This window comes from Sinohyriopsis cumingii, chromosome 17, assembly GCF_028554795.1.
Source record: "Sinohyriopsis cumingii isolate HCF-2022 chromosome 17, ASM2855479v2, whole genome shotgun sequence".
In the NCBI taxonomy this organism is placed as follows: Eukaryota; Metazoa; Mollusca; class Bivalvia; order Unionida; family Unionidae; genus Sinohyriopsis; species Sinohyriopsis cumingii.
The window spans coordinates 6,864,678-6,985,761 of record NC_142977.1 but is presented as its reverse complement, the minus strand read 5'-3'; the positions used below and the strand labels follow the sequence as shown (position 1 = coordinate 6,985,761).

At 36.3% G+C, this 121,084-nt stretch overlaps 1 protein-coding gene across 1 annotated transcript; it reads left to right on the top strand.

The window, feature by feature from the left end:
* Positions 1-32,042: 32,042 nt before the first annotated feature.
* LOC149777690 (kinesin-like protein KIF14) lies at positions 32,043-111,088 on the top strand. Its single transcript, XM_089938742.1, has 31 exons — positions 32,043-33,165; positions 40,198-40,452; positions 47,807-47,897; positions 59,329-59,427; positions 60,901-60,984; positions 62,941-63,048; positions 66,572-66,688; positions 68,957-69,084; positions 70,668-70,766; positions 75,173-75,246; positions 75,650-75,791; positions 76,070-76,133; positions 77,931-78,115; positions 79,840-79,942; positions 80,392-80,429; positions 81,991-82,104; positions 83,808-83,955; positions 85,307-85,393; positions 86,186-86,251; positions 89,604-89,837; positions 90,225-90,365; positions 92,151-92,248; positions 93,808-93,902; positions 95,958-96,053; positions 96,596-96,724; positions 99,196-99,386; positions 101,648-101,824; positions 102,398-102,535; positions 105,244-105,324; positions 106,533-106,689; positions 106,963-111,088. The coding sequence occupies exons 1-31, from the start codon at positions 32,507-32,509 to the stop codon at positions 107,466-107,468; spliced, it is 4,704 nt and encodes a 1,567-aa protein (XP_089794868.1). The 5' UTR covers positions 32,043-32,506; the 3' UTR covers positions 107,469-111,088.
* The last annotated feature ends 9,996 nt before the right edge of the window (positions 111,089-121,084 follow it).

Genomic DNA, 121,084 nt, shown 5'->3' with positions numbered 1-121,084 from the left:
ACCGACCTTGTCAACACATCCAGGAAGAACGCACCTTGACGGGAACATGGGTCAGCGTAGAATTGTTCAAAGCTCTGGACATGGGATACCAACTTTTAGAAGTGTACGAACTTTACCACTTTCCCAAAACATAACAGTACCACAAGGGCGACGAGACTCAGAAAGGTATTTTCGCAGACTACGTGGATGCCTTTTTGATACTTAACCAAGAAGCCAGCGGCTATCCTTCCTGGTACCAGACACCCGAAGACCAAAAGAAATTCAAAGAGAAATACTGGTACCAGGAGTGCGTCACTTTAGACCACATAGAGAAAAAGGAAGGAAGGCGATCATTTGCCAAAGTGATGTTGAATTGCTTGGGGGGCAAAATGGCACAACGACCGTGTTTACCCAAGAAGGAGTATTTGACAGAACCTTCCCGTTACTTCCAGATGATTCACGACAAAACCAAATACATGAAACATGGGGACGTCGTTCGTGAGGATTTGATCTTAGCCACTTACGAAGATAAACTGGACTTTGTACAGGCCTACGAATTTACGTGACAGCCCATGCTCGCTTAAAATTGTACGAAGCTTTAGAACTGTTAGGTTATCGTGTCCTGTACTGTGACACGGACAGTTGCATCTATATCGATCATCCAGGTCAAAGTCACCCTGGCATCGAAGTATGTCGTTTAAGAGCCTGGATAGACGAACCCCCGGACGAGAAGCTTTGCTAGCGGTGGTCCTAAACATTACGGCTACTAATACCGTGACCGACAAGGAGAAGTGCACACGGAGTGTAAAGTGAAAGGATTGACTTTCAATTATCGCAATAGTCAAGTGGTGAACTTAGGCGTATTGAAAGAAGCCTTGCAGTCTGGAGAGGATGGAAACTTTAAAGTGACTACGTACGAATTGCACAAGATTGTGCGTTTACCCACTCACCAAATCGTCAGTCGACCTTTGGAAAAAGTGTAACAAATCGTATTGCACAAGCGAGTGCCGCTTCCCAATCACTTCATTTTACCGTATGAACATGTCGGTATAAAAGAATGGTTCCAAAAGGATAGCCACCAACAAGAAGGATGACTTCGCCATAGCAAGAATCGAGTAAGAGACCCAATGAGAACTCCAAGTTCAAACCATACCATTTTCCTGTCTTCTTGCCTGACTATTGTGATTGTGACCGTCGATTGGAAATGTTTCAAAAATGGCCGACGGATAAGGAAGGATTACCTACTTCAAATGTTTTAGCTAGAACAGGAGTTGTCTGCTTGGGATCTGAGACTCGATTGGGATACGAAGTACGGTGTTTCAGTTGTGGTCTGAAGCTGCAAATGGATCGATGTATCTATCAAGATAAAGCTATTCTGGAACTCGATGGTATCCGCACTGTCCTTTCCTTTATATGGCCTTTCCACCCATCACACTGCTGTACATTTATGACGGTACCTTAGAGAAAGTAGTACATTTATCCAGGAAGAAGAAAAGGAAGACTTCCAAAACTAGGCATAAAAAGGAACGATGTACAAGCTCGAAACTTCATTACGGCTAGTATAAAAAGGGACAGCGTCCAAGAACTACCAAGACCAAGCGAGAAAGATGAATCCTTTTAAACAGGCATCATTCAAGTTTTGAGACTCAAGTGGAGTGTGATGCTGTGCCTTGCGATGAGAGCGATGCCGTAGCTGTGACCTCAGCGATGCAGTAAAACATCCTTGGAACTTTGTAATAACTACTACTACCACTATACATACCATGGAAAGGGATGCTGAGCGTGTCAATCCTGACGGATGCGAAAGCCATGCCACTCGTTATCGTGGATTCTTTACTGGTTTTCATTGTAAATGTCAACCTTCACGTGAGACCATGCATCTACCACCCTACAGATGTCATACAAAACTGAGCAAACTCCTGTCAACATCACAATGCCGTAATCGAAACGAACCTGTGAAAGTCGAATATTCGTATCCAGTGCGTTGCCTGAATACTGCGACATTGAAATTCGTTTTCAAACCTTCCAAGGAAAATAGCCTAAATATCTGGGAGGACCTATTCCCAAAGAATTAGCAAGAGCCGGATTTTTTAATTTGGGCGAAGAGGATAATGTCAAGTACTTCAGTTGCGGTGTGTCACTTCACCAGTGGGAGCAGAAAGATTATGCATACCTGAAACATGCTCGATGGTCTCCAAATTGTCACTACCTAACTTTAGTGGGACTGAGTTATTGAAGTAGCATACCATGTCATTTAAGAAGACATCTTGGCTAGAAGTCAGACGTTGGACACCACCGAGGCGAGTATTTAACCCCATTTAAAAAATAATATTCAAAGATTACCAAATGAACTGCAAAAAAAGATCTACAAGGACGTTTGGCAGGGACTTGCCAGAGCAAAATCTCAATGGGTGACTGTAGAACGTTTGTGTCAAGAAATTCACAACAGGAAAGTGAAAGAAGTCAACAAACGGGTCCGATTTTTCTGGATCAAGTGTGCGTTCACCCTATTATTCTGCTTTAGGCCGTTTACATTAGAAGATTTTATTGACATTCTTGGCCATTACCCCGAATGGCAGTGGTCAGAAATTACACACTATGTTCATTACTTTCGCTCTAGGAGAAGATTTTAGATAAAATAATACTGACTGACATGATCATGGATACCATACAAGAGAACATTCGTGGCTTGCCTGTGGAGTTGAGAGAACGCATTTACCGAGAGCTGGTCAAAATACAAGTGAAACGCAAAGAACAATTGCATCCGCGTTACGTCACCGTTGATTAAACCACTGGTACCTGAATGCTATAAAAGGACTGATTCAGATGAAAGTTTTCAAGTGGTCAGACGCTGATGAACTACCCAGTAGCACAAAGGAATGGATTGTTGTGTCTCGTTCCTTTTACTACAAGGTAGACTTACTGCAACGAATTCCAGAGGAACAGTTAGAGAGTTACCAAAATCTTTTACACAACGTAAACTTAGTTGAAGAGGAAACTTCTGAACGATGTCTTATCATCTGCAAGTTAGTGACTAAACCATTTAGATTCGCCACTGGAGTAAAATTATCTCTGTGCAGAAAGTACACTTATTATCTCCGACAAAAAGAGTTATAAAAACAGGCTACCATGCCACAACCTTTATCACTCGTGATTCAACAGATTCCGCGAAAGGAAATCAACGACACTATTCAAACAGTGGAGGATTATCAACACTAATTACGAAAACTGTCTCTGAATTGGCGTCGACGTGTGGTGTCTGTCTTAGTGGATTCCTTTCTGGGATTTCGTTTACCAGTCGATTCCTTGTGGACTCTTTACGAACATTATTTGCCACCAAATAAAGCATCAAAGTGGTAAGTTTAACTGTCAACGAGAGATTCATTGTATTAAAAGCTTTGCGTTTTCATCTCGATACTTCTCGACCTCTACGGGAAAAAAAAAGATTCGTCAACAATCGGGTACCGAAGATGTGTACAACGATGTGTGTGTGTAGCTTGTGACTTACACCCTCAATGGACAGATGTACGTGAATGGAAAATTGGGGTTTTAAGGCTTAGGCCCAATAAGTGGCCTATTATGCTCAAGAGTTGTGATTCTCCATTCAAACATCCAAGGAAAAAAGTCACTTTTAAACCTGTGTTAGTGACAGTGCCAGAAGAACCCGTCATCGAGGACAACCACTCCCTTCAGGACAGGACTGTCATGGACGTTCTTGAAAGACCATTCCGGGAGGACACTTGTTTAACATTACCCCATGTAGAGACTGTAAGACTGTAAGACTGTAAGAACATCACACACTGTCCTCTATGACATCTTGGTTACCAAAAACATGTTTTACAGTGACTTATTTATATTCCATTTTGATTGTTTTGATGTGTATTTTATCGTTGTACTTAACCATTTGGCTTTTATGCATTTTTGTATTTCGTGTTTTTTTCCATTTTAACTTGCAATAAACCTGTCCTGAAAAACTATAAAAACTCTTGTCGTGTCTGTCTTCGTGTCAAACGTGACATTCCTTGCACTATGGCTGCCTCTGCTGTCTCTGCTTCCTCTTCCACCACTTTCAAAGTCATCGATCGTGCCAGATGGGAGGCCTTGTATCTTCCCCATCCCTTTAACATGCTAATTGCCGGACCTAGCGGTTCAGGCAAAACCGAATTTGTCAAACGTTTGATCGAACATCATTTGAAGAGACACTTCGGCCAGGACGCAACCTTTCATTCGCAAACCACGACCAGCAGCGAATGTAAGGTTCTCAGGTTCTTCCACTTCTCCATTGGTGGTGATGCCTGCCAAAGCCAATTTGACACTCGTTCTTCCTCATTTGATGAAACAATGGAAAAACAGGTCTCCAAAAACGTCTCTTCCAGCGGTGACACCCTCCTCCTCTTTAGCTGCAGTGTCAGCTGCTCACAACTTACCTGCTCTTAAAATCAAAGTCCAGGAGAGATCGGGTATGTTACAGAGTTTACGGGATTTGTCCAAGCATGAACTGCCCCGATTTAGTCCGTTGAGAACCCCTGCACGACGCGTGATGCCTGTCATCAAGTTGATACGACTTAAAGACAATCAGTGGCGACGCGTTCCAGTATAACAAAAGGCCTTAGACAAAGAATGGGCATCAGTGTTTTTGTGATCCTGAACCCCCAAAGATGTCACCCCCCAGAAACCATCCCTCTGCTTCACCCAAAGGAAAGAAAAGGAAAAGACTGGCCCCTCGTTTCGTCAAACTCGAAAAAACTCATTCAAACTGCCTCCAAAGATGTCATCGATACTGTGTGCGAATGTTGTTTGAACGTCTTGAAAGGCATGACACCTTTGTCTAAACGCCAGAAACAATTCTTTGCCAAACATCGTCACGTTCTTCGCCAAATGGTGCAAAATAAAATACCCATTCGTCAAGAGAAGATGTTGGTACAACACAGAGGAATTTTGCCTCTGTTGTTAGGACCCTTGCTAAAAAGAGTATTGGGAACGATGCTGGAAGGACTTGTAGGAGCACGATAAAAAGGACCAAGAAAATAAAAGGGACCTCTGTGGTCCAAAAATCTCAGAGGTGACCTTGAAATCAAATGGAAGGACGAAAACTAGCTTTAGTGCCTTACAAACGATGGATGGAATACCATCGTTGGCAAGAACAACGGACCCCGCATTTGCCTTCCAATCCGAATTTGACCGAGATGTCCCACTTACAACACGAATTGCAGTCGTTGATGCATCGCAACAATTTGTCCGAAACAGAAAAATCGCAAAAGTACGGCCAACTCTTGCAACGACTGCAACTCTTTTACTGGAAAGCTTTCGACGAAACAGCTCTGCCCACTCTGAAAGATTTCAAAACCTGATGAAAATTTCACCACCACCACTACCACTACAACCACCCACAGTGGTCAAGACAGAAGCTACCCCACGAAATCCTGAGGAAGAAGAGGTACGAGAAGTCCTTCAAACATCGTCAGCAGCTCCCATTCCTAGTAAGATTGTAGCGTCCTTGTTGTCCCCTTCGTCTTCTACTTCCCGTGGCACATCGGACACGTAAATCCCGTTTCCAAACCACCCTTTCGTCTTTTCCAAATTAGCATCAGCGAAGAGTGGGTGACTTATTTAAAAAAATGGAGAAGGTGTTAGCCAGCATTTACTACGATCCCTCCCATCCTGCAGGTTACGGAGGAGTTCAGAAATTGTATCGTGCTGCCAAAACCCTTCTGAAATGTCTCCGTTTACCACAAACATTTGTTTTGTGTCATCAACGTCTTTTACAAATTTGCCTGGGTCGTGCCGTTGACTTCCAAATCGAGCATTGAATTCGTGAGAGCCCTCCAACTAGTGTTGAAACAAAGTGGTCGGCACACTCTTCGATGGCAAACCGACAAAAACAAAGAATTTCAGAACCAAGCTTTCCAGAAAAGAATTAAAGTAATGTGACATTTATTTTTTTACCACCTAGAATCCCGAAACTAAAGTCAGCATTATGGAACGTTTTAAACGCATCTTCAAAGAACGCATGTGGAAATATTTTACGCATCACCACGCCCTCAAGTACATCGACATCTTACCGCACCTGGTTCAAGCGTACAACCAATCTTACCATCGAAGCATCGGATGTGCCCTCCTCCCCAGTAAGTGACTCCCGAAAACGAGGTGACCGTTTTCGAGCGCCTGTTTGGTAAGTCCCCGACATTGGCTGTCCCCAAGAAAAGTGTAGTGCTGACTGTAAGAGATTGTGTGCGCATTGACAAAACCAAACGCACATTCGAAAAAGGTTACTTACCCAAGTGGACCATCGAATTGTTTCGTGTCACTGAAAGAGTACGTGTCCGTCTTCCTACCGTCTGTAAATTGGAAGACATGAACGGGGAAGTGTTAAAAGGAATGTTTTACTTGCCTCAGTTACAACTTTGTTACCAAAACAGAAGACATGTACGACGTAGAAAGCAGTCTCGAACAAAGAACCCGTAAAGTGGGAAAACGACGTGTAAAAGAAGTCAAAGTGCGTTAGAAAGGATATCCTCCCAGTTTTGATTCTTGGGTCGACGCTTCGCAAGTCATCCACTATAAAAAGAAGTGACAATCACGCCCTTCCACACAGCCTCAACTACCGCTACCACTGCAGTGACCGCTCCTTCACCCTGTTCTTCTCTGCAAGATTTACAAAAACAACCCTTGTGGGTGTGGTGTGGAGAACGTGTGCCTAAAACGCAAATCGTCTTTTTCTACCAAATCTTTGTGGTGTATTGTGTCATCGGTGCGGCCATTGCCAATTTGTGTTTACAACAAGGTGACAAACAACTGTGGAATATTTTACTGAGCAGTTGCATCGGTTACCTTCTTCCAGCAGCAGGGAAGTCGTACAGACCAGGTGGCTCAGATAAATTTAACCCTCCCACCAAACATTTCTCCGTAGAAGCCTCAGAAAGCAGAAATAACGCCTCCTGCGTAAATTAATCCGCAAAATTTCAACCCAAAGTGCATTTTTAGGCATAAAAAAAAACAGCATTTTTTGGGGGGGGTATTGTAAAATTTGTTTGCCATAATTGAATTATGGTGCAAATTCCGACTGCGGATGCTAATTTTATTTCACAATAAAACAATATAGTTGAAAATAAGATGAGTCGAAAAGTTAGCACAGTTGGAGAACCTCAATCTGCCAGATTAGCGCGAGAGCAATTAGCGGCATTAAAGAAGCTAATTCCGACAAAACGATTATTTAAGAAAAATGTTCGTGGTTACGAAGATATGCAACATGGAATTTCAGAAACTTCGGCAAAATGGTTGAAGCCAGTAACCGGAACAATTGAACAGGTTGTATATGGCGACGAAAAAGATCCAGATATCAAGAAACGTGGAATCTTTCCTATGTTGAAAGGTATTGAGGATCAATCACGAACATTACCCGAGCGATTAGCAATAGCAGCAGCGGCGCAACAACTTGCAATTACTGATGGAGGACAACCTGGAGGAAAAAAACCTGGAGGAAAACCTTTAATGATAAAAGGAAAGTTTAATATTGAGAATTTAAGAGAAAATTTTACCGAGGAGGGATGGGATATGATATCACGACCTCTTTCGGCATTGTATACTATAGAACAAATTGGTGATTTTGCGGAAAATTATTTTAGCGATCGAAATGAATATTTAACTCCAATAGGAAAAAAAAGATATGGAACTCGTGATAATTGGTACAGCATGGTATATAAAGTTTATACGGGAAAAACACATGTGAGTGTATTAACGGATCCACGTTACAGAAGATTTTTAGAAGCGGCAAGAGATACACAAAGATTTAATAAGCAAGTGGCGGACGAAAGAAAACAAGAGGAGAAGGAAGAAAAAAATCTAGAGAAAGAAAGAAAACAACAGGAGAAGAAAGAAAAAACTAAAAAACGAGGAAGAAAAGAAACACCACAGGAAGATATTCAACCACAGGAGTCAATATTTCAACCAGAGGAATTAGGAGCTAGACCAAAGGAAGATATTCCACCACAGAAAAAAGAAAGAAAATCAAGAAAGAAAAAAGATCAGAGTGATGAACCAATAATTGTACCTAAATACATATACGATGTATCTGGTTCGTTTATTCCTGATTCTAGTTTACCTGCTGATAATTATTTGGATGAAGATAACATACATGCAATTCGTGAAGATGATGTTGCGAGAGTTGTAATTGCTTCAAAAACTGATTTGAAAACTAAAAAAATTTATTTGAAAAAAGATATTAATGTTGATAAAATCAACGATCTTGTTTGGTATGCGATAGTTTATTTTGGTAGTTTAGGAAAACCAGTAAATTATAAAGATGATGATTTTTCAAAATTTTTGTCGGATATTGTTAGATATCAGGTAAGGAGAGATGTAGAAATTTCAACACCCAAATTTGAGGGTTCGCTACCCAAATTTGAGGATTCGCCACCCAAAAGTAAAAGTTCATCACCTAAAAGTAAAAGTTCGTCACCTAAAGATAAAGGTTCACCACCTAAAAGTGATAGTCCTGAATCATTTTCCTTTGATCTTCATCACCCTCTTCTCTCTCCTACATTATATCCAAGGGAACCTTCTGCATTCCCCTCTTGGCGACCTCCACCTGTGGAACCAACAGCGTCAAACTACAGGGGTCCCACTGAAAAACCAACAAGATGGGGAATCGACCCCGGGGAGGGTGCAACACTTAGGGGCGGTTCTCCTTCACCTCCACCAGAAATATATTTACCACTGACGTCGTCGTCTAGTTCGTCAGGAGAAGTATTTAAGGATCCAGAAAGAAAAGGATATGGATATTCAGTTTGCCCTGACAGTGTTGTCAACGACGTATCTCGCCTCGAAGTATTAATCGGAGGAAAGCGAGCCGGAAATAACTCCCGTGAGATAGTCAACGAAGCATCAGATATTTGTCAGCGATTATTCCGTGGTGGTATCATCGATTCTCACATTTATAAGGAGTTTGTCGATGAGCTTATCGATTAAAACAACATAATTGAAATAATATGATTATTCACAAAAATCAACGCAGACCAACATTGGTTCGCGTAGTAAACTCTCGATTGCCAGTATACAAATATATTCACGGTAATGGATTCGGCGATATCGTTGGAAGTCTTGTCACGCGAGTAATACCTAAAATTGGACCCGTGATTAAGCAATTTGGGTTGAAAGCGATAGGAAAGATCGGCGAGACTGCCATTTCTGGTATCGGTAATTTGGCCAGTAAAGGCTTCAACGCTATCAAAGATAAAATATTAAGTTTAGTACGTAAAAAGCAACCCGTCAAATTACCCATTACCAGCGAAATGCCACCTGAAGTCAGTAAGGCCATAAATGATGCGGCAAATAAAAAAATAAATGATCTAGCACAGGAAGCTGCTATAACAAATCTAGCGCAGGAAGTTGCTAATACAAATCTAGCGCAGAATGTTGCTAGGACAAATCTAGCAAATACAAGTTTTGTTTCAGGCGATGGTCTTCGTTTTAGACGATATTATTAATAATAAATGTTCTCACAAGTGTCAAATGAATTATTTAACATGGATGAACCAGTAGGTAAGGACACATCATTGCGAGATTTTCAGTATTTCTCGTACGATGTAGTTGAGCCAGATTCAAGAAATCGAAAGGAAATTCAAGTCCACGATACAACAAGATATTTTCTTCCATCTGAGGCGTATATCGAATTTGTTGGAAGGCTTGTTAGGACAAACGATACCAATTTTGGAGCAGATTTTGAAGTTGGGTTTGTTAATAATGGAATTATGGCACTATTCAAGAGCTTCACTTACATGATCGACGGAAAGGAGATCGAATCAATCACAAATAACGTTGATATAGCAACGACGATTATAGGATTAGCAAGATACTCTGATGATTTTACCAGATCGGCCGGTCCTAGCATGATGTTTGCGAAGGATAACTATGATCATCCTGGTAATAAACAATTTATCAAGAGACAACCAACTGATCGCGCTAATCCAGCTGTTCTCAATGCTAATGTTGAAGATATGATAATTGACATTCATCCCAATTACAACCTTGGATTTGCCACTCGAACGAAAATGTTAAAAGACGCCGAACGAAGATTTTCCTGTGCAATTCCGTTATCTCATATTTTTGGATTTTGCAGACATTTCAGAAAAGTTATTTACGGAGCGAAGCATACGATAGTTTTTGTTCGAGATTCCAATGATGATAGAGCCATCTGGCGAGATGCAAGTGCAGATCCCCTTGATATCGGCAAAGTTGTCCTTGAAAGAATTACCTTATGGATGCCAGCAATAACACCGTCGATGATCATAGAAGAAAAATTATTGTCATTTATGAATCAAGGTGGAAAATCCGTCATGGCTTGGCTCACAACTATGACTGACTCTTGTGATGTTAATATTAACGGAATATTTACCTGGCGAATTGCCTCACAACAAGGATCCTCCGCGCCAAGACATATCTTTGTTGCTCTCCAAAATATGAATAAATACGATCAAGAACATAGTCACATGATATTTGATCAATTCGGGGCAACAAACGTATCATTAAGAATAAATGGCCAACAGGAGCCAACCGAGGAAATAGCCATCGATTATGCCACCAATTCCACGGCACGCGCGTATCATCGATTATTAACTTATATGGGTCGCGATCAAAATATTGATACCGGATTGCAAATATCACAGTTAGATTTTAATACTCTTTATCCCATCTATTATTTTTCCCTGGAACATCTTGATTTGGTAAAGCAGTCGGTTGTCGATATTCATTTCAAAGCCAGAATTAACACAGGAGGAAACGCAAGAGCAATTGCAGTTATTCTCAGCGATAGAACAATGATCCTGGAGGGTATCAGTGGTAGAATGAGAGTCATCGATGCACCCGTAGAGAACATGTAACAAATTCTAAATTTAGATAAAGTGATTATTAATATGCCATACGATCACGTCAGCGTAACTCTGACCCCCGGTCAGGTGAAAAAACTTCAATCAGCAACAACAGCACGACGAGGTTTAAGTTTAACCTTAAAAAGTAATCAACTTCACGGTGGACCTAACAAACTATCGTTAACTAAAAATCAACACGGACATTTCACCAAAGCCAGATCAGCAAATACTGGTATTCGTCTGAATATCTCGATAGGCGCAATCAGAGATATGATCAAAGTAGGTGGTTTTTTTCCATTGGCCGCGCTTATACCAGCGTTAATAGCAGGTGCGAAGGCAGTAGGATTAGGTGCACTTGGTGGGGCGGGTTCTGCAATAGCAGGAAAAGTTGTTGGAAAAATTATAGGAAAGGGATATCGTAAAAAAAAGGGCGGACTTCTCTTACCCCTTCTTCTCGCAAAAATGATGACGCAGCAACAACGACAAGGATCCGGCCTTTACCTAAGACGACCCCCGTACGGATCCGGGTTAAATCGAGCCTACCAACCTCAAATTTAGATTTAATCAGTGAAGTAAAAAAAAAGAAAATAAAATTTTTTAGAGGCGTATTTATGCGAGATCAACTACCGGACAAACCAAATCCCACCGAGACAGGAATAATAAACCTCGATAAAAATTCTGGTCCTGGCACTCACTGGGTTGCGTATGCGATTAATCCTCGCGAAATCATCTATTTCGATTCATACGGATTAGCACCGCCGAATGAATTTATCAAATATGTGTCAAAATTAAAACTTCCAGTTTGGTATTCAACACTTCCAACACAAACACTAGTAGATCCACCAATATGCGGCCGGGAGACAATTAATGTCCTTGATGAAATTTCAAAATCATCCAAACCTTATCGCAAAATTTTATTTGAATATACCGTAGATAAATATCATGGTTGACATTTACGGTAGATCTCTCTTTAGGAAAGAAAAAAAAGATGCAGTCGACATCGATACATCAAAATTCGCAACCAAGAGTGATATTAATAATCTTTTATCGCTGTCAGAAGTTGATCCTGGTGAAGTTGCTGTATTTCAAAATACAGAAGGGCGATTACAAACTAGCAACGTTAAAATAACTGACATAATCAAGCGAGACGAATACCGCGATCACATTAGTCAATTTACTCGCCAATCGGAGATGGTATTAAAATCTGTTGTTGATATCGCCGATATTATAGCAAAGTTACCCCTGAAGGCTGATAAAACATTACACGACGAACTTCAAGATAGAATGACAAAAAGACTTAACAAACTAAATAACGATCTTAAAAAACTTGACGATATTTTAGCTAAATTTAGCAAAAAATTTGACGAGAATATAAAAACATCCAGTGATACTTCCTCCGCCGCAAACGAACTAGCAAATAAGAAAGCCGATCAAGCATCACATGACGATCTTAGCGAGAAAATAAAAAAAATCAACGAGGAAATTACTAATATTCTTGCCGAAATTAACGAAGTAAATATCTCGATGAGTCAGAAAATCGATAAAACATCAATCGACGATCTCAACAAAAAAATAAAAAAAATCAACGAGGAAATTACTAATATTCTTGCCAAAATTAACGAAGTAAATATCTCGATGGGTCAGAAATCATCCATCGACGATCTCAACAAAAAAATCAACGAGGAAATTATTAAACTCGGTAATGTTGTTGTTCCTGAATTTACCAGAGGGATTAACGCGATGCAAGTACAAATAAAATCCATCAACGATGAAATTAACGTGGTACGTGAATTAGCGAGTCAAAAAGTCGATAAAATATCACATGATGCAATAACGAAAAAACTCGACAATGTCATTGATGAAGTTAGCCAAAATATCAATAAAATATTTGAATTTATACGTAAAAAACTCGATAAATCAGTACACGACACAGAAATAAAAACTATCAATGATAAATTTCTTGGTGTAACAACAAACGCCAACGAAATCAACACAAAAATATCGTCAATGAACCTTGGAAGATTATCGCGAATTTCGATACCAGAGGAAGTAGAAACAAAAAATCTTACCTGCAGTGTGCCACTTGTGGTAGAGGTACGAAAAGAGGCATGGTGGACACCCAGGGATAATATATTTACATTTAACCCGCCAATTAGTGGATATTATCGAATATTTATTCAATCTATGGCAAATTTTAAGGTAAAATCTAGTCGTAGCACCCACGGAGAAAATTTTAATTATATTATGCACAAAGGTCATGATCATATATTTGTGTTGGAACCACCAGATAGAACCAATATGGGACCATTGGAGTATAGTATAGTTTTCGAATTTTTAGCCGAAGATAGGGAGTAATTATGCAATTGATATCGTAGATTAATAAATGACCGCATCTGATTACCGTTACAATCAGGCGAGATCATGGCAGGATTCGTTGCGAAAACAACTTGACGATTATCAAACAAAAATAAATAAATACCAGCGCAAATTAGTTATCATTGATGTTGCAGTGTACGCGGTATCTGCTGTGGTCGCTGGTGCAGGAATAATTCTATCCGCGGTAACAATGATAGCGCCAATCGTAGCAACAATAATAATCTCGTCAACAACAGCAATCGCGGGTGTTCTTAATATCATCGCGAAAAAGATATCCTCGTGCGCAAATGAAAAGTTATCTTTGTACAAAAGTAAACTTGCTAAAGTTAGTGACGCGTACTCGAAGTTATCATTGTTACTTTCTGAAAGTCTCAACGATGGTATTATATCCGATCTAGAATTTTCTTCAATGATTAGTATTTACTCGGAGATTGAACAAATGAATATTAATAATGTCCGAGTTAGCCCAGATCGTGACAAACACGACACCGCCGACAACAACGTTAATATCGCTAAGTTCAACGAAACCAGAGTTTAGTATTAATTTTTCAACACCAATTAGCGTCAACGAAATTGCGTTAACACAATTGCGCGTCTACAATAGCTGGCCTAATGTTAGATCGAAATCATTTGGTAATTTGATGCCAAATAATTCACTTGTTTTTGCAAATAAGAATAAACCCGATGGAACACCCGATTGGATCGTCGTTGGTATACCAACCGGTAGTTACGAAATTGATCAGCTGAATAATGAGTTTACCACTAGAATATCAAATTTAACCGGCGATGCTACTCCGGGAATAAAGATATCTTCACATGATCCAACACTATCGTCAATGATAGAAGTGAAATCACCGTACGTGGTAGATATTTACCAATCATCGATCAGGAATATATTAGGTTGGCCCGAGGTCGCACCTCTGATAAAACCAAAGAAATCGGATGTTATTATTCCAGGTTGGTATGATGAAACTCTTCCAGAACTACCGGAACCAAAAAAGGAAGATTTTACAACCGACGAAGGATGGTATGGAGATATCAAACACAAACCTCTGATCCACAGCGCCATCAATCTCATGAATAACCACAAATTTAACCTGGTAATGTTCGCTTTCACTTTTATTAACGAAAGAATTCTCTCATGGTTGCCTCTTCCTAAAATCCCCCCAGATGTGAAAATCTTCGACGCTACCCACATTAACAGGATAATAGCCCCCATAGACGGTATCTTGGTAAGAAGAACTCTAGACGAGTTTATTCAAGAACACGAATTACAATTAAATTTATTGCGCGGATCATTTCATGAATGCATCCTAAATAAATCTAGTTCATGTAGCGAAATTATAAAACACGTGAAAATTTTAAATCAACTTGCAAATGATATTGAATATTATCATGATATGTTTATTCGGGCGATAGTCGACGATATATCAATTGCCGACTATGTTCTTCCTATTAGCAAATTCGAGTTGATCAAGAACTCGGGTGAGAAACAAAAATTCATGAGAGTATTTGAATTAACCGAGGAAACACTGCCAAATTTCAAATTTCCCAATTCTGATTTTGATGCGATGAGAAAATCCGTCACTGATACCATCGATGATTTATTTCCGAAATTACATGCCGCATGGACCAAAAAAATACATTCAGAATTGATTCTTAAACACAATAACGATCCTGACAAAGGTGGACGACATATATCGCCGGGTATCGTTAATATAACGGAAGTTATCGCGATTTATCTTCACGCGGATGTTGTCGAGGGTAGTTACAATGTTGATGCGTCAGTGTCGAATCAAGCGAATCAGGGTTTTATATTGTATTCATTTTCACCTAGCGCATCTCCCGGTTATTTGATAATCAAGGAACCAATGAATCCGTTTTACCTGCGATGTCATAATCGATTTTTGTCAAGAATAAATTTCAAACTAACGGATCAGAAAGGAAATTTACTTGATATACGAGGAGAAACTGTAAGTATCAATCTTTTGGTGAAATCGTGAGAATCTCTGATTCCTGATTTTTAAATCGCAAGTGAGATTTTCCAAATCTGTATCCCAGAAATATTTCTGGGGGAAAAAAATAAATAAAATCCAGGGAAATTTTCAAAATTAATCTTTTTTTTTTGTTTTGCGGAGATATTCAATTATTCTTCGTCACTCTCCGAATCAAATATTATTGGTACATAGGAGAATTTGATCCACGAATCAGCATCATAAGAAAATGTTGCGTTGTATTTTCCTTCTGCCACTCGTTTTACTGAATGCGAGTCAATAACGAAATATTTTGCTGCTGCAGACATCGATGTAAACGCGATTTCCTCACCTGTTGCTTGATTCACTGATTTAACAGTCCTCGAATAATTAGGAAATCCACGGTTATTACCAAATCTTGAATTTTCACTCTGGGTTACCGCGCGCAGATTGGAAAGTTTATTGTTAAGTTTATTACCGTCAATGTGGTCGATAACAAGTCCGATCTCTATTGGTCCTTTGTAGCATTCGAACACAAATCTATGATTCGAATAACATTCTGTTCTTTCATTTCTTTTATGGACTGTAAATTTGAGATATCCCGAATTACAAATACTACCAACACGTTTCTTTGTTTTGATGTTTCTGACATTACCATCCTCAGATGCTTCGTAACCTTCGATGATGGGATGCGATTTATACTCGCATGTGATTTTCATTGTGGGAATCGCTGATTTCATTTCCATATATGATATTCTCTTTGTTTAAATCGAAATTTGCTTTGAAACGATTAATATAATCTTCTTCGCATTTTATTACCGAGGAGGATCTTTTCTCATAATATCTCCGTAACTCACGATATTTTTTCCCTCCACAGGAGAAACATAATCTTGTCTTTCCTCGAATACCAACTTGGCAAACTAAACATCGCTGTGGTCCTTTGTTACCTCGTCGAATTTCGTATATGTGAGCGCCACAATATTCACCTCTGCAGGATTTGTCACATGACTTTGTTGATCCGACTGTTATCCACGCGCATTGCTTCATTATATTTAGATATTTGTCTAAAATATAATAATGGATTTATTTGATCTCGATGAGGCAGAATATATCATTCCTGAAGTTGATAGTGCGAAGAAGGAATTTTTTGATGATGGAGCGATTCATGTTTGGTCGACATGGAAAACTAACTTTGTTGATGCTACGATGAATTTGGAGCGAGCGAAGAAGATAATCGAACATATAAAAAACTCACACAAAGAAGAGAGATTTATTTTCGGAATAAAATTTATTGCACAAATACCCGATGATATTTGGATTATTCGTGATAAACGAGATCCGGTACGCGGCGGTAAGAAAAATGTTGTTCTTGATAAAAATTCAAAACCGGGATTGCTGCTGGGGATTGATGGTCCTTATTATGCTAGGGCGTATCCTTCTAGTGCTGTTGTCTATGGAATTTATCGGCTGAATAATAATCCTGATGTGAAAAATCTACCTACGATGAGGGAATCGCCGAAAATAAACTGCGTAGCTGAGCGAGTTATCGAACATATGAGGAATGCCCGTCGCGGATCTGGTCTGACTCAATTAAGACTGGATAAAATTAATTCATGGGCAAAGACAGTTACTGATGGCGCATCAATCGATGATGTTGCTGCGTTAAGTAAGAAACTTAAATTTCCTATTACGGTTAAAACACTATCGGGAGAAATATTATATTCATCGCCGTATAATTCTCGAGGAACACCAATCGAAATTGTTGATCATAATTCACATGCGTGGAGTCAGTCGGTAATGATATTCCCGCGAGATCGTGTTGTTAAGTTTTATCCCGTGGAATCCAAAGATAGTTCCGATGCAATGTTTAGATATATCAAACTATTAGCCAAGTCCGATCCAATATCGATTTGGTTATTTTCTAGCGAAGAAAGATACGATCAATTTATCTTACCACGCGGAGATATTTACCGAGATGAAATATTACATGAATCGATGAGAAATATCGCGGAGAAGTATTCATCAAATCCAGATCGATTACTGACAAATTGCTTTACTGTTCCGTCTGTTGCTGCTCATGCTGCCAGAGAAAGAAATTCGTGGAAACCTACAAGAAATGAATTTCTCAATGATATTCAACTTAGTTGTATCGAATACGGCCATGGAGGATTATGGAATACCAAATACTATTTCGAAGATATGATTTCCGTTGATATGAGCGCATGCTATCCTGGAAGTTTCCTTGGGTATGGTGATTGTGCGGATTACTTTGCTAAATTCGGCCACCCTACCAGCGAGATGACAAGAGTGGCAATTAACGGACCGTTGCCTGATTTTGTTATGACAGGATTCGCTAATGTTACTTCATTCGAACTTGCTGAAAATTTGCATAAAATTTGTTATATTTGGTTTGGTCGGCATTTATCTCAGCGAAGATGGGTCCCTACGGTATTGTTGAGATATATGCTGGATTCGTCGATGTTAATATCACTGACGGTAAGTGAAGCAATTATATCGTATAGAAAGCAGACCGAGGTGTGGTTGCCAACGGACTGCGAAAATGCGAAAGATATCGGAAGAAAAATAATTGGTAAATTTACTCAAGGAGGATCAGTTGATCATAAACATCGCCACGCTAGGTTATTTATCAATGATGCTGAGATGGATTTTATTATTGCCGATACGGTATCGCGTGGAATATTTTGCAATAGAGAAAATATTATTATTGATGGAACGAAATTAGGAACAGTAATTACTTATCTTGATGGAGAATCAGCACAGTATACTCATTTAAGATCATCAATGCTCGCTTATGTGAGTATTAATTTGCTGTCGATGATAAATAAATTTTCTGATATCGCGGTAAGGGTTGCAACGGATTCATTTTATATCGATAAGAAATATCAGTGCAGATTAGAAAATTTAATCACCGATGGTTCTTGGGGAACCTGGAGAATAAAAAACGAGGATATTCTAGATTATTGTGAGGACGCGGATGTGGAAGATTGTGATAAATTTCACAAAGACCAGCGCGATGAGATATCAACGGCTGCATCTGCGTTTGATCCGATTTCACGAAACAAATTTGTTTATCTTAATGGTCCTGGCGGTAGTGGTAAAACAACACGAGCAATAAACTTATTTTCAAACTCTGATATGATCGTGTTGACTCCAACTCATAGATTAGCGCGAGAAATAAAACAACGTGGCGTTAATTCTTGTACGTATCATAGTTATTTCAAGTATAGCGGTGGATTGTGGGATTCAGCTCGAATGGGAAACAAATATATCAACAAGATTATAATATTTGATGAAATTTGCACGGTAAATTTAGTTGTGTTAAAATTATTCCTGGGTTGGCTAGAAGAAAAAAATACCGCTGTAATAATGTGCGGCGATCACGGCCAACCTGATCCTATTGATGGTGAATCTCCTCACAGGTGGCTTAGAAATTTTGTAGATTATTATGAAGAGATTGATGCTGATTATAGATCTAATGATATTTTACTGACCGAGTTTAAAAAAATGATTCGGTTGCAACCTAATAAGTTTCAATGTGATGTGATGAGAAAAATAATCAACGAGACTTCGATGGATAATTTTCTAACCTTGTGGCGTCCGGATCATTTGATCGTTGCTAGCAGAAAAATTATTCGCGATGTTATTCAGGAAATATTATTCAAACTTCATTGTGATAAATTTCCAACATTGCAGGTGCCGTTGTGTTATAGGCCAACTGATACTAGGAAACAAAATATCAATGTTATTTTGCCATGTGGAGAAGAAAAAATATTAGTTTTGAATGATATTATTTTCGTTGATATTAATCTTGTCAATGATGCAATAAACGCAGAAAGATCGCCGTGGAAACTCGGATACGCAGCAACGATACATTCATCACAAGGATTAACAGTAGATGGTCAAGTCTGGATTGTCGATGATAGAATTTCCTGGTCAAATTTAGTTTATCTGGCCGTGTCTCGAGTAAGAAAATTATCTCAGTTAGGTAGAATTAAATTTCACATTAACGACGATGGTGGTAATTGAGTATCATTTGGAATTATTTGTAATTCTTCTTTGGTAAATCCGCGTTGTGGTGCTAGTGAATCTAGAAAATAAACTGCTGGCCTTCCTGATGATCTTGTTACAGCTGATATTTTATGTGTCGTAACACTCCAGTTTGGATCAGTTGCTCTTTTTCTGCCACCCTCGGCTTCTCCCTCCTTATATAAATACCTTACAATAACGCTACCTAGCACAGGCGGAATTGTGGAACTTCGCTTTAGTGGTATATTTGGTTTTGTAATTGCAGTTGCGGGTTTCATTGATATTGTTCGTGTTACTTCGTTATTTAGCGCATTAATCACGTGAGGTAATCTTGTTACCCAATCGTGAGATCGTTTATCTTGGATAAATTCTCTCGCGTACTGATATCCGAATAATCGTTCTGCAAGAGTTTTATTGAATCTCTCAACGATAGCTTGATTGTGATGAACACCTACAATACCGCGACGGATTTTAACATTATTCTTTTTCATCAGTGAAGTAACCGCGCCAAGAAATTCTCGACCTGGATCAACCTGGAGAAGCTTCGGCCATGTTAATGGAGATCGTGAATAAATTTCGCTAAACGCCTTAGCAATTTCCGTTGCTGTTTTATTCGATAACGGTTCCGCTTCCTTGTACCTACTTGCAATATCAACAACCGTCAGAACATATTTGTATATAACTCCGTCGACGGTATCGTAAGGAAGAAACATAAGATCAGCCTGATGGACTTCATTAGGGACGCTGACAGAGAAACTCGCATATGATATTTTCTTAGGCGGAGGAAGATAAATTTGCCAGACTGCTTGCCTCGATAGCCACGATTCAGCGACAGATTGCTTTACTTTTGCTGCCTTAGCAAGTTTGGCAATTGCTGATTTTCCTCGCCAAAATCCTCGCGGAGAATAATATATTTGCTCCATTATAAATTACCAGCACCTAGTACTAATTTACCTTTCATTGCTCCTTTTATCAACCAAGTTGCCAATTTCTCTTTGAAATTTTTATCAGGAATAGCATCTATTGCGTGAATTAATTTAATATCAGCGAGATGTCTTTGTTGTAAATCTCCGCTGCGATATGCAAGATCGTGATAGTAGCATGCGTTATCAATGGCATTTACTGGTTCTTCTCCAGGGTTTGGTTGATTATTATCGTTAAGTCTTATATCTAGCCTTGTACCAGGTCCGCAGTAATTATATCCTGGTAAATGTTTCTCTCCGGGATATTTCGCCCAGGGAGTTCCAGGTAGATTTGTTAAGGAGGTTGCGATGTCTCCTCCGGTTCTACTTTTTTTTTTACAAATCTAAACTTAATTGTCTTACAAACCGCACATTCTCCCTTGATTGCATTTCTGTTGTTGCGTGTGACAACTTCGATTGGATTTAGCGTAGCAGTTCGAGTGCGACACTTAACACAATATGAATCCATAATATTCTAATAACATGAATGTAATTGATTTTTCAGCCACGAAAAAACGCGAGCAAGTAAAGCACACCGAGGCATTACCAAATTCGATTAGAATGATAATCATTGGACCATCTGGTTCTGGAAAAACGCAATTGTTGTTGAATTTGATTATGCGATGGCTAAAATGGGATAAATTGTATTTGATTGCACCATCTGTTGATGATCAGCGATGTTATCAAGTACTAAAGGAATTTAGCGATAATACTGAAGATGGCACGATAGAATTTATAACGGATATCAATGAGGCTCCATCAGTAGAAAGTTTAGACGGCGATACTAATAATCTTGTTGTTTTCGATGATGTGATGCTGGATAAACAAACTAACCCAGCTAGGATATTCTCGCGTGGCCGACACAAGAACACCGATGTGATTTACGTGACGCAGCGATATACGCAAATTCCAAAGGTGATTAGAGATAATTGTAATATTTTATCAGTTTTCAATGGCGTTGATACTCACACGCTAAGGAATATTCATCAAACTTGGTGCAATGGCGACATGGATATAAATAAATTTAAAAATTTCTTCAGTCACGCTCAGGTAACACCGCACGGATTTGTCACGATTAATCTTCATGATCCTCGTAGTAGATATCGTGTTGGTCTTGATCAAATTTACTCATAAAATTGCAGCCCACCATAATTCAATTATGGCACAAACAAATTTTACAATACCCCCCCCCAAAAAATGCTGTTTTTTTTTATGCCTAAAAATGCACTTTGGGTTGAAATTTTGCGGATTAATTTACGCAGGAGGCGTTATTTCTGCTTTCTGAGGCTTCTACGGAGAAATGTTTGGTGGGAGGGTTAAATTTATCTGAGCCACCTGGTCTGTACGACTTCCCTGCTGCTTCTTCCCAATCCTTCCTTGAAATACTCCTCAAACGGGAACAACGGAGCCATGTGCCCAACGTCAGCTACCATCCCACCAACAACAACATTTTGGACAGAGACACTCCTGTGACTTCGAGTGAACCCTCGGACGGCAGAACTCTGGAATTATGAACAACCAATTGTACTTAACCTTACCTAGTTACAGTTCCATGGAGGTGTTTCCCAATAACACTTTGTGTTGTTACACAGTCAAATTACCTCAGGCCATCCAATTAGATCACGAGGTCCATTGGGAAGTGGCTTTGGTGGAAATCATTCACCCGACACAAATCCAAAACATCACTGAAAAGCAATGCACTTTCCACGTGGAAATCAAGAACGAACAGTTGCAACAATAGATGAAAAAAATCGGATTTTCAGGTATCATAAATCCAGTATTAAAAAAAACAATCGATCATTCAGCATCTATACTGTGAAAATTTCGCCAGACTATTATTTGGTGGACACCCTTGCGAACAGGTTCGAGGCAGCGTTTCGCAACGCCCTGAACATAGTAAACAAATGAGTTAAAACTGAGTACCATAAAGTGGCTCATCGCCTGCTGATGAAATTTCAGGATACCTAGACGTTGTCCATCAGTTTTAATCGTGATTTGTTTGACATTTTAGGTGCAGAAACAAAAACGTCTCTAAATTTTGAGCCGAAGATCAACAGCAATATGGAATTTTACAAGCATTTTCGTTTCCCGGTAGAACTGAACCAATGACTCAATTTAATCTTTGTATAATCCCATGTGGTGCAGCACAATGTGGTGGGACACCCCCACCCTGTACCGTTACTGCGTGTCATTCCTTTCAAAGTGGATTCTGCCACAAACGCTGACGAGGAAGGTGGAAACACTTATCACGTTCACCGCGAATTTGTACATCCTCACTATTTACCCGTCAGTAAGTCGTATTTTGACACTGTCAACATTGCTATAAAAGGAGATCTGGAACAAAATATTCCATTCTCCTAAGGAAACGTCACGACGAAACTCCATTTTCGAAAACGATTCTCCAATGAGATGTAAATCATGTATCCAGAGTATCGAGGCGTAGCTCGGCAGCGAGGACATAGTTTAGGAGATATGCTGAAATCGGCCTTTCGTTCGAGGGCTCCGGTGTTGAAACAGATGGTAACACGGGGACTGCCAGCCTTAAAAATGTCATCATCAACAAACAAAACCCTAAAGAAGCTTTTATGAGAGCAGGCAAAAATGTCTTGCTGAAAACATGAAAATAAACATTTCGGCCGACGAGAAACTTCTATAAATGCCATGGACGCTGCCGAGTCAGGCATTCCTGCTTCCCTGACGCCACAGCAAGGACACGGCAGAAAGAGACGGTCAAGAAGAACCGTCCAAGACATAGACGTTTTTGATTATTGAAAAATCACAGTGACAGAGAAAATTATGCACCGAGAGTCTTGCGCCTGTTCCAAGTCGGATGTGGATCTGTTTGCCATGCCACCCACCATGATGACGATGCAAGAATCCCAATGGGTCGAATATCATCCCGTTTTCTCTATCAAGGACTCAGGATCAGCCCCATCGAATTTGAAATCAATGATCAGCCCGAAGATTACATCGATCTGAATAGCAGTTACTTGTACTTTGAAAGTTAAAGTTGTAGATCCGGTTGATAACGAACTAAAAGACGATGGCAAAGTAACTCCCGTCAACAATTTCATGCATTCCTTATTCAGCTTAGTGGATTTGTATTCGAAAAACAAACTAGTCAGCAGCAGCACGGTCACTTACTCTTACCGAGCGTACCTGGAAAGTCTCTTGACGTACTAAAAGGAAGCCAAAAACACTCATCTGGATGCCTGCGTGGTATGGAAACCTGACACACCGGGCAAGTTTAAAGCCCTAGATCACAACAATGAGGGGTTTACAGACCGTAAAGAAAAAATTGCTAGAAGCCGTAGTTTAGAACTGATGGATCGTTTGCATTTGGACATGTGGTCGCAAGAAAATTATTTGCTGAACGGGGTGAATGTTCGTTTGAGACTGAAGAAGCAGTACCGCATTCCACTTGATGTCTGAAGCTGCTGTTACCAATTACAAAACCATCATCCAAGAAGCCAGAAGTGTGGAAGTGTTACCTAAAGTGGGAAACGACATCAGTCACACTTTGAGCAGAACGAACGCCAAGTATCCGATCCGACGTGTGGAAGTGAAAACTTTCACCATTCCATCTAATCATCAATCCATGATCGAAGATCATCTGTTCCAATGACAGTTACCGAAATGATTAATCCTTAATATGTGGAGCAATACAGCCTTCAATGGAGTCTACGATGAAAATCCTTTTCACTTTGATAACTTTAACGTGTCCAAAATCAAAGTCAGTCGAGATGGCAAGACGTTGTGTACCACACCCTTCGAACCCGACTTTGACAAGAACAATTACTTGAGATCGTACTTGTCCCTGTACGAAGCTAACGGACAGTTATGGACCAACACCAGTCACGGCATTTCGTACAAGGATTATGCAGTAGGTTACGCATTGTGGGCTTTTGATTTCACTCCAGACGAAGGCAGCGACGAAGGACATTTGCACCCTATAAAATCTGGCCAGATTCGTGTGGAACAACTGAAGGAGACAGTGAACGTCATCCTTTATGCCGAATCCGACAATACCATAGAAATCAACACTTTGAGATAAGTCATTCTAAACTATTAGAAAGTATGGAAATAGAACCCAAGACAGAGACGAGAAGGGCATAGCCATGAAGTCCAGATGGCCAGAACAAAAACTACATTTAATCTCCTGTTTTGCCAAATATCTTGCAGAAACAATTACGGAATTGATCAAGAAAGATTGATATTGATGTCAAAACGATCATCCCAGTCAAATTCAACAGGTTAAATGTCTGATGCTGAGTCAAGAAGAAAAATTGGACGAATATCTGGACGAAGCTTGCAGTCTCATCTCGGAGGAAGCCGTGCTGCATTAGTGGTATAAATACTTGCGTGATCATTCCTCTCCTCCACTGATGACTCTAGAGATCCATCGCATCGAAGCTCTCTTCGCTCAGAGGGCAGAGGCGAAACGAAGAAACGGTTACTTGTCAGACATTTTCAAGCAAAACGTTCGAAATGAACTGATCACTTATCATTACCTGTGAAGAAAAAAAAACAACAAAACAACACAAAATATGCCCGGAACTTTATTACCTTTTGAACCACAGTTCGTACACTGCTTCTTTTAATCCTGATGTGTGAACTTCCTCATCTCAAACCTCAAGACCATCAAGCTTATTGATCAACATGGACGACAGGCATCTCACAGGGACCCACTGTAGCCGTCTACATTCCTAGAGAAGGTTGTGTGGAGTCTTTTGATTCGTATGGATGAACCCCTTTGGAAGACGATATCATCGACTTTATGAGAAGAAATGTCCAGACAACACGATTCACAAATGTGAAGATACAAGACGCAGAATCCATGGTGTGTGGAAAAATCTGTGTGTATTTTCTTCATCAACGCAGTTTTGAATATATTTTAGAACATTTAGTGACTTATTTTGATCGTCACTCATCTAGAAACGATGACAAAGTAGATCGATGGTTTGGTGACCATTATGGTTATCTTTTGTCTTTAGCTAGGAAACGTAGTATAAATCAATGGCCCAATGACTTCCAACAGTGGAAGTCTATCTTCACTTCACAACGTTGTCAACCTTGTCCAGAATAGTTTGTTATTAGAAAAAATGTTTATTAATTTATTTGATTGTTTATTTAAAAATGTGTTGATTGATGGTTGTTAGTTATTTGAATAAAATGTTGTGTTTTGATAGAAAAGAAATGCACCTGTCGTTTGTTTGCCACTTCTATGATGAGCCGTGCTTTTTGACTTCTCTCTATCCCTCACCCTTGAATCAAACTATCCTAGCGTTCCGACTCTAAACAGTGTAGGGATGTTTTCTATCTCATCCGCGCTTGAACCATGTAAAGCGGGTAGTCTCCAGTCTGACCATCCATTGTTGACTCATCCTCCTATGAAGATGTGGTCAGTACTAGCCAAGTTGAACGATGCTTACGCAAAGCCTGATACCGAATCCTGCAAAGATAGAGAATGTCAGAATGTTGAAAGTTACTGAAGAGCTAATAGAAGAGCTCTTCAGAGAGGAAATCAAGAAAGAAACGGAAGAATGGACGAAGAAGTACAGACTTCAGAAACAGCAGAGAGAGAGCAGCAACAGCAACAGCAACAGCAGGAACCAGACAGAGGTTTTGTCGACTGCCATGTAGACACCAAATAGTTTTCGTTCTCTTTCCGAAGAAGCAGACCCAATCCTGTGGGAAAGCCTGTCACCAGACGAGGACGCAATCATAGACAATAAAAGATTGCCATACCTGCTTGTTCACAAAAAACAGCCCTTTTCAGAGCTACCCAATACGCTAGAAAAGAGATACTAATTCAATTGCAAATAGTATGTTAATAGGTTAAAAATTAGAAGTGTGTCTGTAAGCACTTCGTTTTCTGTTACTTGTTAAATAGTCAATGAGTTTTTGATAGTAGTTAGGGTTTGTAAGTAAATCGTGAGTGAGTGTTTTTTTTTTAAGTCCGCGAGATGCATGTTTATTGGGGTAATGATATGAGCGATGCAAGTTTTGGTGACAGAGGATGTTTTCCTTCACGTTCGTGCTTGACAAATATAAAGAGAACGCTCGTCAGTCGGGCTACCCATTGTTGATTCATCAACTGTGAAGAATGAGTAGCAGAACAGTAAACAGATGTACCTGGAATATGCCAGGCGACTCCTTGATGAGCTGGCTATGGAGGTCATAGCCGAAGAGGCCAGGGTAGAAAAAGAGGAGGAGGAAAGAAAAAAGAAGAGGAGGAAAAGAAAACGACTAACCTACCTCACGTAATGATGAGTCCTGTGTGTGAGGACAAACCTGAGGTGAGGATACCTCAACAGACAGCACCTCCACCACAACCACATCAGCTACAGCCACTGCCACAACCATTACCACCTGTAGCAAAAGTCGTAATCTCACAGATGGAAAACTGGGAGGAGGATTTACGAGAGTAACCACGTCAACATCATCCTCGGGTCTGGCGTAGGAGAAGACAGAGGGAAGTTTTTACTATCCAGAGACTGAAGATTGGGGTGATGAGGCCACTCAAGATGCCTCCGCACTCCCAGAAGCTACAGTCGATTGGAAGTGATTTTATAAATTCCCTTACGCATTGTTTTATGTGTTGTAGTTGTTAATCAGTTCTGTCTCTAGTTTACAGTCTCCATACACACATACACACGCGCGCGCGCTCGTTGTCCGTCAATAGTAGAATATTACTTAGACTGGAAAATACTACATAACATTACAGAACTCACTAGTAGAGTGTTTACCTGATGTATACTTCCTGTTATTGAAATTCTAAATAAGGGTCCACTGTTTCTAAAACTTGTTCGTTTTATTCTATAATTTAGCTAAATATTTTCCTCGTTTTATTTTACATCATTAAAAATTACTTTTAAACCTTTTAAATGTTGGTTTTTAAACACATTGAAGCTTAGAAATTAGATATTTTACGATCAAAGTAAAAGAATTACATTAACAAATTTGTAACTCCCAAAGAAAACATCTCTTTTTGAAACCATAATATCTGGTATAAATTTCATAATCCATACAGATAAGGATTTAGAAAATCATTCAATAACTGAACAATCTCAGAACAGGTGTTCGATAGTTTCAGCTTCTTGTTTACAAAATGTGCATGTATTGTCATCAACGAAATTTATTTATTTTTTCTTCAAAACTTGGTTTGTTACAAAAATTCTGTGCGGGAATTTAAACTGAAATTCAGTTAAGTTCTCTTTTGGTGCACGTCGTTGCTAATTAGAGATATTTTCCCAGGTTTGATCACTTATCTTGACCATACTTGATTTTAAAAAAAAATATTCAATGAAAGTATTAATGCGAGCCTTTTGACGTAATGCTTCAAAATTAAATAATAATCCTTGATTATGAAAACGAATTTTGATAGGTGTTATTCTGTTCGATCGCCGATTTATATATATATATAGCTCATACATTAAAAATAACATGGCATTTAAAGTGTTGGTATAAAGCAATTTGATATACCAATACTATTGGTTTATCAAATTGGTCCGCCCATGCCGCAATAATACGCATATATAAGCATTCTCGAGAACGTCTGCAGCTGATTCTATATCAATTACCACACATTAATCATTAGTGACGCATGAAAATAACAATGAAAAGTATTAATAATCCCCGTTTTCTAAATGAATTTAATATGGTACACATTTTCATCACAATCCTTTATGCTTTCTGTTCCCCTTCCCATCTCATGCATAACAGACAAACAACGCAGAAATGTGGAGTGAGAGAGAAAATGAATTTGGGCTGGATTAAAACCTTGAAATAGAAATTACACAAAGTAACCTACAATGATATGGTTCGTCCTGACGATATATGCGCACTTTCCTTGGGATTTATCTACAGTATCAATGATACAAAGTTGCAAATCAGACCCATTTTATACGGTAAATTTCTCGGTTACGTGGTACACATAATGTGATGTATTAAATGTTTTGTTGTTGTTGTATAATGCTCTAAAAATCGACTATTATTAATTAAATATGAAAATATCCAAATCTCTCTTCTCTCTCTCTGTCTCTCTGTCTCTGTCTCTGTCTCTCTCTCTCTCTCTCTTACGGGCTACTTTTTGTAGCGGACACACTCGATGCTGTGAGGATCTCATTCACTCGGTCAATACACAGTTGCCTGTAATAAATTTTAACCCCGTACAAAGGGCAAAATATATGTATTTGTATGTGATATAAATAAAATATATGTACAGTATGTACGCTGTATCAATGACATACCACGAGATGTATACATTTTTCATTAAATGGAAACGAGGCTTGCTGTGTATTTTTAATTTCATTGTTTGTCTGTTAGTTTCAAATTTCTTTTTAACTCTATTGCATGATATTGTAATGTAATATTGTTTACTGGTCTTGACCTTTTCCAGAATTAAGTTCTGTTCTGTTTGACCTGATCGACATTTTTATTTATTTATTTTTTATTTCATTGTAACTAGTTGCTGACCTTGTTCCAAAATCAGTGACAGTTTTGGTAAACAACTTTTTATTTTATTTTTTATTTTTCTCAGAGTAAGAATCATTAAGTTGAGTTAAGGTCATACATGGACTACGTGATTTTAAGCATATGTCAGTTGGTGAGAAACTTGTAAAAAGATTTCTCAAGAAAAATGAACTTTTGACCCTCATCCGGGTATCTTTTTTGCTTCTTAATTAGTCATATAACTTATGCTTTGATAAAGGTTTAGTTAGTTGTGCTTTAACACCTATCACTCTAAGTTGTGTAATGTTGCGTCCAGTTTGGGCTGAATTTTTATTTTCTTCAAATTATTGAATTCAATGATTATTTTCCCTGAAAATACTAAAGTGGTTTGACATAATTCTTGGACAAAGACATTCACTGGAATTTATACGGAATTGAAAACTGGAATAATATTTTCTGTGATTCAACAAGAGACTGTTGACACATCTGTACTTCATAGGTCATTACAGACGTCATTGCCTTCCATCTTGAATTTCATCGGCATTTACTAATACATGTACTAATCTATGTTAACTTTGTCTCCCCATAATTTTATATTTGAATGCTTCCACATTTTCCTAGAACTTGTTTTGTAGTCATATTCTTTCAAAGTCCCTCTTCATTTGCATCAAGGCATTTAATCCAAGCGAACTTTATGTATTGAGTAAAAGAGTGAATATGTACTGCATATACATAGGTCACATTTATAAGTATATATATTGTATCCCTTTGAGTTTTTATCATTCCAAAGATGTTCAAAATTATCTAGTTCAGTTCATTTTCTCTATGTAATGGACAAGGCCGGATGTAGACACGATGAGGCGCTAAGGAGTTTGCATCGCCGAAAATAAATAAATTAATTTTGGCATAGAGCGATATACATATTCAAATTGACTTCTAAAAAAAACGTTTTTCACAAGAAAATTTTATGTGTAATTCCAAAATAGTATTGTTCATAAAAAGCATTTCTAAGAGGAATCAACACAACACACTGTGCGTTCACCAAAACTGTTGAGCGATTTGTGTCACATTTTGCCCATGGTGGCCATTTTGATCCTTCTCCAATGATAACACATTTTGTTAGGCATGTAAAAGAAAAATATCTGATTGTAGGTCAGTATTGTTATCGACCTAATATTATATATGTTTACGTCAAAATGTTTGCTGAAGTAAATTTGAAAAATAAAAATAGACGTTAAAATTTAGCCCTCACAAATTTTCAATGCAAGGGACGCTACTCTGGCTAATATAGAAAGGCTTAGTACGAATTGTAAGAGTTATTGAACGTTTGGAACGTGCACATTATCGTGCAAAATATTCCTTATTTTAATGGTTTTGATACTCCGTAGTCTCTTGCAAAATTGACGATCGACTTCATCAATTAGGAAACGTTATAATGTCAGTACCATCAAAATTTGAAGTGTTTCTCAACATCAGTACAGGATCCAAGCGTATTCGTACAATAGCAGACTCAAGCACAGGATCCAAGTGTATTCGTTCAATTGGCATCCTGGTGCATTAGTCAAACGCGACACCGACCATGCACTGTATCAGTATATGGCGAATGAGCTGCAAACAGCTGCAGGCACATTACTATTTTTGACTGTTTCACGAATAGTTTCTTCCATTTATTTACATTACACTCTATAATTAATTTACATTGAAAAACTGACTGACGGCAAATCCTTACATGCTTGATAGATCCGTCTATTTTTTGGAATTTGACCTAATCGGAGGTAATGACGTCAGATTACTCTATGTATCATTTGAAATTAGATATTAGAAATAAGACGCAAGTTATTGCTAAACTTATATAATCTGTTAGACGGATTAAATTTAAAGTTAAAATTATGATGTTAGGATTAATATGTGATTGGTTCATGAAACGATTACAACCACTGCATAATGCGATACAGACACACCGTCAATCTGATCATAATGTAATACAGACAAACCGTCGATCTGATCACAATGTAATACAGACAAAACGTCAATCTGATCATAATGTAATAAAGACAAACCGTCAATCTGATCATAATGTAACACATACAAACCGTTACTCTGATCATAATGTAATACAGACAAACCGTCACACTGATCATAATGTAATACAGACAAACCGTCAATCTGATCAGATCTGCATATACCACGTCTGGCTGTATACATCTGATTTAAATCAGATTGTACAAACCATAAACATTATTAGGTTGCAAATGATTTAACTGTGTCTATATCATTTAATGTTTGTATGTTTGTTTATTGCTTAAACATGTTCACATCCTGCAGCATGTGCACTATGTTAACACACACACACACACACACACACACACAAACACACACACAGAGCAGAACAATTCAGCGTACGATGTCTCAATTAGTGGATTCATAAACGCGAATGTTGATGCACTTGATCAAGGATGGACATAAGAGATTTTTAATTCGCTTATTTATTTTTTTTGTTGATAAAATTTAAAATGAATATACATAAAGCAACCTTGTTTGGAAGCGGATTGCAGTTAGTAGTTTACCTACCAAAGTGTTTCATGGGGAATGACAGCTTTATTATAATTTTAGGCAATTCATCACATGATGTACATATTTTTCTTTGTCTCCTTACTTCCATCGACAGTTTAAAAGTTATGTCAGTAAAATTTCAGTGCGTATATGAACTTAACAATGTTGTGTCATTTGTGTAATAAATATCGCAAATAAGAGTTTCAATGAGTCATACATTATTTGGGGTATTTTTTTTAATGGGATATAAATCTGTAACATCCATGGGCTTAATACTAAGTGTTGTACAAATATCTCTCTCTCTCTCTCTCATATATATATATATATATATATATATATATATATATATATATATATATATATATATATATATAGACCAATCAATGCTATGGTGCAGAAATTTTTAAGTCTGAGGACGACACAAGCCCACTCCCCCCCCCCCAAAAAAAAACAAAACAACTAAACGCACAATCGACGTCCATTTGTATGCTATAGTCACAAACTAGCTGTCACGGTTTACACCAATAGTACTGTTATTAGCCCAAGTTTTAAGTATCCAGCTCTCACAGTTTATCTGGAGTGCAAGTAATGCGTACACACACACACACAAATATACACAAAGCACGCACACACACACAAACGAAGTTTATAACAGTGTCCCGTGCTTCTTTGGAAACAAAGGAATCTAAGTTGTTAAGACACTCTTGTGTAGCCGATACTATATTAATTAGGTCTACGATTTTGGCCATTTGGATTTTGTGTTTGTTTTAAATACCGTGGACTCCCCCTCCGGCACGCATACATGTAATGTATTAAGATACGTTCGCTTTTAGTACCGTGTAAACGTTGCTAAATTATTCGTCATATATGTGCGTGAAACTAACCAATCAAGCTTTACGCTGCATTTGATGTAATACGAGATGGAGGTTGTTTCAAATAGTTAGAAAGTGTATCGGTGGTGTGTATTCACCCAGTGTATTGTGAAAAGTGTGTTTTGGCAACTTTGAATTCTCAGCGCATTGTTTAATGTTTTTATATCAGATTGTATTCGTTTGTTAGTGAGAACGTGCTTGTTTAGGTCGGTGTATTGTTTTTACAAACAATTGTTCAGTTCTGGGTGAATGCGTGGTGTCCATTCAATAATTCAAACTTTGAACAAGACATTGACGTTCCTATGTAGGTATGTATACTCGCGCCAATCTATTAATGAACTCAAAACGTAACGCTCGTTACTTTTATTGTTTTCTTGTGAAAACTTCATTTGTCTGACAAACCGTGTGATTAATTACTACTTGCAATGGCCAGTTTGAGTCCCTTTGTAAAGGTTAAAAGCAAATCCAAGCGCGTGCTACCCTCAGTACCTGCTGAGAAAATCGAATCAAAGGGGTCTCAAACAAAATCAGTAACATTTAATGCCGAGACAATCGAGACATCGATTGGTGGAAGCCAGAGCTTAGGGAAGCTAAAGACAGGAGTCCCACTGAGTCCTATGAATCAGTTAAGTACTGATGACATCAATTTCCGGGGGGAGGAATTAGAAAGGGGCGGCCAGCTCACTAAGGAGGGTGTCATGAATGGTCACGTGACCCTGCTAGATGATAGTGCTAATAATTCCGTTGATTTTATTATAAAATGCAAAGATCAGTGTTCAGAGGACAAAGAAAATATCCCCACTGTGTCTAATGTACAAGGGATACCTCAGATATCTTCCTCCTCAAATAAGCATCAGGATCTAGCATTTTTTAATTTTGACCCTGCTTTTGATATGAAAATGCGGACTCCACTAAGGAGACACACTATTGACAGTGAAAAAGGGACACCAGAATGTTATAATATCGTGCACATGGATAAACCTCGGTATGAGATGACCTATTTGGATATGGGATCACAGGACGACGAAGAAGGAAGTAATAGCAGTGTTACAGTGGCCGTCAGGGTCAGGCCATTTAGCCAGAGGTATGATCAATTAAATATATGCATCATTGTAATTTCAGATGAAGTCATATCTTCAAAGCCATCCGTCTTGTAAGCTAATGTTTCTTGTACTATAATATTTAGTTTCCATTCACATTAAATGGCAATATGTGGTATTAGTTTTACTGTGGTATTTTTGTACGAGTATCATAGCCTGAAATGTGTGTGTGTCACTGTGCATATATATATTGATGTTGTTTTTGTGCTTTAGAAGAAAATTTGATTTGGAAAAAATTAGCCATCAAAAAATAAACTAGTTGCTGTGTGTGGGTAAAATTTAAAATCTAATGTTCAAATTGTTTACTAGTGGTGATGAATATCTTTATAGTGTGTGTCACAAAATAACCAGAAACAAATTCTGTACCAATTGCTAAATTAATCCATCATTGTTTGTAATAAAGACTAAGGTTTCTGTGTGTGCAGTCCTACAGTAAGATGAGTTTCAAAATTCTTTTATTGGGCAGTCAGGATCTTAGAGAACTCAGATTACTCTGTTAATTGTTCTTATCTGATCTGGTAGATTTCACAATGATAATGGCTGTCTGATAGATCAATAAATCAGCTGTTGCTGTTCTAATTTGTTGTACTCCACAATTGCATTGCCCTCGGGTAACACTTAACTATACAGGGTTATGTTCACATTTTATTCCCATGGTCTTAGATCACTTGCTTTACATACATACATACATATATACATACATACTGTATTTCATGGATTTGTTAAAATCTTGATTTCTGACAACATTGTATGCTTTTTTTACTATAAATGTTCACACCTTGAATTATTCCACAATTTATGTCTTTGTACAAGTTGCTTTACATTGCCTGCTAATTATATAACCTTTAGAGTGTTGCTTTCATATGTTTATCCCCAATCTGCCCAATCCACATACAGTTTTAAGTGGTCAGTAGTAAGTAATGCAGTCTATGTCCCATTTAAAGCTTGGCACCATGATGACATGTTTTGTAGTAAGTAATGCATTAGCTATCCTATGTCCCATTAAAAGCCACAATAATGATTTATTTTGTAGTTTGTAATGCAGTCTCTATGTCCAGTTAAAAGGTTGGTCCCATGATGACTTATTTCGATATAAATATTTAAGATTGACTCCAACAGTATCAGACAGGTTATGAAGATACTTCCTTTTTATTTAGTCATAAAGTCAAAATTCAAGCTTAAGCTGAAAAGCTGCATGTACAATCATTTTTACATAAATATGCAGACTCCATAATTGATTTGTTTTTCGTCCGACAATCCAACTTCTAGACCCCACTTGCCACACACCTTAAAAAATAAATGGCTGAAAAATAGATCCTCATATTGACATACAAATGTTCAAGATCCACAGTTTTTCCCCCGAGAAGTGTAAGATGGATGGTGTTGGAATGGTAGGGGGGAACATCATTTTTTTAAATAAACATCTTGGACACAAAATGTGTCAAAATAACCCTCTTTTGACAAGTTTTTAATAAATGTAATTAGAAATGTAAAATCTAATTTCTTGTAAATTTTGCAAATTCACCAAAATGTGTTAAAAGAAGAAAATTCAAATAATCTTAATATATTATTGCATATTTGCACAAATCATACAGCTAGCATACAGATATTCAGTACAACTGGAGATGGAGGAGAGAAATTGTGAGCTTATTTCTCAGTATATCCCCCATTTGTCAAGAAATTTTCCCCAAAATCGGTCAATAGAAGAAAGTTAAAACCTATTGTGCATCAACACCAATCACAAAAATTTAACAGTAGGGGTAACTACAGCTTTGAACAGTAATTCATTTAAACTGATGAATCAAGAATGAATATTTGTCTTAGAAATTTTTGTTAATTGTGCTGTCACCATCAAATACTAATGACTGCATTTAACAGTTTTTATGACAGGCAGACAGCTTGTGTATTTGGGTTTTTAAGTGTCCACACATGAAAATGTGCAAAATATTTTACTCCAGCTTCAGTTTTTGGGGAAAAACCGAACAGTTAAGATTTGTAGCAGGGTCTATAGTCCATGGAATTGGAAATTTTTACACATAGAAGGGTCGAATTTGAATAATTTTTTTTACAGATTTAGCTTTAAGTCCCACAGATGTATTATTTGACCCCTTGTTTTGATACCAAAGTTTGTTGTTTTTTTTTAATACTAGTTTTGACTGAGTTCTAAGGGGATTTTTAACTCTTCTTGCACCCTAGGGGATACACCAGAGAAGATTATCGAACATTATTCAGTTTCTTAGGCTACTGTGACTCTTTAGATCTTGCTACGGACCGCTCTGGTGGCCTAGTGGTTAGAGCGTCCACCTCAAATGCAGGAGGTCATGGGTTCGAACCCCGACCAAGTCATACCAAATACTTATAAAATTGGTACTAACACCTGCCTCACTAGGCACTAAGCATTAAGAGGTAAGTGTTTTGACTGGTCAGTCCGGTATCAGGGTAATGTGACTGGGTGGGACATCTTGCTACATGTCTGCAGCATGATGCCCCAGTGCTAACATCACTATAAACTGCCACAATGTAGACATTGTAGCGATATGACTGCTAAATTGTTAAAGCTATGTTACAAATCCAAAACACACACACAGATCTTGCTATGTACAGTACATGTATTATAATTTTCAAAGGGCAAATTGTGTTACAGTTTTTGTCAAGTTCTGATCTGGAATTTTTTTTCTAATCAATTTAACAAAAATGAACAGTTTTTTGGAATGGTGCCATATTTAGAATCAGGTCCATGAAAATTACCAGTCTAATACCACAAGTATATTTTATTTTGTAATAATCACCCAGTGATTGTCCATGGGTAAAATGCATTTTGTAACCTGTTGAAGTGATTTATTGTTCAGGTAAATACATTTGACATTATTGAAGTAATTTGTGTGTGTTTCTCTGCTAATTGAATAAACAGTACAAATATGTTGAAGATTACTAAATCAGGAAACTGAGTTTATGCTTGCAAAATGGCCATTAAATTGGAAAGTGGTTGCAAATGGCCATTAAATTGGAAAGTGGAAATGAATTAAGGCATATTTGCATACTTGTTATTCCCACCAAATGTTCCATTGTGTGCAAGGATCTTCAGGTCAGTCACTTTTTAATCTGACCACAGATTTCTTTGACCATTAATCCTTTCTAAATAGTATGGTCAAACACATACCTACAACACATGTGAAACAGGAAACTGTCATGATCCTAGTGTAATTGGAGTATTGTCTGAAAAGCCAATTTGTCCCACTTTCACTTAACAATGAAATGTTCCTGGTCCTGTTTACATTGTAGTATATACATGGGTTGTTAGTGGTTTACCATAGACAGTTTTATGATATCATCTGCAGTGTCCCTCCAGCATTAGTTTGTAGTTCTTAGTCTTATATAGATATTAGGTGTATATAGACAGCTTATATGGCTGTGACTTTGTCAATTTGACATATAATACATCTAAAGGAAATCAAAGGATGTCTAGGTGTTATAATTTTGTACAAAGTACAATCAAGCCTGCTGTAGCAACAACCTTCATCCAAGGCACCCTTTTGAAACCAGTCAAATAAAATGCTTATTGACAGTTAAAAGTATGACCACCTGTTCATAAAGACCACTTTCAGATGGTTTCCTGGTTGGTTTTTGATGTCTTTGTGACTAAGGTTTTAATTATTAGGCAGATGTGACCTATCTTACTCGATTAAGTTTGCAGTTGGATCAGATTTAAACAGTAAAAACGTTGAAAAATATTGATGCTCTTAAATACTCAAGTCAGTTTAAATAGCTATGGATCATATTAGTCTTAAATAGTTATGGATCATATTAGTCTTATTTGTATTCAGTTTTTGAGTAACTGATAAGCATTGTTTATGCATTGATGAAATAAAGTAGATAATCTTTTAAAAAGCCTAAAAAGTCAGACTGTCTAATCTACCTTTATAACAGTTAATTCTTTAAAAATTATTTTTGAAAGCTTTGACTATGAATCATGTGTATGCAGGTAAAATTGTCAATAAGGAAAACGATTAGGTGAGGCCAAAAATATGTTTCCCGTTGGCTGACCGTCCCCATTTTAAATTGCCGACCCAAGCATTTTTTTTCCCGAAGGGTAAAAATTAATTTGTTTACAAAAAGGACTTAAAATGATTTGTGCATCTAATTAGATGGTTTAGCCCAGTCCTTGAAGAATTTAGTACATTATATATACAGACCGTTATAATATATATAATGTTTAGCTATAAACAATATATAAAGAGATCATTTAAAAAAATGTTAAAAATATTCCGAAATTGATTTGTACATCTAATTGAGCCATTAATTAATTGAAGTGTTTAGTAGATTATATATACTAATCATTATAATATCTATAGTGTTTAAAAAAATACCTACCTACCCTAATTTCAAAACCAGTACAGTAGGAAACATAAATTTTGTTGTGCCTGATAATGCATTTTGGTTTTGTTGCTTTGGGTTTTACCTTCATGCTGAGGGGCCTCCTTTGTCTGCGTGGTCTAATGCTCTTGCCTTTACAGATCACTCCCACATTTTATATGATAATGGTGAAATTGTTATTTAATAATATGTAAAACATATTACAATAAATATGCAGACCTAGAATCATTAATTTCTAAACATCAGTGGGACATTTGGTGCAAACCAAGCAGAAATTTGTATCAGCTACAGTATTTTAAATTAATATAGATTATACAAATACAAATTATGTATGTTTTCTTTTGCCTCACTTGTCTGTAGTATCTCACTTCTCCATTGCTCATGTGGTTTGCCAGATTATGTTTAGTTCACATTCAAAATAAATATATCCCTGTAATTCATACAAATAGACCCATTGGATATACTGTATCAAAATAAATGCATCCCTGTAATTCATACATATAGACCCATTGGATAGACTGTATCAAAATAAATGCATCCCTGTAATTCATAAATATAGACCCATTGGATAGACTGTATCAAAATAAATGCATCCTTGTAATTCATACAAATAGACCCATTGGATATACTGTATCAAAATAAATGCATCCCTGTAATTCATACAATTAGACCTATTGGATAGACTGTATCAAAATTAATGCATCCCTGTAATTCATACAAATAGACCCATTGGATATACTGTATCAAAATAAATGCATCCTTGTAATTCATACAAATAGACCCATTGGATAGACTGTATCAAAATAAATGCATCCCTGTAATTCATTCAAATAGACCCATTGGATATACTGTATCAAAATAAATGCGTCCCTGTAATTTATTCAAATAGACCCATTGGATATACTGTATCAGAATAAATGCATCCTTGTAATTCATACAAATAGACCCATTGGATAGACTGTATCAAAATAAATGCATCCTTGTAATTCATACATATAGACCCATTGGATAGACTGTATCAAAATAAATGCATCCCTGTAATTCATACAAATAGACCCATTGGATATACTGTATCAAAATAAATGCATTGTTGTAATTCATACAAATAGACCCATTGGATAGACTGTATCAAAATAAATGCATCCTTGTAATTCATACAAATAGACCCATTGGATATACTGTATCAAAATAAATAGATCACTGTAATTCATACAATTAGACCTATTGGATAGACTGTATCAAAATAAATGCATCCCTGTAATTCACATAAATAGACCCATTGGATAGACTGTATCAAAATAAATGCATCCCTGTAATTCATACAAACAGACCCATTGGATAGACTGTATCAAAATAAATGCATCCCTGTAATTCATACAATTAGACCTATTGGATAGACTGTATCAAAATAAATGCATCCCTGTAATTCATACAATTAGACCTATTGGATAGACTGTATCAAAATAAATGCATCCCTGTAATTCATACAAATAGACCCATTGGATAGACTGTATCAAAATAAATGCATCCCTGTAATTCATACAAATAGACCCATTGGATAGACTGTATCAAAATAAATGCATCCCTGTAATTCATACAAATAGACCCATTGGATAGACTGTATCAAAATTAATGCATTGCTGTAATTCATACAAATAGACCCATTGGATGTACTGTATCAAAATAAATGCATCCCTGTAATTCATACAAATAGACCCATTGGATAGACTGTATCAAAATAAATGCATCCCTGTAATTCATACAAATAGACCCATTGGATAGACTGTATCAAAATAAATGCATCCCTGTAATTCATACAAATAGACCCATTGGATAGACTGTATCAAAATAAATGCATCCCTGTAATTCATACAAATAGACCCATTGGATAGACTGTATCAAAATAAATGCATCCCTGTAATTCATACAAATAGACTCATTGGATAGACTGTATCAAAATAAATGCATCCTTGTAATTCATACAAATAGACCCATTGGATAGACTGTATCAAAATAAATGCATCCCTGTAATTCATACAAATAGACCCATTGGATAGACTGTATCAAAATAAATGCATCGCTGTAATTCATACAAATAGACCCATTGGATAGACTGTATCAAAATAAATGCATTGTTGTAATTCATTCAAATAGACCCATTGGATAGACTGTATCAAAATAAATGCATCGCTGTAATTCATGCAAATAGACCCATTGGATAGACTGTATCAAAATAAATGCATTGCTGTAATTCATACAAATAGACCCATTGGATATTCTGTATGCCATGTCATGAACCTTATCTCCATGTGTATTAGCATCAAAGCAAAGCTATGTATAAATTATGGAGAACGAAAAAAACTAGAAATGGAAACCATAGCAAACTTCCATATTTATTTTAGCTTTTGTACCTCAACCCTGTATACATATCCTTATATCATCCTTGTTAAGAAGCATTTTAATCAAAATGATCACCTTTTGTCAGTAAGTGTTGATGGAGTTTAGTTGACAAGAATATTAGCTGATGTACATAAATGATATTGCAATATATGTGAAAAGTGTGGATATAGTCATGTTGCATATGCTTTTAAGGAAACATTTTGCATGTACTGGAGCTTTTTTTTTCTTTTTTTTGTTTACAGAGAATTGGCAGATAAAACTGTACGTAGAGTGGTATCTATGTGTGGGAATGAGACCACAGTGACCTCTGATAATGGGACCGTTCATCGATTTGCTTATGATTTTTCATTCTGGTCTTTTGATTCGGAAAATGGAGACTTTGCTGGTCAGGAGCTGGTGCATAGTAGATTGGCCCAGCCTCTCCTTAGCCGAGCGTTTGAAGGATATAACACCTGTCTCTTTGCATACGGACAGACAGGCAGTGGAAAAAGTTACAGGTGAGATACTTGATCATTTTCTACTGCTAATGTTTTGACAATGGAGGGGTAGAGAGAGGTTCAAAAAGCATGGTTGCCCTCATAACAAACATACTGAAAAATCTGGTTTCCGTCAGCTGGTCAAACTAACAATCATGAGGGAAATACCAACTTAAATACTTAATTATTCAAAATTTACTGTTGAACTTTGTGGATTGCTGCAGTTAGCTGCTTGTCAGACATTATTTTTATTCATCTTACACTGTACATGATATCTACTGTACATGATATCTGTTTCAAATGTCTATCATCCATTTTGGACGAGTATTTTGAAGAAATAACTTGTCCTTTCTCAACCATTATTCATAAATAATAATGAACAAGTGGAATTTTCGAGCAATTAAGTTTTTGCAATTGATCTGAGTTCCCATACATGTATATATATATTTAGATGCCATTTTAGGTAGAGAGCTCACTTTATTGATTTTGTATCATGGCAAACATGTTTATATTTTACCATTGCCATACAAATCTGGTTGCCCTGTTCTTATTTTAAGTTGCTCAGGGCAATCTGGCAGTGACTGTCCTACCCATGCAATTAAAACAACCTGCCTTACTATACGATGGATAAAATACATGTAAAATTAAATTGAATGTGAAACAACTATGAAAATGCATTTATTGATTTCATTTTTGTAAGTTTGAGCAAATGTGTAAAAATTGAAGTTAAATATTTTTAAAACAAAATGAACTTAAAATAGATATATGTGCATAACATGCTGCCATGTAGGCCACCCGTTAGAGTATGTTTTACCAATAGAAGGATTCAGTGAAAATATTTCTGTTGATAACAATACCCCATGACAGAAATCAATAACAATAAAATTTTAATTTAAAAAGCAAGCCATATTCTTTGGAGTTTACAAGTATATCATTAGTGGTAGATTAATGGCCTTTGAGTACCACTTATTCTTTCCACTGTTGTAAGTGGGGTAAATTAAACGGCCGAGGTGTGAAAATTAAGGACTCTTCAGTCTGTGTATAGGTGAATAAAGAATGCAAAAATTTCTTGTTTATAACAGTTCAGTGACCTAGATAGAAGAAAATCAGATTTATTGTGAACTTTGCTGATTGTAATTGTCATTCATTTTCATTGAGCAAAATTAGTAACACAGTATAGTGTGCACTGGCATGTAGTATTATTGGGTGACATGTTCAACATTGAACTATTACCCAGACATGGATGGTGCTTGAAAAACTAACTCAGGATTTAAATTTTTGGTTCTTTGATATATAAAAAATATCTGGGCTTTATCCATTGAAGTTTTGTCTATGTTTCGGAGAAGGAATAAATCTATTTCCTCCATTTAGATGAACTGGGTATCGAGTCACAATTTCAAGGCTCCTATTGACTTCTGAAAGTCAGTAAGACCAATGCTAAATTTTAAATAATCTGGTCTGTTTACCTGAAAGTCAATAAGACCAGTGTTAAATTTTAAATAATTGGGACTGCTTGCATTAAAGTCAAGAAGACCGTTGCTCATTTTCAATTGACCTTAAGCGAGATGATAGATTGCCTACCAAATCACGTGACATGACACCCTGCTAACTTCCGACAAACATGCAGTATTTGGAAAAGAAATAGGTTTCAGCTTAAGTGATATGTTTATTACAAATGATTTGTATTATTCTTAAAAAATGTAAAATTTGAAAGTTGCATAAATTATACTGTGGTAGACAATATTTATATTTGTAGTGCAAGTTCGTATAGTAATGTTTTATTTCAGTAAATAATAAAAAGAAATTTTAAAGCTGCTCAAGAACTTATTCATGTAAACGAAAATTTGCTCCTACAGATGCTAATGTATTTAGTACATAATGTAATCATTATTGATTTTATCTGGCTTAAGTTTATGCTGCCTTGGAAGCAAATGAATTAAAAATTAATAACAAAATCGTCAATATTTACTGTTTAGAAGTATATTGTTGCACATAATAATTTTAAAGTTCTACTATGTTTGTCACCGATGTCTGTTGATGCAAAGATGTAAATGCATACTTGATATATCAGACAATAATTATCTGAAACCTTTGTTTTTGTATTTTTTTATTATACATTTTATATCTCCACCCCTCCTTCAACCCAAAGAGAAGGTAAAGAGTCACTCAAGTGTCTAAAAAATCAAGACAATAGAACCTTGTTTTGGGGACAAGCCAACATTAAAGTATAAATTTTCAAACTATAAAATAATACAGTCTAGTGTTCAGTGCTTCCTATACAAGGAAAATAATATACATCAAAGCCCGAAAGTTGGGGGGGTCTCCACCCATATTCTAGAAACATATATTTTTATGTATATTTTTCAGTTTCAATTATTTTCTTTCCTTCAAGTCATCATCGAGACATGCTTTTCTACATACTTTTGTAATTGCCATCAATTGTTTTCATATTCATCTAATCGTACACATGACCACAAAAATAGTCTTTATCCATTGAAGTTTTGTCAGTGTTTCGGAAAAGGAATAAATCTGTTTCCTCCATTTAGACAAACTGGATATCGAGTCAAAATTTCAAGGCTCCCATTGACTTCTGTTTGCCCTTATCAATGGAGAAATCAACAAATCATTTCAAAATTGTAAATACTTATCATAATCAATTCATAATTGCTACAAGCAATTGATCACCATGATTGACAAGTGGCAATACGTTAATTGTCAGGGCTGTTTACCTGAAATCCAGCAAGACCATTGCTAATTTTCAATTGTATGGGCTGTTTACATGAAATCCAGCAAGACCAATGCTAATTTTTAATTGTATCGGCTGTTTACATGAAAGCCACCAAGACCAATGCTAATTTTTAATTGTATCGGCTGTTTACATGAAAGCCACCAAGACCAATGCTAATTTTCAATTGTATGGGCTGTTTACATGAAAGCCACCAAGACCAATGCTAATTTTTAATTGTATGGGCTGTTTACATGAAAACCACCAAGACCAATGCTAATTTTTAATTGTATCAGCTGTTTACTTGAAAGCCAGCAAGACCAATGCTAATTTTTAATTGTATCGACTGTTTACATGAAAGCCACCAAGACCAATGCTAATTTTTAATTGTATCGGCTATTTACATGAAAGCCAGCAAGTCCAATGCTAATTTTTTATTGTATGGGCTGTTTACATGAAAGCCACCAAGACCAATGCTAATTTTTAATTGTATCGGCTGTTTACATGAAAGCCAGCAAGACCAATGCCAATTTTTAATTGTATCGGCTGTTTACATGAAAGCCAGCAAGACCAATGCTAATTTTTAATTGTATCGGCTGTTTACATGAAAGCCAGCAAGACCAATGCTAATTTTTAATTGTATTGGCTGTTTACATGAAAGCCAACAAGTCCAATGCTAATTTTCAATTGTATGGGCTGCTTACATCAAAGTTAACAAGACCAGTGCTAATTTGTAATTTTCTGGGTTTAGGAAGAATTGTCCCCTGAATATGAAGCACTACAATACATCATATACTTTTCTCTATTTTATTGACTTTATTTGGCAAAATGAAAAATTTGAAAAAAACAACTTTTTTTTTCGAATGAAAAAATTGTTCAGTCCTGATCCTTTTGTTTGGACTGGATAAATTTTGCCAGAATAAACTTGTCCTGTGACAAATAGCTGGAACCATTCCTGTAATGCCAACTGTTGAAAACTAAATTTTAAACATCTATGCAAAATATCTATTGAACATAAACCTGTATTAAGCAACTACCTATCTTAGGAGATCTCTTTTGTCCACTTTCCAGAGGTGACTGCTTTGAACATGGCATCAGTGCACATCTTTTGGCCCCTAAGAACCTCTTATAAATATTCCAGCTGCCATATTCAAAATTTCAAAATAAAGTAGAATTACCTTTTTAGCAATTTACTCTTGAAAATGTTATTGCCAGTTGAGATTCATTAACAAAACACTAAGAAAAACTATTATTTCCTGTTCCTTGATCATTGGACTTCAGTAGCTCTATCTAGATTTGAAGCATGTCCCCATTTCAACACAATTTCTCACCATGGAATGTTTTTTAAAGTAACATAAAACTTGTGCCCCTACTAGACCTAAAATGCATTTTAAATAACTGAAAAGTTTTTTTCTTTCTTCAAGTTGCAGTTGAAGAGGTAACAAAGCATATACTAGAAAGTTAAGGAATTGACAGACAAAAACTTAATGGATAATTTAGTGAACATGGGACTTGCTAGTCTGTACTCTGGCTTACAAATTATCAAGGTTTCTTAGATGCCTGTGATTAAGGCAAATCATGTTGTGGGTTATGTCTTTTATCTCTTGATTTACAGTGGATTCAATAATAGATATTACAGCTAGTTTGGTATTGCTTTCCAAACTAATTTGTGTGATTTATTTAGGAGAGGTGATAGTAACAGCCAGAAGTGGGATGCATTTCAGTGACTTTGCCTGAATTAAATGGGTTTTATGGGTGGATTCTATATGAACCTGGCCAGAAGTAATAATTGTGTTCCAATCCCATTGTTAAATATATGAAATCATGATGCAAGTCCAATCTTCTGTGTGATATGATAAGGGAATGAACTTGCATATAATCGGCGTACAAACAGGTGCTTGTTGTCCCAGTTAAAAATTCAGTGTCAATGTGATGTCTGATGTAGGAAGCTAATTCTGATTCACAAGGTCAACATGTGGAGGTATCCGGATGCAAGAAGAGCCTCCAGAGGCAGAAAAAAACAGTCTCATCATTTTAATAGGAATATAATTCTGACAAATGAAAACAATGTTTTAAAATGGTTGGTATTACAGAATTTCCATAGATTATCAATGCGCTATAAAATATACTACGAAGCATGTAGATCAATATGTTGGCCTTTAGGTAAAACCCCATCTCAGAAACATTGCAAGCAATATACAGCAATATACTGCCAGAACTCATGTTTGTGCAGCTTTCATTTCATGGTCCACTGTACTGGATACCATTGCCTCATCCAGGGCTTGATGTCATGGAGGTCGTGGGTTTGATCCCCGGCCGAGTCATACCAAAGACTTACAAAAATGGTGCTAACAGCTTCCTCACTTGACACTCAGAATTAAGAGGTTAGTGTTAGGACTGGTTGGCTTGGTGTCAGGATAATGTGACTGGGTGGAACATCATGCTACATGTCTGCGTCATGATGCCCCAGTGCTAGACATCAGTATAAACTGCCACACTGCATACATCGTAGTGATATGACTGAAAAATTGTTAAAGTTGCGTTAAAAATCCATCACACACATGCACACATCCAGGGCTTGAAATTAATACTACCATATTTACTGTATATGTTGAGACATCGTAAATTAATTTTTAAAGTAATAGTGCACTGTATATTCTGGGACACATCATTCTTTTTAGTCCTAAGTTGTGGGACACTTTATAAATAAATCATTCAAAAATTAGATGTTGGAAAATGCATTCCCACTGAAAGTTTATTTAAAAGAATATAAAACTTTACTTGAGATAAAACTCTTTGATCAGTGGTGTCATCATCTCAACACAACCCTTCAATCCATTCTTTCGGTGCATGAATATTTGTTCATGCTATGAAAAATTATCATTGGAGGCAACACATCTCCTGAAGCGGAAACTGCATGGACTAAAGTCAAATTTTGTCAAATCTGCACCAGTCATGCTAATTCTCACACTTTTAACCCCATCTTATCATCAGTCCACCCAGCAGTGAGAACAAAGTACACTAGAATTCCATCCATGTTAACAATCATGTTGTCAGCGAAATCATCTTCTCTTTTGGCCTTAACAAATTCATCAAATGATTTTATTTTCTCCAAAATCTTCTGGGTGATGTTGGTTCATCGAAGTCCATGCACATCCACTGTTTCATTTTATTTTCAAAATTCATGTGAATGCCGGTGAAAAGGAACCAAAGTTAGCTTCCATATCTTAGCTGATTTTTTTATTCAAAAGAAAAATCGACCTGCTTAAAAGAACCCAAAGGTGGCTTCCGAGGTCAGCATAACGGAGTTATGGATATATTTTATTCTTCAGTGCTTATGATGAAGGAAAAAAAATGAATAAATGATAACAATACATTTAAGTTTATTATCAAATAAGCATTTTGTTTATTTTATTGCAACGTTCAGTGGGGAGGGGCAGTACTAGTACAAATCAAATTTGTTTCATTGCTCAAGTGTTTGGACATATGACCGAGGTGAAAAAACGTTTCAACATAAGTTCTGGGACAGGAAATAAAATGTATTTATCATGTCCCAATATATACAGTAAATATGGTGACTTTGCTGATCACTAATCCATTAATCCAGTGAAAATTAGCGCCAGTTGCTATCGTAGCAGCGAACAAGTGGCCTTGTGTTGGATCTATCAGATTAAAACATTAGTCGGCATTCCCTTTAATGGTTACTTGATTTGTATATTGTGTTAATTGAATACCAGCACCTTGCAGTTGACAAGGTACAGTAGTTGCTTGTGGCAAGTATTGAGCCACTCATCCAGTGGGATTGCAAATACATACATGATTAAGAAAAGAGACTTTGAAAGTGACGGACAAATTAACACAAATGATTGAAGTATGACCCATGAAAGGCTGTGATAATTTGCACTTTCTGCACGGAGTATTCGGAGAAATACAAACGTTTGCTTGGTACATCATGCGTTGATGGGCATACAGCTTTCATAAATCTTCCTCAGAATCACTCAATGCAAGCTCAGCACACATAATGGCAAAAGGTTGTGGAAATCAAAGAGAAAGCTGGTTCTTCAGAAACAGTAAATCTTATCAAACTGAATGAGAGCATCATGAAGCAGTGTGACGTAGCATCTTGGGACTATTGTTTTGAGAAGAGCATTGCTTTAAAAAGAAATTTAATTTTAATTTTAAATATTGCTGTGATTTAAGCTTGTTTTTTTTTTAAACATATGAAGAAATTATTTGTCCCAGAAAGTTCTTGCCATTTCAAGTGTAATTGGATGTTGTCATTAAGCAACATTGAAAGACACAAGGTATGGTCACAAAATATCAATCCAGTAACTAATTGTCTTGTAAAAACTGACACATTTCTGTGATGCAAAATTTTTAAAAATGGTTTTTTCTCCTATACTGCTATATTGATTTTTTTTGATTACTGATTGAGCTTATTGTCATTGGTCGTTAGAGAAAATCCCGCTATTTTACTTGAAAGACAAAACAGTTTGGGCAATAGGTAAAAGAGGACAGCAGTTCACAGAAAAGAAATAAGGTTAGAAGATCCAAACTGAGCTACATGGGGTGGTGGCTGGGTGTTTAATAGGGTGTCGGGTCATATAAAAAAAAAATCAAAAATTTTTACACCTTCCTTTTTTCTTCCAGCATCATGGGACAAACGAATGAAGTTGGAATTATTCCAAGATTCTGTGAGGATTTGTTCTTTCGAGCACAGGCAGCCAGAGATATTAATCAGGTAATGTTCTGTAACTCGTATCTGTCTGTCTTGCCACCCTTTACCAGGCCTTCTGTTACATTTTAAACAGCATTAGGTGACAAGTGTAAAACAGAAAATCTAATTATCACAACATATACTGAGCATGAAGAATAAAAATATAGTGTTATACAAAATATCTGTTAATGTGGGGATCTGTGCTTCAAGAAGTTTATTGCTATGTTAAATATGTTTTCTTTGTTGTCTTGGTGTACTCACTGTATATGATTTGGAAATACTGCTGTAATCAGATTGCAATAAAAAGGTGACATGTTCTACATTTAACCCAATTAACAATTAGTACAAAAGCAGTTTCAAAATGCTCTCTGTAAAATATATATACTACCATTGCATCAGTATTTTTTATTTTTTATTTTTTTATGAAGGTTTATATTTTTCAGGAAAGAGCAGTTATAAGTAAGAAATAATTATCCAGTTAACTGTTAGTACAGAAGTATTCCCACTTCAGTATAGTTATAGGAATTCTTTGATCATTAATTTGTGCTGTAAAGAAACTGACCCTACAGAGAATCATCATGTATTCTTTGAAGTCACCTGTTGCTAGTAACAATAGAATTCTGTTTATCTTGATGCTCCCATAACGTCCCCCAATTATTTACTGTACATACCTGTGTATAAGTTATACCCATCTGTAAACCTGGTCCTGATATTTGGTTATCCTCTGAGTTTATAGTTAGACAGAATAATATATTGTTGATCAATTGAGCTGTATATAAATGTCAAAACTACAATGCCACATGTATCAGTTAAAACAAATATCGCTTTATTTCATTTTTAGGTGTATTAAAATATATATTAGCACTAAAAGTTGTCATTTGTCTTCTTGTCAGTTGAATTAAAATAGTATATCTTACTATTTTTGGGCTTCTTATGTTCAAAACCATTTAGTGCCAACCTAATTTATATATATAAAATTTTAATGCTAGTAACTTCATTTTCTTATCTGCTGATTAGTTGATAAAACCTCCTGATTAGTGTGGCTTTGATAAAACCTCCTGACTAGTGTGGCTTTGATAAAACCTCCTGATTAGTGTGGCTTTGATAAAACCTCCAGACTAGTGTCGCTTTGATAAAACCTCCTGACTAGTGTGGCTTTGATAAAACCTCCAGACTAGTGTGGCTTTGATAAAACCTCCTGACTAGTGTGGCTTTGATAAAACCTCCTGACCAGTGTGGCTTTGATAAAACCACCTGACTAGTGTGGCTTTGATAAAACCTCCAGGCTAGTGTGGCTTTGATAAAACCTCCTGACTAGTGTGGCTTTGATAAAACCTCCAGACTAGTGTGGCTTTGATAAAACCTGACTAGTGTGGCTTTGATAAAACCTCCTGACCAGTGTGGCTTTGATAAAACCACCTGACTAGTGTGGCTTTGGTAAAACCTCCAGGCTAGTGTGGCTTTGATAAACCTCCAGGCTAGTGTGGCTTTGATAAAACCCAGACTAGTGTGGCTTAATGCAAATCTCTTAAACAATAATTATAAATGGCATGCTGCAATTTATAGTTAAGCACATGGAAGAAAATACTTGATAAGTAAACACAAAATGTACAACTTATTGTCTTGTTATTTTTATTCAGTTATTACAAGACAGTTAAATTTATGTAAACAACAGTGAGAACAGTTTCGTATTTAAATCTTAAATGAATAGAAATTAATTGCCTTAATTTGTCTCATGTGAAATACATGACCACAAAGAGGTAGACTTGGTATGAAGTTGTAATAATCACCTCAATGAAAAGGGTTTGGACTTGCACAAATAAATGATAAAAAAAATGAAGAGGTGCGTGTGTGCGTGTATGTGTTAATCAGAAACGATTCCCTTTTAAAGTATTACATGATATGTTCTATTGTGACAAAATCCAATGTAATGTTTTAAATCTTATTGCAAACTGTCACTGCAAAACTGAATTTTACACACCATGAACAATACAGCTTTATTTAGACCATGATAATTCTCTCCTTTTGTCCCTTCCAAGTAATATTTTAGGTATAGGTTGTCTGAATAAAATATATAATAGAACATTTTACTTATAGAAAATATGACATATAATTGTACACACACCCATATACAAAACACACATTTATGTATCTCTCTCTCTCTCTCTCTGTCCTGTATGGTTTAATATCATCGTCTTAATAAAGATAATAATACTATGGGAGGGCAGCACTAACATAGCAAACTTTATTCACTTATATGAGTTACAAAAAGTACTTGTCTGAGACATCTTTAAAAAAATACTTACAAAAAGTACTTGTCTGAGACATCTTTCAAAAAATACTTACAAAAAGTACTTGTCTGAGACATCTTTAAAAAATACTTAATGTCGTAGACCTCCAACATTTACAGTTGCATATACTGCCGATATGATATTACCATAATAATATATCAAATATATGTTTAACGTTTAAAAAAAATATTCAATGAGAATCTTGTATATTTCCAAACTAAACGCTAAATTCATTTCTAAGGACACCCAAAAATGTTACTAAATAACCCCACCAAGTAAAGAATTATTTTTAAAAAATTGCTGAATCATCTCTGAATTATATTTTAGGGATATCAATCTGTTGAAAAATAATTTCAGAAAATAATCAAAGTTAATTGTGTCAGAATGATTATTTTATTATAATGCACATATGAGAAAATACGATTTTCTTTCCATTTGAGAATACAGTATGACCATCAGGCCTAATATTTTCTTACCTATGCTTTGCAAAGATGACTTAACCTAGTCTTTTTTAACTCCTCTCACTGATGTTAACGTCCATTCAGACCTTTTGTAAAGCAAGATGAAGATGCTATATTTTTATTACTTGTTTGTTGAGCCTGAAATATATGCTGGAAATAATCTTGGACCGCTTTGTTCCATGCTGCCACCTATTGGATTAAAGGGAACTTAACTGGCTGTGATCTCTCATTAGTAGAACAAACAGCATACACACAGATCTGACACCACATATGTTGTTTCTTAGGACTAATCATTAGAACAAACAGCGTAGACCCAGATCTGATAATGTACTAGGGTCTATGCAGTTTGTTAGGGCTAATTAGTAGAAATGACAACATAAATACAAATTTGACATAACATCAGGGTCTACGCAGTTTGTTTTGGCTAATTAGTGGAACAAGTATCATAGACCCAGATCCGACATCACATTACATATGCAGTTTGTTGGGACTAATTAGTAGAAGAAATATCATAGACCCAGATCTGACATCACATGACATATGTTGTTTGTTAGGACTAATCAGTAGAACAGACTGACCCAGGCCTTACTACATACAATTGTAAAAGGAATTTGTTAATTATTTTTTGTATCCATGTACCCATTTGTGTTAACAATGAAGAAATAGTTCCTCCAACAATACAGGAAAATGTAATAATCAGTTTAACTTTCTTGCAGTTGTATCAATATTTGTGCAGATGCAATGCTAATAAAGATTTTTTTTTATGTAAAATTTTTTGGACAGAAATAATGCGATTATTCTGTGAGTTCTGTTAACTTCATAGGGATGATTGAATTCACTGCCTGTTTGGAGTATAGAGATCAATCAGATACAGTGACCATTTTTAGTTTTGTGGATATAGGGAGAGTTGCCTGGATTTTCAAAAATAAATCGAACCTTTTAATTGCTTGAGATCTAAATTGAAAAAAAAAATGCCTGGATTTTATTTGAAAAAATGTATCTGGAGGTAATTTTTTTCTTCCCCTAATTTTAAAAAGCTTTGTGCCGCCCCCCCCCCCCCCATTAAATTGGAAACCACCTCTCCAAGCAGTAATAAGTTGTTGCCTATATATATATATATATATATATAGATCTACCCAGACAGAATTGTTAGCTGCTTCATCATCGCCAAGCAATTAAAATTCACTAGATATACACTCTCAGCTTTGGTTCATTGCAGAGTAAAAGTATTCAATTTGATAGCTTGGTTGATTGCAGAGTAAATGTATTAAACTGGACAGCTTGGTTGATTGCAGAGTAAATGTATTAAACTGGACAGTGTGTGTGTGTGATTTTGATTTTTAATGTAGCATTAACAATTGTTACAGTCATATCGGTACAATGTCTGCAATGTGGTAGTTTATAGTGATGTCTAGCACTGGGGCATCATGCCGCAGACATGTAGCATGATGTCCCACCCAGTCACATTATCCTGACACCAGGCCAACCAGTCCTAACACTAACCTCTTAATGCTGAGTGCCAAGCGAAGCAGCTGTTAGTACCATTTTTGTAAGTCTTTGGTATGACCCAGCCGGGGGTCAAACCCACGACCTCCCGCATCCAAGGCAGACGCTCTAACTACTAGGCCACTGGAGCGGTCATTAAACCGGACAGCTTTGGTTCATTGCAGAGTAAATGTATTAAACTGGACAGCTTTGGTTCATTGCTGAGTGGGGCCCCGAGTGGCCGAGTGGTCTAAAGCGCTTTCCATTACGGATCACTGCCATCTCACCTATGTCTGCGTGGGTTCGAGTCTAGGATTCGGCCAATGTGGGTATGTGAGAAAGCCTGCCAGTAGCGTCTCGTGGGTTGGTGGTTCTTCCTGGGGTTTTCCCAGGTTCTTCCTCCACCATTAATACTGGCCGCCATGCATAGCCTATCGTGTGCTGAAAAATGGCGTTAAACCCCACAACATCAACATCAACATCATTGCTGAGTAAATGTATTAAACTGGACAGCTTTGGTTCATTGCAGAGTAAATGTATTAAACTGGACAGCTTTGGTTCATTGCAGAGTAAATGTATTAAACTGGACAGCTTTGGTTCATTGCAGAGTAAATGTATTAAACTAGACAGCTTTGGTTCATTGCAGAGTAAATGTATTAAACTGGACAGCTTTGGTTCATTGCACAGTAAATGTATTAAACTGGACAGCTTTGGTTCATTGCTGAGTAAGTGTATTAAACTGGACAGCTTTGGTTCATTGCAGAGTAAATGTATTAAACTGGACAGCTATGGTTCATTGCTGAGTAAATGTATTAAACTGGACAGCTTTGGTTCATTGCAGAGTAAATGTATTAAACTGGACAGCTTTGGTTCATTGCAGAGTAAGTGTATTAAACTGGACAGCTTTGGTTCATTGCTGAGTAAATGTATTAAACTGGACAGCTTTGGCTCATTGCTGAGTAAATGTATTAAACTGGACAGCTTTGGTTCATTGCAGAGTAAATGTATTAAACTGGACAGCTTTGGTTCATTGCTGAGGTCATGTATTGGACTAGTGGCTTTTAAGCTGTGAGCTCCTTTTATCACGTCAAAGATGGCTACTGAATTTGAAGAACATGCAGTCTCACATTCAAAAAATAAGGTACTGTGTGAAATAAATGCATACATTAACTGTATCAAGCATACAGTATGGTGTATACTGATTATTAGAAAGTGTTGATATCATTTTCTGGTTACTTGATTCTTAACTAGACAGCATTTTGGGGAGATCTGAAATTTGCAAAAGTTTAAATCCTGGACTATTAAATTCATTGGAATCTTTCATTGTTGTTATTGTGGGGTTTATAGCCAATTTTCAGCACACAATAGGCTATACAGGACGGCCAGTATAAATGGTGGAGGAAGAATTCAGGAAAATACTGGGAATAACCACCAACCCACGAGATGGAATCTTTTGAACGTGTGTTGATTGAAATGTATTAATGCAGGGGACAGAACAGATTAAAGTAAACACGTTACTCTCTATTGTTGCTTGTTATTACAGTGAGATTGATTTATGTGGGCATGATGAGTATGGAATTGTGCTTAACTTGGATCTATATGATATTGCTGATTTATTGCCATTATAATCATCACACCAAAATCCAGTGATGATACATCATGATATTGCTGATCTGCATTTTTGCTGTTATAATCATCATGCTGAATCCATCAATGATGCATCTTGATATTGCTGATGTTTATTTATTGCAAATTAGAATGTATCGCTATCTTATGCCAGTGGTTTTAAAGTTTTAAAAAATCTGTATTAAAATAATTTTCCTTTAATAATGTCAGCATAAAAGAAGTTTTTATAGCATCAGATCCTGCTGTTGCTGGGTTACATGACAAACAGAAGTTTTGTTGCGAACATACTTCTGTTGTCCAATATATTCACATTTTGAAGCTATTTGTGGTGTCACTTGGTGAAGCAGTTCAGCCTAACCTGGTATCCAGTAATTTAAGTCACTTGGTAAAGCAGTTCAACCTAACCTGGTATCCAGTAATTGAAGCATAACCTGGTATCCAGTAATTTGTGGTGTCACTTGGTAAAGCAGTTCAGCCTAACCTGGTATCCAGTAATTGAAGCATAACCTGGTATCCAGTAATTTAAGTCACTTGGTAAAGCAGTTAAGCATAACCTGGTATCCAGTAATTTAAGTCACTTGGTAAAGCAGTTAATCTTAACCTGGTATCCAGTAATTGAAGTCACTTCGTAAAGCAGTTAAGCTTAACCAGGTATCCAGTAATTTAAGCATTGAATGGATAATCAGATTCAACAGACACAATTAACAGTCATTACTATGTGTGTGTGTGTGTGTGATGATGAAGCATCGGTGGGGGGGGGTGCTTTGTTTGGGTAATGTTGGTGTGGAATATAGGATGATAATAGTATTAGGCACAGCTCTCTCTCTCTCTCTCTCTCTCATATTTACTTAACTATTCCTGGCAGGATGTCAACAATATAAACAGTAACTGGAGCCATCAGTCCAACATTCCTTTTGATTTATGTCTACATGAGTTTAAGTGCTCTTCTGATCATGGTACATGGATGTCCACTTATGTATGAATCAAAGACACCATTTATTATTGTTTTAAGTTTGTTTATAGACAAGCATTCTAAATAATAATTGGTAAAGAATATGTGCCTGTCAACAATTAGTGTTCAGCCAGCATGACCTAGTAGATAATTAGGCATGTACAATGCAGTGAAGAAGAAAACAAAGACAAAAAGAAAACATTCTAAAATGAACACATTAATGGACAAAACATGCATGTATGTATGAAGGGGGTTTTGGGGGTTTACTGTACAAAGCAGTTAACCTATCTATGAATGGTGCTAAAGTGACCACAGGAGCATAGTTATTTATCATTCATGACTTGCAATGATGATGTATGAATTAAATAATGTCCATTTGTTGTCACAGGATTATTACTTCCTAACTTACTGTCGAGACCTGAAAATCATAACATGGGGAATTGGAAGTCATTATCCGACTCTTTTTAAGGTTTAAAGGACAATATCTAGAAATATTTACAGGTTTCCATGGATTATTATACTTTAATCCCCCATTTTATTGCTATCCCTGTATGTGTGTGTGTGTGTGTGTGTGTGTGTGTGTGTGTGTGTGTGTGTATCTAGAGGTCATAATCTACTTGCTCTAAAGAATTTAAATGGAAACCGATTTAAACACTGTCCAAATGTAAGCCAAATAATTTTAGTTCCATGCTTAAGATTATGACATATCTTATCTATTTAGTTTGTTGTAAATAATTCGTATGCAGTTATTCTCCAGTCACTTAGAATGTACTAGGGATTGGCATGTTCATAAGGGGGATTAGTATCAAAATCCTGACGCTATGCAGTGATTGGCATATTCATAAGGGGGATTAGTATCAAAATCCTGACGCTATTCAGTGATTGGCATATTCATAAGGGGGATTAGTACCAAAATCCTGACGCTATGCAGTGATTGGCATGTTCATAAGGGGGATTAGTATCAAAACCCTGACTGACCCTATGTCTATCAGTTTAGTAGACCTGCTACAGTTCTCTACTTGGTTAGCTCGATGTCTTGTTGACTTAGTTCCTGATTTACAAGGATAGTCTTCAAGTCGTATTTTTACATGATCATTCATAATGATTGTGCTGGTGTAGTCACAGCAGCTGATTGGTTACCATGCCTGATTCACAATTAGTGGGTTGCAGGTTTAAATCCTATCAGACCAGCACGAGTTGTGGCAGTGAAACGATATGCCTATACATACTGTAGTAAACAAACTACAATACGATACATATCAGTACCTGTAAAGAATGAAGTTAAAGAGTTTCTTCGTTCATTTTGTGGGTTTAACGCCACTTTTAGCACATGACAGGCTGTTTACATGGCAGCTAGTATATTTGGTGAAGCAAGAACATGGGAAAACCACAGGAAGAACCACTGACCCACAGGAAGCTACTGGCAAGCTTTCTCCTGTACCTATGTTGGCCAAGCCAAGATTTAAACCTATGCAGAGGTGAGATATCAATGATCTGTGAGATATCAGTGATCTGTAAAGACAAGCCCACTCTGCCACTCATGGATCCCTATAAAAAATAGAAAGCCAACACAGATAATGGTCACTGAAGAACAAAAAGTAACTTGTACAGAGTATATACTGCATTGAATCGGTTGGCATTTATTGATGTATCGTTACATTGGTGAACTGTGTCACCCTGTGTGAGATTTATGACTTGGAGGGGGGAGTATCACTGCGCAGTGCACTTAACTCCCATTGAATCTGCATTAAATAAGTCATTTCTGTACTTATTATGTGCTGATAACTCAAACCAGTTAATAAGGTGATAAGTGTATCGATCTATCAGTCATTTGACTAAGGTGAAAACTGACTTTGCCATTAAGGTAGAAGAGAAATTAAGACTATTATTTGTGATAACCATTCTTTGGTGTAACATTATTCTTGTAACAAAACATTTTTTTTTCTGATTCAAACACAGGTTTGTTGGGAACTTATGTATGTAATAGTTGCTTTTATAGTTATGATATTATTTGAAGTTTTTGGATCACAATGAGAACAGAGTCATACTTATAAACTCTTGATTTGGGTTAAGTGTATGTGTATTTATATAAAGATTGGTACTGAGTTGCATGTATGTCTGTTGCTACCTGCTTGTAAGAAATTCATTTCAGACAGGCTTGAACTACTAATTGCAGCTTTGGAACACTGTATTACACTTGATTTATCTGTATCTACCACATTAGGTACTTGCTATCCTTTTATCTATTGTCATTGCTTATTGACATTCCTAAACTAGCTGCAGATTTAGAATATCTCAGATTTTATATGAAGTGACAGATTATAATTTATACCATTGTGATTTTGTTTATACAATCATCAGTCTTTCATTCTTTTACTCAGATTGAAATAACTGGTTAGAATTTGTAGGATCTGTTTGAATATTTCATTCAGTCTTTTACATTATTCCTTAAAGAAATAATATCAAAGTTGAGAAGTGCTCATATTTTTTCCTATTGTGGTTGTCCTTTTGTCTGGTAAATTCCATTGTGTATTGAATTTTGCTCCATTGTATGACAACCTGTGCCCTCTATTGTGTCTTTATCTACAGTTCTTTATATACTGAGGATAAAGCTGTCTGTTACAGGACCATCTGTGTGCCATATGTGTAATAAAATTGTGTCCATAGGACACTAATACCCTCACCAATATGGTGCAAGTCATGGGCAAAGGGTTGTAATAATCTATTTTGTCAGAAAATGTTGAAAATTGAATTTTAATTGGGTCTTTTACTGGATGTAGAAATATATAATTTCATTTGAACAATTACACATTTATTGGCAGTAAACTCAATTAAGCTGCTACAAAATGAGGCTTGTTTTTTAATCAAGGAAATGGCAAGAGAGATGATTAAAACATCTAGTGCATCTGCAGTAGATGAGGTGATTGGGATGTTAAAATATACAACTAAAACCTTTGTAATGCCTTTTTTATCCCTATCCCTAATTATTGTTAAAAGCTCGTTGCAAATTAAATTAACTAATTGTTATCAAATTTGCAGATAATAAGATCTTATTTTTTATGCTGTTAGGACAGGTAATGTTCTCTAGGTACTTGGGAACTAAAGGGGTTAATATAGACGCTTTGATTATATGATCTGATAAAACTGTCCACAATAATAAATGAATTTTGTTTATGTCCTTTTGAAATTAAAATCCAGTTTCAGTGTAAAGCCTTCTCACTGTCAGTGTCATAGCTTAAAATGCCAATGTGCTGGCCTCAAAACCAAGATCATGTACATGTACTTTTTATATTGCCTGCATAAAAATAGGCTTTATACTTCAGGATATTGTAGTCATCACTATTGCTGTTAATAAATTGTCAACTTTGTGTTAGTTCACACTTCTCAGGCAATTCTTTATGCCGGCATAAAACTTTATTTGCCCATACATTCTGAGGTCTACCATGCAAACACACTGAAGTAGGTCACTTTGATTTACCTTTCACCCTCATGATCATGCACACTTTCCACATGTAGATCACTTCCTGGGACATTATTGCTGGTACAGTCATGATGATAAATTTGTGCATGCATCCGGAATACTTGACCACTTTAACAAAATTAAGTTATTAGTATCCAGTGGTCACAATACAGTGATCCTGTACATATTAACTGTGAGTATTGTGGGATAATGTTACTTTTGGTTATGAAAATCTATCCATGCATGAGAAGTACTACTATTACACAAGCATTGAAAAATAAGTCACTATAACTTATATTTGTGCTCCAGTGATGATGTAACATTTTTATCCTGAGGTTAGTTTCTTGGACACAAATTAGTACATTGATGAAAATAGATACATGTATATGCAAAGATCTTGAGAAGTACTCTACCCTCATACTCAGGTCTTTCCTTATCAGCAGGCTGATTTACCCAGCTACTTTTACTTTACACACAGCTGCTTAAAAAAAAAAACCTCTGTATACCCCCCTCCCCCAGCCTACTTTGTCAACTCATTTCCAACTTTAAATCCAGTGGAAGGCCCTACATAATACAAGAAAGTGACTGTAACCTATTTTTCAAATCCTTGTAACCTGAACTCCAACTACACCAATTAAGAGAGGGGGCCAGAGAAATACTGTATATTTGATATGATATTTTAGAAAGCTGAGTATATAACAACATAAGTTTTGTATGATGGAATTAACCTCTTTGGGGTGGGATTGGGGTGTCAAAAGCTTGTAATATGAACTGTCTTTTGGGGGGGGGGTGGAGATCTGGAGTGGGGCAAAGGCTTGTAAGATGAATGGTCTTTGAGAGGGTGGTGTGGGTAGGCAGAAGATTGTAATATGAACTTAGGTAAGGGGCAAGCTTGTAAAATGAACTAGTGTCTAGACCTTTTTAGGATCTGGGTGTGTGATCATATTTGTAAAATGAACTTGTGTCTAGACCTTTTTAGGATCAGGGTGGGTGATCATATTTGCTACACTTCATGAGGATAAAATCATGAACCAAAATAGGAGTATCGACTGTTTAGTAAGAAGATGCAGTGTAGCTATGACATAATGCTCCACAGGAGTGGAGTCAGGGAGGGTGTTGGTATTGGAGAGAAATACATGTCAGGGGAGTGTAGTGATTTTAATGATTTTTGTTTTTACAGGTGAAGATAAGTGTGGAGATCAGCTTTTTTGAGATTTACAATGAAAAGATCCATGACCTGCTGGGTTCGTCTAAAGAGAAAAGTGGCAAGAAACCCACGGTATGTAAAACTGAAGACAAATAAGTACCAATATTTTAAATAGACAATTTAGGCTTTTATATTTGAGACAGAGAAATGTAATAGCTTTGTTGACCCAAGCCATTTTTATGAAGAAAGTTTACCTTGGTTTACCTAGGTAGAACCATGTCCTCTTTGGGGTGTACCTGGCCTACCTAGGTAGCACCGTGTCCTCATTGGGGTATACCTGGCTTACCTAGGTAGCACTGTGTCCTCTTTGGGGTATACCTAGCCTACCTAAGTAGCACCATGTCCTCTTTGGGGTGTACCTAGCCTACCTAGGTAGCATGATGTCCTCTTTGGGGTGTACCTGGCCTACCTAGGTAGCACCATGTCCTCTTTGGGGTGTACCTGGCCTACCTAGGTAGCATGGTGTCCTCTTTGGGGTGTACCTGGCCTACCTAGGTAGCATGATGTCATCTTTGGGGTATACCTGGCCTACCTAGGTTGCATGATGTCCTCTTTGGGGTGTACCTGGCCTAGCTAGGTAGCACTGTGTCCTCTTTGGGGTATACCTGACCTACCTAGGTAGCACCATGTCCTCTTTGGGCTATACCTGGGCTACATAGGTAGCACTGTGTCCTCTTTGGTGTGTACCTGGCCTACCGAGGTTGCACTGTATTCTCTCTGAAGTGTACCCTAACCTACTGAGTTAGCACTGTGCTCTCTCTGAAGTGTACCTTGACCTACTGAGGTAGCACTGTGCTCCCTCTGGGGTGCACCCTGGCCTCTGGCCTATAGCTTATAAATATAGTTTGATTTAGTGTTCCACATTTCCAAATGCCTGTCATAAGTAAAATAGATTGTGTCTTCAGAAGTATAACTATGGAAGATTTAAAGTCATGAAGATTTATCATTAGGTCTACAAAGATAATATGAGCCATTTCTTTCCAACAAGATGAGTTTTGTATAAAATGGGGAATCAAGGTGAAAATTTCTGAGCAGCAATTCACTCCTGTTGCATTACCATTTGATTTTCATTAAGCTAGATACTAAATAAGCTGTAGTAATACTTATATGGGTATTACATCAGGTCTCTTATGCAGAAAGCTGTTCACCCTTCTGTGTGGATGACTTCATCCTCTGTTGTCATAAATATTTATAGTTTGACAATACCTAGATTTATCATTAATTATTTAATGTTAGCAACTCTCTCCAAGAATCACTCACAATTAATCCTTTTTTCTCTTTCTTCACCAGATTGATATGACCCAGGAACTTAGCATAGAATTAAGATAAACATTTCAGCTCTCTAAAAACATGACATTGTTCATATAATCTTGAAAAGTTCTTAAATTTGGTGGATTGCCTTAAAAAATCTACCTGAATTTTCAACAAGTTGGTTTTATTCCTTAATTTTATCTTCATTTATTGGATTGATTATCTTTACTCAGCCTGTGTAAGTAAACACTTTTGGTTGTTGATTTACAGCTATGTTAATATTTTTTCTTTCAGCTCAAAGTACGAGAACACCCAGTGTTGGGTCCATATGTTGAAGGTTTATCTACATTTGTTGTTAACTCTTTTGAAGATGTGGAGGTAAGTTTAAAAAGGAAATTATACTCGGTTGTTTTTCCCCAAAGTATAGAGGTATCATTATGGCTCCGGCTTGATGTCATTGGAGCCCAACAGTAATCATGTATGTCTGGCTTGATGTCATTGGAGCCCAACAGTAATCATGTATGTCGGGCTTGATGTCATTGAAGCCCAACAGTAATCATGTATGTCCGGCTTGATGTCATTGGAGCCCAACAGTAATCATGTATGTCCGGCTTGATGTCATTGGAGCCCAACAGTAATCATGTATGTCCGGCTTGATGTCATTGGAGCCCAACAGTAATCATGTATGTCCGGCTTGATGTCATTGGAGCCCAACAGTAATCATGTATGTCCGGCTTTCTACCTGAGCATCAGTTTGTTCATTGGCAAGTTATCTTAACTGAAATTTATTGGATTTTTACAAGATTTGGTGTACACCTTTATATTGTTGATGGTTTGATTTTCAGCAATATATGTGATCATTCAGAGGAGTCATTACCCTTATTGCATGACTGCCTCGGTTCTGTTTCCACAGCTTGATATTACCAAAGACTGTTTGAATGAAATCCATTTTGGTATGTGGCTTTATTTTCAGGAGACCTTGAATGTTTACTGTTTCTAGTGTTCTATGACACCATTTACAAGATTTTGCCCCCTGATTGGCTGTCATATTGACTTTACTCTTTGTAGTATGACTTGACAGAGAATTGTTGCATTTCAAGCAAATTTGGATCTAGGCTTTATATTGATACAGTTTTTAATAGTTCAGTTTCCATCTTTCCACATCAGTAGTTATGCCACACGTTTGCCAACCCTTGTGGCATTGATTTTCACAGCATTAGTTTACCAAGAATTTATGGATTTTAGCCAAATTTGGCTTTATGCTGAGGAGACCTTAAATTCAGTTTTCATCATTCCGTGAATTCAGTTTCCATCATTCCTTGAATCCAGTTTCCAACATTACGCAAAATCAGTTTCCATCATTCCTTGAATCCAGTTTCCATCATTCCATGAATCCAGTTTCCATCATTCCGTGAATTCAGTTTCCATCATTTCGTGAATTCAGTTTCCATCATTCCATGACATTTACAGGAGCTAAGCCCCCATGATTGCCTGCCGTCCTTGATTTTTTTTCTTCTTGTGTGTGCAGAATGTTTTCATTAATTCTAGAATTTCACGGCCCACATATCTCTATTCTCCTGACTTTATTTCCCATGACAGCTTCCTCTCATTATGCCCTGCCAGGCAAATTGTACTTTGCAGGACCCTTTTGCATGCATCACTAAAAGCTTTGGTTGATTTTTTTTTAAAGGGGAAGTTTGGTACTTGATGATATTGTTAAGATTTTAATTGGTGCAGTATTTTGAACCTTACAATTTTAAATAAAAGCCATTATAGATCATAATACAATAATGCATAAGGATGTACATACAGGAATATATGACTAATGATGATAATAATCAAGCAAGATGATGATGATGATAATTGTTGTTGTGGGCTTAACGCTGTACATGATGGATAGTATAGCTGGTGGAGGTAGAACCCGGAACCCCCAAGGAACAACCACCAACCCATGGGAGCTTCTGTCAAGCTTTCTTACGTACCCACATAGGCAATAATAATAATAAAAATAATCTGTCTAGTTAATAAGGGTTACACAGTGGATATAAAATTGGATCATTGTATGGTCCTCTATAATTTCATTGTAGAGAAACTTACTATTAAGTACAGCAAATCTACTTGCATATGTGTGGGCTACTTCTCCCATTCACACACAGACAGCCATAAACAAGCATATACATACATTTATGTACATGTAGATACATATGCAGATAATTACATTGTGGTGTAGAAGATGATGAAAATGACAACATTAATGACAGTAACAATAGTAGTCTTAACTCCTGTTTAGCATTGCATTATCTCTGTGCAGTCATTGTCTGATTTCTAATTCAGGGCTGGATTACTTTGGGAAACAAGAACCGAGCCACGGCTGCCACTGGGATGAATGATAAGAGCAGTAGATCACACTCAGTCTTCACGATTGTTCTAGCCCAGACAAAGGTATGCATTGATAGAAAGACAAACAGACAGACTGATAGTAATCACAGAGGTTACAAAAGCAGTTGATCTCATTCAGTCTTCACAATTGTTCTGACCCAGACAAATGGATACTTTGATAGAAAGACAGACAGACAGACTGATAGCAATCACAGATGACAAAAGCAGTTGATCTCATTCAGTCTTCACAATGGTCATGGTCCAGACAAAAGAAGACTGTCACAATATGGCAGACAGGCAAAAAGTCGTGTTTTCCGTCAGCTGATTGTCCCCGTTTTTCGTTGGCAACACTAGCACTTTCTTCAAAAAAATTGATTTGTGCATCTAATAGAGTGGATTTAGTCCAGGACTCAAAGTGCTTCGTACATTATATATGCTAATCATTATGATATATATAAAGTTTTTAAAAAATACAAAATTAGAAAACAAAATTAGCCCAGTACTTGAAGTGCTTAGTATATTATATATACTAAATATTATAATATATATAAAGTTTTAGAAAACACCTACCTACCTAACCCTAATTTTATAGACAGTGCAGTTGGAAACACATATATTGAGGGGGGGGTTAAGTTGCTGGGATGTATGACTTGAGCCATCACTATTGTTCTGGCGCAGACAAAAGTAGACAGTGATGGTAAGACAGACAGACAGATAGTAGTTACTGGTATGACTGAAGCCATTGCTATTGTCCCAGCCCAGAAAAAAGTAGACAGTGATGGTAAGACACAGATATAGTAGTTGCTATGATGAATGACTTGAGCCATCGCTATTGTCCCAGCCCAGACAAAAGTAGACAGTGATGGTAAGACAGACAAACAGATCGTAGTTACTGGTATGACTTGAGCCATCGCTATTGTCCCAGCCCAGACAAAAGTAGACAGTGATGGTAAGACAGACAAACAGATCGTAGTTACTGGTAAGACTTGAGCCATCGCTATTGTCCTGGCCCAGACAAAAGTAGACAGTGATGGTAAGACAGACAAACAGATCGTAGTTACTGGTATGACTTGAGCCATCACTATTGTCCTGGCCCAGACAAAAGTAGACAGTGATATTAAGACACAGATATAGTAGTTGCTGGGATGAATGACTTGAGCCATCGCTATTGTCCTGGCCCAGACAAAAGTAGACAGTGATGGTAAGACACAGATATAGTAGTTGCTGGGATGAATGAATTGAGCCATCGCAATTGTCCCAGCCCAGACAAAAGTAGACAGTGATGGTAAGACAAACAAACAGATCGTAGTTACTGGTATGACTTGAGCCATCACTATTGTCCTGGCCCAGACAAAAGTAGACAGTGATGGTAAGACAGACAGATAGTAGTTACTGGTATGACTTGAGCCATCACTATTGTCCCGGCCCAGACAAAAGTAGACAGTGATGGTAAGACACAGATATAGTAGTTGCTGGAATGAGTGACTTGAGCCATCACTATTGTCCTGGCCCAGACAAAAGAATAGAGTGATGGTAAGACACATATATAGTAGTTGCTGGAATGAGTGACTTGAGCCATCACTATTGTCCTGGCCCAGACAAAAGTAGACAGTGATGGTAAGACACAGATATAGTAGTTGCTGGAATGAGTGACTTGAGCCATCACTATTGTCCCAGCCCAGACAAAAGTAGACAGTGATGGTAAGACACAGATATAGTAGTTGCTGGAATGAGTGACTTGAGCCATCGCTATTGTCCCAGCCCAGACAAAAGTAGACAGTGATGGTAAGACACAGATATAGTAGTTGCTGGAATGAGTGACTTGAGCCATCACTATTGTCCTGGCCCAGACAAAAGAATACAGTGATGGTAAGACACATATATAATAGTTGCTGGAATGAGTGACTTGAGCCATCACTATTGTCCTGGCCCAGACAAAAGTAGACAGTGATGGTAAGACAGACAAACAGATCATAGTTACTGGTATGACTTGAGCCATTGCTATTGGCCTGGCCCAGACAAAAGTAGACAGTGATGGTAAGACAGACAAACAGATAGTAGTTACTGGTATGACTTGAGCCATCGCTATTGTCCTGGCCCAGATAAAAGTAGACAGTGATGGTAAGACACAGATATAGTAGTTGCTATGATGAATGACTTGAGCCATCGCTATTGTCCTGGCCCAGACAAAAGTAGACAGTGATGGTAAGATAGACAAACAGATCGTAGTTACTGGTATGACTTGAGCCATCGCTATTGTCCTGGCCCAGACAAAAGTAGACAGTGATGATAAGACAGACAAACAGATCATAGTTACAGGTATGACTTGAGCCATTACTATTGTCCCAGCCCAGACAAAAGTAGACAGTGATGGTAAGACAGACAAACAGATCGTAGTTACTGGTATGACTTGAGCCATCGCTATTGTCCCAGCCCAGACAAAAGTAGACAGTGATGGTAAGACAGACAAACAGATCGTAGTTACTGGTATGACTTGAGCCATCGCTATTGTCCTGGCCCAGACAAAAGTAGACAGTGATGGTAAGACAGACAAACAGATCGTAGTTACTGGTATGACTTGAGCCATCGCTATTGTCCCAGCCCAGACAAAAGTAGACAGTGATGGTAAGACAGACAAACAGATCGTAGTTACTGGTATGACTTGAGCCATCGCTATTGTCCCAGCCCAGACAAAAGTAGACAGTGATGGTAAGACAGACAAACAGATCGTAGTTACTGGTATGACTTGAGCCATCGCTATTGTCCCAGCCCAGACAAAAGTAGACAGTGATGGTAAGACAGACAAACAGATCGTAGTTACTGGTATGACTTGAGCCATCGCTATTGTCCTGGCCCAGACAAAAGTAGACAGTGATGGTAAGACAGACAAACAGATCGTAGTTACTGGTATGACTTGAGCCATCGCTATTGTCCCGGCCCAGACAAAGTAGACAGTGATGGTAAGACACAGATATAGTAGTTGCTGGGATGAATGAATTGAGCATTAAATCTCGCTTGGTCCTCACCACTGTTCTGCCCTGGACAAAAGTGTACAGGCTAGATTTGAAATATAAATAGAGAACAATGATTTACAACTGACTAGAAGGTGAAAATTTTGTTTATATGGAAAAATCTTTTTAAATATTAGATTATCACTTATCTGTTTTTAAAATACATGGCACTCATTTAAGAGTTTTTAATATACATGGCACTCATTTAAAAGTCTTTAATATACATGGCACTCATTAAAGAGTTTTTAATATACATGGCGCACATTTAGAAGTTGTTAATATACATGGCACTCATTTAGGAGTTGTTAATATACATGGCACTCATTTAAGAGTTTATAATAATACATGGCACTCATTCAAGAGTTTTTAATATACATGGTACATGGCACTCATTCAGAGTTTTTAATATACATGGCACACATTTAGAAGTTGTTAATATACATGGCACTCATTTATGAGTTTTTAATATACATGGCACTCATTTAAGAGTTTTAATATACATGGTACATGGCACTAATTCCTTCCATTATTACCAATTTTACTAATTACACATGTTATTTGCTCTTTATTTGCAGACCGAGATGTGGGAAGGTCATGAACATGATCACTCGATAACGAGTAAAATCAATCTCGTGGATCTGGCAGGCAGTGAGCGGCAGTCTCAAGCTATGACAAGTGGTGAGAGGCTTCGGGTAAGTTGTCCAAAAATTTTGAGAATTGTACCATCTAGTCTTGTCGGTCAGAGTATTTCCTTTGATTCTTCAAAAACATTTGAGGTCTTAAGTATGGCTTTGATTGTTGGGAGCTTTGTCCTTAGTTTAATTAATTTGTATCAGTTTTCATCGATTTTGTGAGCAATACATAACACAAATTTAAACCAATAAAAATGTTTCCTTGGAAATAAAGGAATAATCAGGCTTATAAAGAATTTATGTATACAGTGAAGTTTCATTACAATTACCATTTATGTATACAGTGAAGTCTCATTACAATGACCATTTATGTATTCAGTGAAGTCTCATTACAATGACCATTTATGTATACAGAGAAGTCTCATTACAATGACCATTTACGTGTACAGTGAAGTCTCATTACAGTGACCATTTATGTGTACAGTGAAGTTGCATTACAATTACCATTTATGTGTACAGTGAAGTCGCATTACAATTACCATTTATGTGTACATTGAAGTCTCATTACAATTTCCATTTATGTATGCAGTGAAGTCTCATTACAGTTACCATTTATGTATACAGTGAAATCTCATTACAATTACCATTTATGTATACAGTGAAGTCGCATTACAATGACCATGTTTGGTCATTTTGTTGAAGTGATAAATTAGTTGTGAAGCAGATGCCTTCAGTTTAGAAGGGTTTTTTTCCTTGTCTTATTGAGGTTAAAACAGCATGTGTAAATGAGAAGAAAGAGTTGCCTAATTTAATTATTATAAAATCCTAACATATTTTTTCACATGTAAAATTCCATGTTTAAAGAAAGTAAGATATTTACATACTGTGAGTAGACATTCCTGGTGAAAGTAAAATTCCAAAGAATGACAGTGGCATTGTAAAGAACAAACGAAATATGCATATTTCTTACAAGGAAATCACTATCGGGTTCCAAACTTGAATATCCTTTCTAAATGTCTAATATACTATTGAACACATTTGTTTCTGTTTATGTTGGAACTGGAATATTCTGTTGTACAGTTTTATTATAATGAGAGCTGACTGTATTATAATGCAACTGTGTATTATAATGAGTGCTGACTGTATTATAATGAGACTGTGTATTATAATGAGAGCTGACTATATTATAATGAGACTGTATAATGAGAGCTGACTTTATTATAATGAGACTATAATGAGAGCTGACTGTATTATAATGAGACTGTATAATGAGAGCTGACTGTATTATAATGAGACTGTATAATGAGAGCTGACTGTATTATAATGAGACTGTATAATGAGAGCTGACTGTATTATAATGAGTGCTGACTGTATTATAATGAAACTGTATTATAATGAAAGCTGACTGTTATAATGAGACTGTGTATTGTAATGAGAGCTGACTGTATTATAATGAGACTGTATTATAATAAGACTGTGTATTGTAATGAGAGCTGACTTATCACAGACACCAGATGAGCATAATGTTGGTTTGAATGAACAGACAAATTTGGATGATTAAGAATTTGGAAAACAAGCCTCCACTGGATTACTTAAAATTTGAATTGTTTTATGCTTTAGTCTGGTAACTGTTTTTTTCTGCTGCATGGATAGCAGTGTTTGTAAACACTGATTTGGAGAACCAAAATTTGAATTGTTTTATGCTTAAGTCTTCTTAATGGTGAGACTCTTATTGGTACTCCACCAGTAAAATTTAATTCACTGTGATCTTGACGGTGTGATGCATCATGAAATTGAATAATGTTAGATAGCAGTTAGTGATGTAAATCTTCAAATAAAACATGCTATCTTTTCCTGGTGGTCTCAAAGGTTGTCATATTGATTACATGAGAATAATTATTAAAATAATGAATTGGTATGGGGAATTAAATATCTTAATTAGTGGGAAGACACTCCAGACTAGACCCTCCCCCGTAGTTATCCTCAGCGCCCCCTTACCTTACCCCATAACAAGCATTGTTAAGCATTAGTTCCCACCTCGGTAATCACACTGCCCCTAAGGGTGGCGTATTGCCCACTTTGGGAGCCACTGCTCTAGACAGTCAAGAAAATCGTGGTTCATCTGTCAGACTTCGGGGTCAGATGAGCAAGTTTTACTTGACTTTATTCAATGTCGTTTTGAACCATTAAAACCGAAGTTGTCATTCATTCATAGGAATGAAATATGTTGTTTTACATGTAATGCATAATTCTTTTGCTAGATGAATTTATCTGCATCTGTGTTCGTTGCTAAAATACAGATTTATTTATTCATTTGTGACTCTTTAGGAGGGAGCTAACATCAATAAATCCTTACTGACACTGGGAAAAGTTATCTCCCTTTTGTCAGAACAGTCTGCACAGAATGGTAAAAAGAAGAAACCTTACATCCCTTACAGGGACTCCGTATTGACATGGTATGTATAGTGATTGCCATCATTTATTTCTTTTATATGACAATTGTACAATTATTTTGCAGTAAAAAATGGCATATGTGATGCATTTATCTACTGTACACCTGCCCACAAAAGATACTTTTTGGAATTTCTCTTTTGAAATTGATATAGAACTGTCCTTCATCAACTATACACATTCTTTCATTCAAGCACTTAGAAGTCAAGTGACATTACTCCTGTACAATCTAAATTTTGAAAATCTAAAATTGCAAAATTTACTGATTTACAGAAATCAGCGTTTTAGTTTTTACAACCATTCCTGGCACCATGATTTATTTTGTTGAGGAAAAAAGGAAAGACCACTCCGGTGGCCTAGTGGTTAGAGCATCCGCTTCAGATGCAAGATGTCGCGGGTTTGAACCTCAGCCAAGTCATACCAAAGACTTATAAAATATGGTACTAACAGCTGCCTTGCTAGGACTGGTCAGCCTGGTGTCAGGATAATGTCACTGGGTGGGACATCATGCTACATGTCTGTGACATGATGCCCCAGTGCTAGACATCACTATAAACTGCCACACAGCAGACATCGTAGCGATATGACTGAAAAAATTGTTAAAGCTACGTTGAAAATCCATATCATGCCTACACATACACAAAAAAAAGCAAAAGAGTCAATTGTATTTTTGTGCCCCATTACAAAATGTGGTCGGACATATTTTCATCTGTTTAACAGAGAAATCTAGCTGATTTGCTAACCTTACTATTCTTAATTGGCCTGGTTGCCTCATCTGGGTTGTTTCCAACATGTCCACCTGCTAGTCGCTGCACTTGTAAGAACTACTTTATCAAACGTTAAAAATTTCATCTTTATAAACTACTTTTTCAAGTTTTCTTTATAAGATAAAATATTTGTTACTTTCAGATGACATTTAATGATTCAGTGTGATGATATCGCATTACTATTACAATATTGTTTGATATTTTCTCATGCATAGATGTTTGCTGGTCATGCCATTATTTACGTATTCATATTAATGCACTGTTTAACAAACAGTAGCATCTGACCTATATAGAAAAATGAGTGGGTGTAAACGGCATCTATTGTTGGATTCTACTGAGATGATCATTTTGATTTTGATTTTAAAAATCAACGATTGACCTATTAAAAAAATGTGAGAAATAATAACACCTGATGAATATTGTATATGTTGAATGTGCTGTATTGCAAAAATGAAGGGTTCTTTTAATTTGAAGGCAAAAATTGTGTGAGAAAAATAATGTGTGGAGTTTTACATGGATACCAAGAAATTCCAGTCAAGGGGTTACATTTTTTTGTCTTCTTGCTTGGCAGAGCCTTGCTGAAGGAAAATAATGTAACTTCTCAACTGGGATTTTACTTGTCTCGTCTGGTTCCTTCTCTAACATAGATTCTGTTAGTGTTACCTTTCGTCATTCTGTTCATCAATACTTCTGGTTAAGTTACATATTGAGGTACGTTTTCATGCACTTTGGTGTGATATCTGTGTTAAGTAATTACAATTTTTGGTTCTTTTATAAAGTTGGAAAATTGAAAGTATGTTGATATTTTAAATGAATTACAGGTTGTTGAAAGAGAGTTTAGGAGGTAACTCCAAGACAACAATGATTGCCACAATCAGCCCAGCCAACTCACACATAGAGGAGACTCTTAGTACTCTGCGATATCCTTTTTAGTGTCAATTGCTTTGACGAATTATAGGAATTTTCTTTATTATTCTCCTAGGTATGTATAACAGTAGAATACAGATATCTCTCTGTGCATTTTTCTGTCTGTTAGCAAACATTTTCATGCACAGAGCCTAACTTGCAAACTTTTAAAGTGACTTAAGCTAAAACTGGTATATGTCAAGCAAATTACTCGGAGTTCCTTTTTGATATTTACAATTTTCCATATTCATTTTCTCTGTGCTACCATGGAAACAAAGTGTTGTATAAATAGTATACAAACTGAGGGTAATGAATTACAGGGTACTGGTATAAATAGTAGAATATAAACTGAGGATGATGAATCACAGGGTACTGGTATAAATAGTATGTAAACTGAAGGTGATGAATCACAGGGTACTGGTACAAATAGTATATAAACTGAGGGTGATGAATCACAGGGTACTGGTACAAATAGTATATAAACTGAAGGTGATGAATCACAGGGTACTGGTATAAATAGTAGAATATAAACTGAGGATGATGAATCACAGGGTACTGGTATAAATAGTATATAAACTGAAGGTGATGAATCACAGGGTACTGGTACAAATAGTATATAAACTGAGGGTGATGAATCACAGGGTACTGGTACAAATAGTATATAAACTGAGGGTGAGGAATCACAGGGTACTGGTATAAATAGTATGTAAACTGAGGGTGATGAATCACAGGGTACTGGTATAAATAGTATGTAAACTGAAGGTGATGAATCACAGGGTACTGGTACAAATAGTATATAAACTGAGGGTGAGGAATCACAGGGTACTGGTACAAATAGTATATAAACTGAGGGTGAGGAATCACAGGGTACTGGTATAAATAGTATATAAACTGAGGGTGAGGAATCACAGGGTACTGGTATAAATAGTATGTAAACTGAAGGTGATGAATCACAGGGTACTGGTACAAATAGAATATAAACTGAGGGTGATGAATCACAGGGTACTGGTATAAATAGTATGTAAACTGAAGGTGATGAATCACAGGGTACTGGTACAAATAGTATATAAACTGAGGGTGAGCAATCACAGGTTACTGGTATAAATAGTAGAATATAAACTGAGGATGATGAATCACAGGGTACTGGTACAAATAGTATATAAACTGAGGGTGAGGAATCACAGGGTACTGGTATAAATAGTATATGAACTGAGGGTGAGGAATCATAGGGTGCTGGTATAAATACATGTAGTATGTAAACTGAAGGTGATGAATCACAGGGTACTGGTACAAATAGTATATGAACTGAGGGTGAGGAATCATAGGGTACTGGTATAAATACATGTAGTATGTAAACTGAAGGTGATGAATCACAGGGTACTGGTATAAATAATAGAATATAAACTGAGGGTGATGAATCACAGGATACGGATATAAATATTATGTAAACTGAGGGTGATGAATCACAGGATACTGGTATAAATAGAATATAAACTGAGGGTGATGAATCACAGGATATGGATATAAATATTATGTAAACTGAGGGTGATGAATTACAGGGTACTGGTATAAATAGTGGTATGTGAACAGAGGGTGATGAATCACAGGATATGGATATAAATATTATGTAAACTGAGGGTGACAAACCATAGGGTACTAATGTATGTAGTGGTATATCAAGGGTGACAAACCATAGGGTACTGATGTATGTAGTGGTATATCAAGGGTGACAAACCATAGGGTACTGATGTATGTAGTGGTATATCAAGGGTGACGAACCATAGGGTACTGATGTATGTAGTGGTATATCAAGGGTGACAAACCATAGGGTAATGATGTATGTAGTGGTATATCAAGGGTGACAAACCATAGGGTAATGATGTATGTAGTGGTATATCAAGGGTGACAAACCATAGGGTACTGATGTATGTAGTGGTATATCAAGGGTGACAAACCATAGGGTACTGATGTATGTAGTGGTATATCAAGGGTGATGAACCATAGGGTAATGATGTATGTAGTGGTATATCAAGGGTGACATACCATAGGGTACTGATGTATGTAGTGGTATATCAAGGGTGATGAACCATAGGATTCTTTTATAAATAGTTAATAAACAGGGATTATTGTACCATAGGGTACTAGTATAAATAGTGGAATATGAACTGAGGGTGATGAACCATAGGGTACTGGTGTATATAGTGGTATATCAAGTGTGTTGTACCATAGGGTACTGGTATTTTTAATTGGTAGATCAATAGTTTGTAGAATAGGGTACTGGTATAACTGGGGGTGTTGAACCATAGGGTACTGGCAAAAACAGTAGATTATAAACTGAGGGTGTTATACCATAGGGTACTGGTATAAATAGTAGAATGTACACTGAGGGTGATCACCATTATGTATTGGTATAAATAGTAGAATGTTAACTGAGGGTGATCACCATTATGTACTGGTATAAATAGTAGAATGTACACTGAGGGTGGTCACCATTATGTACTGGTATAAATAGTAGAATGTACACTGAGGGTGATCACCATTATGTACTGGTATAAATAGTAGAATGTACACTGAGGGTGATCACCATTATGTACTGGTATAAATAGTAGAATGTACACTGAGGGTGATCACCATTAAGTATTGGTATAAATAGTAGAATGTACACTGAGGGTGATCACCATTATGTACTGGTATAAATAGTAGAATGTACACTGAGGGTGATCACCATTATGTACTGGTATAAATAGTAGAATGTACACTGAGGGTGGTCACCATTATGTACTGGTATAAATAGTAGAATGTACACTGAGGGTGATCACCATTATGTACTGGTATAAATAGTAGAATGTACACTGAGAGGAGAGGGGACCTAGGAGAAGGGATATATTATCTGTATTTGACTGAAGTATTCTAAAGGCATTTTGTGTATTAGTCTCTCTGCAGGAGTGATTCTTTTATTTTGCCTCTGGTTTAATCTATATTCATAGATGCCAACCCTCATGATTTTGGCGTGAATTTCACGACTTTTTCATCGATTCGCGTTTTCACGCCACAAGCAAACATTCCTTGAATTCTCCAGTTCTCAATGATTTTAAATCTTTAATAAAATAACCTATTTCCCGTTAAGCGCTAGTCATGATATTGGCAGTTGCCAAAATGCCCTTGTACTGCAGGTCGCAATATTAGTAGAACTACAGCCAATTGGTACAGTTGGCCCGGTAGCAAGCATTTTAGCCTATTTTAATCTATATGTATAAGAGTAATTTTACAAATGCTTTTGACAGAAATGGGGGTCTAACCAGCATTTTGCTCCATGCATGTGTCACCAACACTGATTTGAATTACCGTTCTGCATCACATGTAAGATCTTGAAAATGGCTTCACCACCAAGGAAAAAGAAATGTATTGCTCAAAAAGTGAAGTTTAATTTGGAATATACCAAAAATTGGCCATGCATTCTGCCATTAAACATTGATATACATCATGCTTTTTGCACACAGTGTGCCACAAATTTTAGCGTTGGGCATGGTGGCAGAGATGATGTGAGGAAGCACATTGGTTGCAGAAAACACGTAGAAGTTGGGAAAATTAAGAATTCACAGATTTCAGCTCTGGAATATTTTAAGCCATCGACAGAAGACCTGCAAGCTACCAACACTTAAGCATTATTTGCAAGTTTTCTTGTTGAACACAATCTACCTTTATCAGCTGGAGACCATGCTAAATATTTTGTTCCGACAAATGAACCCGGACCCTAAGATCGCTTCCAAATTTTCCTTTGGAAGAACCAAAAGTGCTGCAGCCCCTGTGCATTCCTCACAGCAACAGAGACAGTGAAAAAGTATTTTCTCTAGTGAGGAAAAATAAGACACTTTAGGGCCTCCTTAGGTGCAGAAAATTTGTCAGCAATTTTAGTCACCAAGATCAACCAGCAGGCAAGAAGCCTGAACTGTTTTGAAAACAAATTTACGATCAAGCAGTAGAGGAAGTTCAAGTCTGCCACAGTATCATGTCTTGATAAATAACCAAGAACAAGTTTATGAATACCATAATAAATAGAAATGCAGATATATTTCTGCATATATGTAGTGATTTAGTTTTATATTGCGATCTTGATATAGTGTAGTATTGACGGTCAGAGTGGATGGAGTTATTGTCATGGTATTTTTCACAAATTCGTGTCCAGATTCATGACTTTTTATCCCTATTTTCCCTAATTGTGAGCCTGGAAGGTTGGCAGCTATGCATATTTATTCATTTTTCCTAACCAATCATTGAAATGTATATATGCAGATGTATGAATGTGTGTGTGTGTGTGTGTGTAGGGAAGATTGATAGAGAAATAGTTGCAGAACAAAAGAAATGAATCAATAATTGAGTTATTAATGTATTTCACAAATATTTCCTTAACCATGTAAACATATGCAAAACAGGCACGATCAATTGTTAATGTGGCAAGGGTAAATGAAGATCCGAAGGCCAAGCTCATACGAGGTAAGGAAATCATTTTTTAAGTTCTAGCTTGGTTTTTAATTGTTCAATTTGGTTTTTGTTGTATTGAAATGGATTGTATCAATTTGTTAGACCTTTGGTAGAATCTGTTAATACTTTTGCAGTGGCAGAACCAATTAATACTTTGCAGTGGCAGAACCATCTAATACTTTCCAGTGGTAGAACCAATTCATACTAAATTATTATACTAAAATGTCAGCTAGGAAATTATTATACTTAAAATGTAACAGAAGATTCTAATATAGACAACGGCTTAACTTTTAACATGTTTTATCTTTTTTAAGAAAGATGGTTTACAGTTTATGTGTGCAATTCATGTCCAAATTTTGAAACTCAAAAGCTAAAGAAATAAAACCCCATATATAATAGATTTTTTTCTTTATAGAACTGAGAGCAGAAATAGAGCATCTGAGACTCCAGACAGGGAACGTGAACTCAGAAGAGGCGCAGACAGGGACTCTTGCAGAGATAGTCTGTCTGCGTGATCAGCTGAAGGCCAGAGAGAAAGAAATGGAAGAAATGACAAGGTGATAGCAGCTGGATAAACATGTATCATATTTCTGTGTAATCTTCTTTCATGTAATTTTGTCACACAGTTATAAGATTTAGTTGTATTTTTATTCTGTCTAATTCAGTGCATTTTCATGCTTACTTGTTGCCATCATAGAACAGTCCAAAAACCAAGAATGTTGGTGAGAAAAAATACAGCTCTATTTAAATTTTCAGATTCACTCATAATTGGAGCACTCCTTTTACAAGTTGTGATTGTTTCTGGCATTTTATAAAGACACAACCTCTTTTGTAGATCATGGCAGGAACGACTGAAACAATCAGAAGAAAGGAAGTTAGAAGAGTCCAAGTTACTGGAGGTAAGTTAGTAAGAAGTACCTGGTTCATTTACCTCAGCTTTTTTCTGGAATTCAAGGCTTTATGTCCCACTCTAAGAACATTTGTGAGATCTTGGCTTGTCCCTGTTGATCACTAAATATATCTGTCTTGTGAACATGATTCTATAAAAATTGCTCTATTTGGACAAATGTGCTTGGAATATTTCTATCTGTAGGCAGATGATGGAATTAGATTTTTATATGTGCCATTTAAAGGCTGAAGTTTTTCTCCCTTCCAAGTGGATAGACATTTCTCATTCAGCAACAATTATACTATAGCATTGTTGGGTAATGAGGGTTCTAACTAGCTGGGTCTTCTTGTCTAGTTAGTTTGGCCTTCTCACATAAGGGTACAGGGTTAGCCCAATTTTGGCTAGCCTGTTTCTCTCACAGTGAGGTACTGAATTAGACCAGCTCTGGCTATCTTAGCTTTCTCACAGCCTTCCCCTGCTCAGTGGCTGTTTGTAATGTCATTATCTTTTGTTATATGAAAGATTATAGACCATAAGATGGGATTATTAAGAAGTATACATCAGCTTGTTTATACTAAATTACTGTTCAGCTGTGAAGAACTTTTTATAGAGTGGAAGAATGGAAATAATTATCTCAATAATAAATTAGCCCATTAAGTAAGGTGCTTCCAAAAGAGATGCCATGTGGTTATGTGAGAAAGCTTGCCAGTAGCTTCCCATGGGTTAGCAGTTCTTCCCAGGATTATTTTGAGTTCTTTCTCCACCAGATATACTGGCTGCCATACATAGATTATCATGTGATGAAAAATGGTATTATTCCCAGGATTGTTTTGAGTTCTTCCTCCACCAGATATACTGGCTGCCATACATAGACTATCATGTGATGAAAAATGGTGTTATTCCCAGGATTATTTTGAGTTCTTCTTCCACCAGATATACTGGCTGCCGTACATAGACTATCATGTGATGAAAAATGGTGTTAAACCCAAAACAACGACAACAATGAAAGAGACATTCCTGTCTTTTTCATATTCTATTCACATTTTTATGACAAGTGTTGGCTTCCATTATTCTTGCTATTCATTAGTCAGTGTGTGTTTACTCTACCGTCATGTTAAAATTACCATGTCCAAATTTTCTTGTTTTTTTTTTTTTTCCTTTTTTAAAATAGAAATGAAAATCACTTTTATGGAACAGTAAACCAACTTTTAAATAGTTAGTCTTTATTTTCCAAGCATGGTAATGATTTTTGATGGATCATCTATTATAAATTACAAGATTTATTTATTGCAGTACATTGAGGGCAAAATGTTCTTGAAATATAAGACATTTTTCAGCAAGTACCTGTTTTTTAAATTTACTGATTATGTTACTGGTTTTTTAAATGGAATGGCTTAATTTCAAATTCTGTTTGAAATTTGCAACATTTACAACAGTTTGAATGTTGTCAGTATATTATGTTGATATTATAGAGTAACCATTTTGGGATTGACCCATTCTTTTGAAAGGAGCCAAGTCTTTTAAGCAATTTCTCTATTTTGTTCTTTTGGACTTCATTCGTATATATAATATGGTTAGAACAGTTCTACAAAATCAGCTGAACACTGAATGAAATGACATGTTTCTTTGCTTATATGCAGGTGACCTAACTAAATTTGTGTACATAAGGTAATTTTTGCTGGGGGTGGGAGGCATTTACTAGATTATACTTTTTTTGTTATTGAAAACTTTGTGTGCATTTACCAGTTGTTTCTTTTCTTCTTTCAGCACAATGGATCTAATGCACTCTTCTTGCCTTTATTTTCAGAAAGCAGGAATAACTTTTAAAGTGGACAATAAGCTTCCTAACTTGGTCAATCTAAATGAAGACCCACAGCTGTCTGAGATGCTTCTTTATGTCCTGAAAGAAGGAATTACACGAGTTGGAAGGATGGGACTGAATTCAAAGCATGATATACAGCTTAATGGTGCCTTGATTGCAGAGAATCACTGGTAGGGTTTTATTCTACCTTAAATGTGCCTTGACTGCAAAGAGTCACTGGTAGGGTTTTATTACACCTTAAATGTGCCTTGATTGAAGAGATTTAAGGACTCATGGGCAGTTTTTGTAGTTTATAGTTCAAATAAGTATGCATGGGCCCCCTTGTATTTTATGACAAAAATAAGCACACATGAGCCCTGTTGTATGCTATTGCAAATTAAGCACACTTGGGCCCTCTCATATTTTATTGCAAAATAAGCACATTTTAGTTCAGAAGTTTCATGACTTATATTTTGCTCCACTGACACTAATAGTGTTCCTAAGTTATTTATATGCCTGTTTTTCAGTTTACCTTGTTCTGATTCAGCCATATGAAACCATTTCTTTAATCGGTTTAAATGTTAAATTTGATTGCTAACCCTAATTATTACATGTTATGAAATATTTTAAAATTAATTATACTAATGATGAACACATAAAATGTAAGTGTATATGATCTTTACTAATTTTAAAATAAGTATATATGCGTAGTATCCAGAATTTACATTATGCTATTAAAGGTGTGCTGAGTTTTAAAAAAAAAAAAATTAAAGGTTAAAACAGTAATTGATGTTCAAGATTGTATTGTCCACTTGGAATGTGGAATCTTGTTTAAAAAAATATTCTGACTTAATGATATTAATTTAGTGGAAAAAGGATTGTGATAATATGCATGATGAACCCATTTTTCCTTGTGCTATATTAATTGATATACAGTGAATCCATATTTCCTTGTGCTATATTAATTGATATGGGATGAATCCAGTTTTTCCTTGTGCTATATTAATTGATGCAGGATGAATCCAATTTTTCCTTGTTCTGTATTAATTGATATATGATGAATCCATATTTCCTTGTGCTATATTAATTGATGCAGGATGAATCCAAATGTTCCCTGTGCTATAATAATTGATACCTGATGAATCATTATTTCCATGTGATATATGAATTGATGCAGGATGAATCATTATTTCCATGTGATATATTAATTGATGCAGGATTTATCATTATTTCCTTGTGCCTTATTAATCAATGCAGGATGAATCATTATTTCCATGTGATATATGAATTGATGCAGGATTTATCATTATTTCCTTGTGCCTTATTAATTGATGCAGGATGAATCATTATTTCCATGTGATATATTAATTGATGCAGGATTTATCATTATTTCCTTGTGCCTTATTAATCGATGCAGGATGAATCATTATTTCCATGTGATATATGAATTGATGCAGGATGAATCATTATTTCCTTGTGCCATATTAATCGATGCAGGATGAATCATTATTTCCATGTGATATATGAATTGATGCAGGATGAATCATTATTTCCATGTGATATATTAATTGATGCAGGATGAATCATTATTTCCATGTGATATATGAATTGATGCAGGATGAATCATTATTTCCTTGTGCCTTATTAATCGATGCAGGATGAATCATTATTTCCATGTGATATATGAATTGATGCAGGATGACTCATTATTTCCATGTGATATATGAATTGATCCAGGATGAATCATTATTTCCATGTGATATATTAATTGATGCAGGATTTATCATTATTTCCTTGTGCCTTATTAATCAATATGGGATCAATCCATATGTCCTTGTGCTATATTAATCGATGTGGGTAGTTATGTACTCTGTACACACATTTTAATAATAAGTTTATTCATTATTATTGTCAGCATCATTAACAATGTGGACTTAGTTGTCAACATCACCCCAATTGGAGATGCCCCAATTTACATCAATGGAAATCTCATATTGGAACCAACCATACTACATCATGTAAGTAGTCCGTTTATTTGTTATACACAATCTCATTTTATATTTATGCATGTGGTTTTAGCACTGAGAGTTACTTGCTGGCATTAACTGTATAAATGGAACAGTTTAAATAATGATCGATTTTGGAACCCTGTCAAAAGTTACTATCAGCATCTGATTTTTAATTTGATAAATTGTAATAATGTACATTGTAATAATTATCTGGAAAGTTTTGCAGACTCGATATATGCACCACATTTTCATCTTGAAAATGTTGTTTAAGCATGTCGTCATTTTAATTGACAATACAATTTACTCCATATTTTTTAAAATTTTGCAAATAATTTTTTTAAGTACACCATAAAAGTACATGTATATTGTTGCATTTCAGTATTTTTGCTTTCATCTAATTTCTCCTAAATAAATTTCAGATAATTTTTAATTTATTTTTTTTTTGAAATTTTATACAGGGTGATCGTGTTATATTGGGTGGTGACCATTACTTCAGGTAAGAGGTTTGGATGAAGTGAAAAATAATTGAATCTGTATTAGGGGAAGACAATCCATGTCAAAGGGTTACATTATTAATATAATTTGGTACATGGGGAAGGTAATCCATGTCAAAGGGTTACATTATTAAGGGGGCGCTGACCAGTTAATATGTACTTTTAAGAGAGTGACGTATGTAAGGTGAAGTAGTTCGCATTTAAAACATGCACAATGGAGAGAATGTTGGCATACCTCTATGCTACATTAATGTAATGTGGATGATATTTCTTTGGATATTGTACTTTTGGAAATTTTATATGATTTAAGCACACTGCTAACTAAAATGACTGCTCCCTTGTGTTAAAAAATCAGCCTGAATTAGTCTAAAGTACACTATACATAGCAGCTATTAAAATAGGGAAAATGAATTTTGCCAGACTAGACAATACCAGATTCTGAAAGTGCAATGAATGAATTACCAAATATTTCAAATGTAAAAAAAAGTTATCGGCTCTTTTTTATACAATTTACCTCTGAAGTTCAGGAAGTGAAAATGACCAAGTAGAGCTAGCACTTTTTTGAAAGGTGCACATCTGAAGTAAGGCCAAACTGTATACTCTATAACCCATAGTACACCCATCAATCATACACCAAAATAAAGGGAATTAAAGGTTCTTTGAATTATGCCTAAGATATACAAGGTCTTTTTTAAATAGCCAGTATAACCAGTGAGGAAAGCCAGGGAAATTCTATTTCTTTAAAATCCTAACCCAATGCAAAATACGAAACTGTAGAGTGCCACCTAATATAATTTGGTACAAGGAGAAGGTAATCCATGTCAAAGGGTTACATTATTAATATAATTTGGTGCAAGGTGAAGGAATCGCGTGTCAACAGGTTACATTATTAATATAATTTGGTACAAGGAGAAGGTAATCCATGTTAAAGGGTTACATTATTAATATAATTTGGTGCAAGGTGAAGGAATCGTGTGTCAACAGGTTACATTATTAATATAATTTGGTACAAGGGGAAGGTAATCCATGTCAACAGGTTACATTATTAATATAATTTGGTACAAGGGGAAGGTAATCCATGTCAATGGGTTACATTATTAATATAATTTGGTGCAAGGTGAAGAAATTGCGTGTCAACAGGTTACATTATTAATATATTTGGGTACAAGGGGAAGAATTACAATTCAAAGGGTTACATTATTAAGATAATTCTAGCATATAATATATAGATTGCACATTTTATGCCAAATTTCATTTTTTGTGCTACTTACATTAGCAATAATTACTGTTACATCTCTCGGAGAGGTTGGGTTGGCATGTGTGATCTGACTATATTAAGATGTCTTCAGACTTCACATGGCAACTGACCAAAGACAAAACTGGCCTAGGAACACCAGACTGAGACAAAGAAAATAAAGATCACAAATCTGGTATGACAGCTGTGTTTCATTAACACATTCCAACTTTTTTGCTAACTTATCTGATATTTTATCCTCTTACGGTCTTTTGTGAATTTCAGGCGAGTGTTTTTTTTAAAGAAGGTCATGTGATAATTGATTTCAGGTTTAACCATCCCATAGAAGTTCAGAAGAACAAGACCGAGAGTCATACAGGTCCACAGGAGATCAGAGATTTTGAATTTGCCAAACAGGAGCTTCTTCGTGTTCAGGAATCCAGGTTGGCTTAAGTTATCTGCCCAAGTGGATTGTTTCCACTTGATATATATTCAGCAATAATGTAAAGCTTTATTGTGTCATGGATCAGTTTGTGCCTATGCTTGCAAAAATGAGCAGGTTAATATTAAAATCATTTAAATCAAAATGGTTTTTAGAAATTGTCAGCTAAAATAATAGTTTAATGTTGCCATTAATTTCAGGTAGGCCTTTTTAGCCTTGAAAAACTGTTTAGCATGTAGTCCTTGTCCCTTCATTTAAGTGTCTGTTTTGAAAATCTGAATTTGTGAGAGAAAAAAATTGTTTTAGGTTTCCTATCAAACAGAAAACAAAAATAGAGTCCCAATCTATCTGACCCAGGGCCCATCAAGACTTGAAATATCAACTTAATGCTTCTGGGAAGAAGACTTCTTTAACCACTGCATGTTATTCTTGGGAAGTTTTGATGAAAAATGTTGGTTGTAATTATTCCTATTTTTCATGGTATTATAGAAATTCTTGCTTGTTTTGCATGTAGCAGTACAACAAGAGATGCAGAATTCACTTTTAGTTTACAAAAAGCTGTGATTGACATTAACGATGTAGTTTACAATGTTAAAACTACCATATTTTGGTGTGTAACAATGTCATAAACAACAATGCTAAGACTACCATATTTTGGTGTGTATAACAGTGTTAAGACTAACTCATTTTGGTGTGTATAACAATGTTAAAACTACCATATTTTGGTGTGTATAACAATGTTAAGACTACCACCTTTTGGTGTGTATAACAATGCTAAGACTACCATCTTTTGGTGTGTATAACAATGTTAAGACTAACTCATTTTGGTGTGTATAACAATGCTAAGACTACCATCTTTTGGTGTGTATAACAATGAAAAGACTAACTCATTTTGGTGTGTATAACAATGCTAAGACTACCATCTTTTGGTGTGTATAACAATGTTAAGACTAACTCATTTTGGTGTGTATAACAATGCTAAGATTACCATCTTTTGGTGTGTATAACAATGCTAAGACTACCATCTTTTGGTGTGTATAACAATGTTAAGACTAACTCATTTTGGTGTGTATAACAATGCTAGACTACCATCTTTTGGTGTGTATAACAATGTTAAGACTAACTCATTTTGGTGTGTATAACAATGCTAAGATTACCATCTTTTGGTGTGTATAACAATGCTAAGACTGCCATTTTTTGGTGTGTATAACAATGTTAAGACTAACTCATTTTGGTGTGTATAACAATGCTAGACTACCATCTTTTGGTGTGTATAACAATGTTAAGACTACCACCTTTTGGTATGTATAACAATGTTAAGACTACCACCTTTTGGTGTGTATAATAATGTTAAGACTACTACCTTTTGGTGTTATAACAATGTTAAGACTATCACCTTTTGGTGTTTATAACAAAGTTAAGACTACCACCTTTTGGTGTTTATAACAGTGTTAAGACTACCACCTTTTGGTGTGTATAACAATGTTAAGACTACCATATTTTGGTGTGTATAACAATGTTAAGACCCTGATATTGTGGTGTGTATAACAGTGTCAGTAGCAATGTTTAGACAGTGTATTACATATCTGGGTTCTAATTGATAAAAGCCATGTAGCATATATCTTAAAACAGTTTGCAGGCATGATAGTCTTCCGTTGGACTCTTGTTGCTTTCTCTGCTGTACACAGTACTCTTTCTTTCCAGACTTCAGAAGGAGTTGGAAGAAGCCCGGCGTAAGGCCCAAGAGGAAATGCAGCTGGAATTGGACCGCACAAGGAAAATGGCAGAAGTTGAACTACTATCACAGAAGTCAGACTACGACCACAAATTGTCAGAATTGGAAAAAGTCTTGGTAAGTTTGGTGTATTGAATGTTCTGACTACTGTTTCATTCTTCTATAAAGGGTAACATTGTATATTTGTATATCAGTATGACATCTGTATGGTTTGTCATTGTAATATAGCATCTCTTTGGTATATCAGTCTGACATCTGTATGGTTTGTTAGTGTAATATAGCATCTCTGTGATATATTAGTATGACATTGGTATGGTTTATCAGTGTAATATAACATTTCTGGTATAATATTTGACATCTGTATGGTTTGTCAGTGTAATATAATATCTCTGTGGTATATCAGTATGACATCAGTATGGTTTGTCTGTGTGATCCGACATCTTTATGGTATATCATTTTGATGTCTGGTTTTCGTGTGTGATATGACGTCTGCATTGTATATCAGTATAACATCTATATGGTTTGCCTGTGTGGTATAACTTGTGGTATATCAGTATGGCAGATCAATATGACTTCTGTATGGTTGGCTTGTGTGGTATATCAGTATGGCAGATCATTATGACTTCTGTATGGTTGGCTTGTGTGGTATATCAGTATGGCAGATCATTATGACTTCTGTACAGTTTGTGAACATGATTTTACGCCATTAGGATTCAGATTAAATAGAGTTCATGCATGTGAACACGGAGAGTATTATATTTTGTTGAAATTTGTGATACAGCTAATACTGTCATAATTCTAGGTCTATTAGACCAGTATCAGAGGACTGTAAAAATGGTAAAAAATTTCTTACATCATTGACTTTGGGTAGCACTAAATTTATGATTATGAACAAGGCCCTTACATGTAAATTCCTATGATCTTTTAATGAATGTAGCAAATAAAATAAAAAAAGTTTGGTATATGATCATTGAAGAATGGATGAGATGGTTATAATAGAAAGGATGATATGCATAAAGAATGTTGACTTAGCATCGGGGAACATGTGCTTCTGAATTACTATTGGTATAGAAACAGCAGTGTCTCCTAATCGGAGAATCAATGATACTTGAAAGGGCCACACATTTGCTCTGGGTATTTTCTTCTTCAAAACTCATTGTTACACCGACTGTCAGTTTTGGTATGGCAGATTATGGACAGGTGGCTAACTTTTTGGATTGGACTTTTTGGAAAATATTTAAAGACATCTTTTGGGGTAAACAGGTCTACTAATTTTAACTTGTTATTGGGGCTGAACAACGTGTTACCATTCATTTGTAATGATGTGCCTTTCCAAACTGCTAAGCATTCTTAGTGGTTGTTTTTTCTCTCCCAATTTTCGTAAACAAATCTGAAAATATTATAGTGTCCAAAGTCTGTCAACACACATTTGTTTTTTTGTTTTGTGTATTTTTTAAATATGTTTTAGAAAGAACAAGCCGAGGAAAAGGAACAAGCTGAGCAGAGCAGGCAGGAGGCCCAGGGCTTGGTAGAAAAACTTCGCAAACAAAAAATGGTAAGTTCTTTAAGTTAGAGGAGGATTCAGATATAAATACAGAAAGAGATAATTAAATCAAAGAAGACGCGAGGAAATTTTGAGTGAGTTGATTTATATTCAGAAAAATTGTTTAGAAAAACCTATTACTTTACATAGAAAAAGATAATTAAATCAAAGAAGATGAGATGAAATTTAGAGTGAGTTGATTTATATTCAGAAAAATGGTTTAGAAAAAACCTACTACTTTAACAACCAGAATCTTTATGGAATATATTGTGACACCAATGTTAAGTACTCTTGTGTCTAGAAATAATTTATTATTGGAATAATTGTGTCTAGAGGTATCATGGGATACTTGTGTCTAGAAGTACTTTATCATGGGAATATGGAGGGGGAGGGCTTTACCAGACTTTTAACATATTGACTAAGCCAAGGAAATGGGAGCCAAGTAATTTTCACAGGGACACATCAGGCTACCAACCCCGGCTGGGTCTGGACAGGTATCAAACCCACAACACTTGCGTTATGAGCCCAGTGCTCTACCAACTGAGTCACAGCTCCCTGATGGGAATCAGAATAACTTAAAGTGATTCATTACAAATAGACTATGTGTAAATGTAGCTTTTAAAAATTGAATCAACAGGCGAAGTCAGAAGTAAGTAGCAGAAGTTATGTCAGTTATAATGCATGCATTGTACAAGATTATTTTGAAAGTGAGGACTACATGATAGCAGATGATGAAGTCATTTCTACCATCTGAATGAAAGTTGTACACAGTTAAGGACCACATGAAACTGTCTCATTTTTCAGATGCTAGAACAAGAGGTCCTAGCTGGTAGAAAGCGGCAGCAGCTTGAAGCAGAGGCTGCTCAAAAGGTAGGCTGCTGGCGATCGCTTATCATGCATGAAAACTCTGTCTCGGAAAATGCACTAAATCTGAAGAATTCAATAGTAAAGTTCTCTCTGACAGCCCCTGAAATAAGACCATTGCTCTGACAGCCCCTGAAATAAGACCATTGCTCTGACAGCCCCTGAAATATGACCATTGTGCTGACAGCCTGAAATAAGACCATTGCTCTGACAGCCCTGAAATAAGACCATTGCTCTGACAGCCCCTGAAATAAGACCATTGCTCTGACAGCCCTGAAATAAGACCATTGTTCTGACAGCCCTGAAATAAGACCATTGCTCTGACATCCCTGAAATAAGACCATTGCTCTGACAGCCCCTGAAATAAGACCATTGCTCTGACAGCCCTGAAATAAGACCATTGCTCTGACAGCCCCTGAAATAAGACCATTGCTCTGACAGCCCCTGAAATAAGACCATTGCTATATTATTAGTCATATTTCTTATGTAAATGAGTGTAATGCAAAACCAGATGTCTGTACAGTGGAGTACACCTCAGATATCTTACTAGTCTTTGCAGTAGAACCCAAATATCTTACCAGTGAATATACCACCAAATATATTACCAGATATGCCAACCCTTACGAATTTCCTCTAAGTCTTACAAAAATGAGCCTTAAAATACGGACTTAGGGAATGAAAGCTATAAGTAAGGAAATATGATTTTTGGTGTAAAATCTGGATAATTGACTCATCCGTGTTTGATTTGAATCTGGGATTCATATTAGCTTTAGTGCAATTAGTCTGGAACCAGACTACCTTTACATTAGTCTCAAATGCTTTAAACTGCACAAATGTTTTCATGCAAAGCACCTGCATGATTATACTGTTTATTATAGAATTTATTTTTAAATGGCATCCCGAGAGCAGTGCATGTTGAAGACAAATGGGAAAATAAGCTTCTTAAAAAGTGTTAATCATCAGTACAGAAGAATAAAAAGAAATCTTCATGTTCTTTTGAATAAAAGCAGGAAGGACACGGTTACACATATTGGACATCACATGCTGATTTGAGTATGTCGCATGTTGGTAGGTATGATTGACACTGTGATGTGAAATAAAATAATAATTCCAAGAATTAAGTTGAGAGACAACAACAAGCCATTGAGCTGCATAAGGTTTGGAACTGAAGTTTGTGCTAGAGATAAATAATGTCTACATGTATTTTACAAATGTTTGAGTTGAACATAATGCTTACATCAGTTTAAAATGCCAAACTTTTTAAATATATTTTCCATCCTTAACAATAGCAGTACATAAATATTGTTACACCTTACGGAAAACTGATCAAACTTAAGGAAAAATTTCAACTGTCTTACTGAGATGATCTTGTTAGGGTTGGCAGGTCTGTATTACCAGTGTCTGTTCAGTGGAATACACCCCCACCCCCACCCCTAAGTATATTACCAGTGCCTATTGCGGGAAGTCATGGGTTCGATCCCTGGCTGAGTCATACCAAAGACTTACAAAAATGGTACTAACAGCTGCCTCGCTTGGCGCTCAGCATTAAGAGGTTAGTGTTAGGACTGGTCAGCCTGGTGTCAGGATAACGTGACTGGGTGGGACATCATGCTACATGTCTGCGGCATGATGCCCCAGTGCTAGACATCACTATAAACTGCCACACTGCAGACATCCTAGTGATATAACTGAAAAATTGTTAAAGCTAAGTTAAAAATCCAAATCACACACACACAAACACACCAGTGTCCAGTGGAATACACACACACACACGCAGTATATTACCAGTGTGTTCAGTGGAATACCCCACCCCCTATATATTACCAGTGTCTGTTCATTGGAATAGATCCTCACCCGCCCGCCCGTATATTACCAGTGTCTGTTCATTGGAATACACACACCCCAGTATATTATCAGTGTCTGTTCATTGGAATACATCCTCACCCACCCCAGTATATTACCAGTGTCTGTTCAGTGGAATACATTCCCCCACCCCCCAGTATATTACCAATGTCTTTGCAGTGAATTATACCCCCTATATCTGACTTGAAATAATCATGAACACAGAACTTATATAGTTGATGCTGCTGAAAAGTGGCAACCTGTCTCCCCAGATTGATGCAGGTGATGCATTCTATTCCAATCAGAATTGAGAAGTTAGCTGTAGGCTTGCATTCTGGTGGCTCAGTTTGGTTATGTGCATATAAACATTATTTTGTGCCTTAAAATATTCTTGGATTAAGTGGAGATGGACATTAGGGGCCATCCATTTAGTATGTACGCATGGAGGGGGACGGGGTTTTAACCCAAATGCATATGCTTGTGTATGACCTGGGGGGGGGGGCAGGGGGGTCTACTGATAATGTACATACACATAGGAAATGGGGGGTGAAACCTAAATAATAATTTGTCTAATACATAACCTGTTCGACTGAACCTGGTGGCATTTGAATTTTAGGAGACACTAGATGAACTTTTTAAAGTTATGCAGCTTATTTCTTTGATGCAGCCAGACATTCATCGTTGGTGGACTGTTTTGTTAAACACGTTAATATTATTAATCCTTGATCGTTTCTGCGTGGATTAAATATATGCTGTTATTTATAAATCGGGGGTGGGTGGGGTGCGTCAAGCATACATACGCCGGTGGGATTGTAAAAAAGTATGCATGTGTACAGGGGGGAAGGGTCAAGCTTTGCCAGATGTTTGCATACATACTAACTGGATGGCCCCTTATCTGGAGAATTCAAACTGTAAAATTTGGCCAACTTATATTTTAAAAAATGTACTTGTCTTTTATTTTATCCAGAAATAATTTTAGTAGTGTGCCTGTGACAGTCTCAACTTCATCTGATCTACTTATGTGGAGATTAAAGTGTCTGTATAAATGCTGAAGTTCATACTTGAAAAACAAATTACTTCCATGTTGATTTTTGAATTTGAAAGTCATAGTGTCTTTATGTCATAAATTTTGTCAAGTTGTAAAAGTCCTATTATTTTATGTTTGTATGAGGGGATGTAGTGTTTCCATTGTTTGTCTGTCTGTCTCTTCACCAATTTTTGTATATTAGTCAATGCAGAGGAGCAGATGTATTTCATGAATACATATCTAGTTCTGTCACATGTCAGCTTGTGGCAGAGTTTCATTAACGCTGATTATATCTTTTATTTTGAATCAATGAATTTGCCATAATTTTTTCGTACATTTACAAATGTGCATTTAAGATTTTCTATAGTATTCATTTATTTGCATCTATTAGTATGTTTGTTCTTGTAGTGTACGGAAATTACAATTTTGTTCATAGTTAGATTTGTAATTATATCTGTAATCATCTCTTCATCTCTTCATCATCCATAGGTAGCCCTTCAAACAGCGATGGAGAGGTCAAGAATTCTAGAACTTCTGGAGGCAGAGAGACAAAATGCTGAACTGAAGCTGGAGGAATTGCGTCAAAGACGCAATGAGCTTATGACCTCAGCAACACGTCAACCCATGGTGGTTGAGATTCCAGTTGGGAAAAAGGATCTATACAAGATCGCTCTTCAGCTTCGAGAGGCCAACAAGATCAGCCAGTACCTAAAAAAACATACAGTAAGTCTTGGACTGCTCCGGATATAATTTGGGGGAGGGGGGTGTCTGTGTTTCTATCTCAACTGCAATAACCAGAGCTTAAGTTTTCTGCATTTCCAATATTGCCAGCTGAGTTTCCAGATTTCTCTGATTACTTCTTTGAAACTCCCGATTTGCTGAAATATTAGAGATCATTTCAACACTCAGCAGTTCAAAAGAAGAAATGGTTTTGAATTTCAGGACTTTTTTTCCAGGTTGTAGAGCATCTGTCCCTTTGAGGGACTTTACTTGTTTATTGGTTTGTTGAAGTGAAGATTTAGAATTATTATAGATTATCTCCATTTAAATTAAGTAATTTTACACCTTAAAATCATTCATTATGGTCATTTGTTCATGTGTCGTTGCCAGGTATTCAGTCGTGAAGATTTCCTGGAAGGTGACCAAGTGAGAACAACCATCAAAGTGACCAACACAAAGTTGAATGTGACCACCTACTGGACATTGGTCAAGTTTGAGGAGAAACTGGTACAAATGAGAGACCTCTTCCAGGTAAAATTATTTTTAGAGTTTATGATTTCACGCAAGTGCTTATTGGATCTGAAATTTATGCAGTGGGGTTGAATAATTTTTTTTATACTTTGGGCTGCGTACTGCATTGAGAAGAATATTATATTAATAAATGTATCCAAGTTTAGGATTCTTTATGTCTTCAAAGTACAGTTTTTGGTGTTTCTCAGTGACTCGGGGGTCTATTAGAAAACTAAAAATGTCAGTGAGGGGGAATTTCCACCCTTGATTTAAAAAGTAATGTTGCAGGATGTATTTTCTAAAGTTAGATGGGATTTATTGAAGAAATGATCATACTTTGTTGCTTGAAATTGTAGTTATTGTCAGTGGGTTTAAAAAAAAAATGGAAATTAGCATGGATGATTTAATCACATTTCCTTGATTACCATATATACCTGCCTAATGTCAGGTCTACCTGCCAACAACAAAGACCATGATCTGTCATTGATTATGCACAGGCAGATGAGAGACGGTATTGTTTGTTCTACTTGTTAATTCTAACTGCGTAGACCCATTCTACTGGTTGCATTATTCGATGGCAGATCTGGATCTATGGTTTGATTGTAGATCTGACATAGTTTAGTGTATTGGCAGACCCTGTGACAATGATTTGTAATGTTTTTCAATGACTGTCATGTAATATACTTTTCATTTCATTCATTTTATTTTCTCTTGTCCAAGTATGGATATTACATTTTCATCTACATTTCATCTCACTTCGGACACAAGATTAAATTGGTTTAGAAACCATGTTTAATTGTTGACAACAGGAAAGGTTTGATAGCTGAAAGATAATTAGCTTTTTCAAATTTCTTTACATGACAGTTCTGTCAGAACTGTAACAATCTGATAATTATCACCATTTCCACACCTTGAAAAGCCATGGAGGTCTGAAACGTCAGGGACAAAGTATTTGTTTAATATACCGTATGTATTCATTTACCAGCTGAGTCCAATTGCACACTGCATAGTTCCTGATCTGCTGTCACCTAATGCACCAGCAGATCAGACAAAATGCATAGACCTAGATCTCTCTGCATTATGCAGTGGCACGCTTGGGTCTCTGGTATGCAACTGAAACTTATCAGTGAGTATATATGATAAATGTCTGCTTGGTAAAATAAATTCTGGAAAAAGAATGTTCTGAGAGGTTGTATGGCTTGGCACATTTAAATTAGTTTGATACTATGCAGTTTTATGGCTAGACGCATTGAAATTATTTTGTGTAAGTTTATATGACCAGACATGTTAAAATAAATTTGATTCTGCATGGTTGTATGGCTGGATACATTGATTATGTTCAGTTGTAAAGCTTGATATGTTGATTCTGTAAGGTTGTTTGGTTAGACACATTGATTCTGTAAGTTGGTATGGCTAGACACATTGACCTTGTAAGTTTGTATCACTAGACACATTGACTTTGTAAGTTTGTATGGCTAGACACATTGATTTTGTACAGTGTATTGCTAGGCGCATTGATTCTGTAAGGTTATATGGCTAGACACATTGATTCTGTAAGGATGTATGGTAAGACACTTTGATTTTGTAAGGTTGTATGGCTACACACATTGAAAGTGATTTGATTTCATGAAAAGGTCTCCATATTCTCGGTTTGATTTGTTAACCAGTCTTCATTAAAAAAGAAATTGTCATAAATGTGACATTTCATCCAGAAAATGTAGGGGACAGCTATTTAAATTTTTTTGTTGTAACAATGGATTTATGTTGCCATTCTTGCATGGCTTGTATGTTATGTTTCTTATGTAGAATGAAGGTGAAAATTCTTCAGATGACGAGGTCTTCACTGATCCCAAGGATGACTGGAAAAATAACAGCATGTCATCTCCTGGAACATCACCAAATTTGTAAGTGCTTACTGGCCATATCTGTATTAATCAATAGTTTTCTACCCACCATGGATTTTTTTGTGGGTGTTGTTGACTTTTTACATTTTGTAAACATTGCATTTTACTAGTACGATATAATCAGAATTGAATTAATGAATCATTAAACTCTCTACGTGCATATGTACATATATACAGACATTATCTTGTAGATGCTAGTCCAGGCTGTATGGAAAAGTGAAGATTTAAGCATACAGTATTAGAACAACTGCCCAACTGTTGTATTTTTCATTCATGATTTCTGTTTCACATAAATTCATTCCTGTATCTAGACAGTTCAAATGATTTATGCCCAGAACACCATCTCAAGCCTGTTACCAGATGCAGCTTCTATCTTTACCACCCACAATGCCATCTCAGCTTCTGTCTTTACCACCATCGATGCCATCTCAGCTTCTATCTTTACCACCCACAATGCCATCTCAGCTTCTGTCTTTACCACCATCAATGCCATCTCAGCTTCTGTCTTTACCACCCACAATGCCATCTCAGCTTCTGTCTTTACCACCATCAATGCCATCTCAGCTTCTGTCTTTACCACCCACAATGCCATCTCAGCTTCTGTCTTTACCACCATCAATGCCATCTCAGCTTCTATCTTTACCACCCACAATGCCATCTCAGCTTCTATCTTTACCACCCACAATGCCATCTCAGCTTCTATCTTTACCACCATCAATGCCATCTCAGCTTCTATCTTTACCACCCACAATGCCATCTCAGCTTCTGTCTTTACCACCATCGATGACATCTCAGCTTGTCTTTACCACCCACAATGACATCTCAACTTCTGTCTTTACCACCATCGATGACATCTCAGCTTCTATCTTTACGACCATCGATGACATCTCAGCTTCTATCTTTACCACCCACAATGCCATCTCAAGCCTATTATCATGGAGGTGCACCAGAGTACCTACAGGATTTACTGGATCAACATATGGAAACCCTCATCCACCAAAACCGAAAACGGCAATTTAACGAAAAGTTTCAGAACACTTCTGTGAATACTCTTCATTTCATATATATTCTATGGAAACTATTACAGTATTTACGAAAGTACACCATTGCATGTAAATGTAACCATTAGAATGTAGAATTTTAATGTCTTAGACATACTGAAATCTAATAACTTCCTGCATGCTGTACATTCTTCTGATTTCTTCTTAAGGGAGCAAGGTAGGGTAGTCTTTGACTAAATGAGCAACCATCTATAAAAAATTATTATTATTGTTATTATTATTATTATTATTATCATTTTTATTATTATTATTATTATTATTATTATTATTATTTTATTATTATTATTATTATTATTATTAATATTGAGTAATTAATACATACTTAAAACATAAAAACTAATTCCTCTGCTCCTTCCATGAAAAAAGAAAACTTTGTAATCTCTTATATTAGCTACATTTTTAACATTGCAGTACTTGTGTTTGCTTTTTATTTAGTTAATTGGATAATTTGTATGGAATATGCATCAATTTCTAATCATGAAATTTTTTTTCATGCAGAAGAAATGGTCATCGGTACTCCTTCTCCTCCCCAGGATTACAGCCATCTTTTTTGTCAAGCTTATCTAGTTCAGGAAACAGTCCTCAGAAGTCAGGTAAGAATTCTACAAGTTATAATGTTATACCTATAATCTACTCCCATCAGCAAAAGTCACTGTTTTGTACTATGAATTCATTTTCATGTGTTATGGCGGGTGTAATTGATAATGTTTTGCAGAATATTTGCTTTCCATCTGTACTGATTCTTAAGTTGTGTATGCTGATTGATGGAGGATCTAATGAGACTTTCTATGCAGTCTGATCTTGTGGATGTTGATTGATGGAGGATCTATGAGACTTTCTATACAGTCTGATCTTGTGGATGTTGATTGATGGAGGATCTATGAGACTTTCTATACAGTCTGATCTTGTCGATCTCGATTGATGGAGGATTTATGAGACTTTCTATGCAGTCTGATCTTGTGGATGTTGATTGATGGAGGATCTATGAGACTTTCTATACAGTCTGAACTTGTGGATGTTGATTGATGGATGATCTATGAGACTTTCTGTACAGTCTGATCTTGTGGATGTTGATTGATGGAGGATCTATGAGACTTTCTATACATTCTGAACTTGTGTATGTTGATTGGATGATCTATGAGACTTTCTGTACAGTCTGATCTTGTGGATGTTGATTGATGGAGGATCTATGAGACTTTCTATACAGTCTGATCTTGTGGATGTTGATTGATGGAGGATCTATGAGACTTTCTATACAGTCTGATCTTGTGGATGTTGATTGATGGAGGATCTATGAGACTTTCTATACAGTCTGATCTTGTGGATGTTGATTGATGGAGGATCTGTGAGACTTTCTATACAGTCTGATCTTGTGGATGTTGATTGATAGAGGATCTATGAGACTTTCTATACAGTCTGATCTTGTGGATGATGATTGATGGAGGATCTGTGAGACTTTCTGTACAGTCTGATCTTGTGGATCTTGATTGGAGGATCTATGAGACTTTCTATACAGTCTGAACTTGTGGATGTTGATTGATGGAGGATCTATGAGACTTTCTGTACAGTCTGATCTTGTGGATGTTGATTGATGGAGGATCTATGAGACTTTCTATACAGTTTGATCTTGTGGATGTTGATTGATGGAGGATCTATGAGACTTTCTATACAGTCTGATCTTGTGGATGTTGATTGATGGAGGATCTATGAGACTTTCTATACAGTCTGATCTTGTGGATGTTGATTGATGGAGGATCTGTGAGACTTTCTATACAGTCTGATCTTGTGGATCTTGATTGATGGAGGATCTATGAGACTTTCTTGTGGATGTTGATTGATGGAGGATCTGTGAGACTTTCTATACAGTCTGATCTTGTGGATGTTGATTGATGGAGGATCTGTGAGACTTTCTATACAGTCTGATCTTGTGGATGTTGATTGATGGAGAATCTATGAGACTTTCTATACAGTCTGATCTTGTGGATGTTGATTGATGGAGGATCTGTGAGACTTTCTATACAGTCTGATCTTGTGGATGTTGATAGATGGAGAATCTATGAGACTTTCTATACAGTCTGATCTTGTGGATGTTGATTGATGGAGGATCTGTGAGACTTTCTATACAGTCTGATCTTGTGGATCTTGATTGATGGAGGATCTGTGAGACTTTCTGAACAGTCTGAACTTGTGGATCTTAATTGGAGGGTCTGTGAGACTTTCTGTACACTCTGATCTTGTGGATCTTGATTGATGGAGGATCTGTGAGACTTTCTATACAGTCTGAACTTGTGGATCTTGATTGATGGAGGATCTTTGAGACTTTCTATACAGTCTGATCTTTTATTGTTATATCTTTTAATCTTTGGATTGTAGTAGCATAAAATTCCATGAAAGTTAGTGGCCTGTGAATTACGTGAATTCACATTATCATCAGTTTGGGAGGTAATGTAGCAAAATTTTCAGGCAAATTTTATTGGCTGTGATATACTTTTTCTTAAAGTACTCTCTTTAATTTTTTTTAATAAAATCTGTCTATTTGGGACACAAGTGAGATGAAGTCAACAATCTTTGTGAATTTTCTCATTTTTGGAGCAGGTTTATTTTAAATGCAGGTGTTAGTTAATGCATTTTTTTCTCACCAATCTCAGTTTCAGAAACACCAACCGCTTGTAGCAGTTGCTCAGGAGCAGGTGTTATCCCCCTTTGCAAGGAAATGGTTAGCAATCTACTACAGGAATTTCAGAGTAAGTTTGATCAGTTTGAATTTTTGTTTTCGTAAGTATGTGGAAGTATGTGGGGAACTTGAAAAATGTTGGAGAAGTACTGTTTTGATCTAGGGAGGGGAATTTTCCACAAATTCACTAATTTTCTTGATTTTCAGGGTCATCTCCCTAACTTCTGAAATCTATATAAATTTTTTGTTGAAATTGGGGAAGGTAGTGTAGATTGATTAAGCGCTGATTTACTGAACAGTTCCATGCCTGGTCATAGTTGTAGACATATCAGTTATGCCTTTCCTGCTAATAAATTTCTGAAACCAGTTTAATCTAATTGGAATCCTTTTTTTGTTGTTGATGATTTAGACATATTAGTTGCTTGGATGGTTTGATGCTTTTAACAATTTTTTCGTTTCCTGATAATGAACATTCAGTATCAGTCTAAAGTAATTGGAATCACTTTGTTTTCTCTGTTATAATATCATCAATTTATAATGTGTCTGTCAGAAAAATTTAGTATAAATATTAAATTCATAGCAAAAGTTGATGTTGATTCTTTCTTCCTCCAGCTAATGGTTTTGCAGAGAGTATAGCTGACAAGGTGCTCATTGCAACTGAAACGATATGGAAAGCAGTTCTTTATCTGAAAGAAAAAATGGGCATCACAGAAGACAACAACAATACAAAGGACAAACTTGGTATAATAATTTTAAAAAAAACAAAAACTTTCAGTTCTTTACTTAAAAATGAGAAAAAAATCAGTCTAACAGAGTTCATTTGAACCCTGTGCTTCATAGAATATGTTGCTTCATAGACAGTTTCTATACATGTGCCCAAGCCATATGGTGCAGTACACTATAAATAGAACACATGTTACCTGTGTGACTTAATGTGAATAGGCTTGCCTGTTAAGTTTATAACGGTTTTAGTATATGTTAAGTTCAACATCAATTTTAACCATTTTACCTTTTTTATACACTTCTGTTATAGTAAGCTTAAGAGTAAAATCGGAGCATTTTAGTTGTATAGGTATTTTTCATGGAAGAATTTTTTATATTCAGCATCCAGTCAGTGAAGTAGTGACAAACCAATATTGACATTTCTCATCCTCAAAATGTGGGTTCACTGTTTATGTCTGTATCGCTAAATTTGATAATTATCAAAACACAATGTTGCTTACATTAACATTGGAGTTTGTATCTTACTTAATGAAACCTTCACCGTAGTAATGACCGCTCCGGTGGCCTAGTGGTTAGAGCGTCTGCCTCGGATGCAGAAGGTCATGGGTTCGATCCCCGGCCAAGTCATACCAAAGACTTACAAAAATGGTACTAACAGCTGCCTCGCTGGGTGCTCAGCATTAAGAGGTTAGTGTTAGGACTGGTCGGCCTGGTGTCAGGATAATGTGACTGGGTGGGACATCATGCTACATGTCTGCGGCATGATGCCCCAGTGCTAGACCTCACTGTAAACTGCCACACTGCAGACATCGTAGCGATATGACTGGAAAATTGTTAAAGCTATGTTAAAAATCCAAGTCACACACACACGTATATTGTTGAGTCAGCTGATAGAATGGTTCCCTAAAAATGTCCTCATCCACTAAAATAACTGTCCTGAACAGTGGATAGTTATTTTAGCAGACAAAGGAAATTGTAAACAACCAAGTTTAAGCCTGACTCTACAAAGACTGATTCAAAGCATATAATGCTGGAAAAATTGTATTGCAGAAATTAATAAATCCAAGTAATAATGGTATGTCTTTGAATTTTGGATGAATAAGTAACAGTTATGGTTTGTTCCAGTAAAACACACTTGGAAGCTAGAGAAAGCATCCATAGCAGCAATTTAGACATTTTTTAAAATCATTTTCATATGAACTATTTGAGTCAGCAGAGTACCCTGACAGATAGTTTTAATAATATGCCTTCATTGGGTACCATGTATGTTTATATGGGACAGTCCTAAATATATTTGCAACTTTTGTTGGTTTTTATCTGGCTTTATTTTTCTTTTCTTTTTTCTTCTAAATGATGCCACTTGATCTGTTCAGGACCTTTTTTTTCTCTTCACATCTGGTATGAACTTGTCAAACGGTATATTGGAAGGAGACTCGATGGCACTGGCTATGGAAAAGAATAGTTCTCATATAGATTGCTGCCATTCAGTACACAACAGATTTAAATATAGCTTGTAAAAATATAATGACAGTCTCAAGATCAACTACTGTGTTTCGTCAACCAATGTACAGCTTGATTTTTACCTTCAGTGTATTGTTGTGGTTTTTATACAGTAAGGCATGCCTTTCTCTCACTCAAGACCTAGTACAGGTATGACAAACAGTAAGGCATGCCTGTCTCTCATTAATGACCATGTACGGATATGATAAACAGTAAGGCATGCCTGTCTCTCACTCATTGCCTTGTACAGGTATGACAAACAGTAAGGCATGCCTGTCTCTCACTCAGGACCTTGTACAGGCATGATAAACAGTAAGGCATGCCTGTCTCTCACTCATGACCTTGTACAGGTATGACAAACAGTAAGGCATGCCTGTCTCTCACTCAAGACCTTGTACAGGCATGATAAACAGTAAGGCATGCCTGTCTCTCACTCATGACCTTGTACAGGTATGACAAACAGTAAAGCATACCTTTCTCTCACTCATGACCTTGTACAGGTATGACAAACAGTAAGGCATGCCTGTCTCTCACTCAAGACCTTGTATAGGTATGACAAATAGTAAGGCATGCCTGTCTCTCACTCAAGACCTTGTACAGGCATGATAAACAGTAAGGCATGCCTGTCTGTCACTCATGACCTTGTACAGGCATGATAAACAGTAAGGCATGCCTGTCTCTCACTCATGACCTTGTACAGGCATGATAAACAGTAAGGCATGTCTGTCTCACTCAAGACCTTGTATGGGTATGATAAACAGTAAGTCCTCAAGACTTTGTAATGGTATGACAAACAGTAAGGCATGCCTGTCTCACTCAAGACCTTGTACAGGTTTGATACACAGCAAGGCATGCCTGTCTCTCACTCAAGACCTTGGATAGATATGATAAACAGTACGGCTTGTGTTTAATTGAGGTCACTGATTACTATGTGGTCTGATTACATTGTTCATGTACTATAACAGTTAAATATCTATCCTCCATTTTAGACCCTGGGCAGTACAGTACTGTGCAAATGTACAGTGTACAGATGATTACCTGTCTGAATAGTCTGGCCAATCACTGTGTAGCCTGGTCTGCCATGTACAGGAACCTTAATTCCACACTGATCCGTGACTTGATCCACCGAATGACTGAGCAGATCCGATCTATGGGAGGTCAGCTAGTGCATTTTCTACAGGTAGGCACATAGTCCAATAAATCAGTCACCAGACCTGTACTGATGCTATTGTACAGTTTGAAGTCTGATCTCATGTCTTCATAAAAATATGATGCAGACAAATCCGCCAGAAACACATCAGTGACACTGATATTTCTTGCATAACTTAAGTTATGGCCAGTTAAAGGGCGGTTGAGCGATATGTACAGACTATTTCTGGATCAAATCCTATGTTTGACAAGTTGAAAATATATGTGAAATAACACGTCTCTGCCCCCATCATCATTTCAAATTTCATGGCTATTCAGCTGTTCCATTGGATCCAGGAAACAGTTAAATAGGACCTGGCTCATTTGTAAGTTTTGATTGATTTGGTCATGTGACTTAATTCCGATGTTTTCTGCCATTTGTTGGGTGTTTTTGTCCTAATCATGCCTTAAATGAACTGAATGAGAAATCCACTGTGATGGGTAATTTTAAATATTTTTACCTGTTATGGATAGATAGTTGCTTTCTAAGTGCATGTGACAGTCACATGACAAATTCTTAGATGCCTGAGCCAAGTCACTTTGCTAAAGCAGCCAAAGCTTTCATATAAGCAAAGGCTGCGTCTGATTGGTTGCTATGGAACAGACACATGACATTCAAAATGGTGATCAGATGTAGATATACAAGTTGTCAAACATAGGATTTTATCCAGAAATATTCTGTACATATCACCACAAGGCCCCTTCAGCTGACTGCAGCTTGGTAGCCGTGAGACATACCAGTATGTAAAATGTATGTTGATTTATTGCAGACAGATTTGGCTACATCAAGTGCATGATTTTATAAAGAGGTTTGATTAGATCTGTTAGTGTCAGTTCAGGTTTATGGGATGATTTATCATAGTCATATGTACAGTTTGCAATCACTGTGGTTTGACCTGCCATGTACATGAGCCTTAATTTCATGCTGAACCATGACTTACTCCACAAAATGCCAGATCAGTTTGAATCCATAGGAATTCAACTCGACTGCTTTCTATAGGTAAGGTATATAGTTTTGCTAGGTTTATCACTGCACAGCCTTTTCTCCCATCTACCCTTCTTGAAAGCCATTGGCAATAATATTCTATTCTCCTTTTTCATCTGAGGCTGCCTGTGCACAATGGCAACAAAATTTTTGTCGCACTCAATGCAGACCTGCCAACTCTTACGATTTTGCCATAAGTCTTACGAAAATTACCCTTAAAATATGGACTTATGGCATATAAGCAAAAGATACAGAAAAATGATTGTTGCCGAAAAATCCAGATAATTGGTTCATCCGTGTTTTATTTGGATCCATGCTTCATCTTAGAATTAGTGAAATTAGTCAATGAACCAGACTAACTTTACAGCAGCACCCCAGATGCTTTAAACTGCTCATATTTTGTTCATGAGAAGCGTCTGCATGATGAAACTGTTGATTATATAATTTTTTTAAATGGCATCCATTAAGCGATGCATTTTGTCTTAAGTAATAGAAAGTGTTAATAATCAACACAAAAGAATAAAAAGGCATATTCAGAGTTTTGTGACTAAAATTGCGTTTATTGGACATCACATGCCTATTTTAGTTTGTCTCGTGGCGGGAGATATGATTGCTTTAGTCATGTGAAATAGAAAAGAATTTCCAAGAATTATTTCAAGTTGAGAGATATCAGCAAGCTGTTGAGTTGCATTGGGTTTGGAACTAAAGTTTGTGCAACTGTACTAGTGGTAAATAAAGTCTACACATACTTTACAAACTTTTCAGTTGAACATAATGTTTATCGTCGATGTGTCAAACTTTTAATTACGTTTTCCAGCTTCACAATAGCAGTTAATGATACTTTGTTACACCTTATTGAAAACTGGTCAATCTTACGGAAAAAAATCAACTGCCTTACTGAGATGGGGTCATCAGGGTTGGCAGGTCTGCCAATGATTGGTTAAGCATGTTTGTGCATAGTCTTGAGAAACAAGTACAGGCAGCCACAGGTGACAAAGGAGCATCGTGGAATATTATCTGTGGCTTGCAATGTTAGCCATGTACAGGAACCTTGATTCAACACTGATTCTAGGCCTGATTGAACAGCAGATCAAACCCAAGGAAAGTCAGTTGTTTCATTTTCTTAATATAGGTACAGTTTTCAAGATTTCCAAGTTGCAGTCTGATGTGGACATAAAAATAATTTTAAAAAAATTGGAAACAAGATTTTATTCTGAAAATTATGCCATGAAATGTTATATCATATTTTGCGTTTTAATCATTTCCAGGCGTGTGAAAATAGCATAGACAGCCTACTTGATGAATCTAGTTACAAGATACAGGACTGTCTGCAGACAATGTGTAAAGTTACAGGAGAGCTGGCCCTGGCCACTGATACACAGATGTGGTGTTTTGAGGATATGGGGAACCAGGGAAGCACCAAAGATGGGGACAACAACTTCGGGGTAGGCCTGATAGTTATGCCATTGTTACCAAGGAAACTTGTCATTTCTTACTCATGTAATAATTTGACATCTCCATTGTTCAAGTTAAAACAATACTTTTTAACCAAAGCTTCTGAAAAACTGATTTTGTTGAAACACAAAAATCCTGTTTTATTCATTATTTATTTGAAGCATTTTACAACAAGCATTGCTAGATTGTTTACTGACTTTTTCTATAATTAGCTCATAATTAGTCCTACAGGCATAGGCATGATGCTGTTATTAAAATTTATTTACAGGAAAAATGTTTGGTTGGAAGCTTTCACATTATTCTTGAGAGTAGCAGGCTTAAATATGGTACCAAAGAGATATGTTAAAAATTATTTTTATTTTAGTTAATACTCTATTTGAGTTTTTACATGTAATAAAATATTAATGAATTTTGATCTTTTTTATTTGTCTTTTTTTGAACCAAGACATGAATGGAATGCATAAAAAATAATTCAGTCTCTATAGAGATGTGTTGGTATGTGTAGGAACTAAGGAACATTTTATTTCATAATTGTAAAATGTTGGTTGGTTCTGTTTTTACAGGTGGGACCGGAACTGTGCCAGTCTTTCTTCAGTGGGTGTGAGGTGTTCATTGACAAAACTTTGCAAGGGGCACTGAAAACTGTAGAAGACTATGAGATTAGAGCTCAGTCTTTTACTGATTCGGCTGCAGATACACTGGTGAGTGTACATGAAATGGTGGCTGTCGTTATAAATCATAACATTGAAAGAGGGAATGAAGTATTGGTTGGATCAAATGTAAATGTATTAGGATTTCCCTACTCAAATCATATGATAAATGCAGGAGTATACCAAACTATATGATAAATGCAGGAGTAGCCCAAACAATTTGATGAATGCAGGAGTAGCCCAAACCACATGATAAATGCAGGAGTATACCAAACTATATGATAAATGCAGGAGTAGCCCAAACAATTTGATGAATGCAGGAGTAGCCCAAACAATTTGATGAATGCAGGAGTAGCCCAAACAATTTGATGAATGCAGGAGTAGCCCAAACCACATGATAAATGCAGGAGTAGACCAAAGCATGTAATAAATGCTGAAGTAGTCCAAACCACATGATAAATGCAGATGTAGCTCAAACTGTATGATAAATACAGAAGTAGTCCAAACCTTGTGATAAATGCAGGAGTAGCCCAATAGATATGAATGCTGGAGTAGGCCAAACCGAATAACAAATGCAGGAGAAGCCCAAACCATATGATGAATGCAGGAGTGGCCCAAACCATATGATAAATGATGTAGTATTCCAAACCATATGATAAATACAGGAGTAGCCCAAACAGATTTGGCAGTGGACTTTTAAAAAAAAAAAGTGAGGTTGCATTTTTAGTTATTAGACTACAACCATTAGAAGTACTTGGGTAAGGTTGTCAGTATTGTTTTCATTTATTCTTGGACTGTTGAGAGATAAGCATTTGATTAGTACTGTTCCATTTAAATAAACCTGGTACCAAAATACATGCCAGGAGACTCTGCTTACTCATCAAATTCATATCAAAATGATACAGAATTCTAAATCACATCTATGGGTGATTATTCCATGTTTTAAGTGACTCTCCTGGGTTACAAGTATGTTTCAGTGGAAAAGCTGTTAGATGCCATGGGAGCTTAACTCCATGAACCCTTTCAGCTGATCACTTTTATTATTTAAATCTATGAGTCCTTTCAGCTGATTACTTTAAAAACTTAAATCCATGAGTTCTTTCAGCTCATTACTTTAAAAACTTGAATCCATGACTCCTTTCAGCTGATTACTTTAAAAACTTAAATCCATGAGCCCTTTCAGCTGATCACTTTAAAAACTTAAATCCATGAGTCCTTTCAGCTGATCACTTTAAAAACTTAAATCCATGACTCCTTTCAGCTGATTACTTTAAAAATTTAAATCCATGAGCCCTTTCAGCTGATCACTTTAAAAACTTAAATCCATGAGTCCTTTCAGCTGATTACTTTGAAAACTTAAATCCATGAGTCCTTTCAGCTGATTACTTGCATTACTTAAAGACTCTGCAGTAATTTTCAAGGACATGATGCATCATGACTAGTTACTTGGATTTCAAAATGACATTTATTCGATGTTATGACTTGCTGTGGTTACTGACCTGTGTGTTGCCTTATTACTGGTTGTCATGAGTAACATAAGGCATTAAGATGGGATACTGAAAGGCCGGAAAGTAACTAAAGCTATGATATATAATGCAACTAATGTAGTAATGAATCTTATTGCCAGGTCCGGTGGATGTTTGTAACGAAACACAACCTGACAGAAATTAATGTATTTTATTTGCCTTCTAAACTTAAGTATTCTATTCTCTCAGCTAGATTGAATATTGAAGGGTTTTAGAATGTTACCTTTGTGCTTCTGTCTGTATAGTTAAGTTTTGCATTAAATTCTTAATGAAGGAACTTTTGTGTTCCACTATAGTCTGTCTTGTGGTATATACTTAGATGAATTATCACTTTCCTGCAGTGATTAATGAGATCTTCATCAATACCATTCAAGTTTTATGTTAAAAGTTGTACAAGGCAAATACAGGTTTATCACTGAATGGAAACAGTTGAGTAGATATGCCAACCATTCCCAGTTTGGATGAATTGCTGATTTGTTTGGTGAAATTCTGCATTCATATGTAATTAAAGTTTCTGGAAAAAACTTTGGGTTTTTTAACAGATATTTTTTCTGTGGATACAGGTAAGGACTGCAGTACTTAAGCACCAATATGATAGACTGGTACATAGAACCTAGTTTCTCAGTAAAACAAAAATAAGTTCTTTACAAGGAACCAGTCTATTAGACTTAATGGGGTAAAATGTAGAAGTATGGAGGAAGAGTAAATAGATGTCGACAATTCAGAAGAACTTTTGCTTTGTTGTTATCATTTTAGCCAACAAATGTTTCAGGAATTCAAAGTTCTGGAACTGAGAAATGGATTCACCATTTCTTATCATTGTAACTTATTTTTTTCTGGCTGTATTCAAGTTTGTATTGGCTTTGCTTCTTGCCACAAACATGTTTTCTGTCTGGATAGTTTGCCTAGCTCTGTGAAATTGATGCAAGGATCCCTGATTAGCAGGATCAGGGATTGACATCTCTGAGTGATTTCCATATTCTAAAAAATAATTACCTTGATAACATTCAATTATGAATTCTTTTAGTTAATAGATTAGTAGTAATTGACTGGTTTTCAGCAAAAGCTACATGTGAAGGCATAATGTTTACTTAGATAATTTCTATCATGCATATAAAATGTGTGATATTCATTTGATGACAGCGGAATTTCAGATCAACCAATCTTGTAGATTGAAATGATATCTTAAGGCGGTTTGTAGATTATGATGATGAACTTGTGTCTTTGTTTCAGCAACTGGGAGACGTCCCCCAGAACATCGAGATTGTGGTGTCCACATCCAGGGTGTTGCTGCAGAAATGTCAGGAGTTACAGGTGGGATTGGTCATTACATTTTAATAATTCTTATTACTGTATTTTCTTTTCGTGATTACAGAAATTTGATTACACATCTCTCACCACATGCACCACCTTCAGTACAGAGGTAGGTAATACAGTAATCCTTGTGTCTATCCATTGGATATGTATTTGACGAGCTCCACTGCATTATTTATTTGGGTACGTATTTGACGATCTCCACTGCATTATTTATTTGGGTTCATATTTGACGAGCTCCACTGCATTATTTATTTGGGTACGTATTTGACGAGCTCCACTGCATTATTTATTTGGGTACGTGTTTGACGAGCTCCACTGCAGTAGTTACTTGGATACGTATTTGACGAGCTGCACTGCATTATTTATTTGGGTACAAATTTGACGAGCTCCACTGCATTATTTATTTGGGTACGTATTTGACAAGCTGCACTGCATTATTTATTTGGGTACGTATTTGACGAGCTCCACTGCATTATTTATTTGGGTACAAATTTGACGAGCTCCAATGCATTATTTATTTGGGTACGTATTTAACGAGCTGCACTGCAGTATTTATTTGGGTACGTATTTGACAAGCTGCACTGCAGTATTTATTTGGGTACAAATTTGCTATGTATCTCACCACATACACCACCTTCAGTACAGAGGTAGGTAATACAGTAATCCTTGTGTCTATCCATTCATAGTGGACATGAAACTTGGTAAATACTATGATCGTGACCCAAAAATGCGCATGTAACCAAATCCCTTTGCGCTTGCAACTTTTGTTAGAATTAATGCCTTTCTGTCTCGTTGCTGTGCATGATACCACCTCATTAGCACAGCCAATCCTTGAGGATTTGGTGGATTGCCATGAAACTTGGTCAACAAATCACTCTGATTATGTTTGTCATGTAGCTTAATTCAGTCCATGACAAATGGGTTGGCAACTAGTCCTGCAGTTTTTGATGGATCACAATTTTCTGGCTTAATTTTACAAAATTATGGCCCCTTTTGATCGGTCATGGAGATATTTCTAATCTGTATATTCAAATCAGCATATATTTGATTTCATATATATATATATACTTTTTATAACAATGTTATTGAATTTACCAATTAAGAAATGGTGCAGGTTCCCCAAAACGTTTTATCATGACATCGTATGGGAAATTTAATTTTTCACCAGGTATATTATTGACCAAGATCTGTGATTATTATTTTAGGTGGAAGTAGATACCAGTCTACAAGAGGGGTCACTGGCACAACCAATCCAGCTGTGTGGAGCCCACTACAAGAGATCCCAGGCCCTCATTTCACATATCAGTAGTCTGGTTGAGAGTGTTGGTCTTCTGATTCAGACTTCTGAACCAGTCATTGAAGGTAGGCAAGCTGTCATGTATTGGGGAGGAGGGAGATCTCATTGTATAGATTCAGGAGCAAGTTATTATATTTAAAAAATGGTATCTCATTAAAACAATATGTCAAATTAACACTAACATAAATGGTAGTTATTTTATTAGTTTAGTATTTGACAAAAAAGAAAGTATTGTGAAGTTGTCATTGAAAGTAGGTCGGGGGATAATTCACATTGACGATAATGAACATCTGTGTACAGTCACATAATTAACTGATCATAAAACATCATTTTTCCAGGGAAGGACAATGAGGTGCGGAAAATCTGTAAATGTGCTGACATGATTCAGAAAGGTGCCATGCGTCTGACAGCAGTTTCTGGCCGAGATTTGCAGAAGATTCACAGATCTCTATGTGAGTCTAGTTCATTGGGTACTGGGAAACAGAAACCAGCTTCAAGGTCAAATAATGACAGTAGGTCTAGAAAGAAAGATTCTGCCAAGGATATTCAGAACAACTCGATAACTGACAGCCCCAGTGTCTCAATTTTGTCGGACTCGCAAATAGAGCAACTCGAATTTGCATGTCATGAGGTCCAGTTATCTATCGCCTCACTAATTGAGAGTGTTCATAAACTTTTAAAGTCGGAGAAAGCGAAAGTTTTGATGTCTTCTTCACTTTCAAGGGCAGAGCTTTCAACAGTAGGGGGAAAAAGAATGCTTCCCTCACCAGACAAGGGAGGAAATTCTTCAGGACTGGCCAGGAATCAATCTGAACAGCGCAATATTTCCCTTGTTCAGTCCTGATAATATTCTTGCCATACCTGCATGCCTTAGTATGATAGAATTTTTTTTTTTTACTTGTATCCTGCTGCTATCTCATTCCATTCCTTCAGGCTGTCATGAACTAGTTGCAGTAAGATTCCTAATGATCTTTTTGTACATGTGGATAAGAAATCAAGTTTGTTAGTGATCTGTTAATTAGCTAGATCAATAAACAAAAAGACATTTACAAATTAAGGCAAAAGACAAAATATAAAATTTTCACAACAAATGATGTATGTAATACTTTCAAAAAGTATTACAAGTATATAACTTTGCAAAATATAAAAAAATAAAAAATGTTCCGAATGCAGTGAGGTCAAGTAGCATAATTTGTTTTGTGCATTTTATGAAAATATTGACGTCTGTTGCAATCATTATAAGAATTTTCTTTTTTCTCATCGACAATAATGGCATTAGTAACAGGCTTTTCAAATTTTCTGAAATATAACCAGTCAAATCATTCAGCTGGAGCATAAATAATCATAGTGGATTTGTTGAAATATAACCAGTCTAATCATTCAGCTTGAGCATAAATAATCATAGCGGATTTGTTGAAATATAACCAGTCTAATCATTCAGCTTGAGCATAAATAATCATAGCGGATTTTTATAAACAACCAGTCCTGTCATTTAGCTGGAGCATAAATAATCATAGCGGATTTGTTGAAACATAACCAGTCTAATCATTCAGCTTGAGCATAAATAATCATAGCGGATTTTTATAAACAACCAGTCTAATCATTTAGCTTGAGCATCAATGCATTTTATGGTTGCCACAAAGCACGAATTTAACAACTCTGTGAATAAAGGTTCTAGTTTTATACAGTATGACTAATTCCCAGTCAACAAATTGAAAACCACATTGAACCTAGCATTAACAATAATTCTACAATAAATGTTATGCAATTCATTTATGTGCATTTGCTCATCTTAAATATAAATTGTTTTAAAATTTAATACTAATTTTGCTTAACCAATGTCTATTTAGTCCTGATTATTGAAAGCTCTGCACTTTAACTGACCTATGTGACTTTTACTGTAGTGTTATACAGTAGGACTAATTCCCAGTCAGTGATTTTAACACCACATTGAACAACAATCCTAGTGTTATGCATTAGGACTAATTCCCAGTCAGTGATTTTAACACGAAAGTGAACAATGATCATAATGTTATACAGTAAAACTAATTCCCAGTCAGTGATTTTAACATGAAAGTGAACAATGATCATAGTGTTATACAGTAGGGGTAATTCCCAGTCAACGAATTTAAAAATAACATGAAAATGTCTACAGAACCATGAAAATTTACATAGATGAAAAGAAATCACAGTATATCCATTGCACTGGCACACACAAATTTCAACAGATTAATTTAAGCTTTTGTTTATTAAGGAAAATATAAGTAGCCTATTATAAAGGCTTCAGTGTTAGCTTCATAAGAATAGGTTGTTTTTAATAACGGGGACAAATACCGATGGTTGAGAAGGGTAACTCAGTGCAGGAAAATCGTGCAAAAAGTTTAAGAGAAGAATTTGTCAAGGAATTTATTATGCTGAGATGCTAAGTATTTTTTATACAATTAGAAATTTGTACACCGTAACTATTCAGTATATTAAGACCTCTTTGCTGTGCAACATTGACTAAATGTGTAGTTGTTTAATCCATTAGTTTGAAATGGCATTATCTTCATCTTCTGTGTCAGAAATTATGAAACTGAAGCAAACTTTTAATATAATCTAACTACCTTCTGCACTGAAGTTTAAAAATGCCAGTCTTGTTGAACTCTGTCTTGCAGTGAGTGGATTCTGAAGAATACTTTCAAAATGACAAGACATGCATATCCATTTTTGCCAAAAGAGTGTGCCATTTAAAGCTGGATTTTTATGGTTGATAAGCCAAAAGAATTGTTTTTGACAACAATAAATGGAATTTTTTTGTAAACTTGATGAATAAACACGGGCTTAAACCTTTTTTGCAAAAACAACCCATTCTAGTTGAGACTTAAACTTCTCAATTGAGGAAGTAATTTCGAGTGTTTCCATTAAATTTGGTATTATATGAGTAATAAATAATGTATAAATATATCCACAAGAAATTAGTCCTCTGCCAAAATGTATCAGCTTATTTATGTTCACACTTATTTAGCTGGCATTTTTCATTTGGACAAATTTAATGTAACAATCTGCAATAATTATGATAGTAATATGTTTAAAAAAAGAGTATATTAAATATTTGCTTTTAACTTTGTAATCATCATCTTTTTTGGATATTTCTGACTTTCCTTTATTTGGATATTACATGTATTGTGTAGAGAAGGTATCTTATAATTATTATAGACTGCTGTCAGAAATGAGAAATTGAACTGTACAGAAATTTTTAAAAAAACGATCTGTTTCTGTAATTTACCTAGTTAAAAGAGAGGCCTGCAAGTGAGGAGAAAACACTTTATGGTATAGTTTTCATTCTGTTAATTGTTGTCTGTGTACAGAGCCATTAAATCAGTGCCTGTCTGTTATTATTCATTCACCGTCAACATAATGCATATAGCTATTGCAAGAAGCATGTTGCAAAAATGTTGCAACGTCATGTACATTCAAGAAAACTTTAGAAAGACGAGAAATGTGTTCAAGGAACATGGAAGTAAATCCACAGAGCATGAACTGACCTAAGCACAAAATTTAAACATGTGACAGATCAACAAACACTTTGGTAGGCCACCACTTTTGAGATGGGAGTTGAAAACTGCCTGTGCATATTTATTTTGTATGGGAGCTTTGTTGCTGGAGCTAATATATTCATGTAAATATTGTACTTTACAGGGTTATTTATTCAGTGTAAAGACAAAAATGGTACTGTCAGAAAATGTAGACACAAAAGTATCCAATTTTGTTTAGAAAGAATTACCATTTCAAAAGCTGTAATACAGTGAATCTCACAGTACTTTTATCATATTTTGTGAACTGTTTATGTTGTCATATTTGCAAGACAAGTTTGCAAATACAATTTTTTTTTCATATTGTTTATACATGTACCATTTTATGAAAGGATATTTTCAGAAAATAATTTCCTGATATTGGCACAAATTTTGTGCTTGCTAAAGTTTTGTGATTTATTGCTTTGAATAATAAACTACATGTCCATTAATGACTCCCGAAATGCCAAAATTCACTTACAGGTATATGGATAAATATACATTTTTTTCTTTTGGTTTACCCTGTTATCAAGTTCTTCCAAGATTTATTGTGTAATAATAATGAAGATTATGTACAAGTACAGTCATTATAAAACCTTTTTTATCAGATTTAATGTGCAAATGGTTTCTTTGCAAGTTTTTTGTTGTTTATCTGTACTTTCATTTTGGTCATATCTTTTTCATTTCATAACTTCCCATTTAATGCTTCTTGTATTGTGCAATATTTTTAATTGACAACAAACCAGTAATTTTGTTTGTTATTCAATATTTGCAGCTATTTATTGGCTTGTAATTATTCAAGCTTTAGTTCTTTTCATGTCATTTGTTCTTATTTACTAGGACCCAAATGGGACATCTATTTGTTTTTTCCATGTATAACATAAATGAAATAAAATTATGATTATCTCAACCTTTTTACTTCAAAATCTTCTGTTGATGATTACAAGATTGTGTTCATCCAGTTTTAAAGTCTTGTGACGAACAGTAGGTCTTTAATCGAACGTGGGGTGTGCATCATCTGTTCATAATTGCTATTTATAACTTCTTAAAACTTACTTTGCTGATTTGCACATGATTTTCCGTGGAGCGTCCTGGCATCAAGGCACTTCATCATTGTTCATTTGATGCTAATCCATTTATTCAAAATGGACACCATTATTACAAAAAAGTACAACTTTTGAAAAGGTAGCTACTTAAAAACCACTCATCAAATTTCTCAAATTTTAGAAGAAGGCAACTTGGCCTAGATGACATCCAATTTGTGCAGGTGATGCTGATCTGGCACCAAACATAGACACCATTGCTAAAAATAAAATCAGAATCTGGCATAGAAAATCTTGAAATAGCTTCTCAAAACCCACTCAATAAAATTTTACAGAAATGGCTTTCAATTGTTTTTACAAATTATGCAAATACTCTTTCAGATAGGGCCACCAGTACTAGTAATACGTTAAATGACCAAATTTGACAGAAAGCATCCTAGTTTAATGACTTCTCAGTAAGCACTGGACAGATTTTTACCAGATTTGACAGAAAGCGTCCTAGTTCAATGACTTCTTAGTAAGCACTGGACAGATTTTTACCAAATTTGACAGAAAGCGTCCTAGTTCAATGACTTCTTAGTAAGCACTGGACAGATTTTTACCAGATTTGACAGAAAAAGCATCCTAGTTCAATGACTTCTTAGTAAGCACTGGACAGATTTTTACCAAATTTGACAGAAAGCATCCTAGTTCAATGACTTCTTAGTAAGCACTGGACAGATTTTTACCAGATTTGAGAGAAAGCATCCTAGTTCAATGACTTCTCAGTAAGCACTGGACAGATTTTTACCAGATTTGACAGAAAGCGTCCTAGTTCAATGACTTCTCAGTAAGCACTGGACAGATTTTTACCAAATTTGACAGAAAGCGTCCTAGATCAATGACTTCTCAGTAAGCACTGGACAGATTTTTACCAAGTTTGACAAAAAGCGTCCTAGGTCAGTGACTTCTCAGTAAGCACTGGACAGAATTTTACCAAATTTAACAGAAAGCATTTAGTCAGGAAGGGCTTTCAAGATTTTATAATGCTGCTTCTAAAAACTGAGAAACTTTAAATAACTTTTTCTAGCAAGACAATAAAATTTTACCAAATTTGACAGAAAGCGTCCTAGTTCAATGACTTCTCATATTAGGACTAATCCATTTCAACATACATGGTACCCAGGGAAGGTACTTTTAAAAATCAATATGCTAGGGTACTAAAATTACCCAAAGAGTTCATATGAAAGCAAGATAAAATACTAAATGCATCTATGGGTGACTATTCCATGTTACATGTGTCTTGCCTGGATCCCATGTATATTTTACTGGAACAGACTATATAAACATTGCCAATCCACTATCAAATATGGCTGCCATTACTAAAAAAAGATCAACAACACATTTACACATCTCTATCTGAAAACATTTAACAGCTTTGACCGAAAGGGCCCTTGCATAAAAGCCTTGAAATGTTGGACAAATACTGCTGACAAACTGTTAAAAATGGGTGCTGACATATAAACATTTGAGTGTATGGTAAATGTGAGCTAGATGAGCAATCTCAAGCCCACTTTGGCCTCTTTTTTATTTTATTTTTTATGGGGGGATAAACAGTTTTAAAGAAATACATGCGTTTATGCTCATCGATGAGCAAAACAGTTTATTTTTTAAGAAGGCTAATTAATTTAAACCTCTTGAATGTTGTAGGTGATAAAACGGGTGAACGTCAAGACCCTTGTCCACAGAACACATTCAGTTACTAGTGGAACCCAGGTATGTTTTATTGGAACAGCCCATAATGAAAACTGCACTTTTTCTCCATATTGTCATTCTCAGAAGTCACAATAGTAGTTGGTCAGTTATTTTATGCAACTGATGATGTGTCAGAATTTTGAGTGTAAGAATGCTTTCTAACATCAGCCCGAAAGAAACCAACAGACATAACAACAGTGGTACAGTGTTTGGAAATAAATGACAAATGATCATAGGAACATGGATTACATTTTGAACTTTATGAAACAAAAAGGAAAGTAAGTGTACTACCAAGTGCATTGTCTTGATAAAAATCTTGACTCGGACATGATTATACAAAATTTAGATCAGTTATCAAATTACCGCTTGGGTTATTGAGACTATTCATTGTAAATTTATGATTATTCAATTTTTCATCCATATCCTTTAAGGCCCACCCCAACAAAATGTACGTTTCTGGTCAGCTGACTATCCATGTTGCATTGCCAATCCTAGCACCTTTTTCCCCCAGGTTAGAATTTTAAAAAACCCAACAGAACGTCCTGAAATTGATTTATGCATTTAATTGAACTGGTTTTGCCCAGTATTTGAAGTACTTAGTACATTATGTATGCATATATATTTTATATGATGTTAAAAAATAACCTACCTACCCACCCTAATTTTGAAACCAGTACAATAGGCAACACACATTTTTTTGTTGGCTTAACATGTCATTCATAAAATTATATGTCATGGCTGCCATTCCTAAAAATAAATAATTCCAAAACAGAATTTTAGAAAAGCCTTCCGATTTCATTGAAGGCTAATCTTTTATCAAATATGGCCACCATTACCAAATTTAAAAATTCTATACATTACTTTTCTCAGAATAGCAGAACCAGATCGGGATAAATTGGATAGACAGCATTCAGAAAGGTTGTTCAAATTTGTATGATGTGCCATCAAATATAACCTCTATTACCAACAATAGAAAGAAAGAAAAAACAACTTCCAGAAAACCCCCTCACCCCAAAATAAAATGGAGTGAATTTGACGACATCCAAACATGATAACGTTTTGTTTGTACACATGATTCTAATCTGTCATCAAATATGGCCACCAATACTGAAAATATAAACCTTTAAATGACTTCAGGTCAAAGACTGCAGAAGCATCCTAACATGGAAACATTTAAGTTTTGCACAACTTTTAATAAACCAGTCAAGTCGACCAAATTTCATATGCACATGTTTTACAGGTTGAAATAAATAATAAATCAGTTGACATAACTTATATAAAACCAGTGAAGAGAAGTTGACCAAATTTCATGAACACAGGGCCTTTCCTCTTTCTACACCTAATAAACCAGTGAAGAGAAGTTGACCAAATCTCATTGGCACAAAGCCTTTCAAGTTTGCACTGCTTCAGATAAGCCAGTGAATGGAAGTTGACCAAATTTCATCAGCACAAGGCCTTTTCACAATGTCTACCACACCAGTGAAGAGTAGTTGACCAAATCACATAGGCACAAGGCCTTTCAAATTTTCACAACCTCTAATACACCAGTGAAGAAACATTAACCAAACCTCATAGGCACAAGGCTTTTCAAGTTAACACAACCTCTAATACACCAGTGAAGAAAAGGTAACCAAATCTCATAGGCAAAAGGCTTTTCAAGTTTACACAACCTCTACTAAACCAATGAAGAAACATTAACCAAATCTCATAGACACAAGTTCTTTCAAATTTGCACAACCTCTACTAAACCAGTGAAGAAAAGTTAACCAAATTTCATAGGCACAAGGTGTTTCAAGTTAACACAACCTCTACTAAATCAGTGAAGAAAAGTTAACCAAATCTCATAGGCACAAGGTGTTTCAAGTTAACACAACCTCTACCAAATCAGTGAAGTAACGTTAACTAAATCTCATAGGCACAAGGCTTTTCAAGTTTACACAACCTCTACTAAACCAGTGAAGAAAAGTTAACCAAATCTCATAGGCACAAGGTCTTTCAAATTTGCACAACCTCTACTAAACCAGATATTTCCCAACAAGGAATGGCAATCCAAGATGTTTCAGAGGGGCTCTGGATTTCATTTATCCAACTCCTTTTATGACTTCCCATTCAGTGATTGACATGCAGTCCGATTTGAAAAGGCAAGAAATTTACATAAGGAGAGCCGGTCGTTATTGTATAGTTCAAAGGCCAAACTCTCCAGGATTTTACTCCAGGCTGATTCCAGTACCAATGGTATACTGGAATATAGGACCATTTCTCAGCTGGCTCAACATAACCGCGCCGAAGCTCCAAATGAAAACTGCAACAGAAATCAAACTTTCAGTAAAAAGGTACAAATGTTGGTGCTGATAGACTCAACCGACACAGAGTTTCACGTCCCAATACAAATATCCTCGAACAAATTCTTTCAGTTGGGATCCAAGGATCCATTTATTAATTTCACGTTCTCGTGTTATCTATTTGACCGCCTCACCTTGGGTGGCCTTTTCAAGTGCCCTTTGCAAATAGTCCTGCTAGCACCAATCGTCTCTTTTCCGGTCGACTCGATCAACAAAATCATAATCTCGAATAAAGATGTGTGTCTTGAGAGTCAGCTGCGTAACAAATAATAGCTTCAGGCACTAATTCCTCCAGAAAAGTCCCAACTCGAAATACGTTCTACACGGACACCAGCTCGCACAGTTGGGGAGCCCATACGTCGTCCAACTTAACTACGGTCAGTGGCGCGTGGGGGAGGGGCGGGGCATATGAATTACCTATCCATAATGAACGCCATAGCTAACTCGTTTCATCTGTAGAAGGACCAATCATATGGAAAGGTATTCGTCATTATGACAGAGAATTCTGTGGTTGAAACCTATTTACTTAAGCTAGAGTGGGGCTACGTAACTACTAAAACTATGCGTTCTTTGGGCCAATATGAAACATATCCCAGACAAGCTCAATGTTCTGGCCGACTCATTTTCATGAAGGGGTCAGACCTTTAGCCCACTGCTGGGCCTCCCGATGATAGATCTGTTTGCAAGGAGATTGACTCATTGCTCATTTTATTTCACTAATCCAGTACCCAGGGGTTTGGGCCGTGGGTGCTCTGTTAATCTTACGGAGCCGGTTTGGGGGATATGCCTACGATATGACTTACGCAGCCAATGGGAAATTACCCCAAACTGTGTTAACAAGTTCATTATCACACACATACAGAAAGAGAGCAGTTTTAATTTATTATAATTATAGTTTCTTGCTGTGAAGTCATATGGATAAAATACGAAAAGCTGTAATGATGAAGTAGAATACTCGTTTCTTCTGTTATCTTGGAATTTACTATTTCTGTTCTTAAGGTATACTTTCACCATCTGCCTTTCTTTTATAACGATAGTTTTGTTAAATAGAAGTGTCTGAGCTTAACTAATAACACATTCTTTCAACAATGTTTCATTGTCTGGAAATAAAGAGAAAAAAAGTTAATAGAAAAAGTATCAAAGATTTCCTTTCCTTGATCACCATATTATAATACAAGTCTTCGACATCTGATACCGAATCACGTTCTGCTTGGCAAAACACATTTACGATGATGCAAGCATAGGCAGGTGATCGACTTTGTTAACATATGGATGATTGGCAAATACATGGTTTCAATAAGGGTCACTGTATTAAAAGACTGACGTTGTCCCGGAATGTTGCAATCGTGTGTGACGTTGTCCCAGAATTGTGTATCATCATCATCTTTATTTCCTTCCATGGAAGATTACATGATATAAGAATAAATCATCTGAATACAATCAATAAATATTTATAAAAAAAAAATAATAATTCTGTATTAGAATACAAATTCTTACACCATATCAATCAACAAAGTGTTCGTCAACTCATAAGTTGCAAGTTTCAGTACCTTATTTACAGAAGATAGCTGCACACTGCATGACAAAGTATGCTGCATACAGGACGAATAGCTTGGAGTTTTCTTTGTCGATTACTCCTGATGGTAACCTTTTACCTAAAAGATATTGTAGTTGCAGCTCATCTTCTGCATTAAATAACGTAATGTGCAGGCTCAGGGGAAATTTATCAGTAAGGAAATCCCAGAAAGAATTTCTAAAGTTCGACATATAAGGACAACTAACACAACAATGAAGTATCAAGTCTGTATAAACATTCCCACATCTAATACACAAATCAAGCTGTGTTTGTGGAACAGCAGCCCATAGTTTAGCTACATATGTAAATACCTTAGTGTGTTGTCTGGTTTTAGCCGACTGCTACACTGAGGCAGGTCGTAAGTATTCGTGTATCGAAGAGAATCTATCAAAATCTGCTTGATTAGACATACGAACTCTCCAGAGGCTATTTTCAAGACCAACAATTTTTGACCTTACAATTTCTTTCCAATTATGTTTATCTGGAATTTCAGAATGATGTAAATAATCAGTTAGATACCCGAGCAAGTCAAACTTCTTTGAGGTATAATATAAATTTGAAATTAACCCGCAGCTTGAAATGCGTCCGCGCAGAATGAAGTGAAATAACGCAACGTTAAACACACGTTTAGTATGTACATTGTTAGGCATCAAACACAATCTGTGTAAAAACATCAGTTTTCTTCTATCAATTTCGGACTGCGCTGATGTCCATCCTAGCATTCCCAGGGCAATGTCTGATCTTGTATGTATTGGAAAACCTTGTAAATGTTTGGCAAAATACCTCAGAGTTTTATCCAATAAAGCGAGGTCACTTTTTGAAATGTTACACCATAATTCACTTCCATAAAACATTGAAGGGAAAATTACCTTTCTAATTACATTTGCAACCACCAAAGGATTTAAACCATTCGGTTTAATGCCAATACCAAACAGACCGTGAAAAGATTTTTTCCCTTTCTTGCTTGCATCGAGTATTGCGTCATGCGACGTCAGCTTTGAGTTAATCCGGTGACCCAGGTGTGTTGCCGAATCGGTAACCGGCAAACATGACGGGCCAAGATACCATTTCATATTGATATAATTCTTGTATTGGGGTCCAAAAATGATAATGTATGACTTTGTAACACTAAGCTCGAATCGCCACTTATTACTGTAGTCGTATGCTATATCTAACAGCTTTTGTAGATTGCTAGGATATATAGCCAAAAGTGAAATATCATCAGCTAGGGTTGGATTTCCCACAGCTAAGGATCCAATCTTTGCTCCAAATCCACTATTTTCTAACTGTAGCAGCAAGTCATTTATAAACATTGTGTACATCAAGGTTGACAAAACACCCCCTTGTCTCACTCCTTGGCCAATTGAGAACCAATCTGACAATTGCCCATTTACAAGAACTTTACTCTGTAAATTTGTATACATGTTAAAAAATATCAAAAGGGATTTACCCGTAATTCCCAAAGTGAATAATTTAAAAAGCAGTCCTTCGTACCACACGGTATCAAATGCCTTTTTTGTATCAAGAAAAGCAGCAAAAACCCGTGAACCCATGTTTACATTATATTGTACTGATTGCAACAGCACAAAACTCGCTGTTGTGCAGCCTAAACCTTTTTGGTAACCATGTTGTCGTGAACTGGGTATACTAGAATTAGTATCTTTGAGCCAAGTTACCAAACGTTCATGAATAATTTTCTCAAAGGTTGTGAAGTCATATGGATAAAATACGAGAAGCTGTAATGATGAAGTAGAATACTCGTTTCTTCTGTTATCTTGGAATTTACTATTTCCGTTCTTAAGGTATACTTTCACCATCTGCCTTTCTTTTATAACGATAGTTTTGTTAAATAGAAGTGTCTGAGCTTAACTAATAACACATTCTTTCAACAATGTTTCATTGTCTGGAAATAAAGAGAAAAAAGTTAATAGAAAAAGTATCAAAGATTTCCTTTCCTTGATCACCATATTATAATACAAGTCTTCGACATCTGATACCGAATCACGTTCTGCTTGGCAAAACACATTTACGATGATGCAAGCATAGGCAGGTGATCGACTTTGTTAACATATGGATGATTGGCAAATACATAGTTTCAATAAGGGTCACTGTATTAAAAGATTGACGTTGTCCCGGAATGTTGCAATCGTGTGTGACGTTGTCCCAGAATTGTGTATGACTTTGTCCCGGATTGTTGTAATCGTGTGTGACGTTGTCCCAGAATTGTGTATGACGTTGTCTCGGATTGTTGCAATCGTGTGTGACGTTGTATCAGAATTGTGTATGACTTTGTCTAGGATTGTTGTAATCATGTGTGACGTTGTCCCAGAATTGTGTCTGACGTTGTCCCGGATTGTTGCAATTGTGTATGACGTCTTCCCAGAATGTTCCAATCTTTATGACGTCGTCCCGGAATTTTGCAGTTGTGTATGACGTTGTCCCATAATGTTGCAATCGTGTATGACGTCGTCCAGTAATGTTACAATCGTGTGTGACATCGTTCCAGAATGTTGCAGTCGTGTAAGGACTCTGTATGTTGATATATTTAATGATGTGCCAATATAAATAAATGAAATTTTGCAGTAATTCATAATAATTATTACATTATGAGAGAATCAGTAATGAATATATTATAAGCAATTCATTCTTACAACTAATATGGAGAGAGCTAAAGGACCGAAATTGAAGAGCGCTGTTTACAGAAAAAAAAATCACAGCTGCCTTAACAAACTTCAGGATCTGCTCATTTGACTTCATGACCATAAAGAACGTGCAAGTAACACAGTCAAACCATATACCGAAATGAAAAGAACGAAACATTGCAAAGAATTTTTTTTTAACTATTCCTCCAACTCCCGAATCAAAACAACAACATAAAGAAAACAAAAGAAACCCACACAGAATGAAATAATCTATAGATCTTCTGGTGCCTTTGATAAATGATACTAATTTACCTTGATGCGTTATAAAATAATCTCTCTCTCTCTCTCTCTCTCTCTCTCTCTTCGCGGACTTAGAAACTATATATATATATATATATATATATATATATATAGAGAGAGAGAGAGAGAGAGAGAGAGAGACAGACAGAGAGACAGAGACAGAGAGAGACAGAGAGTGTGTGTGTTATCAATCCCTATCCATCTCACAAAAAAATTGCTCACATACTCCAGTCATGTACGTAGTTATTACTGACCCAGACTGGTTAGCTGTTCATGTAGATTGTAAACACGCTAACTGATAAAATTACTATCAGTGTTAACAAGTCAAAGGTAAATTCTTGCATAAAACACATACCGACATATACTTATATATAAACATGTATTTGGAGGAGATGGATGGGCCATGTGGTATGAATTAAGATTTAGATTTCATCCACTGAATGTACCCATGATTAAAAAGCTGATATGCTAGAAGATTCTTTGATTTCTTTTAGAATATTCTTCCATATAATGGCCCCAGAGTATTAAAACTGTTTTAAAAATAATTCTTTCTTTCGTCTGGAACTAGAAAGTTATTGGCTGTAATTGATCTACTTGTTGTTCTGCATTTAAAATTATTTCTTAAGTAAACTTCGCGGACTTAGAAACTTTATGTCATTTTGACTTTCCGTAGGTGAAGTCGTTCTTGAAAATGTATGAGAGCAGTGGTCCAAAAAAGTCCAAAGTCGCCGAACCCGATGAGTTTATTGATTCTAAACAGGTGACGATTGGAAATTAAAGAAAATGTGGCGGAATCACAATGGTTAAAATTCGAATATTTAGGAGAGAACGTGTCTATCTATCTTTAAATATGTTGACGCAGTCAAACCTGACTGTTAAGCAACGCGTGGCGCATGGTCAAAAATATATAGGAAGAAAGGTACCAATAGAACAGATATAAGAAGAGAAAAGGTAGAAGTAAGTAAAAGGAGTGTCAGTCTGCGTTTTCGACCCTTCACACTCAGACCAATCCATCTTCCGTGGCGGCTATGACATAAATGAACCTCAAGCGGAACAGCCCTGAGAATCACAAGTTCATTCTTGTAGATGACTGCGGCATTTTAATGGTATGTTGGAAAGCTCGTGCTTGTGAGATACCAAGTTATAATGCATCAAAGAAGAATAGTAAATACATGCATAGAATTTATGGCGATAATCGCCCTCCATAGTTAGGAGCCTATGCAATTGTTGTTGGTAATTTGTCTTTTGATTGTTTTCAGGTGTCCGCAC

What these genes read in the sequence shown, in the direction of transcription:
- LOC149777690 (XM_089938742.1), top strand. Translation starts at nt 32,507, where the DNA reads ATGGCCAGTTTGAGTCCCTTTGTAAAGGTTAAAAGCAAATCCAAGCGC. An exon ending in AAGAGTCCAAGTTACTGGAG is followed by an intron (nt 76,134 to 77,930) that starts GTAAGTTAGTAA and finishes CTTTATTTTCAG; the next exon opens with AAAGCAGGAATAACTTTTAA. An exon ending in AAATGAGAGACCTCTTCCAG is followed by an intron (nt 90,366 to 92,150) that starts GTAAAATTATTT and finishes TTTCTTATGTAG; the next exon opens with AATGAAGGTGAAAATTCTTC.